Consider the following 144,179-nt stretch of genomic DNA (forward strand, 5'->3'; position numbering starts at 1 on the left):
TTTTTCACTGCATACTTCATACAGACCTACCTGTGATCTAGCAATCTAGAAATTAGGAATAAAAAATGTGGTTCAATTGTGTCGGTAATTGGATTGCATGTTGAGGCAAGATGTTGCAGACCTCCATCTTGCTGTAAGCCTGTAAAAACGACCCGATCCATCTGGGTGTTGCATGTTGCATAAGGTGCGTGATGCAGCATTGTTACTCATTAGTATCCAGTGTGTTAAGATGCCAACTGACAGCAGTCCTGGGGGATAGCTTTGTGCTGCTCCCTTATTTATGTGCCCAGTGCAACTCAGGAACGTCTCATCCTACATGCTCTCCACATCCCCCATCTTTATACATTAAGCTCAACCTCAGGAGCACCTCTGGCAATACAGAGGTTGGGTATATTTGTCTACCCACTCATAGGGGCAACGGTGAGGTTGGGGAAGGTTTTTAGACATTCCGGCTTTATGTAAATGTAATTCATGACATGCAGAAACATTCATTTGAAGTTATCTAAAAATAAACGCAGATGCTATTCGAACAAAACGTAATTCTGCTTATGTAGCTGTGAACAAATGAAGAGATGCTCCCAAACAGCTGGGTTGGTTCTGTATCTGAATGCTGTGCCACTGGATGCTTGTGTGTGATTGGTGCTGATCAGGTATGGAGGTTTGTAGGCTTCATGGAGAGAGTAACAAATAAGGCTGATGTATTCCTGATTGCCATTGAGTTTCAGCTTCCTTTCTTGGGTTACCTTTGACTACGCCAAAGGAAACGGTATATTGGCAGTACAGTCAGTTTGGCTTAACAACCACTGTTCCTATAATTCCACTTTCAATACTGCAACTCTGACTTTGCTAACATATTCCAGTGTTCCTCGTGGCTGTTGTACCATCTACACAGCAGACAGGTGATTATACACGTTCTATGTCAGCCTCAGGCCCATGATATGGTAATTCCAGATGTCATGCATATTTGACTAATTCTGCCATGCAAGCAACAGATGATACCAGAGATTTTATAGAAGGTTTTTCAAGGTCTTTTCAAACCGATATTTCAGCCAAGACCTACCTGAATCGTGGCTATTCAACATAAAATATGGAGACAATTATCTCCAACTATGATCGGGCAGCATAGGGTAAGGGGAAAAAGGCGATGTTAACATGTAGGCAAATCCTGCTGCTCACCATAAAAATGAAATTTGACATCGCATGCCAGATGTGTCGCATGCCATTACCGCAAAATGTCATGTTGGATGACAACAGTAACATCTGTCAACAATTCACCCACTAAAACTGTAATTGCAAATCAAACTGATCACGTGACTCTTGATCATAGGGCCTTGCAAACGTTTGCAAAGATACTTTAACAGCAAAGACAAACAGTGACGGTGTGAGCACTCGTTTTTTATTCACCAATTCCTAGAGAAACGTATCCATGACCTTATTAAAATCAATGTCTAACAACATTGCTGGATGTGAATATCCAATTCCCTCTACTGAACGGTTTCCTTCTTGGTCGTTTCCCAATCATTTATTTTGCAATGTTTGCCTCTAAAAGATATTCATCCCATAAGCTCTCAGTCATCCTGGAATGTTTCTTCAACCTGTGAAGTGCTGATGAATACATAATACCTGCTAATGCTAGTCATAGCAAATCTCTCTTTGAATTTATGTTAATTTCTTCTTTTAAAGATGTCGGCAATCATAAGATAGCAGGCAGTCAATTTAGCCCAGTTTTGTCGGTCAAAAAGGCAGCTTTACCAGTAACAGTAAGGAGCGCATTTGACCAACTCTAACAACTGTTTTTATCCAGGGTTTCAGACAGACGGATACATTTTTGAATGCAGTTCATGATTGATTACTCCCTATGAAACAGGTTTGACTGCTCGTAGATCATTCTGATGCAATGTGACTGGTTCTTCCAGGTGCTCCTTGTTGAGACTGGGTGGGCACAGTCCAGAGACACTGCTGATGCTGCAGTGAGGTGCTCTGAGGATACTGCCATTGCTGCTTGCTCCCCCTCTTTAGCATAGCAGATGACTGTGCCCACTCTGTAATTCGCTCAATTTAGCCAATGTTGGAGGGTCCTCCACTCACCATTTGCTCTTCCTGGACTTTTAGAGACGCACTGTTGCACGATAAATGTGATTACAAACAGTCAGCCATGGCTCATTAAAGTTGACAGGACACCCATTTCACCTTATGTTGTCCACACTAAGGTTACAATGTAGAAAACTGAATTCCCACAATGTTAGTTTAAATAAAAGTAATGTCCTGATAAGAAGGGGCATAATTGTGACAACCACGTGATACCAAATAAGCATTTAGGATGTTGAGTCTTTTCTTTGCGGACCCCTGCTGTGAGTTGCCGTAGGCCCTGTGTCTGGATCTGACAGGGAGGTCCTAAGTTTATGTGGCGTGGCACCGGGGTAGACACACACCATTACTCTGAAGCCCCAGGTTCACGCATGAACATAACACACAGCCTGCCTCCCCCACTGATGGCCTCCTGGCTTGCTGAAGAGAGGGGCTGTCCTGCTTTCCTAGCCTCATTGATTCTGGAGGGTCTCCATCAATTAAATCTGATAGACTTTCACCTCCACTGAACCCAGCACAGCAGCTATTCGGAAAAGCAGAAGAGTCCCCCCCGACCTGAGAACTAACCCACACCAGGCTCCTTTACATGATTGTTGTTTTACACATCATTGGCTATAAGGACATACAATGTATTAGCAGGGCCCTACTTTTGATCTCACATATATCACAAGCTGCAAAAGAGAGCTATTTACATGATTGCAAACATTATGAATTGTTATTTAAATTGCTGACAGCTATTTTATTTTCTCAAATGAACCATGATGCCTGGAGGCAAGACAGTCAGTATTCAGTTCACAGACTCTACCTCATTTCAGACCAAAGGGAACGTACAGTTCGTTCCTATTTAATACCTTCTCTCTGCCCTGTTGTGTTTCTCAGCATGCGTGTGTTAGCGAGGAATTTGTGTTAACTTTGAGAGCTGATGTTTTACCAGCACATAAAGAGCTTGCTAATAATTATGAGTGCAGATTTCTACTTCTTCCGTCAAGTAATTACTCTACACACATAGCCTAATTACCACTAATTATTGTTACTTTACACACACAGTACAGTACATGTACATTAGTGATAAATAGGCCATTATCAATTCACACCCCACTGATTTTCAACATTAACCAATTAATATTCTCCAGTAAGATGATTTATAATTGGTGATAATTTGGCTTTAATCGTTTTGTTTTTGATCATTTGATGCTTATCAGGTGATGCAGGTTGGCTTCTGACATTGTTTCCCATATGATAGTACATGATGTTTTGTGGATATTGAATTATTAATTTGTAATTTTAATATCCTGTCACTTTGTCTATAGATTTATCAGAATTGTACTAGTTGAGCTCAGTGTTTTCTATTTATAAATCCTGATGTAGTTAATTCTTCTGTGACATTGACCTCTAATGTTGTTTCGAAAGCACAGCAATGAGTCACACTGGTGCCCTGAGTGAGATGTTCTTTAATTGCCATGAATGTTGGCACAGTAGTCACAGACGCCATCCTGCTGCTCTAAAGATTCACTGTACACCCATTGTGTATTAATCCTCATCATCAAATAGTCCCCTGAATGCCAATTCAGTCCTGCTTAAGTAACATTTGCTTAAATCTGCTCAGCTGTATTGTTTTACCATTAAATTAATGTATTATATTTGTGAAGCATTTTCGAAGATTGATGTCTCAAGTAGGAGCGAAAGGGCTTGTGTCTGAGTGCTGCAGAGAGGAAAGGGAAGTCGAAAAGTGATGAAAGACGTGCTTACACATTCTTTGAAGGTTTGACAAATATATACCAGCTTTTTTTCTTAAGGATGCACAAATAACTTATAAAGTATCTATTTTTTTTTAGGAAAATAGGTGAGTAAGTGCATTATAATTAATTTAAAACAAATGAGATCAGGTTTCAACTGAATGCTGGTGATTGTGATGCTCACGCTTCTTGGAATGAAGAGCACTTCACTTTTCGAAAGAGAAAAAATAGGTTTCAAGTAACACTGAAGAAATAACGCAGTGTGACAGAAGTGACACAGGCTCAGGCTAAGCAAAAAGAAACAACAGTGCACACATTTGCATTTAAAGGTCACCTATCATGTTATTTTTAGGTAATAGCATAGGTCTCAGATATATAAAAATATATAAAAAACATGTCTATGAAGTGTTTTGCTCAAAATACCAAACAGATCACCCATTCTAGCCATGCCTCATAACCCTCTATTTCACTTCCTGTTTCAAAAGTGCTGATTTTATGTATAAAGCTTTAAAAAATAAATTGATAAAAAAAGAGGGGGCGGAGCTTATGCCTGCTCATGCAGGCATAATCTAAAATAAATGCTGCTGTGATGAAACGCCATATCATGGATTATCAAACCTTTTTATTTCCTGCTTCTTCACACACATGCTCTCTCACACACAAGCGACCATATTACGTCCAAAACAGTCGGGCATTGATTCTGATAGCAATGTTTCTGATAGTGCTGTGGGTCTGCCGCCGATATTACGTCATATCGGCCGCAAATCTGGATCAGCTCCGTTGTACACCCGTTTTTAGAGATTTTGGTACGGAGAAAAAGAGAGAGGGTTTTATTTTCTGACGCTGCGTGAGTTCCCTGACACACCGCGGACACATGTGTATGTATAAAAGACATCAAAAAGTGCATTTTGCATGATAGGTCCCCTTTAAGTCAATGGATGATTCATATCCATGTCTATAAGACACGCTGTGTGACCACAACAATAAAAAGCATTATACATTGTAGCTCAACAGATTGTGTGCAGCCTACTTTTGTCCAATCTGTTGTATGTTGTATATATAAACCTTACAATGTCTGTTGTTTATTATTTATAAACATTGATATCAAAATTCAATTAATAAATGGAAGCTGTCATTCAGACAGTACCTGTGTCTGTTTTTTACAGATTCTGTATGGATCAGTATAGTATAACCTGTCTATGGTTCAACAGTTGGGGCTGTCGTCACTGGCGTAGTGAACAGACATGACAAGTGATGGGTTATTCATGTGTAAACAAACATGGCATGTTGGCTCAGGGGCAATCTTTGGAAGAAATGTCGTTCTGGATAGCAGCGACTGTAGATGACACATGCATTCCCCTGGCAGTGGCAGACCACAGCTACGTTTTGGTGCACGTATATTTATAGGGATCCCTGTCATCCTGCGCCTCATGTAGGAGAGTGCAGAGAGTGTTTAAGTGCTCAAAATGAGTAAGGCTGGAGGCTAAACCAGAAGCTTGAAAACCCCCTCACCAGAGCCATTTTCTGACGGTTACGATTCAGCTGAAGAAACCTGTTTCCCCCTGGTGAACTAAAGCAGGAGAAAAGAGAGCTAGCGCAGGCTATCAAAGAGGCATCGATCTGGTCTGCTGCTCCTGTAGCCCGGCGGAACAGAACCTGCTTCTTCTCCCACCATCCTCTAATGCTGAGGTAGAGGCTCTCCGGAGAACAAAAGGAATTTGAATTCTCACATATGGATTCAAAAACCTTTCTCAAATTGATCATTGGTTTTGTTCTACCTTTCATCTCAGTCTTCTTTTGTCAGAAAGTGGCCAAAATAAGATAATTTCAAGAACATGTAAGGAATCAGTGTTTGGTTCACCTATTGTCCCTCAGCTGCTTTACTAACAAGCTAATGTGATGGTCAGCCAATTAGACTTCACAAAGTCAGCAATAGCTTTAGTAATGGTACTGAATATGAATATATAATGCTCTCATAAAAGACTTTGCAGATGGTATAGTGTGATTATCTTTTGTGAAAAGCATGGATCAGATGGATATTTTAGGAACAGCAAAAGACTGTTAATCCTAAATTCAAACACATTTGATCTAACATTTTAACATCTAACAAAAATACACATTTGAATTTCTTTATACTACTTTATTGTTGGATTCAGGCCTCATTTGGTGGTTGTCTCAGTATTTAGACGAGCCTGATTATGTACTAACTTACTGTATTTGTGGATTAGAGAATAAAAATAGATTTTGGAGTAGAAGCTCTGTGAACATTTCATGCCACGATGGTACTGTCTACCTCAGCAACAGGGTGATGGCACAGAGTGATGATGGCTGTTAGTAAGCTTTGATCCTGGCAGGTTTTCGGCACAACAACAGAGTGCTCTTCCAAGGAGCTGCATGTCTCTGCAAGTCTTCACATTTTTGGTGGAGCAGACAGCTTTTTCTGCCACTAATGCTGTTAAGTAAGGAAATTGTAACACTTCCTCCGATATCATTTCTCAACCTGCCCAAGCAGATTGACTGATGAAGCCTGTCTTGGGAAAGGAAGATTGTCATTCTGCATCTTTTGCACATTGGCAGCCCTGCGGCAACAACAACTACCTTTTACTCAGACTCAAGTCCCTCTTGCTGCCTGTTGTATAGACATATTTGACACCTGATTCTAACCTAAAGAAGGATGTGAGTGCAATTATTTACCATTAAATTAATTTACATAATCCTCTAAACAGAATAATATAATACTACTTCATTAAGTAAGGACATTCTTTAATGTTCAGCAGTTCACAACCTTGAAGTCTTTATTCTTACTTCCACATATCTGATTAAGATGAATGTAAGTTGTTACTTTAATTTCCTTAACACTGATTCTGAAGAGATCTGTTAGCTTAGCTTAGCATTACTGTAAAACTTAAAACCAGGTGAAAACAGTTTGGCTGGCTCAATGTTTACAAATCAATATATTGTGTAAATTACTGAGTTTAAGAGGTGCTGGTGGGCACTTTTTGTTACCTTTGGACGGAGCCAAGCTTGATGTTTCCCTCTGTTTGCAGTATTTAAGCTAAGCTAAACTGATTGCCCTGGGCAGAAATAAAAAAAAACCCTTCCAGAAACGCCTCAGATACATAGAGTTCAAACTTAGGAGGGGCATTGTCAATTTTCTTGCCAAAACGTATCAGTTATCATGATTGCACTAGCTTTTTCCTGGAGCAACAGCATATTTTATGACATATTTTACAAATTACATAATCTTTCCGCTATAGCACAGATCTTTTTGAAAAGTTGCACTCTCACTTGCTGTGTTTGTCTGAAATGTCTGTGGATTAATAAATCATTGAATTAGTGCTCTGTCAAGCAGATATTTTTGGGAGGTTTTGAAGGATTTAACACCCAGCTGTGATGGGTCATCATCGTTGTAATACTTGATTTTTTTTGTCAATCTGTATGAACATCTACTATTTCCTGGAAAATGTTTTATTTCAAATACATTACATCGTTCTAAATGAAAGCAATTTCCTTTCTTCCCTTTGTGAATCACACTATGACTTTATGGTTACAGTGTTTTGTTGTGTTCGCTCTTGGTCTATTTCTATAATTTCATAAACTGGCAGCAAAAAAAGCATCACTGATACTGTGAGCTGGGAAATGTTCAAAGAAGTGACCCTAAGGCTGTTCTCAACCAGTTAAAAATGTCATTGGAAAAGATGATTAATGGAGAACGGGCTCTTTGTAAGGATTTTTGTTCCTGCCTTCTGTCCACTGTAATGTTAATCATACTATGTGACTTATATACTGTATTTCTTATTCAATCTGACATCCTAATAGCACTGAAAGCCATATCCTGTGTGATAAGACTGTTTTCTACCATATAGCCCCTTACATGCTCCTTCTGAATGTGGTCAGTTATTCTAGAGATTAAATTAAAGAAGGATGCAGTGGGACAGGAAAAGGTGGTTTCTTATCCTGCATTGCCCCTTTAACATAAAATGCATTGATGTGTTATCAAAAAACATGGACAAGTGGCATAACCTATTTTACTGAAGATATGTTCAAAGGATCAACCCGAACTCTTATTTGTATTAAAAGGCATATTTGAAACTGATTTATTTACCATTTATTTATAAGTTAAAACAAAAAATGATCTGATTTTGAGAGGAAGAGACAAGCTTTAAGGTTATAATCCCAAAATACAAGACATCACTATTTATGAACTAAGTTAAGTAAAACAAGTCTGTTTAAAGGGCCCAATCACACCAAACAGCTCCATGGACCTTGTGGTTTTTTTTCTCTGTTCCCCTGTTCATATTTTCCCTCTCTACTTAATCCTACTCCGTTCTCCTGAAGGCAAGTCTTACCTCGGAGGATATGAAAAGTAACTACATATGAAAATTGCTTTTTGAAAGAAGTTGAACATTTTCAGAGTGAGGTTTAGTCCTTAAATGAACTGAAAAAGTTGGCTTCATCATGTATTCTTTGTGTGAAGCAGACGCACTGACCAAACTCATAACACCCATCGAAGTGGTCGGCTCTTCTGAGGGAAATCTGTTTTCAAAGCAGCTGAGGAGAAATTAAAGTAGGACCCTTTCTGTCATGAATTTTGTTATAAATGTAAACTTCTACATACATACATGCACATAATCATTTAAGTGCACAGGAGCCTTTATGACATGTATTGGAGGGGAGCTTTGACCTTTGCAGTGCTTTTGTTGGTAGCTGAGCAGATTACAACACTTTGGCTCGATTGCCCGGCCTCAGACACATTTCTTTGATCTGAGACTAAAGCCCTCAAGTCAGCCACCCTGCTTAATTCCTTTGCCGTCAAATAGCAAAGCCTTGTCAAACCCATTGACGTCTGTCGCACACGACACCCTATAGCGTCTATATGAGAAGAACCAGAACAGGATTAATCCATCCGTATTAATAATAGAACATGAAGTATGCAAACGACTGGAGGGGTAGAGGATGGATGGAAACACAGGACTTTGACCCTGGACACTGCTGGTCTTGTTCTGTGTGAAACTAAAAGACAACTTGGAATTATTTTAAGTGACGTTCTTATTGAACCATAACCAACATCTTTTCCTTACCCTAATCAAGTATTTTTGTTGATTTATAACCAAGTGCATGCCTGGACGGATCCTCTAGTTTAGAGACATGTTTACACACTTCTCAACTATGCTTTATGTTCACAAAGATATATACTTCACACACTTGTAGTTTAGGAAACCTGGAATGGAGTGTGAAACATGAAAAGAGCAGCATCTAATAAGAGGAGGCAAAATAATGTTAGTAATATATTAAAGTCATGGAAGAAGCTTAATGGTGAATGAAAAAGAGATGTAATAGCAATATCAGACGCACTAAAGTGGTGGTAATTATACTCAAACAACTCCAGCAGGTGGAGAGAGTTATGTGTCTCAGTACAGCAAATTATAAATAACAGTTCAGTATACAGCATGATCTAATTAATAATATTAATTCAATGTCAACTTTAAATTCAACATAATCCCAACACAAACTATGACTCCCTTCCATCTGTTTGCTCTACAATCAGACTGAGGACATTTCAAAAAAATGTATTCTCTATATTTGTCTATGAATCAGTTATTATCCTGTGCATATTATTTTAGTGAACATTGTTGCTCTTTAGATAAGTGTGTGGTGCGCTCACTAAATGTCTGATAAAAATGAATCTCTTGTATATAACATACAAACAACACATTCATTACCTTTACGTAATATATAACTTGATCAAACATCTTTGATCATACATATTTCTAATGTTCGACTGCATAAATACATTCAGTTTTCATTTTGTTGACTGTCAATGACCCTAAGTCTTCTTGCTGTCAAATTTCACTTACATCAGATATGATAAAAGTGTAATTTGACAGCGAGTTCAAATGTCAAAAGATATTATTTAACTGCAGGCATCCTGCTGATATACAAGAGATGTGCAGCTTTTTGGGGACATCTCAGTGAGATGCTGGGTCATCTTATCTGCATTTAATACAACAGGGCACACCTCTGGAAAAACATGTAGTCAGACACTCACTATATGCCTTAAATGTTGTACGGTATATCATTCTGAATACTAATGTGGAGATTATTCACAATAATTCCTGTCCAAGTTTGATGGAACAGGGGTTGACTACACAATCGCTTCCATCTCATGTTACGTAGTAGTAATGCTACATTCAAGAATAAGGATAATTAAGATGATACTACAGTATGTGAATGAACGTCCATTCCCTCATTGTGAAGTTCTTTTGCTCTGTCCCACATCTTATTTTGCAATACCAATCTTGCTCTGTGCAGGAAAAAAAGGAAGATAGAAAACACTTGATAAAGATTTTTTTTTTCTGGTTTTATGGAGTATTTTGAAATTGACCTGTTGCTGGGTGTGAACAATAACGTATCTGTCTATGGTAAAACTAGATGTTTTACTTCTGCATCATTAGCATATGTAGGTGGCAGCCTTAGGCCATGGCTGACATTCAACGATCAATTCCTGATCCTTTTTTCTGTTTAAAAAATAGTTTATACTGCAAGGATCCAGACTAGATTTGTTCTCCCACTGTCTCAAATTAACAACACAAAATATACAAGTCATCTAATCCCTCCTTTCGAAATGTCCCCCATTACTTTGGTATTGTCATCCATAATAGTTATTTACATTCACACATTTCACATGATTAGGCATTCAGTGATTGGTATTTAATTGAATGTGTTATGAGCTACAGAGCTATAGTGTATGAAAGTAGGTCATGTTTCCCTCTCTTATATCTTTATCTTTAAATTGCTTTGAAAACATCTTCTTCAAGCAACTGCAACATAAACAAATTATGTAATCATTGAACAAGTTCAAAACAAGTTGTACGTCTTATCTTTCATCAACACACATCTGGCAAAGCAATCTCTACTGCTCACTGTCACAGTGAATGAGTGAAATAAACACTAAAGCTGTCAAATACTCTCTGAGTTCAGTGATTTTAAAAACAGGCTATAAGAAATGTACAAGGAGAGAAAATCCCTCAGAGCAAAGACAAAAAGAGAAAAGGGGGTTTTCTTATGAGAGGGAGCGTCGGGGGCAAACAGTGCCACGCTGTTAGAATTTACACTTCTGTCCAAATAAGATATATTATTTATTCTCCCTTTAATGTCAGGGCCCAATTCAATATGAAGAAAAAGCTTATTTCTGACCTCAGAGACTGCACTGCCATATCTTATTCATTAAAGTTTGTTTTGTTTTTAGGCTGGTTGCTGATATTTGTCAAGAACTGAGCGTAGTTTGTCCCTGTGAGTCGCTCTGGGTTTTGTGTACATAAAGCCTTTTTGTAATACACAGTGCTTTAGGGAATTCAAGTCTGGGGTCTTCCTACCATGCACAGCCCTAAAAGCCCTGCACAGTGTGAGCTCAGGCAGTATGGAGCCGTGAACACACTGACCACAGGAGGCGACTCACTCAACAATGCATTAGTTCAATATCATTGTTATTTAGCTACGTTTAAACCACATACAGGTGATATACAATATCCCCAGGATAAAATAACGTACACATGTATTTAATATGCCTCTTTTTACATTTTAAACCCATCATTTATGCATTTCTTTTCAGTATTAAAGGTCACCTATTATGCAAAATCCACTTATTCATGTATTTCATGTGTCCCCTCTGTGTAAAGAGATTCTGAAAGTTTCAGGAAAAAATATTTGCTCTCTTTTTGTACTGATCCATTTATATAAAAACCTATCTGAAAATGACCTGATCAGATTGTTGCCACTTTATGATGTCATAACGATTTTTTTGGCTTGTGTAACCATTAGCCAATAACCAACCAAGGTAACCCCCCCCCCCCACCTGATCACCTGAATCTCCTCTAATGCCCCTTTCACACCAACGCGGTTCCAGGGCCGGTTCGGAGCTTGAGCCTGATAAGCACCGTTTTTTCCTGTTCACACCGCAGCGGAGCCGGCTCTTTTCCCCGAAAACCGGTTCTTACCAAGCTCGAAAAAATTGTCGGCCTAGAAGCAAGAACCGCATACATCACGCTTACGTCGGAGGTGGGCGAGATTAACCTGAGCTAAGAGTTTATAGCGAGTACGGCAAATAAAAGTTGTAACAAGCAGTAGCGCTGAGCAAAGTGACTAGAACGCAACCACACACTTATAAAAGTCAGGCAACACTAACCAGGCTTCGTGTGATTCTGTTTATTTGTACCTTACTTTGACCATCCGTTCGCTGTTATTGATCATTGTGGAGAGCAGGCAGACGTTTTGTTTTGTATTAGCAGCTATCAGATGAGCTGCACAGGTTGTCATGTCCGACTATCACAAGTAGAATCATAATGAAAAATATGCCGGTAAAATGTGCCTGTAGAACACGGCTTATGTCACAATGGGATAGCAACAAGTAGTCAAGATAGTCAGTTTAGCTTCGGTTGCTATGCTAACATCACCCATTTCTGCTATCTTCTAACACATTTCCCTGTCCTGCTGTGTTTGCATTTGGGTTGTATTTGGAGTGGATATTTTTGTATTATGTCACCTTTAGTCAAGTGTTCAGACTTTCCCAATACAGACTATTATTAAAAAGAGATTAGGTTCCTATGTCCCTGCAGCCAGCCGCTGGACTGCCAAAAAAAGATCCTATCATCACCTTTTTGGCTTCACTTTGATGGCAGCCATTATAGAAGACTTCAAGGCATATTCTTCCTCTAAAGCTGCCGACTGTGAGCTAAAGCTACTTGGCCAACTACAACATGTGGGATTGTGCCTTAATCATCTTCTCAACCAATGATTATTCTCCTGGATAAAAAAAGTAACCACCAGTGTCTCTTTGTTGTATGTTTGTGAACAGCATATCAGTGGTTTCACTGGAAAAGATTGTGAAAATATTGCATGAAGGGATGTACAACATAAGTAGTCCAGTATTGGCCTGCACATTTGAAAAGCCTTTAATGTCAATTTGTGTTGAATAAACATTTAATGTGTACTCAAGCCCCTTTACGCACAACTCTCAAAAAATGCACCTGGATGCAGGTTTTATATCTTAGACAAACGACCCGTAAAGTATTCTGTTCATCGCAGTAAAAGGAGCTATTAGACGCAATTTGCATCCCTTTCACCAAGTGTGAAGAAGGCTTGTTCATTGGCTGAGGAGCCGAGGAGGCACCGTGCCACAGGGCCTGCAGTTGGCTAAGTGAAGAGTGTCAGCCCACTGTCGGCAGCCTTCGAGGAGGCAGCTGTCTTCCGTCACTCAGGGAACAAAAGTTGCTTCCAGATGTTCGGGCGCTCAGAGCTCAGTCTAAACCAAAAGACATTTGAATATGAATTGAGGAAAAATGGGCTGTAATTGTTTATAAGTTGGTTAATTTCAATAATTGTCACATTCAATTCCAAGTATTTGCATTCAATTTCAAATTGCTGTATTCGAGACATTTAAATTCAGCTGCTCGGGGTAAGCTTGATGAATTCATATTTATGCGGTTCAAATTCAATCTGTGCTCAAACTGATCTCTGTTCATGTTGAATGAAGTGTCAAATCACATCATATCATATAAACAGACAGCATATTATTCAAGCAGGCAGCAGTTTAATGCAGGAGGGGATTGTATGGCTGCTGTGAGAGCAGAGATTCGTCTACATACACAGTACCAGCCAAGAAACATACAGTGTAGTCTATCGCAATACGCTTGAGGATTTAACTTAGTGTTGGTTTGCTTGAGTCTTGAAAAAATCGAATACATTAAAATGATGTTATTATATTCACTCTGTTTTGGGTTAATATAGATCCAATGCTAGATTATGGTATTATTAGGATTCAAGAAGTGGCAAAAATAAAGAGAAGTCTTCTCAAACATCTATTGGTTGAGGGAAATAAATAATGTTCATATTGCCATGCCGATCTGAAGACATATTTCCTCTAATTTGTCTCCTTTAAGGCATATCTCATGAGTTGTTCTTCCTGAGAACAGGAAGGCAGAAACAATAAAACATTTAAATGTACACTAATACTGTATGTAATCCATCTTCAGTCTGCACAACATGTTTTCATTTACTCTTTTTTTGGTCTCACCCCTGCAGTGTACTTGGTATGTTTCCCATAATGCCCTCTAACAGCCTCCAGGATGGGCACAAATTCATTGGCATCAAGCCATAGGTTATCTGTGTGGGCGGAGATTGTAACACGGATAGCGAATACATGCCGTAAGAGAGTGTAAATGATTACAGTGAGGGAACCTGAAGCACATCTAGACGTATGGCTGCATAACATAATGTTCTATTGTTTGTGGCTACTGTCTAAATGTTTTATTACTTTCTCTTTAACATTGAATTCCTTGTGGCGTTTACCATTTATAGTTGAAAACTTTATTTTACATAATATCTTCATTGTACATCGACAGAATCTTCTGAAAACAATCTGTGTTTGGTTTTTATGCTCAGGAACAGAAACAAATACCAGCAAGCTATTTAAAAAAGCCAAAAAGAATCCTGATACTGCTTTAAAAAAACGCATTTTACGTTTTAAAGTCATAATTGCATGTACTGCACTTTGCTACTGTAACAATAAAAGACACTGTTTTAGGACGTGGTACATTATACAGTATGTTTGTATAATGATGGGTGAATCATGAGCTAAAAGTATCCGCTCAGCAGGTCATCTGTCAGGGCTGCTGACAGTACCAGCTGGCCCGTTCTGGCTGCCAGGGGTACAGGCAGGTTAGAGGGGGGGGGGGGGGGGGGCCTCCTCCCACCACCACACTTCTCCTTTCTATATCAGGGGCTGGAAACACAGCCAAGCCTCAAATTGTTGTGTGCCGTCCTCCAGAACAACATTATAATTGATCCAAAAAAACAACAGAAGGAAAGGAGGAGCAGATTGCCCACGCAGCCATTCATGTCCAGCACATTACTGCAAGCCCGAGTTCAAAGTGGGTCAAGGATGAAATATCAGAATCACGAGGCTACAAGATCAAAGGTGTGCATCAGTGTGTCCATCAGTGTGTGCGCACTGCGATGAGCAGTGAAGGCATTTTGTGGTCGGTGAAAAATGATGAAAGTGTGGAGATGATAACAAATTGAAAGCCTCCTGGACATTTCTGTCAGGAAGAAGATGGGTGTGTTTATGGGTTTTAACCTGATTGGTTATCTGTGTATTTGTCCTCAAAAAGTCCCTGCTATCAGCATTTGTCGCACATCAGGACCTGAAACTTCAAAAAGAAAAACGACTTTTACAAGATGAAAACACTTGACAAACAAAAGTAATTTTATGTAAATACCACATGTTTTGAATAGTTTTTACCTGGACAAAGCCTGGACAAAGCCTTTCTCTCTCCTGTAAGAACTAACAGGTACTTCCTCAATAACTTCCCAGGGTGAATTAAAACACAAGATAGTTTGTTAATAACTAAATGTAGGTATTTGTGAGATCCTCTCTGTCACCATACATTAAGCAATCACACACTACTGTATGCATTTTAGTCAACAATGATTTCTGAAAAAATAAGCATTTCAAAATTGAGGATTAAATTAACAATTATTAATTTATCAGTAATCTCATTGTTGGAAAACTGTGACAAGACATTTTATAAATTAAACAATAAAACTCACCTTAAAATAACAAATACTATCCATACATTTATGTTATGCTTATTATCTTTATGCTAAAATAATCTTATCGGGTCCTTATTCTTAGTTCATACTCAATTCACTCTCTGGAAAACATAATTAAACAACTTAATAAAATCCCTGCAAAACACGTTCCTCTGTTTAACCAGGCCCATGGGCAAAAATGTAATTCAGAAAAATAGAGAAAAAAAAAAATCACTTTCATTTCTCAATGAATTCCTAAAAGATTTCTTTCTTCTCTTCAGAAATTAATCTCATTGTAATGAGCCAAGGAGGTTGACGTAAAACCCTATCAAGTGAAAATTACATCTTAAGAGCAGAAGTCGCAGCCCGATCCAGCACCTTGAAGGAGGGCGTGATTAAGTGTGTCCAAAAGTAAGGCTCTAATTTACCAAAATAATTACCCGCCATGAGACACCCTCTGGAAGATTTAAGGGCTGACAATTAACTTTCTCACAGCGACTCCCTCCATTCCCTTCCGTACCTGAGGATTTTCTCAACGGATCATTTTAAGAAATAGAATTATCAAGTCAAGCACTTTCTAGCTAAAACAAGCGGCTAGTGAAATGGGTGAGCCGCCCAGGGAGGCTGGAGTTTATTTTGGCAGCGTACCTCTGCATCCCAGCAGCTCTGAGGGTGAGAAGCCAAGCAGTCAGCTGTGAGGGGAGCCCAGGTAAAAAAGAAAAAACTGAAGATGCATCATTCATTTATCCCAGTTTACATTATGGCGGAGAGTTCAGAGCTTGATTTTTTGTTTCTCTGCGTGTGTCCTCTGTCTTCCCTCTGGCCCCGACCAGCCCGGCCCTTTGGACACTGGAGGCAGGTGAAGTATCAGGTCAGGACAGAAGAGAAAGCAGCATGGATCCTGCCAGCCACACAGGGCCCAGAAGACTGAGTGGCCAGGCCCTGCAGGACCAACTGGCAGATGGCTGCCTCAGGATAATGACCAGGTGACATCTGCAGAGTGAACAAGCCATCAGGCTAACAGACTCACCTTGACCCACCAGGGAAGCCAAGCTGCCCGCTCTCAACCTCCTCCTCCTCCTGCAAATTCCCTCAGGTTACATCACTAACCGAGAAGTGTTACAGAAGTTTATTGATTTACTAAGTTTCTCAACTCCCCAAGAAAAAGAGGTGTGAGAAAGTCCTGAAAAAACATTAACAGATTGTATGTGGGTGTTGAATTTAGTTTTCTTTTATTCACTAGAGATTCAGTCACTGCCTCTATCAATGGCAAAGGACTGAACCCATTCTTATATTTTTTCCTAATTCCTAAGCTCCTTAATATTGTCAGATGAAACAGAATATGAATGCTTTCTGGAATATGATAAATGTATGCAAATTAAGATTGCCTATTCTTCCTGTTTTTGCTCTCAATGTTGCTATTGACAAGTGATTTTGCGAAGGCAGGCTGTGTGCCATGTCTAAAGACTCTGCCTCATACACATTGACTACGTGATGCTGTGCACAAAGGTCATCTTTTGACAGCGCTGAGATCAGTAAAAGGTCAGACTTCTCGTGCCATTTAGAAAAGAGGCAGTGTGATACCAACTTGCCAATATCATTTCAGCATGTCTTTTTTTCATCTGAGTGTTAACACCATACATTGTCCATTAAATAGTTTACTGTGGCGGTGACTGCTGGCAAACGGATGTGAGGAAGGAAGTGAGGGAAACTTTGCAAACAAGAGGCGCTGTGTTAAATGAAGTTGAATTGAAAATAGCATTGCAGCTGCAAAAGTTGTAAGGAAGTAAGGAAGAAATACGTGCTTTCTTTGGTGTGTGTTCTAATGTTGAGGAAAAAAGTAAGTTAGAAAGTAAATAAACACTGCACATACTATGAGGGAAAGTTGTTTTGGGCCCCTGGGGAGAAACCTTGAATAACATGGGGCACAGTGCAAGTCTGTATTATCTTGTTTGTATTTTTAGTTTCAGGAAGCCAAATTAGAAAAATGTTTTGTGAACTACATAGTTATTATTGTCAGGATATGAACCTCGATTTAATTTTGAATCATTTAGACTCACTGTTAACTCCCAGTAGATATACAAAATCATTAGAACAAAGTGTAATAGAGTGCAATGCGCATACTAAGTACAATTATTACTTTTTGGCTACATTCTTTCGTGACATCCATACACATACAATTTAATTAACTGGGAAATCATCTGAAGAAGCAAATAATATTTACATGACTTGCTCATAGTCAGATTACCGCATCTGGACCCCTCTAAGAAGAGATAGTAACCTAACATATTTAAAATAAAATTGTTTGGGGAATTTTCTTTCAGTTGTAATCCAATAGTATAACAAAGTACATTTGTTATCAATCAGTTAAGTGTAAGACAGTGTACTCATACATAAAATGGAAAAAGTCATCATCTCGCATATATCTCAGCCAATTAAACCCATCTGCGGTCCAAATTGGTGCCAAAGAGATCTTGTGACTTCATTCAAATGATGATTGATTGTAGAGGATTTCTTTGCATCAATAACGTCAGAGCAGCTAGTTGAATATAATGACTCAGCAGTAACTGTACAACATGGGCGAGATATGTAGGTCGTTGACGGTAAGAATGATCCCTCTAAAATATGATTATTGCCAAAAACTCATTAAAAAGATATGGTATACAATATTTAACAGGGGTTATTTATTCGGCTAATGCATTATAAGCTAGTATTTTAATTTTCTCATATTCTCTGTTTTGAGGTTTAAAGCTACATCCTAATAATCAATTTTAGGTTCTAGCATAATCGTTTTCACTTTTATCTGGCTTGCTTGTTAATCCGGCACAGTCATTCCTATCTTCTGAAGTGCTGATATTGATCAAATATCTCACTTCCCTTTCTTCGTCCAGTTGTCAAGAGCACTGTACCTTTCCTTGCAGTTTCTGTGTCATTCTCTCTCAAACTGTAAAGGACCACTAAATGACTTTCACTCCCCTAGCCCTCCTAAGCTCTTCTAGTTTATGCAAACTGCTTAGGATGCATTTTCCACTAGTTAACACACTTTCTGTTCTTGCATAGACAAAACATACTTCTGGGGTTTCGATGACTTTTGTTTCCGGGTGTATAGCATCGCAAGACTCTGTTAAACAGCTTAAAGTCTCAGACAATGCAAACAGATTTACATAAACTTCTACGGTCACTTTTGAGAATGGTCATGGTCAGGAGGGTTGTGATGAAGCTGTAACAGGTTTCCCCAAGATGGGAGCGGAAGAAAAGCCAGGCTATAAATACAAAATATCACATCAAAATAACAAAGACCAAGTTTGTGATTGTGTAAGGAAACCCAAAAACATACATCATATAAGTATTATAAACTCACCATCTGATTAATAGCAAACGTTGGCTTGCGTTAATACTGCATGAATGTAATTGTAGGCTCTGTACCATTATGATGCATTCAGGGACTCAGGGATGTTGTGTCTCCACTGACCTCTCTCTGACATTCTCGTATGAGCTAAGCCTCAACCACAGGCAAATACAGAGAGGAAGAATAGCTGGAGCCTATCCAGATGCTTCCAAGGAAAAATACTCTCTTATTACCATATTTGCAAAGATGTGGAGATCAGCACTCTTTCATGTTTAACTGACTTGTTGTTTTGCTTCTTTGCCTCCTTTATTCAGCGTCTAACAAGATTTGTCTATCTCAGGTGTGATAACTGTGTTAATGCAGAGCTGACAGGATGAGGATAGTTTGTTCAAGTGTGCTTTAAAATAAATGTTGGGTAGCATACCACATGTTTGGACACTTAAGTGCTTAGGCTGAAATTAATTAAATAAAATTGGTTTTAGGTTGATTTACTAAATCTGTCCAGGGACTACAGATGAAAAATAGCCTCTTGGCTAACTCTGGCACATACAGAAATATTGATCAATGTGTCCCTGTTAAATAAATGAATAAATAAATAATAAATAAATAAGCTAGTACACAAACACCATTTAAAACTGTAAGATCAATTTAAGCCTTTAGGTGATTTCATAACACCAAAAAAATCAGTAAATACCGTACATTGAGCCTTCATGGTGTGGGCGGCAGAAGAGGGGTGTTATGTTAATAAGTTTAACAGATGTGCAACATTATTGTGAATACTGCTATGAACTTGTATTTAGACATGCTGTATTGACATCTTGGGTCTGAAAGGAAATGGAAAAAAAAGGCAGCAGAAACCTATTTAAACTACAAAAGGAATTAAACATGTGCAAATCCTTCACCTTAATCCATATTGAATGTCATCAAGGAAATTCAGCCCAAGTGACAATATTGATCTGGCATCTGACATACTCTATGTGTATTTTTGGGTGACAGCACAGGAGATATCTTAATCTCGCTCAAGACCTTCAAATGCCAAGATTCATTTCGCGCTGCTCCCTTTGGAATTATGTTATTATGGTGGGGGAAATGACAGTTGTATCAATTATGCATTAGGTGAGTGTGTGCAGAATGCATATGCAAATCAAGTTCACCCCGTGGATGGAAGTGAAATAAATGAAAATGCTCATATCAAAGTGGTGAGTTCTGCTAAACTCCAGTCAAGCTCTAGAAAATACTGTGAAACAACCACTGAGGAAGGGATATTAGTGAAGTTTTGACTTATTTCCGCTGGTTCTCAAATAACAATTATTTTGAGGTCGCAGAAGACTTGTTATTTTGAATTACAGAAATAGACAAAAAATAGGTCTAACTTTGCTGCTCTTTAAAGTAATCCCTCTTTTATGGTTTCATTATTTTGAGCTGTGGCTATCTACAGTAGCTGCCGGAGCCAGCTAGCTATCATAACTTGATATAAACTGTGTGAAAAAGCTATAGCCTGCCTCTGTTCAATGGTAACTAAATCTGTTTAACAGCACACATAGAGCTAACTAAAAATAATTAGTTACATATTATTTATTTAATACAAGTTTTAAAAACAACAATTTGCTGTTCAAAACTGCCATGCTAGCTGTTTAGAATATGTGTGCTAAGCTAAGCTAAACAGCTGTAGAAAATAGCTTCATATACAGACACAAAAGTGTTTACTCAACAGAATATCTTGGTGTTCTTCAGCAGATGCATCTGGTTCAGTTATTATGTCAACTAACAACTGGGCAAACTCAACTCCATGTGCTGTCAAAGACTGTGAGATGCTGTTGAAATCTCCATAATAAGCTAGCAAGTGTATCTCGAGATATATACTCCAAGGTCAAAAAGTAAACATTTCTATAAAAAAGCAATGATTTTACCGCCGACGCTGTTTATCAGAAAGACAAAAACAGACAAGAGAAAAAAAAAAAATGCTTTCAGAATACACTATTGTTCAATGTCTTAATAATAGTTACCATGGAAACTATGTATCTATCATAAACACACTATCTATCATAAGCACACTATAAATACCATACACACACATATAGGCAATTGTACATATTTAAATCTACATATTGATAATCAACATAGGAGACAGGTGTGAGCTGTATATGTATGCAGAGGGGAATGGTTGAGGAGGGTGAATGATCTAGTGGGATGTTCGCTGGCTTGTATCCTTCCCTGTTCCTCCGTATCCCTTCTCCTCCTAATCCTCTCACTCTTTGTCTCAAAATCTATGTTGAAATCTCTCTTATTTTCCCTTTCTCTTGTGCTGCACATATCAACAGCTCCACCAACAGGTGGAACAAGGCTCATCTCAGGTTTACACTTCATCCGTCCAAGGCACTCTCTACATTTCCCCCTGACAGTGTAATGCAACGCCACATATTTTCAAGGTCCATGCTTTAAATGTCATGATAACTGAGAGCCATGAGAACTGTTCAGGTGGGGGGAAATTATTTATGGTCATTCAACACACACTGCTGAATCAACAGAGTCACAGAAGAAAAGAGAAAGGACATGGCAGGTTTGGAACCAAGCTCTCCTCATTGTCTGTATATAACACAACCTACAAATCTAGGAAATGCTCGGTAAATCAGCTCCACAACAGGATTTATTATACTCCACATCTTCATACAGCCTCTCATCTCTAAGTCTGCATGGAGTCCAAACAGGTTTAAGACACACTAAAACGTCAGCTCTATGTATTCAGCACACACACTGACACTATTAAACTTCCAAATCCTTCCACTGGGAGGCAGAGATGAGGCCATCTGCCTTTGTGATCTGAAAACCTCTCTTTATACATCCATTATTTTATATCAAAGGAGCCAAATGCTTCAGGCTAGCTGTGGCCTGTGTTCAATCATAGCTTTAAGAGTACTTTACTCAGCAAATGAGGTGAGGAAGTGTTTAGGTTTTGTAGAACATAAGATAAACGGTTTCATCCATTAAAGCAGTTATACAAGAGAAGTAAATGTGTCTCTTCAGAGGTCTCTGTATTTGCACTACTGATCTGCTGACCAGCAGGACATGTTGCTTTTTTTTTAGCCATTTAGCAAACAGTCAAATAGCATTATTTGCAATCTAGATCTAGTTCTACAGTCTTGTGTATTTATATTTTTTTAAAGATGGAAATTAGCTTTTTTCACTTTGACCAGCATCATTTTGGATCATCTTACCAGTAAAGTCAAGAAAATAATGGTATGTTTTTAGTGTGCTTTTAAAAGAACACACAGTTGTAGATAATCATACTTCACATATCTGCACATTTTCTGAATAATCTCCCAAAATTGAGCTTTGCATAATTGGTATATTGTGTATATTTTCTGATCTTTACAATATATGTTTTTTAATACAGAATATAGTATTTTATATATATAAATATTGCTGATGTTTTTTTAAATAGCTGTCATAACAGTCCTATTTTGTTTTATTTTGCTACATTTTCTTCTTTCTGTGTCTTTGTATGCACCACATATTATACCAAAGCAAATGTTGTAAACCTACTAATAAAACCGATTCTGATTCTGAATTGAAAATAAGGTTATGTGGATTTTAGCAATGTCTTTGTGGTTGGTTGTCTATAATGTATAATGAGTTCGGATACTGGATGTAATACAAGCCTACTCTGGACAGTAAAGGGAGGCTGAGTCGGGCTGAGTATGCTAAACTAGAGAGAGCGTCGCTGGCAAGGGGGATACAACTACAACAAGATGGACATATTTGACCGTGATTTAATTGTAATACACGTTTCAAAATGATGCCGAAGTAACAACATACTGATACCGGTTAGTAAAAACCATGAATTAATGCTTTGTCAAGTCTGCAGACAGACGGCAGGGGAAAAACCTTTTAAAATGCTTGTTTTCTAAATGGAGATTGGCTAATCTAACGCAGTATATGCTCCGACCGTCCACACTCACAACAACGGCCTATCCAGACATAAATAAAGCAGCGACTGTATTCACCATGACACAGGCAGTCTGTGGTTTGTACTTGTTTAAGTTTTGTCTAGTTTCTGAACATATATGAGGAGCTGTGAGCTCTGAGTGCTAACAGCTAACGGCTGTGTTGTTTTTCTGGGGTCCTCTGAAGATCACGTCACGGCTCCGCCTACACTGCGTTACTATAGATACTGCCCCAGTTCCTAAACTGTAATGGAAATGCGCCATAAAGTGAGCCAGTCCTAACGAGGCCCAGCCATACCGAGCGAGGCCGTGCAAAAATGAATACAGTGAATGTAAACGCGTTATACCTGGTGTCGCCGCCAGAGGACGCTGCTGCTTTTTCAGCCTGACGCACAAGCGGAACACGACGTGGCAAGTAAACAGATCACTTCCTGTCTTCAGAACTGTATTGACATCCGTCTCATACCGTCCTATTTTACGCCGGTCTAAACTGACTTCCTCATACTGTGTAGTAGCTTTTCCTCCTCTGTAAGGCCGCTGTTGTGTGGTGGGAGCAGGCTGGTGGTCTACATGAGCAGCGGGCTGTAGAAGCCGAGCAGCCGGACAGGAGAGATGATGCCCGGGCTGATGCTGGTGTTGCTCGGGGGGCTACTGGAGGTCTGCAGCGGAGTATCAGCAAACCGAGGGGGGTATCCCTCCTTTACAGACGAAATCCCTTTCAAAATCCACTGGCCAGGCCCTGAATTCACACTGGTAAGTCTCATCGTTTACACTTATTTGAATATATTAGGGAGAAATGTAACACACGTACTGCAACGAGATGCTACTGACAACTGTGTAGCTTTGAAGTGAGCTTGCACTATTTCCAGTTTATCTCCTCTTCCTTTACTGCCTTGTTTTGCTTTATGCTCCTGCAACACATTTCCCCCCCAAATTGGGATTAATAAAGTACATCTTATCTTATCTTGTTTTACTGTTAAAGTAACACACGTTTGTCTCTGGGTTTCAGCCATCTACAGGAGCTATTTACAAGGAAGATGACTTTGTAATCATGACCACAACAGAGAAGGAGAAGTACAAATGTATCCTACCCTCCCTGACATCTGGAGATAATGTAAGCAATGATGTTTTTAATTTCCCCAACAGATGACTGTTAACATTGTGACAGCTATTGAAATAATACAAAGCTGCTCAAGTGTATCCCACTGGGTAAATGCAACAAACCAAGGCTATTTTTGATCTAAAAGGAACTTTGCATACTCAACTCTTCTGGTGTACTGTGCATACAATGAATGGTATTCCGTGTATGTCATATGTCATACAATGGAATCCGTGCTACCAAAGATGGTGTAACACTCTGCTGTCATATTCTGACACTGTTTAAGCTGCAATCTGTGTCATAAATAATGTTGTAGTTTTGGTCACCATTGATACCTGCGCCTTCTTTGCTGCTATGGGGGGATGCAAAAACAACTATAACTGTAAAAAAATAACTATTATCAGTAAGGTTTAAAACATGTCCTCATTTTGACTTCTTTACCCAGGCCATTTAGTTAAGACTGGCAACACGTCTGAACAGCTGAAACTGAGATTTAAATGACTGAAACAGTAGGCCTGGGGAAAAAAGCATCTGCATGACGTGGAGCAAGATTTGTCGAATATGTCATAAAAACCCACTACATTTTTATTTTTCAATCTTGTGTTCATTAACACAGCTCCATACTTCCTTGTCTCTCTCTCCCTCACTCTTCTTGCATGTGTTGGTGTCTTTGTTGACTTAGGATGATGATAAGGAGTACACCGGGCCCACCCCAGGTGAACTGCTGGAGCCACTATTCAAAAGAAGCAGCTGTTCATACAGGGTGAGACTTCTCAGGTTTCATTTTTATGTCCCCTAATTTCCTTCCTGCTCTCAACAGAGAGACTGAAACTTTGAGTTCAGGCTACATTAGCAGAGAATAACTAAAAACTTGACATTATTTGCCTGCTGTGTTGCTGCGAGTGTTAGATGATTTGAATAACTCTAAACCTTCTCTTGGCTTGTCAACATTGCAGATTGAGTCGTACTGGACCTATGAAGTATGCCATGGAAAGCATATAAGACAGTATCATGAGGAGAAGGAGACTGGTCAGGTCAGTGTTTTGAGAGGGTAACATCATTTTCAGATGACATGAATAAGAAGCTGTAGTGCATTGTATACTGAAGGTTATACTGTGTGTTTCCTTAGAAAATAAGTGTTCAAGAGTACTTCCTTGGGAATATGGCACAGAAGAGCCAGTCAACGGAGACAGGTGAGTTCATACTTGAATGTGTTTTTAATATGGTATTTAGCATATTAGTATTTTCTGTACTTTGCTCAAGTGATATTGATCTTTTTTTTTTTTTCAGATAAAGTTGAAGAGGCAGAAAATGCAAAACCAGCGGATGAAACGGAAGTAAGTATAATAATAAAACAGCAGGAACCAACCAGATTTGTCGGACTTGCTGTCAATTCTCACATTTTATGTCTCCTTCATTCTTTCCCCTTGTGTCCAGGTGTCCTCTAAGAATATAGAAGGTCAGCTGACTCCCTACTTCGCTTTGGAGATGGGAAATGGGACCCCCTGTGTGCTGAAACAGAACGACGCTCGCTCCTCATCTGTTCTGTACGTCTGTCATCCCGAGGCCAAGCACGAGATCCTGTCTGTCGCCGAGGTCACCACCTGTGAATATGAGGTGGTGGTGCTGACGCCGCTGCTTTGTGTGCACCCAAAATACAGGTAGATCTGTCAGAAATGATAACATTTAGATATCGTAATTGAATTCTTAGTACTAAAAGTATGTTATTGTCTCGTGGTCAGGATTCTACCAAAAGGCATTTTTCGAATTGTTGGGGAAATAATGCAACCTTGGGCTGCTGTGCTCTGTGTTTTGTCTCCCTATTCCTGCCTGTTGACGTCAGCTGATAGAGGTGTTATAGTACTCCTGTTTTATCTTGTTATGCACAATGTTGATTATTCTCTCAGAACTAGCTAAATACATGGGTCTGGGGTAGAGATCTTCAGAATTGGTTTGGCAACCGCTGTGGCACCACGTGGCGCAGCACATGTCTTGTGAATTCTCCGGCCGAAGCTCCAAATAAACCATCAGTGTTTGCCATCAAAGTTCCTGCTCTCCCCGTGTCTCTCTGAGTCTTGTCTCCATTGCTTCAGAAGTTTCCATCACACTAATCGACATATTTTCCTTGCAGGTTCAAGTCCTCCCCAGTAAACGGCATCTTCTGCCAGTCTCTGGCAGGTTCCCCTTTGCGGCCTCTGCGGCTCGCCCAGTTGGATAAGGAACAAGAGGAGCAGCTTAAACCGCCTTTCAGCGCCGCCTCCGAGGCCCACAGAGAGGTATGACATACGCGGATATGACAGAGGGGAAACATGCAGACAGCGTGCCGTGTACCTACACACCTGCCTCAAATATATCTTTGATGTTTTACAGGAGCCGACACCCCCAATCAGAGAGGAGGCCTTCTCCTCCACTCACAAACCCATTACGGTTGGAGGGCAGACTCAGGTCACTGTGGGCACCACTCACATCTCTCGCCTCACGGACGAGCAGCTGATCAGGGAGTTCCTCAGTGGCTCGTACTGTCTGCATGGGGTGAGAAATGTTCCATCTATACCACCTGAGCAGTTTTTAACAAACCATACACTGACATCTAATCATCTTCAATTGTTTATTTCAGGGAGTAGGGTGGTGGAAATATGAGTTCTGTTACGGAAAGCACGTCCATCAGTACCATGAGGTAAGGGTCCCCTGTGCACGTCTGTGTGTAAGTGAGGGGATGAATGAGATTGTGTTCAAGAACAAAGTTCCAGTTTCACCTTGCTTTAGGGCTTGAACTTCCCATTTATTTCACTATAAATAAATGTAGCTTTTTTTTTTACTTAATTAATTGCTTTAAAAAAAAAAAAAAATCTTTACTACAATAAGTAATAATACATAAAAAGTAGTGACTGATTGAAGCTAAGGCTAACAGGGTGAAGCTCCTTGGTTATTTAGAGAAAAACACCTTAAAGTGGACCTATCATGCTATATTTAAATGATATATTGTAGGGCCATACCTATATAAGGTATATTTATACGTTTCTGTTTTCAAAATACCAAACAGATCATGCATTTTAGCCATGCCTCATTTCGCTCTATGTGCTGTTTGCTGTCTACGGGTCTGATTCTGCTGACCACGCCCCCCTGCAGGAGAGGGGAGACGTGCTCTGATCAGCTGCTGGGCTGTCAGAAGAGGGGGAGAAAAAGAGATCTCCGTCCTCCATGTTTTATTATATAGAGTCGTTATTCATTTGTTTTAAAGCTCAATAAATAACAAAGAAGACCTTTGACCGGCACTTTTCTAATTTTGTCCGGAAGATTTAAACTTTAACGGACATCTTGACCGGCGAAAGTAACTGAAACTGAAACTCTGCCGCACGGTCCCCTCGTTCCTTGGATGAGGCGGAGAGGTGGGTGTTTGTCATCTGCTGGTGGACTAACCGGAGAGAATTATGGCGCATTTCCACTACACGGCCTCGCTCGGTATGGCTAGGCCTCGTTAGGACTGGCTCACTTTATGGCGCGTTTCCATTACAGTTTAGGAACTGGGGTAGTATCTATAGTAACGCAGTGTAGGCGGAGCCGTGACGTCATCTTCAATGAGAACCCCAGAAAAACAACACAGCCGTTAGCTGTTAGCACTCAGAGCTCACAGCTCCTCATATGTTCAGAAACTAGACAAAAGTTAAACGAGTACAAACCACAGACTGCCTGTGTCATGACGAGTACAGTCGCTGCTTTATTTATGTCTGTATAGGCCGTTGTTGTGAGTGTGGACGGTCGGAGCATATACTGCGTTAGCTTAGCCAATCTCCATTTAGAAAACACGCATTTTAAAAGGTTTTTCGCCTGCCGTCTGTCTGCAGACTTGTCAAAGCATTAATTCATGGTTTTTACTAACCGGTATCAGTATGTTGTTACTTCGGCATCATTTTGAAACGTGTATTACAATTAAATCACCGTCAAATATGTCCATCTTGTTGTAGTTGTTGCCCCCTTGCCAGCGATTCTCTCTCTAGTTTAGCATACTCAGCCCGACTCAGCCTCGTTGTCTCTGGCCCTAGACCCACGATTTTATGAGGCCAGAAAAACTGTGAATTAGGACCCGCCGGCCGGTACTAGGCCAAGTGGAAACGCAACCAAAACCGGGCCGCTGACATCACAGCCCTCTTAAACCGTGCTCCGCGCTGTAGTGGAAACGCGCCATTACAGTGCTTGCCTCGACGGGGAGGGATTGCATTGAATTAAAGCAGCGGGAGCAAACGCTTGCTTCGGGGAGGGAGAAAAAAAGCCACAGCGGAGAATAAACAGAAGGGTAACCATGGTAACTATGGGCGGGAAGTCTTCTTCGCTGCTTTTGTGGCAGACTACAGCGCCACTTACAGGCCTGGCATATGTACTACAGCGTCTCCAGCGCTTTCGAGCGGCAATGGCCGGCCGTGGCCCAAGCCCACATTCCCCTGATAGGTGGAGAGTTGGCCCAATAGCCGTAGCGCCACCGTCCTGACGTCAGGACAGTGTTCAAATGTGGATCAGTTTTTATCAGATCCGTTGCAGCCCCTTTTTTTTAGAGATTTGGGTATGGAGGAAAATAGAGAGGGTTGTGTTTTCTGACACTTGGTGAGTTCCCTGGAACACCGGGGACACATATTCATGTATAACAGACGTACAAAAGTGCATTTTGCATGATAGGTCCCCTTTAAGCACCTAAAGCTTTCCTTAAGGTTAAAGTGCTGACTTCCAATTGCTTGTTTTTTTCTAACCAACAGTCTAAACTGAGAGATAAATTGTTTATTAATGCATACAAATAAAAGTAGCATTGTGTCACAAGTGAGAAGCTGGAACTGAGGAACATTTGCTATCTTAAAAACACACTATTATCCTTTTCTAAAATAAGTTGGCGATTACTATTCCACAAATTGTATTATTGAGTAGTTTCAGCTTTACTTTCATTTAGTAAAACATTTGTTGACTGTGTAAATATATATGTAAAATTGTTCAGCACATTACACTGCATTTGTACACTGGTAAAAATGTCCCTTGGTGCCCCAGGATAAAGAGCAAGGGAAAAACACGGTGGTGGTCGGGAACTGGAACGCCATGGAGCACAACGAGTGGGCCGCCAAAAACATAGCAAGATCCTACCAGCTCAAAGACGACGGAGTGCAGAAAGTCAAGTAGGCCATTTATATCTTTGAAAGCCTGGATACAAATTAAACTGAGCCATTTGCTGATTCATATGATAACATTTCCCCCGCTTCGTGACAGGTTGGTTTCCCACTTCTATGGCCACGGGGATCTGTGTGATCTGACAGGGAAGCCCAGACAGGTCATCGTGAAGCTCAAGTGAGTGAACAGTCATGTGTCCAGAGAGGATTCACAGCACCAGTTCTCTGAGTCAACACATGAGTAAGACAATACCCCGATGTTTCCCAGCTGATTCACTCCTCTCATTTCTCTCCTCTCGGTCAGATGTAAGGAGTCTGAATCTCCCCATGCTGTCACGGTCTATATGCTGGAGCCTCAGACTTGTCAGTACATCCTTGGGGTAAGTTCTCTAGCAACACATGAGTCACAGTAACTAAAAAGCAACATGCTTAGAAGCACCATATCAAGTTTACACTGCACCTTATTATGCTAAACCCACCTACAGTTTTGAAAGTAAAGGAAAATCCAACATATGTGAGTGTTCAGGCAAAGCTAATTGCAATGTTTTCAGTTGTACACAAAAACAACTATATTTGTTTTTCTTGTTTCTAAAGTTGTTTAATACAAATATGTTTTGTGTTTAGAGCATGACACAAGGAAGTTGTTTTAGTTTTAGCCGTTTTTAAGTCTATCAGTAAGTTTCTCATACCATATGACAAGAAATACCTCCAATTAAATAGGGAGCAAGACTTTTGGTTTATTACTCTACTGGCAGTGCAGATGATTTACATGTTTTCTCTTCCTAGGTTGAGTCTCCGGTCATATGCAGGATTCTTGACACCGCTGATGAACATGGGCTTCTGTCAATCTCCAGCTAAACTGAAAAAAACAAAGATCATATGACCGCAATGGAGCATGGAGGACAAAGAGAGACCAGACAGCGAGAGGTGCACTTGAAGAGAGAACATTTATCATAAAACAGAAGCCTGTTTTGTTTGAGGAAGAGAGATGCCCATGACACTGCGCTCAAAGCCTAAGGTTAAACTTGATCCTGAGGCTGGACTTAATGTAGCTGAGGAGCACAGACACTGACAATGCTACATCACAGCCTTAAATCAGCAGGCTAGCTCAGACTTTTTGAAAACACAGCGGCCGGCGCCTCAGTCCACAGGGCAGGGCATTCATTGCCTGTACTCCATATCTATGCTTCACTTTGTTGATTAATTGCAAGCAAAGGAGTGATGAATCAGGGGATTCACAATCATCAGGGGAATCACAATATTCATGGTGGTGTAATTGTCTTTAAGGTTTATTTGTGAGTGTGATATGAAATTGATTAGCTGCTTGTTTGTGGCACTTTGTACTTTGTAGATAGGGTGAAAAGCAAGTGTTTTGCATCAGTGAGAATGTGCATTGTGTTAATTTACTGGATGACTGAGTGTAACTTATGCTTCAGAGCGTGCTGTGGAATGCCAACACAAGTGATTGGTTGATTAAAATGTTCTTTAAGGTTGTTTTGAATGTACAGAACGTCTGTGGGTTCCTGTAACAGGTATTCTGTGGTTTTATGAAGAGTCACACTGGGATCCTTCACCCTGCTGTATCGAAGGAGTACAAATCAATACTTTTCCAGCAAAGAATAAAAATGAACCATGAAAACCTAAAATGTATACTGTTGAATAAAAACGTTAAAAAAAAGATATAAGGAAATCATAGCAATACATGTATCCACCTAACAGTAATAGGGCTGTCATTGCCTAAAGTTTGCAAAATCATTTTAGTGTTTCTCTTGTTTTTCATTAATTGTGTGGACCATAAACTGATGTTAAATAATAAAATGTTTGTCTTTTAGAAAGATCTATACTTTTGAGAACAGAAAATGCTGCAATGTTTATTAATTTACATATTTATTAATGCATGACTGTATTTTTAAAATAGACAGGCTCAATTATTATACCAACGCACTCAGATTAAAAGAATCATGTCATGAGGGTTCATCAATTACATTTCTTAAGGGAACTTACACTGGTGCTTAATAGAAACCTATATTATGGTGTACTTACTGTACTTTTGGAATTACTATTGGTATCAATTCAATAAGGTATTTCAATATTCCATAAGGAAATTGTATCCCATCATGCAGTGAATTGAGTTTAATTTGCCTTCTGTTGATCAACTAATCGCTTCATATTTTCATTTTATTTAAAAAGTGAAAGCACAGATCCACTGCACTTGCCAAACATTTATTGTGTTAAAAAGTGTATGAGGTTCACAAATACAATTCTCTCAAGAAGCAGAAGTTCATCAAAGTGCGACCACATGCCATCAACAACCATGTGTTCCACAGCAGCCCGACACCACAGCAGCAACTTCAGCCAGAGAGGACACCGCAGTAATGGAGCAACTGCAGTCTTTGGCTGCCATGACACCTGCAGAGTATCGGCTTATAATGGCACATGCGTGTGCAACACAGAGGGGGGGATTTAGGTGAAAATGCAGTATCAGTAAAACAGTGAGTTACTTTTTGGAACAGACTTTCATTACAAATCTATTGCTTTTTCTGAGTTTCGTTGCAATGCTAATAACACTGTAATTTACTTTTTCCACTCAAGAAACATGTATTTCCACTGCAGTGGAGAAAAAAAAGTAAATACTGATTCCAAATACTTAAAATGGGCGTTTTTAAAGTTCCTCTTGATTTAAAGCCATGGCTTGAATGTCCAAACCTTTCTGTTAAGCAGCTCTTTGATTAGACTGAGGGAATGGGAATCTGGTGCACTGAGGTGCTTTCAAAGTCTTGCAGTGCGTCTTGGTGAGTGTGGTAGTGCATGGCTACATAGGACTTGGCAAAGGCAAATGTCTGAGAGCTGACAGGCTGCAGGCTGGTGGGGGAGCTGGGCCCTGCAGAGGGACTGCTGTTGTATATGCTGTAGTAGGGCTCAATGCGGGTGTTGATGGGTGTCGAGGTGCTTGGCGGGCGAGGTTTGCGCACACCTGTGGCCCTTGGACTTCCAGCACAGTCCCTGGAGTGACTCGGCCCACAAGCCTGGTCCACCAGCCTCCTCTGTGGCTTGGGCGACAGAACATAGGCTGAGTTGGTCTCATGATGCGAGGATTTATTGCGATTGGCTTCCAGGGTGCCCTTCCCCATCGCATGCAGACGAGTCTTTTGCTTGCAACAGAGAAAGCCCAGTGCCGCCCACTGAATACAGCACAGCACGCGGCGGCGGAGGCCTGCACTGTTGCGCGAGTACACAAAGGGATTGATTCCCGATTTGAGGAAAATGAGCACAAAGCCGCACAGTTCAAACTGGTAATGTGCAAAGTTACTCTCTGGTGACAAAACGTCCTGTGCCAGTGAAACTCCCATCGGCAAGCAGCAAAGCAGCACAGAGAACACAATAACTACACAGGTGACAACAGCCTTAGAGTCTTTGGCTGTGGCCAAGTTCACTGTAGACACCAGTTGACAGCAGGTGGCCCCTTGAGCGGCCCCAGGAACCAGAGGCTGGCTGTTCTTGTTGATGAAAGAGTGTGTCTGGACGTTCTGTAGTTTGTTGTAAGTTTGGTTACGGTACAGAGAAGGGCCTTGAACAGCACACTGCATGCTCTCAAAGCCTGCTGCAATGAGAGGTGGTGGGGGTGGAGGGCATGTGGCATCTACAGTGATGACGGGACATTTCCTCACTTGTGCGTTCTTCCTTAGTGTCTGAGCAATCATCAGGTAGGACACCGACACCACAGCTACACAAAAGGCAAAGTCTGCCAGGTAGACGTACAACACAACCCTGGCCCGTCCACCTCCGAGGCCAAAGTGGGGCAAGCAGGGTCCGTCTCTGCGTGGGTACGCCCGCATTGTGAGGAGGGCGGCCATGGTGAAGCTGGATGTCCACAGCAGGGCAGTGAGGGCCAGCGTGCAAGGGAAGGAGGCGGTGCGGTTGGGCTGCTGCCCCAAAACCATGCGCAGCCTGTGCAAAGCAATGACAGCCACCGTCTCCAGGGACATGATGATAAAGCCTGAGCTGGTCAGGTGGAAGGCGAAGCAGAAACTCTTTGACACACCGTCTCCCCCACCCGCATCCAGGAAGAGCACCAGTGCAAACATGGGGGCAGTCACACAGCAGATGAACAAGTCACAGAAAGAAAGGTTGAGGATCATGAAGTCAAAGTTGGTGCGAAACTTGCGGAACACCGGATCAAAAAAGGACAGGAATACCACAAGGTTGCCATATGAGCCCAGAAAGAAGATGAAAATGAGGAGAAGAGAGCAAAAGGTCAGGGTGGCAGTGTGGATCACGGCCCAGCCTGACTCGCCATGGGTGCCATTGAAGCTCTGCTGTCTCGGCACATCCACCAGGTCTGATGGTGTAGCAGTGGTGTTCATTGTATTATTAACAATTTATAAGGATCCCACAGTCATCAATTTCAGCATTATTCCTCTGTATGGAAGGAGTACATGATGATCACAGTGTCTTCTGCTTCCACCATTGCTGCTACCTTGGTAGAGTGCTACAAAGGATACAAAGTAATATATTAGCTGTGTGCAGTAGATCACGTTAATACATTCTTGTTTGATAAAAGGGATAAATGCAACTTACCATCAAAGGTAAAAAGGTACATTTAATAAGAAACTGCGATGCATTACATGTTAGACACAAGCTACAGTAGGCTATAACTATGCACCACTGCATTCGGCCAATTATTCCTTACTCCCCCCAACACACACACAGCGTCTGTGTATATCAGTGTTGTCCTAATGTATTTAGATTTCAAGCCGTAAAATAGCTTACATAATTTATAAAATGAGAAAATATAACCTACCGTCTGTGATCGAATGTGCATCCATCATGGTTTCATAAAGCCCATCTTGAATTTAAAGCATTATGATAGTAAGTGAACGCACCGCGGCTTTGAAAGATAAAAACGTATTTCAACCAGCAAACCGTCCAAAACAGAGACCTCCATAGAAAAACGCTGAAATAAAATGCGTTTCTTTACATGTCAGTTGATTTTCATCGCGTATAGGGCGAAAAAAGGAGATAGCATTTTCGTTTTCTTGGCGATATATCCATTCTTATACAGGAGCGACGGCCACTGGACGTGCACTGAAAAATGAGTATGAAGTCACTGCCTACGTATCTGGGCATGAGCATAACCACTGCATTCAAGAAGTCCATACGAAACACTCACACCACTTCTCCCCATCTATAAAAACAGAGAGAAATGGCGTTTTCCACAGATTTAATACAAAGTTGGAATATTTTTAATGAGAACACCATATTCCTGTCACGTTAGGTGCAAACGGTTTGTCCCCCCCCCCATCATCCATCAACATACTGTGGCTTTTACGGAAAAATTGTGAACCCTATATACATTTATATTTCATGTTACGTTCAATTTTAGGTTTCATAACGTCGTTCGGAATATATTCGATGAATGCAACAAATGTATAAAAAATAATTATTTTTTTCTTGCTTTTCATGCTGTCCTTGGGAACAGCAGCTTAACAACGTCGTTGCTAGGCGACACGCACAGGGGTGATTTTCTGATTATTTAAAGCAGTCCGACTTACTCAAATAAATTATCTGTAAATAAAATCAAAGAAATACCACCACATTGCAGTCACAGTTTCATGTAGATTAGTTGCCAATGTTACATAATTAAGCAAGCTGCTTAGTGTGATTTTATAATAACCATTGCTTTCTAAAAACATCCAAGGAAAAAGTTAAATTATGCATTTTGAGTTGTTGATTTACTACAAATTAAATAAAGCGAGAGACCTTAAAAAAAACACAGATGCATTTTTTTTTTTTTTTTTTTACAAACAATTTATTAACATCTCATTCAATAAGCAAACAGTACATCTAAAAAGAGAAAAAAAAATATCACTGCAGTTTTGGCACTACACTATACATAAGTGAGGTACTAAATGCTTGGACTGATTTCAAGTCATCAGGGAAAAGCAAACCAAGTACATTTTCTCTCATCTCAGTGGGTTTTTAGAAAAAGGTAAATGATGCGAGGGATAATAGGGGAAGAGGTCACGATTACAGACAGGCGGTGTGGTTATTTTCTTGCAACGAGACACATGAAATGGTCATCAAACAGTTCTCACAGCAAACGCATCACACAGCACAGCAGTGGGGAGCTTGCCCTCTCCCTTTCTTGCAAGAGTAGATGACAATTGGCTCCTTTGCTAAAAGCTCTGCAATCTCAGAAATACCTTCTATGAAAAATTAAAACTTAGCACTTCAAAAAAAGTCAAATAAATAAATAAATATGTTTGTGCATATTTGCTACACGATGATAACACACATGCACGATGCATATAATCACATATAGATCAAACAGCCACACAAACATTGTGTGTTGCAGACAGGTGGCTTGAAACGAACACTTCGCTATTGGGAGATAGTAAAGAGTGTGTCTGACACTGGACATCATGATGGCTCAGAGTTGATACTTGGGATAGAATCCTGAGAAATGTATGGGACACTGGCAGATGTCTCTTCAAGCATCCCACAAAAGCGCACACACACACACACACACACACACACACATACACCCGTGCACATGCATACAAACAAACCAAAAAAAGAGGAAATAAAACTGTACAGTAATGTTACAAACTGCAGGTCATTCATTCCTGCTATGATTGATCCTTAAATATTAAGTATAGTAGAAATGTCAAGGAGCTAAATACATGAATACACAACTTGTCAATCCTTCTGGGTGCCACAACTCAGTTGCTTTGTGTGCCACTCTTCTTCCAGGGTGATGCTGTGTCTTTCAGTTAAGAACTAGAGCCTCCTCCCCAATGCAGGCTGGTATCTGTACATAGAAGTAAATCAAAAACACACTCAAAAACTGGCTCAAAGAAAACTCCTCAAGGCTCATTAAATAATCCTTAAAGCAGCATCGTTTTCACTATTCATTGACAAATAATGATCAGGTTCTTTTGGATGTGCGTGTGAACAAAATTCATAAGTATTTATCCTTCAAGAACAGTTTGAGATTGAAATGCTTTACCAGGTTTTAGGCATAGTAACAGGGGGAGACCAGTAAGTCAGTCAGGACCAGGAGCTGGTCATCTGTGAACTGCTGCTTATGTTGTTGCCAGTTGTCATGGTGAGTCCGTCGGAAGTTTGACAGAGTTTTCTTCACAGTCATCTGAAACAAAAACACAAATTATGTTTTTTATTTCTTGTAACAGAGTAAATCATAGTCATTGCACAGACAACAGTAGCTATGCAATTGTGGGAAACATGTGGTTGAGAAAGAACCCAACTCAAACAGTATAAATTGATAAATAGGTGATAACCCTTACTTCAATGGGTTGTGTGTCATTGAGGTGAGCACTCAGGTCCATCAACAGCTGGGGCATCCAAGTGGGCACATCATATGGACTGGAGAGAATACAAGCGCTCAACCCGAGAACGCCTGCATGGCGCCGCATCAGGTCTACAAACACACAACAGGAGGGATTCCATTAATATCAGAAAACGGCATATTGGGTGTATCATCACATGTTCTAGAGAAGCCCCTTACCAGCAGAAGGTATAGTGTCCACTGTAGAGCCGAGCTCCCTCTTCCTCTTCTTAGGCAAGCGGGTCTTGCAGAGAACCTCAAAATGTGCCTGCATGGGGGCGTCCATGGACAGGAAATTGCACTGAAGGAAGCCGCTGAGAGTAGTGGCGGCCATTTCTCTTACCTACAAAACAAAGGCAAGAATGAATTATGAAGTGTTTTTTGTCACTACAGTGCTACAGCAACTGGGTCATGATTTCTGGAAAGAGATATTGCATTGCATTTTGAGTACAAGCTGTATGCCATCTATTTAAATTATAAATGGGAGGAGGAGTCAGACATCACTCCAACCAATATCTCAGCAACACTCAGCAACATAATCAATTCACATTGACAAGAAACCCTACAGGTTTGTTTTTTTGTATTTAGGGGGGAACTGTCTCTTTAAGACCGATATATATACACTAACACAGAAGCGGGTTGCTCCTGAGTCACCGAGAGACAGTGGGGTTTGGATCCTCTGTGTGTGAATCACACGGTGACAGGTGTTCTAAAAGTTAATCCTATATTGTGCCAATTATGGGATAATTTAACTAGCGTAGCATCTCTGACTGGTCTCTTATATCACAAACTAACACACAAGCCCCAGCACCTTAACAACTCTTGCTGCACTGTATAAGACTCAGCAAAGCAACACTGTTATTAGGCAGGGTATTCCACTGGCTAGCTGGATGGAAATAGCAGCCAGCTGGGCACTGGGGGTGGATGCGTGTTTTGGGTACGTTTCTCTATAATAGGAGCTCGAATGGTCTGTCGCATATTTTATGTCTCCTCTCTCAATTAAATTCTTAGAAGGAAAGGTTAACTAATAAATGGGAATTATGCAGATCTCCAGAAGAAAGGCCTTTTTAGACTAAACGACCCCAGGGCCAATAGGTTACAGCTTTCCTCTTATGCTCTTTTAAGACACAATATTTTATATATAAAACAAACTGTCTTAAAGGTCCCATGTCATGCTTTTCCGGTTATTACCCGTCCCCTTGTGTGTTATGAAGGTTTTTCTGCATGTAAACGGTCTGCAAAGTCACAAACCCTCAAAGTACACCCTCTAGCGAGTCAAACTCTAACACAGAAAATACCTGTCTATGCTGCCCCAGAACGCCTCGTTGGAGATTTCTCTTTTTCCATTGTTTTCTTCCTGGGTATGGTGACGTGCCCATACCCAAATGGACCTATCCGTGGAGCTCCTCACACACACACACTCTTTTAGCAGCGAAAATGTGACACACTGGGGGGGGGTGCTAGTGGAGCCTCGCAGCGCGGCGAAACTGTGGCGTGCTTACACTGTAGGTGCGCCGCGTTTGGGGGTGCGATGCGGGTGCTAGTGGAGCCTCGCAGATGGGGCCTCAGCACCCCCCCCCCCCTTCCCGCGTCCATTCGCGCTGTCTCGCTGTCTCGCAGCAAGCAGGAAACCACACCAGTAAGCCAGCTCACACTGTCAGCTCGTCGCAGCAGCGAGCGAGCTGACCAATCAGAGCACACTGGGCTCACAGGGAGGGGGGGGGGCAGGAGCTCCAACAAGGCGTTTAGGACAGAGTGAAATTCAGTGAATACACATACTATACAGAGATGCTGTATGAGAAAACCAATGTGAGTTTGGAAAATTGCACTACTAATCTATTCTAGGAGACCTCAACAAAGGAAGGTATTTTCTTCATTATTTAATATAAGGGTTTCGTGCACCATTTGTTACTTGGTAATAAGGGGTCCCTGTATGCATAACATGTGTCTTGATAGGTCTAATAAAGGTGTGTAAAGGGCCTATAAAATCCGCCTTAGGTTAGTTTAAGAGGCCAAATAAAAATGGCTACTTCTATCCATCCCCCACTCCTCCTTTGTCTCTACTCCATCCCTCTCCCTCTCATCCTCCTTCAATCTGAACGTTATCTCCATAGCAACAGATTACTGCAGCCTGTGGTTTCCATGGAAACAGCTAGAGGACTGGAGGGGAGGGGGGGCCAGAAGGAGAGTGCTGAATCACTACAGTGAAGCTGAAAGACAGTGAGAACGTCTGCTAGCATAAACACGCATGTATTGGCCAAAAGCTCAACGAAGATTATATAACCAGACTGCCTTGTGTTTGTTCATATTACAGTGACGATTATGCCGGCATGTTTCAGCCTTACATATTTGATGATTGTAATGCTGTGAATGAATGGTTGTTTTTACCTCCAGCTGCTCGTCCTCCAGCAGTCGTACCACCAGCGCCCGGACTTCATTCACTGACTGCTGGTCATTCATGAAGGTGAACAGGTTGTAAAACACCATAATCTGGAGGTATGTGAGCACCGTGTAGCGAGCGTGCCAGGAGCTGCTGCCAGCAATCTGAAACACAACAATAAACCCATCCCAAATCAATAAAATATTCTGAGCATTTTGTTGGAGGACCAGACCAGACCCAGCCCCGGGGAGCCAACCAAAAAGCACTTTTGTAATAAAGCTCCTCTTTTGTGCCACTTTTAAATGTATAGAATATCAAACGGGTTAGAACAGATACGACTTCTTTAGCATGACTCTGCACAGCTTAGATTATGTTGTTGCCAATTGCACATTCAAAAATCCCTGTAGAATCCTTCCCTCATATTAACCCTTTTTCAGATGTACTCTATTATGCTTTAGAGAGGTGCAAACTACTGTACTGACATAATGTCTTATGTAACCGATTAATTTAAGAATGCATGTTTAGCAGTCAAACTTAGAAATCTCATTCATTTGTCATTCCCTTAGAACCTTTCCTCTTTTTTTGCGAAAATAACTTCACAGGTTATACGAAGCGGGGTTCTGTAAAAAGCCCAGTCATGTGTGATGCAGGTAAAAAGTGGATTAATAGCCTCAGCTGCCAGATGACTCACCTCCCGCAGGCCCCTGAGGACCATAGGGATCTGCTCTGGGTAAAGGAGTCCCTGAGACATCAGAGACAGACAGGTCTTTGCATCCCTCTTCAGTTCATCGTAACTGTCGTCATTCTCGACGGGAGCAATCTGGTACAGAGGACAGAGAGAGGTTAACGGGAAGGCAGGTGTCTTTTAAGATCCCTGTATGGGGTATACATTAAAAGTGAAAATGTAAAGTTTGCAGGGAGAAAGCTAGAGGATCAAAGCTTTGAATTAATGAGTGTTTCACCTTGAAGAGCAGGGGAAGCAACCGTAGCTGTTCTGGGACCGCAGTGGAGAAGGAGCGACCAGCACTCGCTATCAGCCACTTCAGCACTGCAGGCAGGAATATTTATGTTAAACACTCGTGTTTATAACAAAAATAGATGTTTATTTACTCATTGTGATGGTTCAGTATCAGGGATAAGATCCTCGACCCACCTGTTTTGAGCAGCTTGATGGCTTGCGTCCTCTCGTCCTGCTCTCCCACCTCGTTCTCCTCGACCACGTGGTTCTGGATCTCCTCGTCGCCCTCGGTGAGAGGCTTCAGCTGCAGCAGAATCCGCTCGGTGAAGTCGGAGATGCGCGGGGACGTGGTCGGCTGAGTGCATGGCAAGTTGACATCGATCATGAAGATGTACGTGAGCACGCTGGAAGGAAAGCAAATCAGAAGTGATACAATGAGACACAAAAAGCTTTAAAAGAGTAATTAATGACATTCACTAGGGATGTAAAAAAAGGACCTTACCTGCCAATGCGTTCCCGTACATTCTTGTACACCTGTGTGAGTTTGGGCTCCAGGTATTGAAGCAACCTGTGGAGCAGCTCTGGAACACGCCACTCCTGCTGAGCAAGGCCTCCCTGCAGCACATACAGACGACTGGAGAGGAAAAAGAAAGCACAGTCAGCACAGTTTTGTCATTCACATCAACATCAGAATCAGATTCAGGTTTATTGCCAGGTAGGTTAACACATAAGAGGAATTTGAAAAATTAAAACTGATAGAAAACTATTTGAAGAAAACTATAATAACATTCAAAACATATAGTAAAATATAGCAGTATTTACATTGAATATGGTTGAAGTAGAATTGGTATAAAATATGTGTAGTAATGAAAAACAAGATATTGTTGACATTGTGTGCATTAATGTAATGCATACAGTCTATGATGTGCAACATGTGCTTTAGGCTGCACCCTCTCTACTCACCAGGCGTCGACGAAGGAGCCCCCCTCTCCGTTGACAGGAGACTCCATCAGAAGCTCAAACAGCCAGTGGAGCTTGCGTGGGTCTCTACTCTCCTATACGAGACAGAATCAACAGAGTCATATAAAAGGAAGAATGAGTGACAAAAGTTTAACAAATGGAAGATTAAAGAAACGATGCATATAAACGGGCAGACGCTTACACAGGCTGTGGCAATGCAGGTTCCCCAGTCTGCGTACGTTTCTATGGTGATGTTGGACAGGGCCGTACGGAGCAGCGGACACAACAGCTCCCAAAGTTTCTCAACCTGTAAAAGTTCACAAGGCGGGATATATTGAAAATATGACATTCTCCTGAAATTCAGAATCAAGTTTATTGCCAGGTACGTTTACACATACAAGGAATTTGCTTTGGTGTCTGGTGGTGCGAACATAAACAATATAAAAACACAAGTTGCAAAGTAGGTAAAAAAAGAAATTTATAAGGATAATAAAAAATAAGTATTTTAAGAAACAATTTAGCATTAAAAAAGGATGCTAAAGACAAGTATTAACACCAATTTAAATGTAACTATACACTAACCTTAGAAGCTAAAAAACTAAAACACCTAGGACAATGAGTATATGGCAAACTACAGTGAATTATATTTTGAAGTGGAGGGCTGTGCAGACATGTGTGCAAAAAGCGAACTTCAGCTAAATTGTTCATGTTTACAAATTCCGATGACTTTTTAAATGCATCGTCGGAATTTCCCAAACTGTTTGAGTCCGCTTACTTTGTGAGAATTTCCTTTCCCCTACCTTTGCATAGCTCCAGTGCTTGCTGCCTCTGATCAGCCCTGAGATGATCTCTGCAACACAGCGCTGCTTGCTCTCGTGGGAGTCGGCCACCAGGCGCTCCATGTGTGGCCGCAGCAGGGGAAGAAAGATGTCTCCGAAATTGCGGAACAATCCCTGGAGAGAGCAGGAGAAGGGAACAGATTAATTTCCTTACCGGCCGACTTTAGCTGCTTCAATCCGTTTAACACTACCCTCAGCGAATCTCACCTTGAAGAGACAGAACCTGCGAGGGCTGAACTTGTCCTTTCCCTTACGCTCCTCCAGAGAGAGGAACTCGATGAACTGATTGATGAAGACTGGGTCGGAGAAGTGGTCAAAGATGATCTGTTCCCGCTGGCAGGACACATTCGATTTAGTAAATGTGGTTAACATTATTTAACATTACTATGTGCGTTATATATTTTTCATAAGGGGAGTGCGATTGTGCACAAACCTCTGTCATTTCCTCTCTGGTCAGGTTCTGTTTGGGCTGCTCCTCCAGTGGGGCATATATCATCAGTTTTCTAGAGAACAATAGTGAAGAGATGATGAATAAAAACAAGACGAAAGAAAGTATCCAACAGACAACCATTCATGTCATTCTTTGAGACAGCAAAAGACAGTCAGGTAAAGAAAATAAGACATATAAAACCTTGGCCAGCTGTAATATCCCCAGTGAGTTTTCTCCACGAACACACAGGCATCCCAGTCCTTCTGTGTGCGTGGCAGGCTGCTGCTGTCATACTGGAGCCACTTGTTGTCTTGACGATCCCCTGCTACATTACCACTCAGCTCCTTCCCTCCACCTAACAAAGATTGGTTATTTTTGAGACCAGTTTTAAACTATATATAAAGTGTGAATGGAGATACAAAATTGCAGACAAACAAGCCCTTGTGATTCTTACAGAGCTCTGAGGGGCTGATGGGGACTTTCTTATGCGGCCTCTTTATCTGTTTCATGATCCCTGCCACAGCGGATATCGCCACCTAGTGGAAAACGGGAGATATTTCAGACAAAATGTCCACAAGAAACACTGGACTGCATCCATATGCATTAGAATCACAACACCAATAATACACTTCTCATTATTTTGCATTTGCCCCACCTTGCGAACATAGAGGGAGTCATGGTTGAGGCTTTTGACGAAGAACGTGACGGCAGCTGGTGGGAGCAGGCGGTCGTCTCTCAGCAGCAATGACAGGAAGCCGATTGCAATGTGTTCGAACTTCCAAGGCCTAGAATGTTAAAACAAAGTAATTGTTACAGGCCAATAAATGCATATATAAATGATTTTAAGAAGTCACTTTTAAATTAACCTACATGTTGCTGTTGTTGAGGAATTCCAGCAGATCTCCAATGAGCTGATGGTAGTTCCTACAAACAAGTAGAAGAGCATTAGTACTTAAACCCTGTAATCGAGCCTATGATGTTGACATTCAATTAGTGAGTTAGCACATCATCTTAACAAATGCGTGTAAGAACTTTCAAAAGTTCTATTCTCCAGGGAGAAAAGACCATGTTGTGAACTTGAGAAATAGCATCTTTGCATTCAGCTATAGATATCTGGTCTTTGTCTTGAGTACTGATGAACTTACTGAACACATTCTGCATTCTTGAGCTCCTGCTTTTTCCCACCCTCTGCTACTTCCTCCTCTGAAGGAACAGGCTCCTTGGGAAGAGGATTTCCAGTGATCATGAGTCGTTTGGCCACAGTAGAGCACTCACCCTCAATCTAAAGGAATGCAAAAGATGAAACATATAGTATCAGACATACTTTGCTCAACAGGAAATCAAACTCAAAGCAAGCCCTAACAGGAGGGACTGATATGTATGTTTAGAGAGTAATGGAAAATAAATCCTATCTAAAAATGTATTTTGGAACTGGCTATATGGGAGAAAGAATACTGAAATGTATATGTAAAACTGCAGATACATTTTTTTCTGTTTACAAACTCAAAATGAACGTTGCAACCTCTGACACAAATGAAGATTATGGCATTCTAGTCGTAAAGATTATTGAGATATTATAGTTGAAAGATAGTTTTGAAAAGATTTGTTTAAAGAAGAAGGCAAACTAGCTGAAGAGAGCCATAAATGCCCCTCTTTATGACCGTGTTTTTTTGCAGCCTTGCTTTAACTTGGCTGCTGGGGACAGGAATTTAAAAACTGACTGGTACTAGAACTGTATTAAGAACATCTAATTAAGAGACTGACTGTAGAGCTTTTCTTTATTTGGTTTATTAAATAAGACTTTAATTTATTTTCTTTCTTTTACATTTTTATGTACTGATTTGTGTGGGGTGTTTATTCTCAATGTCGGTTGAAATGTCCACCTCAGTACTGAAAACAACATTGATGTCCAACAAATGTTGGAACCAATCAAACTTCACCACATATTTTGAATCACAAAATAAAATACTCTGATATTTGATATATAATTTAGATCTATCCTACAATTGTGGGGCATGTGTATTTGATATATTGAGCTTCTACTATAACAGGTAGGCAGAGATAAACATTGCCTTTGATTCTATGTTCCATTTGTGAAAGCCTTCTCTGTGATGTACTTACAGCAAAGTTGATGCCGATGGTCTCGTACTGGCGATGGATTTTGTCTGCAAGGTCATCAAAGAGCCGCACAATGGAGGGTTTCTCCAGAGACATGGCTGAGCTGAGGCCAGAGCGCACGATGGCGGGCCACGTCAGAGCAATGCAGTCCCAGTCGTGCAAATTGGCCAGGCACACTCCACTGTGGTTCCCCAGGAAACAGTACAAGGCACCCTGGAGAGGTACAGATGTGGAGCATGTTTAGGAGCAAAAACTCAAAAGTGTAAAAATGTGTGAGTTTGTTTGTTGTATAGCACAACACAGAAAAGGACTGCCGTACTTTGAACTGCTGCTGTGAGACACTGCTGTTGTCCGGGTTCAGAAACTCCAGGACATGGGGGATCAGATCTCTGCAGCAGAAATTGTAGGTCCCCAGTGCCGTGAACAACACATTTTGAGCCCTGCTGCGTACCTGGAAGGTGATAAAGAAAAGTCTCAGTTAGATTATTATATACTGTCAAATGTCTTTTGGATTGATGATGTGTAATTGCTCAAATGTAAACAAACTAATGCACAATGCATTACTGTTGAGTGTCACTCACTTGGCTGTACGTGCTTGTGGACAGCCTCAACAGATCTCTCATCAGCTCCCGGTGAATGCTCCTGTACTGACATCCTTCCACTGTCAGCTTCCGCAGCTGGTAAAACGCAAAGATTCAAAGTTATAAATAGTAACAATATACAAGGATACCCAATAAGGTCATTTCTCTAGGAAAGACTTACCTCATGCTGGAGCATGACTCTGTCTATTAGCAGAGCTCTGATGTGCTGCTTTCTGCCGTGAAGCTGCAAATACAACGGTGAGGCATTTTAGATTTTTACAAACATAAATAGAGAAACTGCAATACAGTACAATCTAAAAAAGGCATTATACACTTTGATAAATTACAAAAAGGATAACAGTAGTATAAAAGTAACACAAATACAATAAAATGTTAGGTTTCTCACTCTGTTTTCCATTGATTTCTTCACAAGGTTGAAGCTCTTCCAGCGGGAGTCAAACTCATGTTTGTGAGAACCTTTGAATTGCAATAGGTCGCTGATGATCTGAAAGGTATCACAGACAGAAATATTGATAATAGTTGGGTGATAGGATCAATACAAAGCTCCTGGCAATAGCCTGTGAGGAGTATTGAGTGATTCAAGGCGGCAAACGTGATTAAAGTCAATTCAGGGATAACCTCTGCCTACACAATGTCCCACGCAGTGTTTAATACCTCCCACACACGCTCCACTGTGGCCTGTTTGGCTTTTAACCCAAATATATAAATGCTGGTAGGGTCTGGCAAAGTACAGGGAAACAGGGAAAATGTGCCTTATAGCCTGACCTCTGATATAGGCACATTATTCAGCACAAACACATAGGAGTATACAGACTAATATGCTACTGTGTGTCTACCTTGATGATGGAGAAAAGAGACTTGGTGTCGTCTTCAGAGTGCTCCAGGATGTAATCTGCAAAAAGAGTTTGAAGTTTATTGTGAGTTTGTCTTTTAAACACAATGAGACTACAGCCTGGTTAGAGATGTGGCTGTAGGGAGAGTAACTGAGGGAACACTTACTCAGCAGCTGTCTCATCACTCTGCACACAGCATCTCTGTAGTTCTCTCTGGTGTCATCTGCAGGTACAGATAATATTACAGTGTCAGATAATAGTCAACAAACCCTATTACTTACACTTTTGTTAACAAAACAGTTTTTAAGAAGGGCTTTGCTTACCATACTCTACTCCAGTGTAGAGGGTGGTCTCATCTAGATTCACCATACTTTGGACCCTGAGGGGTAAAACCAGGTTCAAAGCCAAGTCAGCTACTCAAGTCTTTGAAACTTCATAAAGTCCTTAGCAACAATTCTACAACTTAAGAATATATACATATATATAGGTCATACATCCATTTGGGATATTTCTGTTGTTCTTCAGAACCAAGCATAACTTAGATTTAAACTAAGATGTGTTTAACTGTGTCTTTCTCTGGTTTTCTTGGTCAGAAAGGAGATTATTATGTGAAAGCATGTGCTCACAGTTTAGGGATGGTCTCTCCCTTCAGTGCAGGCATCAGACTCCCAGCCCCGAGGAGGCAGTGCTGAATGATAGTCAGGCTCTGTAGGACGTCATCTCTGAAAAACACAAAATCAACACAAGTCCTATAAATACATGCATGACAGAGCCAAACAGAGATAGACTGAAACCAGTTTACGTCTAGCAACTTCTGTATTTGTAATGCTGTAGGAGGCACAGGTGAACACTTAAACTTAGTTTTGCATACCTGCTCATGTCCTGTTCTCCCTGTGCAAATCTCTGAAGGCGCTGGAGCTCAGGCTGGAGGATCAGGTCGAGTAAGTAAAACGCAAAGGATGTTTCCTCAACACTGGGCACATGCCACCGGATATCCAAATTCCACAGGTCTCCAGGCCGACCCCAGTCCTGCATGGGACAAAAGCATTGTGCTTTTGCTTAATATACAATACTTTTGTTGACTTCAGGCTACAATAACACCACAAAATAAATATATTTGGTATGTCTACATATCATTTAGTATGTTCTCATCTGATTTACAACTTTAATATCAACACACAAACTTCCCAGAAACTGCACGTTGGCTAGTTACTAAATCCAATCATGATGTACAAAACTAAAACTCCACTGACACCACTATTTGCCTGTTTAATGGGTAAAGGTAAACAATTTAACACGTGGTTAGACATGCAGTATACAAATGCATTAAAAACAAGTATATATAGTATTTATCAAAGACCAAGCAACACATAACACATTATTTACTCATGCTGGCAAATGTAGTAACCACAAGCGAGATATCTCCTGTTGTTCTGCAGGACACCGTAATCCAGTAAAGTGATCTAGTATCCATGCCTGCACTGATGAAGGTACTTAATGGAATAAAGCCACGAGCTGTCTTCACTCTAACTGAAGGGAGGATTATTCAAACCAGGTCATAGTGAGTGCCACAAAGAGTTGTATGGCTTTGTCTGGGCAAAGGTTGGGTTGTAATGTCCCCTTTAACCACTTTTGCTTGGACCTTGCTTTGATCCAGAACCAAACTTTATTTTGCGGTAGACCACACATCTGTACACTTTTATGACTGTAAGGTTGCAACTCAAAATCTGTCAACATACAGGCGGAAATATAAAAACCTGGCAAAGCAGACAGTACTGCTTTTCCAGAAATTCCCACTACAGTAGGTGTCTCCACGAGTACCTTTTGCCATGAAGACACACAAATAGACTGACACACAAAAGCAGCTTTGCTGTCGCCTTTGCTGTACCTTGATGGGTAAGTAGTCACTGATTGGCTGGTGGAAGCCTCCTGGCACACTGCAGTACTCTTTGGGGTAGAGGAGGGCTGAGGAGCGGAGGAGGTGGTGCAGCAGGTTGCAGGCCAGAGTGTAGCCCTGCTTACACTTGAGGTGGAGCGTCAACTGCAAAATCTGGACCACCTCGGAGCGATAGGGGAGGACTTTGTCGCCATCAACCCGGGTCACCTGAGGTGCACACGGCATAGAGGGCACAATATAGTGAGTACAGATTTATAGATAGGAGATGTTGTCTATAGCAGGAAGTTAGAGGTTAAGTTAGTGAATAATAAGTGCTCCACATTACCTCAGACAGTAGCTGGAGATTCCACATCAACTCCTTGTCAAGCTCCTCCTCATTCAACACTTCCTCATCTGTTTAAAAATAGTGTGTCAGGCAGATGACAAAGACTCATGGAAGAAAACATAAATTATGAGTTTGAAAACCTTCTCTTATAGAAATGAAGAGTACTTACTCTCAGCGATTTGGTTTATGGCATTGCAGCAGTGTGGCACAAACAACTTGAGTGACTCTGCAGGGTGACACTGAAAAAAGAAGCACAGAGAGGATGAGAATAGTGATTAATAAGCTACATGGAAGTTGATGCTTTGGGCCATAAAGAAGAGTCTGAGGGGACTCACCTTGGAAGCGGCTCTGCACATGTCAGCCACCATTCTGCCAGCTACTCGTGTCTCAAAGATGTTGGTGGTTGCAAAGTTGAACACCTTTTTAAGAGCAACCTGTTAAAACAATGGGAACAATTAGTTCATATTTATAGTAGGGCTGTCAAGTTAACGCAATTTTTTTTTAACGCCACTAATTATTTTAACGTGCGATTAACGCGCGATTAACGCATGTGTATTTGTCCTCGGCCCACCCCGTAGTTTGAGAGCCCAAAGGCTTAACGTTGTTGTTGTTGTTGTTAGTTGGATGGTGGGAGATTCTAGCGAGAGATATGGATACAAAAAAAGGTGTTTTAAACAGCAAGCCAAGCACACAGCTGATGCTGACAGCCCCGCTCCTGCCGCTCACTTGCGGCAGACCACGCTTGAAAGTTTGCCGGGGAGACGCCTGGACACGGCATCTACGAGCAGCAAGCTTTCAACAGCGATAGCTAAATGGGGGGCGGTGTCTACAGCTTGCAGGACAATTAACATTGTGGCGGACGAGGGACTGTGTGAGATAATTTGGATCGCATCCAACGTGTTGACTGCACATCACAGCACATTATTTTGACCCCTGTGGGAACTTCAGTCTCATGCTTTGACTGTTATGAAGACAGAGGAGCGGCATTTCGCCGACAACTGTAAACAGGCTTGTCTGTTTGAGCAACTGGCTCAGTGCAGAGAAGTACACAGGGTTGGGAGAGAGTGAAGAGAGAGAGAGAGGTTCCAGGTTGTTGTATTGAAAATATTCAGGAGAATATTTGTCATTGTTCCAATGATAATAAACAAACATTTGCATAAAGCATATTTGTCCACTCATATGTTGATAAGAGTATTAAAAACTTGAAAAATATTCCTCTAAGGTACATTTAGAACAGATAAAAAAATGTGCGATTAATCGCAATTAACTATGGACATCATGCGATTAATCGCGATTCAATATTTTAATCGACTGACAGCCCTAATTTATAGTGCTCTGAAAAGGATGAATGAGACGTGACTCTTCACCTTGAAGATGTCCAAGGAGCACTGGGTGAGGATGGTGCTGAAGGTGGAAGACAGGCCGAGCTCTACCAAACTCTCCAAATGAGTCATCTTCTCTGTTTCTGTTTCCTCACGGGTTTGTTCCAGAGTGCTGCTGTCTATCAGGGCAAAGCATCTGTGCGAATGACAGAAAGAAATAAGTTAAAATGTTTGGATACTATCTCACTCGGTATCTTAATAGAGAAAATACTTTTGGTTATGATCTAAAAGTCTACTCTGGTATAAGACTGTTTTTTTCTCGAGTCAGAAGCAGTTTTTAAGTGAATATGTTTTTAAGAGCAGTAATTTTGCCATGAACAGTACTTTTGCTGTATCAAATTCTTCTTTATTAAAAGTGGAGAATATTTAAATGATATTCAGATGACTGGAAATCTTGTTTCAGCCATTACATGAACAGTACTTTTATTGTGGATAGACCTAAGAAATCTCTCCTATCACAGCTGTGTTACTGACAGCCACTGCTGCTGATGCTGTTCTTCATCAAATCTCTACGTACCTGTCCATGAATAGAAGCACAAAGTCTTCAAACTCTGCTGAGGCTGAGCACATCTCCCTTTCCACCTGAAAGGCATACAAAAGATATGACAAGGTAAACCCAAGGACCATTCAACAACTTATTTTTTATTTAGGAGATGATATATAATTATGATTCACCTCTGTCAAGTCAGTTCTTTCATGTAGGGCGGACGAACAGTCCACCAAAGGCACAAGAGTCACAAAAGTAGCAATAAATTGGAATGTGATCTGTGGGGAGAGGAATGTTTGTATCAGATGGAATACCTTTTTCACAACCCTCCAAAAACACAGTAGGAGCGCTGAGAGAAGATAGAAGTGAATTACAATGGAGCTCACCATGCACTTGCTGAAATCATTTGGGTCAACGCCCGGCAAAGCCCTCATGAGCAGGGGCAGCATGTGAGTGGGCCCCTCAGGATAGCGCTGCCCACCTGACACTAGGCTCCGTGCCACTCCAATCATGCAGCTCAGAGTGGCCGTCAGCTGGTGGGGCTCTGTGAGAGTCTCCAGAGCCGGGTATGTTCTGTGGGAGAGACGGAGAACAGTTAGCCCTTTGTGTTCCTCTCCAAAAGCGGCCTTGTCTTTTATCTAAAGCGGAAAACCTCGCTCTAGATTCTAAAGAAGCAGAACTTGGGTCAAAGATGGATCATTGAAAGTCTGTTGTTTCATAAACAGGGTTCTTACACCTTTTCCAAAGTCAAATTCAAGCACTTTTCAAGCATTTTCAAGGTGCATTTTCAAGCTTTTCAAGCATCTTACAGCTGTTGTAAATTACATATTTATATACACATACACATACTTATACTCAAATGATTATTTCCCTACCTCACATTAAATCAGATGTTCTTTATGCTATAAACAACCAAATGTGTGTTTCATAATAGCATTCTACATGAGGATGAAAAATTTAAAATGTTAGAAAAGAAAACTAAGTTTAATATTTCAAAATGTGTGACCCATCTGTACGTAGACTGGGCATCCCATATAACCTGGCTGAGCCAATATAAAACAATCAGCCAAATAACTTTTCAATATATTATTGATTACTATTTTTGAGGTACTTTTAGGTTGGCAGTAAACACAAGTCAGAGGTAAATGGTGTACTTTGACTCCACTACATGTATTTAATCCCTTTAGTTACTTTACAGATGTGGATGAATGATGTGAAATATAATCAAGTGTTAAATCAGACTTTAGTTCCACCTGGAGTAAATTCACAAGCTACCCTGCAGTATACAAAGTCATTCAAACTAGCTGCAACTTTACCAGCTTTGATAACACTTTCATGATCAATCATTATAAAACATATCATATACAATTATTAGGGATGCTCCGATCGCCAATTTTGGGGCCGATCGCCGGAATCAGTATCGGCCGATCCCGATATCGCTCTCTTTTCCTCTCTCTTCCTCTCTCCCCTGACAGCCCGTCAGTATCTCCTGCAGCTCACTGATCCAGTAATGAGCGACCCGACAGTGAAGAATAAATATATTTATAACTAGTTTAGCTTGTTCCAGAGGTAGATAAAATAGCTAAGTGTGTTAGGTCTAACTCTTAATGTGTGTTCTGCTCCGCTCACCGGTCCGTCACAGCGGGTGGAGCTGCAGGATTTCTGCTTCACACACACGTTGCATACCGCTATTTTATTGTCATTTTCGGACACTTAAAATACTGCCAGACTAGTGAAGCCATTTTGGCGAGCTTGTTTTGCCGCGCACAGAGAAAAGTGTCATGTATTTTACATGCAACGATAGCCTAATCTAAAATGCTCTACTCTGGCGTACCTTTCGTGTGGTGTGTGGCTCGTCAGCGCAGACTCTCGCATCGTTATTGTTGCACACTTTGCAGGAGGCTACTCTTGGGCTTCGCTTGACCCTCGTCTTAGCCATGGCTTGTATTTGTCTTCTGCTAGCCAACGCTCGTTGAAACGGCAACCTCCTGGCATACTGTCATCTATCATTCTCATCAGAATGCCCAGGTCACACACGTAACAAAAACACTTGCCGGTCACGCGCAAAGCGCGGGAAGGCCGGAGCGGAGCTGTTTTATGTAAAAGCAAAGCAATTAAGCGCGCTCCGACTTCTTTATTTTCTTTTAATCTAAAAAGCGAAGTAAAGCATTTACAATTTCAAGCACTTTATCCCAAATTCAAGCACCATTCCCAAAATTCAAGCACTTTTCAAACCTTGAAAACACCTCGTACAATTTCAAGCATTTTCAAGGATTTCCAGCACCCGTACGCACCCTGCATAAAAGACTTACCTCTCAAGCACGGGGGGGATAACCAGCTCAGGCCTCATCAGAGCGAGGTTCTGCAGGGCCTGGGCTGCATCCATGCTGCCCGTCTTGCTGAACATAGCCAGCAGCACCGGCTGCATCATGCTCTCCACAAAGGCTGTGATATCCTCCTCTGAGAGCTTGTGGCTGTCTGGGACTGGTGTCAGCCATGTGGGCTTCCTGTAGCGCTCTCTGTGCAGCCGCCGCACCACGCTGGCTGGGAGACGCTGGAGCAGCCTCATGAGTTTCATCTGGACATGAGGACAGAGGGAGGGATAGATAAATACATGAGAAAGCAGTGAGGCTAACCCACAGGTGGAAAGTTGTAGTGGACAAATGGAGAATTGGATGGTGTGTTGAGCATACTGGACATACAGAAACAAAATGAGACACTGTGGATATATTATCTATGTGTCCTGTATACATAAGATAAGATAGTACTTTATTTAATGGACAATTATAGAATCATTTTAGTACAGTCAAATCACTTGAGTATGAATGGAAATTCATTCGGCAAAATATAATATCACTTTGTTACACAGAGACAAAAGAGTTAGAATAAACACTTATCTGTTTTAACTTCGCCCTGGCCAATACAAAATAATCTTTTCATCTCTAATTTCTGTATGCAACGATTGGTTTGTCTTATTGAGAGCTACTGTACTTGTGGTAGGATTGTTGCTGTTTCGAGTTTGTATCTGCATGGTTGAGTGCATTTATTGAAAGTCACTTTTGATGAAACCGTTAGCTAGATGAAGTTATAACCTTTAGTGAATAGCTAAGCTAATTCTCAGAACGATACAACCTGAACTGACTTTAGAAGTACTTTTTCCTCTTAGCTGTGGTTTCATTTCATGTAGACAGTTGTGCAATCAACCAAGTGAATGACCCTCTCACGTGTTTCCAAGCAACAGCCAAATATATGGACAAACACATGCCCCTGCCAAAAATAAAGGTTTGTGTATGAGGACACGGTGGTGCTTCAAATCTTGTATCGGTGGATCGTCATAACAAAAAGGCATTTGGCCCTGCTCCCGGTGACCTTCAATAGCATTGTAGGCCTCTCACTTGCAAGTTATTTCCGAAGTTGATACAGAGATTCAGGAAACTTGAGGAGTGACTACGCTCTCCCTCATTGTGTTGCCACTGAGCGCTTTGGTATGCTGTGTTAACTTCACTTTGGACAAGCCAAGTGAGTGATTTATCTAAACTCCCAGGTAACAGTCATGCACATGTAGGTTGTTTATCATTATTCTCTTCTTTTCGATGTACGCTACTGCTATATTTTTTGTATTTATCACAGAAAAGTACATGATCTGCTGACCCCAGAGTCACTAACAAGTTATTAATGCAGATTTGTCAATTGTTTGACCTGATGCCCAACAACACAGCTGTGAAACATCCCTTGTTGTTTATAATTCCACAGTCGTCCAAAAGAAGTATGAAGTGACTCACCAACCAGCGGCCATGGTTTGACGGGTGGAAGAAGGATGTAATACTGTTGAAAAGGCCACTGAGCTGTTCCTGAGCCTGCTTGCTGGGTCCTCCCTGAAATGAACACAGTAAGGGTCAATCTAGCAATACACTTTACATTAACAGTGACTTTCTTAACAAACACATCATGTATGAACAGCAAACTAACCAGGAGCGATGAGACCCAAAGCACCACATGGCCGATTTCGTAGGCATTGGTGACATATCGTGCTACCATCATCTGACTGGTGCCCACAGGGAGATTCAAACTCCTCAAGATTCTTGTGAAAATCTGAAATGTGAAAAGCAAAAGCAATAAGTGTCTTAAGATCCATGTGTGATTATTTTTCTTTGAAAAAAAGTCCTTAACATATAATTGGAATTAACAGGTCATGAGATAAATAACTCAAACTAAATTCATGAATCAAAACAATCCCTCAGTCGAAACAGGTATGATGCAAGTCACTTCCCTTCAGTAAGCAACAGCAACAAGGAAACTTGATAGGTTGCTTATGTCACAAGTAGGGATGCTCCGATCGATCGGTCACCGATCGAGATCTGCCGATACTCACTCTCTACCGATCGATCGGTGCTCTCTAAACATGCCGATCGCGAGGGCCGATCGCATGACGTAAAATACATGACACTTTTCTCTGTGCGCGGCAAAACAAGCTCGCCAAAATGGCTTCACCGGTCTGGCATTATTTTAAGGTGTCCGAAAAAGACAGTAAAATAGCGGTATGCAACGTGTGTGTGAAGCAGAAATCCTGCAGCTCCACCCGCTGTGACGGAGCGGTGAGCGGAGCGGTGAGCGGAGCGAAACACACAAGAGTTAGACCTAACACACTTAGCTATTTTATCTACCTCTGGAACAAGCTAAACTAGTTATAAATATGTTTATTCTTCACTGTCGGCCTCACACATTACTGGATCAGCGAGCTGCATGAGACGATACTGACGGGCTGTCAGGAGAGGGAGAGCGGGGGAGAGAGAGGGGGAGAGAGAGGAAAAGAGAGCGCTTGCTCATTTCTCCCGTGTTATTATCCAAAGTGAATGTAAACTTGAATAATATACATAATTTGAATGTAATAATTAAGTTGATTGTTGTTTGTGGAAGCTCCAGTGAATGAGCCCCATTAACTGAGTTTTAAACATCACTTTAAATGGAAGATTTAAAGTGATGTTTAAATCTTCCATTTAGGCCCCGCCCACTCGATCGGATCTGCGATCGGTATCGGCAGATACTGATTCTGGCGATCGGCCCCAAAATTGGCGATCGGAGCATCCCTAGTCACAAGCACATGTGAAATACACACCATGTGCCCAAACCATAAAGGTCAGACAACACATTACAATTCTAAAACAAACAAGTTACTACATTGAGTAATGGGTGATTGCATAAAAAGAAAAGGCACAAACCTTCGGGATGTAAGGGTCCCAATCAATGTAGCCGATGTTGTCATTGGACAAGCGAGCAAAGAGATTGACCAGATGCTGCAGAGATGAAGGAAAACATGTTAAACTGGGAAGATAGAAATACTGACTATTGCACATTCAAATATCTTTCAGACAAATTATCTACTCACCATTTCCCAGCTTGGAAGATTTTGCACAGACAACCATAAAGCTATGAACTCATCGAACCACAACCTGTCGGACAAACAAATGGTTACAAGAGCAGAAGAAAACCCTACAAAGTATGAACATGTGACATTTAACAGATAGGTATTAAAGGAAATGTCATTGAAAGTAAAGGATGGGGGAAGATTGGCTGGTCATTTTCATATAAAAGCCTCTAACAATGCAGTTTGTTTCATTAACACTCTTCTCTGGCTAGGTAAACAGTTTGGGTAGCACATTATTTTATGGGTTAATATGTTTGATATGAATCCCATGACATGTCATTTGGCATAACAGGTTAGAAGTTCAGGTTTTTACTTAGAAGTAACACAAACCCATGTTGTCAAAAGGATCATAACAGCCACTCTGTTGAAACTAAAGCATGATGCAAGTCAATTCCAATCGGTGACCAAGAAAAGATCATGAAGGAAACATGATAGTTTGTTTCTCTGACAAGCAGCATTGGCAATGAAATACACACCATAGCCAGGAGGTACTAAACATACACTTGTGTACAACAAGTTAGGGCAGTGCTTTTTTGATGGGTTCATAATTCGGAAAAGGTTTAAATCTAAAGACCTATATCATTTGGTATTGGATGTTTAGGATTATCAGGAATATAATACGGATAGTATTATTTTGGTAAAGTTACAATGATCTTTACATTTAAGATCATTTAGAAAAGAATGTTGTCAGTGCCCGCTAAAATGTGTCTATTGGCTGTCCAGGCATAAACGTTTGACAAAATATAGGAAATAAATATTCAATAAAACAAAATAATGATGAATGAAAATTGACTAAATCATAGTTATCTACAGAAAACTTCAGAGAAAATGTTAAGGAAGTTATGGATACGGAAAATATAGTAGAAGCTAGTACTTTCCTGTCATCCAGATACACCTACACTTTTGAAGGCATACCAAATGCTACTAACAATTGTTATTAATTAATCTCCATGCTTACAGAGCCCACTTATGGGGCAAGCATTCCTAAGGCCAACTGCTGCTCATCCCAAATGAGTTCTATTGGGTTGAGATCTGAGAAGCAGACTACTGACACTGTCAAAATCCTGGAACGATCTTATGACCCATTTCCACAGTTTGGAACGGCTGATGTTGACGAGGTGCAGCCATTCCTTTGTTTGGTTGCCAATGAAAGGATCCAGCTAAATTGTTAAAAGTTGATAAGTGCTAACTTTAAAAGTAACTTTAAGCTACTTGCTATAAGATCTTTTTAGATGGAGAAATATTGGATCTCCACATGTCCGAAACAATGAACCAGGTCTCCCTTGAAAAAGAGAACAATGATCTCAATGGGATACACCTGGATAAATAAAGGTTTGAAATGAAATGAGAGGTTTCTTAGGCGTTGTGCACACGGGAACGTTTGCGTTTATGCACAGTATGCGTTTTCAAAAAAGTCTTCCGTTCACATGCATTCGTTTCATTTAACGTGTCTGTTCAAACGAGACCGCTGGAAACGCTGGACACGCTGTAGTACATATGCCGGGACTGTAAGTGGCGCTGTAACTTCCGCCACAAAATACACCAAAAGCAGCGAAGAAGACCCTGGAGCAGCCCGGAGCAATGTTGCCATGGCTACCCTTCTGTTTATGCCCCGCGGTGGATTTAGCAACATGTAGTTCATGTAATTCTCCATGTCCACTTGTTGCTGATGGTTGTGGTAGAGGAGCTGTAGATTTTGCACTAATATCTGTAGCATGGTCAGCAGCAGTAGCACTAGTAGTAGCTACTGAGTGACAGGAGGAAGTGTGTGTGGCGATTGCTGGTATTCAGCGGGATATAGTAATTTCCTCAGCATATGGATAAATGCAACGGGGAAGTTAACTGAAAGAAACTGAATCTGTGGATATTGCATCGACCGACCAAGAAGCACGTCTCCGTGGAGAGGACGCGCTCAGAAAGAGAGATATTCTCTACAAACACCGGGTGAGATCGCTCCGCTGGGACACGCCGGTCCTGTGTTTCCTTTTTTTGTGTGGATTATAGCCTGAATAGGCCTACAAACATTTCTCTTTTTGCCGCCGACGGGCGCAGGAGCAATGAACAATAATGGCCTGGATTAGGCAGTAAAGACAAGTTTGGTGTATCGCAGAGCGGACTGTTTAATTTTGTTTGTGTTGTTTGGCTGGAAAATTGTCAATATAATTGATCAATGCATGAAATCTGACTCTGTTTATTTTGTTTAAGGAGTATATTGGGCGTTAACAATTCTGGTTTGCCTTTTATAATATTATTTCATTCAAGAACCCCTTGTGCGTTTAATTAACACAGCTATTTTTGATAGTTGATCGTTACAGATGGCTACTGGCCATGCTACAGCAGTGAGCAGCAGAGGCGGGGAGAGGTGGGGCTATCGTTATTTTTTTCAGGAAATATTCGTATAGAGGCGATTACACGGACTCGCTTGACCCCCCAGAGAGTTTTGTTTGCAAATCTATCCACCTTGGGACCCGTTATCGTTTGTGAGGTCCGTTTCTATCGGCCTCATGTAAATAATAGGGCTATACGCAAGCGAAACTATGCAGATACAAGCAGTTTTGTCCTCGTGTAAACGGCGCCTTACTTGAACCCCTTGCAGTGCAGCTCTGGAGGCAGAGTCGTGGGTAGAAAGAGTTCAAAGTAGCTGATGGCTTTTAGCATGGTGACATCAAAGGGACAGAGGAGTGGTCTCCATTCATCCAGCATCTCCTGAGTAGCAGACTCCGGAAAGTATCTGTATAAACAGAGAGAGAATAGCAATTAGATTCACCAGATTATGAATATAGACAACAATACCAACAAGCAGAGCATTTTGCTACAAAAACAAAAACATCACACACATCAGATTAATCTATGATGACTGGATTTTACTATTAAAAGAGAACCCTAAACTACATTTATATAAAGTAACAAGAATAAGGACTTAGGTGATAGTTTCAACCCAATAAAAAACAATTGTCTTCACGTTATAAACAAGCAGTGACTGGATTTTCAATGTTCACAATCAGTCCAAAAGCATGACATAACAAATCATACACCTGACATATTCTTAGCAGGTTAAATCCTGTGGGCTCAAAGTCCCACATGGGGATTTCCATGGTTTATTATGTGCTTGAGTACATCAGGTCATAGACTCCGTGCGGTTTCACATCCATGCGAGGCCTTGCAAATAAATGGTCACTTCCAACCATTGCTACTACCCTCGGCCTCACCAATGATCAACAGCGTCGCAGCAGCTGACCGCAGCTGACCACAACTTCTCACAGTGACAGGAAACTCTCACACAAGACAGAATTAGATATAATAGGATTATCTGCCTAAGTGCAAACTGAGGGACGAGTCCTAGGAGTCTCCTAAGATACCTGCAGGCGCGCTGCTAGAGGGAAAACAATCAGGTAGCTGCTGGTGGCAGGAAAGCTTTGGAATTATGAACACATTGAACTCTTCCTTATCCGCAGCAGCATCCACTTATAATTAAATGAGGGTACTTCTCAGCTAGAACAAAATAACTATTTTTTATACATCCCTCTTTCTATTATTTAATGTCTTTTTAACTTACTAAATGCAATATTGATTTAGACTAATATACCGCTAATGTTTTCCTGCACATACCCCAAAGGAGCCAAAATGCAAATAGAAGAGACAGTTATAGAAACATCATTAAATGAGATGTACTTACGGTCTGCAGCTTTTCACAAGTGTTTTCAGCACGTTTTCCACAGAGCTGTAAAAAACAGAATGACAGAGGAATGTTATGGCATGTCAAATCCACCCCCCCAGAAACAGTGATGTTAAACAATCTCCACACCAATGCAACTTGACTTTGATTGCATGCACACAGAAACTTCTTTACACGCCTGTGGTGTACAGTGAACGAGGAAACCTTAGGATCTGGTGTGAAGTGAGAAAATCGTAATAAAAAGTCATTATTATCGGACTGTAATCAATTCAGATAATAAAGTGCCAATTGTTGTTTCCTGTTGACCTTCCTGGATGGCCTCATGCCAATATATGGATTCATAATTCAATTAATGTTCATTCATAACACAAATATTTCAATTCGATCACAGCTCGAACAATTTTTCAGAGGTGGTTCTGGATTAACGACTAATTATAAAATGTCTTACACATCACAAACTCCTGACATGATTATCTTCACATCGTCACATAAAGCTCCTGACCGATATAACCACAGCTTTTGAGCTCCCAGCCCACAATCCCACCGATCTGTTTGCATGCAAGCTCAAGCCATGCCTTGTTGGAAATGCCCAGCCAATTCCACTCAACAACTGGTCACTTATTTTCAAAATATTTACAGTCTTCTTGTAGATGTCATCCTCTACATTTAACATTCTAACAAAACTTGAATTATAGGTGACACTCAAGCAGCTGACACTATTTAAGTGCATGACTATAGCTCAAATGTTTAGCAGTGTAAGCCTGAAACACACCAGCCACAGACCAAGTACCAACTCATGCACTGCAAATCCATTAGCAAGAACTAGTCAAACCGAGTGTCCCATTACAAGTTGCTCAGACACTCAGAGGCTGAAGGGAGCCCAGACTACACTATATGACCTTTGTATCCGAGTTTAAGTGAACTCTCTCGTTCACCCCAAAACATTCCAGGAGAGGAGGAATGTGCGTTCCTGTGTGACTCCTGAAAATGCTGCGTCGTACTGAAGGTATGGCTAAGTAGGGAAAACAGCGAAACTAAACCAAAAACATATAAAGTAATACTAATCCCACTGTTAAGCAGCATATAGAGGAATTCATGTTGCATATAATAAACGGTTTACTTCCTAATATTTTTTTATATTGTTACTTTATTGCTGCCACATAACACACTATAGATAGAAATAAACTACACTGTTGTCTCATTTTTGATATGGGGGATAGGAGAAGAGTAAAAAAATATGTTAGCTGCAGTGCGGCAGTCTCCAATATGAGTGAAATGTTAACATTGCTTAAGTCTTGACTTTTCCTCTGTCACAATGTGGGGTGTCCAGTTTTGGTTTTCACATGCAATGTATAAAAAAATAATAAAAACAAAAACAAGTGCCTCAAAAGATGAATTCAAAGTAAAACACAAAGAGAAGTATTTTCCTTACCACCTCTGAACCAATTTTATCATTAAGTGTTTAGAGGATGAACGAGGCCTTGGAGAACTGAATGTGAAAGGAGACAAAGGCATAAAGAACACATTCAGCACACAACAAAGTGCCAATAACTGAAAAATATGAACATACTTTGCATCACAATTTATTATGCCATTTCAGAGAATCAGTTTTGTGTGCGTTAGTAGAGTTTTGAAAGAGTTGAGCTGGAAATGAGCCAAAGTAGCCTGCTTTCATCAGCTGTAAAGTAACAGTGACGTGTTAAAAAAAAGGGTCAATGTTCCCATAGCACCATAAAAGAGCACCTCGCACTGCTTGCTACATCATAGGGACTTTATAAGGGTGTTGCATAGAATAAATCGACAACTACTTAGAACTGCTTTCTAAAACTGTGTAAAGGTCATAGTGGACAGTGTTCCCTGTATAAGGTACAGTTATGAAAAGGTATGTGGCGCACAAAATGTTCCCTTTGTTTCCCAAGAACTGGTCCAATCTTGCAAACACAATAAGATTTTAGTAGAACTACTGAAACCCATAACCTAAGAAGAATGTTCAAATGTCCCTTGATATATAATAGTATCCATGTCTCTAAATGATTGCAATATTCTGTGTGTACTTTAGAGTTGTGAGAGCACATAATTAACAAAGTGAACAATTAGACCCTAAATGTCAAACAATGATTAGACTTCCATGTCATATACTTATTAATACAATATCAAAGTCTTTGATTATGGATTAAATATGTGGAATAAAAAAAGGCATTTAAAAAGGGATGGGCCTTTGTGTGATACTCTAAGAACATCAGGGAAATGGTCATTTAAGTATTGATTAGTGCAAGCCAATACAGAGGTATTGCCTGTTAATGATCAATTCCAAGAGAAAATAAATCTTACCTCCAAGAACATTTAATATTCAGTGACATCAGTCTTAGTCGTCAACATTAGCTTTTCCAACACCAGAAATTCTGTCACTTGATATCTTCTGTTTTCCATGATGGGAATGCATGCCAAAATGATTGTTACATTTTTCAAAAATATATGTATTAAATAACTACTTAACTATCAACAGCCTAGAAAAATTATTAGGGGGGGCGCATTCTAGAAATCCTGCTCGTGATTGATGACTAAAGTGTAATTAAAACAAAGGTCTTGTTAATGTCCAAATGTGGCAAATAAACATATAGTTTACTACACCTCCACCTTCCGTGAACATGTTAAATACATTGAACACACCAGCCTCATCAAAGGTCCATTTCATTTCCTCAATTATTTGATTTAGCATGAAGCAACAAAAAGTATCAACAGCAGCAGTGAATAACTGAGGGCCTACTTGGGGAACCAGTTGAGACCCAGATGCTCTGTCTTGGAGAAGAGAATCCTGTCGTACAGCTCATACAGCGGTCTCCAGTTCAACTCAAGGTCCTCCCGTGACAGTAGCTCTCTTTTCCTGCAAGATAAATCAGACGTGCAGATAGATGAGAATAACACAAAGAGCCTAGGTTATCATACAGCATAACTTTCACAAAATTGATATCAGTGGTGAGGTTGCAGGATTTTTAGCATTTAACTTAGCTCTCACAGAAAACCATTAACACTAGATATTACATTTTGCTTTGTATTTAAAGTGCATATTTGCATTGTGTACACATAGAACAGTTGGGGCAGTCTTACTTGAGGAGGTTGATAAGAAGCCGAGCAAGGCCCTGCATCATGCTGATCTCCAGTTTGGGGATCGTCACTAGCTCGTAGAGCAACTTGATGAACAGCACATGGTCTTCTTTGCTGAACTTCCGCCCATACAGTCTCATATACCTAAATAAAAGATACATATTTAGGGATAATTGCTCCAGTTTGAACATGCATACGTTTTCAGTGACCCTGTGAGTAGCATGAACAACATTAACGTATGGTGCTTATGTTCCCTTGTGTGTAAAAACACACAAGTAGAATAAACAAGAGCAGGTTTTTAAACACAACTGAAGCTGCATAAACTGTGTTGAGACCTTTAAAAATGACTAATACATATTTCCATCACTGTTAAAATGCTAAAAAACTAGGGAACAGAATCTGGGTCAACTCAACAGTAAACTTTCCGTCTCTGAGCCGGCAGTGACTCACATGTGTACAGAGCATTGCACCAGCACTGGGGACTGAAAAGGATTAAAGACAGCACAGCAACCAAACACATTAATCCACAATCTAATGATGTACTGTAATATGCACAATATTTTATCTTCATCTTTATTATTCATTATTAAATACCTATTAGATCAATTCAAAAAGGTTGTAAGTTACACTATGTTGGGATAAGTTGTGTTTCATAAAGTAAGAATGAACAGTATGCCATGACTCATCTGTTTAGCATTTAGCATGTGAACAAATAACAAATAATGACCTCAACATTACACTGAATATCAAAACATGTGTGTTGTTTGAAGCAACTTCACAGGAAGCGAATGACTCCATAACATTAAAACGTGTTATTTATATTTGAGATTTTACATTTCCCCTCTGTGGGACAAATAAAGGTATCTGATTCTAAGATATTTTGTAAATTGTCTCCTGACCTTAAGAATAAATAAAAAATGTCAGTCATAACACAAGCACAACTTTAATAACAATAAGGTACATTATGCTATACTGTCTGTATCTGTTTAGTGTAAGTTGTTTGAAATGCATTTGTATGTCTGTATTGTATATCTATGTGCAGGATCCCAGGAAGATTAGACGCACCCATGTGCTCTAATGGGAATCCTTAAATAAACAACAAACAACAATACAGTGCCTGGGCCAGGTATATATGCTCTTTGATCTCACGGAGAGTGGCAAGTAGCTATTGCCTGAGATCCCAGGATGTGTTCTTATTACATGTGCCAAGTGCTAGGACTGTTTTAGGTACTAAAGCTTTTATGTGCGCTGCTCCTCTAGCTTGGAACACAATGCAAAAAACATTGGAACACTATGCAAAAAACATTGAAACACTATGCAAAAAACATTGAAACTGAGCATTTTGATTCCCTTGCATCATTTTTAAAGCACGGCTGGATGAATTGTTATTGGATACCTGTCACTGTAAATAGGTTGCTAATGTATACCCCTGTAATTATGTTGTGATGTCCTTTTGTTTTCTGTTGTTTTTATGTGTAACTAATGTACCGCAGGTCTTCCTTGAAAAAGAGATCGTTGATCTCAATGGGATTTTTTAACCTGGTTAAATAAAGGCTACAAACAAACAAACAGTGTATTTCACAAGGTTTCCCTCTAATTATGAAGCCCAGATCGTTTCTTTAAACAATGGGCAGTTGTAGTTTCAAGGCACAACATAACACGTTATCGAACATCTAGAGTTAACCCATAAACAACACATTCTTTTTACAGTTCGTGACTTTGACCAGAATGTAGTTGCAACAGGAACAAACGGTTAGGCAAGCAACACTTATATGTTCAATGTCAAAGACACATGTACACAGAGATATGTTGCACAATATGTTATGAAGCTCAAGATCAGAAGTTTTTTTTAATGTGTTACAAATACAACATTTAAGTGAGGGTACCGAAGATGAACGTTAGCTACTGTACTGCTACTTACGTGGAGAGTTTCCTTGTCCAAAACAGCACACCGGGCCATATCTCTCTGAGCTGTACAGCTCGGCACAAGTTTCCTTTTATTTTACTCAAAATATCATTTGATTCATCATCTAGCTTTTCTGCATAGGGCAGAAGTTTGTTGTATACGATGTCCTTTTGAGGAACAAACCCCAATGTGTCAGACTGCGCCTTTTTCATTTCACAAATTCCAACCGGCTAGCTTCACTATGCTAGCGAATCTTACTGTGTCTAAGTTCCTTCGGCTTTTCCGTGCACGTTTTTAAAATGCTACTTGGCTAATACGACGGCTAGCAATTTCCCTGCTAGCTACCTCTTAACGGTGAATCGTTAGGATTGTTATGGAGTGAATAAGTTGTGAGATTCACAAGTTGATGACACACTAGCTAGTCATCTAGCTAAAGTTAAGTTAGCTTCCTTATTAACAATAACATTAACAACGTCATATTTAAAAAAATCTTAAGGCTAACGAAAATCACGAGTTAGTCCAAATAATGCGTTGGCACTCGAATTCCTCTTTTTCGGTCAACGTAATCCTAAAACCTGACAACCAGCTAACGGTATAGCTAAAGTTAGCTCTACTACAAAAGCACAGTCATATCCCAAGGACTGTCAACGTCGACTGAATCATCCAACTACGGCAAAGCAGAGGGCAGACGACACCCGGCTACAAGCTACATAACACACCCGTCATATCCGCTAGCTACTGCCAAGAACTACACTTCCCAGCATTCCCCTCTCCATTCATGCTTTTTATAACGGCTTATCCTTTAGCCACTCAAACAGGACGACATGAAATCCACTTAAGACCTAGTATCCTCTGGTGTATTTCCTGCAGCCACTGCAGTAGCATTTATTTGCTGTTCGTATGCCGCATTAAGACAGTTATAAGCTCATGTAGGACATTTGTATTATTATTATTATATTTATGAATTAAGCAAGACAGTTTAGCAGTATTACTAGGTATATGATGAGGTATCTGATTGGACTTCTGCTCCAATGAGGTCCATGACCTCCAAAAATAGTTATGAGTTTAGTACATTAGGCATTTTTTTACATAATCAACTCAAATGCATTTTTTTGTTTTGATAATACGTTTATTGTTTAAATAGTGACAAACCAAAGTAAATGTAGACACCCCAGTTGTAGGCAGGCAATGGCTTGTTACAACTCTATTCTTTTTATATATTATTTTTGCACAATTGTGATTGAAGTAGGCTTACTGTATGCACTTATATTAACAGGCTTATTCATGGCACAGCATACTTTTAACATTTCAGTATTGTTTAAAGGTGGGGTAGGTAAGTTTGAGAAACCGGCTCGAGATCGCTAGAATTTGAAAATACACAACCGGAGAAAATCTGCCACTTCCTTATAGAGCCCCTCCTCCAACACACACGAACGCGCACATGACCAATGAGGGCACGAGATAAGTTTGTGCACAGATGGAAGGCTGACAGGCAGGTAGGCCATCCAGTTATTTTAGCCGGGCCGACTAAAATGATTGGTCGTACTTTTTACGGAATTACGGCTTCCACAGATGAAATTTTTGTATGGATTTTTTGTCAAAGCACTTAAGATATTCATTGCTATCGGGATGTTAAGAGCATTCCATGGAATATAACAAAAAGTGTATCTCGAGCCGGTTTCTCAAACTTACCTACCCCACCTTTAATGACTTGAAAATCACATTCATTTATAAATAAACCTAAAATTACAATTAAAAAAAAGAAGAAGTCCAATGTGGAACTTGCCAATGTTTAGTAGCCTACATATTGTGAATATATAGAAAATATATGCGAACAAAAATGCTGATAATACTAATGTTCATATTTGTTTCTTTCCATACAGTCCACTGATACAACGATTTGTAGTTCTTGCAATCTCCTGAGAAGTAACAGAGGGCACATGAGCACATACAGCGTTGAGTCCAGTAGAAGTGGTTGCCACTCTGTTCCCCCCTTCAACCAAACTCATTCAGAAGGGCATGGCAGCACAGGGTTAGGAAAAAGCACCTGTTATTGATTGCCACGACATCAGTGTCTGCTGTACGTATGATGACCCTCTTCCTCTTGTTCTAAACTGCACACATGACAGAAAAACACATGTTTGTTAACCTCCATTTGCAATACTAGGGATGTGTTTTCTAGTTGCCTGGGCCAAGTTTGTAGGCAAACCTGATTTGTAGTTCAGATGCTTCCAGAATTTAGCATCTGAACAGCAAATACAACTAGAGAATGCAATTCCTGAAGAAATTGCTAGTGGGAATGCTTTATGCTGAAAAGCTGACGCTAAACTGCTATGCTGAAATGTAATGTGTAAGAAGAAAGTGAAGAATTTAGATTGAAATGATACATGAACACTGGGGGCTTGAATGTGTGATGAGAAAAGAAAATAAAGTAAAAAGGCTTGGAAAAGCAGCAGAATATTTGAACTGCAAACTTTTGAACTATCTTGATGGCGAATGATCTGTCGCCATGCCAACAGCATTTGATGACATCCCATAATACGCTTAGATTGAACAGGCTGTTGTCCATCATGGATAACCCCACCCATCCTCTCCACCTGCAGCTGGACAGTCAACGGAGCTCCTTCTCCAACAGAATGCTGCAGCTCCCCTGTCACAAGGACAGATACTGGAAAACATTCCTGCCCACTGCAATATCACTGTACAACAAATCACCTCTGGCTGGAAGAGAACTCTCTGCTCCATAGTTTCTCTAGAAATAAAACCACCTTGTACATTTTACTCACACATAATCTGTTTCATATTTAATACTCCATAATTCCATATATTTTGAATATATATATATTTGTATATATATATATATATATATATATAATATCTGTATGTATATTTTCTATTTTGTATTTTGACATGTATATTTTATATTTTATTTTATATTTTATTTTATTTTATTTCTATTCTTGTATATTTTGTTTTATTGTAAAATGCCTTTATGCTGCTGTAACAAAAACAATTTCCCAATTTGGGATCAATAAAGTACGATCTATCTATCTATCTCTAGATGCGTTGATGGCTGCATCGTTACCAAACCTGTGAAGTTTTGGGCCGTTTGGAGCATTTTCACTAAAGTTATGAAAAAACCGTGTTTCATGGTGAGCATTGTGTTGCCATGGCAACGGCAATTGAAGAAATCGTAGATGTTTTTTTTGTAGATGTCTTCACGGCTGGACTGTTAGCACACATGTGAAGTTTGAGCGCTTTTTTAACATTTTCATAGGAGTTATAGCGACATCGTCTTTTATGGCGAGGGATGCGTTTCCATGGAAACGGCATATGGTGAGATGTCAGATTTGACGTAGAGCTGTTGAGGCATGGAGAGGTGATATACAGGTGAAGATTGTGGGACGACCGGACCGTTTCCATTGGAGCTACAGCGACATCGTGTTTTATGGTGAGGGATGCGTTTCCATGGCAACAGCCTATGGTGAGATCTCAGATTTGGCGTAAAGCTGTTGAGGCATGGACCGGTGATATACAAGCGAAGTTTGGGGGACATTCGGACCGTGTCCATTGGAGTTACAGCGACATCGTGTTTTATGGCGAGGGATGCGTTTCCATGGAAACGGCATATGAAGACACCCCATAATTGACGTAGAGCTGTTGAGGGCAGGACCATTAACCATTATCTGAAGTCTGCTGCTGTTTTATGGCGAGGGATGCGTTGCCATAGTAACACCACATTACGTAACATCAGATTTGATGTAGAGCTGTGTGATCTGAAATCTGCTGCTCTGAGCATGTCAGTTGGAGTTATGACATCATCGTGTTCCATGACACAGGTGTTTATATTTGAGCTAACGACGTGTCCGGAGATCAAAGGTTTCCATGGTGATGTGCAGTAATCAGTGAGAGGAGAGCATTTTCATTGTTCTGAATGAGAGATAAACCTCTTACATGTGAACGTTTTGTTGACGAACCGTAACAGATATCGGTGAAATTTCAAAGCGTGAAGCATGTCAAGGAACTTGAGCATCTGAAGTGTACTTGTTGTGTACTTTGGGGTTAATAATGTGGCCTTTTTGGCAGATTAACTAAAGGTGTGCGGCTGCTGTGGTGGGGAAAGATGAGGCTGAATTTACAATGGGGTTTAATGGAGACATGTTGAAAGTTCTTGTCACTTCATGCCCTCAAGAGGCATTTTGTTTAATTATTTTGCTTAATTATTTTTTATTTTTCAAGCTACGAGATGTTTTCCTACATTTCTCATGAAGAATTATGTCTCAGGAATGTAGGGTTTGGGAATTATGGCAGGTTTAAAAGAAAATATGAAGGCAAAATTCAATCTGTCCTCCACTCTAGCTGTGACATCACGCACTCTAAAATCTGAAGAGGGCCTCTTTACCAAGGTCTGAACAATGTTTAAAATCTCTAAAAGTATGAATCAGATTTAAAAGTTGTGTTACACGAATAATGTCAGAAAGATGTGTAACATTTTAAAGTTGGAATTAGGTTTCTGAGTGAAAGTATGAAGTCGCAGTAAGCAGTTGAAGTCGCATGAAGATTTTTCAAGTCTGAAGAGTTTCTCCATTGACTTCCATGTTCAAAATTTGATGAATTATGGGATGTATCTCTGGAATTATGAAGTTATGAATGAGAAAAGTATTAGCCATCGATTCCCGACCGAGCTGAACGTTTTGATGTTTGAACGGAGTTTCTGCGATGTGGAATGTGGGAGCAGAAGAGGCGCAAAATAACCCGGCAGAATAATAAAGAATTTCGTGCGTAGAAGAACAGATAGTGGGAATGCTGTATCAGCATTCCCACTAAATAATGAGGACCACAGCATCCACTATGGTGATGCTTGAGATCTAGTCTCAACCTGTTCGATACAGTTTAAGAATCTGACTTTGCTCCCAGTCTTATTTTGCCTCCCTTGTACAAAGATAGAGGAGTCTTTCACAATACCTTCACATGTTTGACACTTAAAGACGTGAGAAGAGATTACAATCATTCTTCATTGCTGAAAGTTGCATCAGTGTAGCATATGAGCCCTCTCCCTTTTCTAGTCATAACATCCAGTGGAATATTTCCCAGCTGCTGAGCTTGGAGGGGGCTCTGCCAATTTTGCATATCCCTTTCTGACGAGTGTGTTGGTTAATCTGGCTAGGCATTGCAACACTTCCCAGCTTTCATTTTGACAAAGAACATAAAGCTCCAAGTTAGTTATAGCAGGTAGCCTACTTTGGGTTGCTTGAAAAATCATTTATTGATCTACAACATTAAACACCTCAACATATTGAGGAAATTACCCCAGCACCAAGAGAGGAAGGAGAATACTGTCAGACATTATATGTTGTATGTGGTCCATTTGCAACCACCACCAAACACAAGACAGTTTCCAAGGAAAAGGAAGAATGGGCTGGTTTAACCTATTCAGTGTAGGGATTTCCAAAAGTAAAACATGTATTGTTGTTTTTAATCTCATCCAGTCATTGATTTGCAAGTTGTGATTGAATTAATTAGAAGTATACTATTTGTATATTGTGTTGTTAAAATATAGCCTACTACTTTACAACATGTCTTGAAGCAGGGCCTGTCAGTACTTCCTAAGGCCCTAAGGTGAGCAGTGATCGCCATCTTGTGGTCAAACGAAGAGGTACAAAAAGGAAGCAACCATGAATGTGTTAGAAAATATATTTTTAAAGAAGATACATTTAATGGTAACGCACAGTAACGTGTAGCGTTAAAAAAAACGGAAGCGTGGACGTTACATATTTAAGGTATAAAACATGATTGGCAATGCACATTTGAATTACTTACGTTTTTTTTAACTTGTGTGAATCGTTTATTTGTAGGCTGCTGTTAACGGAAGTTGATGACGTGTCGGTGTCCTAGCAACCTGCGAAACATGTCCACCTACAACTTTTGTGTAGAAGAAACTACATCTCTTCCTTAAACATTAACTAACTTTAATGTCACTGTTGGTGAAGCAAAAGTACCTGTATTACGGCATGACTCCTCGGTTACTTTTAACGGGAATTCATTAGCGTTGTCTGCTGGCGCGGCACTCCACCAGAGTTTCCTGACAGGAGCAAATATGGTGACTGAAATACTCAGTTTACCTTGTGATAGACTTCTGTCACACCGACAGCTAGCATGTTGTCACACTTATTGTGGTATACCACTGGAGGGCAAGAACATGTTAATTTACAGTAACATGGATAAAGATAACAAGGTTTGTATTTATGTACACTTTTTAAGAATTAAATTGGCTAGGTAGCTAACGTTAGTTAACATGACTGCAAGTGCAAACCCCAGGATAGCTAGTTTATGTTTAAGTCCTCATGTGTAGGTGTATTTGAATAGGGTATGTTTTTTAATATGAAATAGCCTGTTTTTCAACATTCTGTACATATAAAACAAAAGTTAATACAATGTCGGCCTGTCTAATTAAAACATTTGCCTCACTAAGGTAAGACTAAATTATATCTGACATGGATACATATTTTATATTGCTTTTTTTAAGATGGAGAATGACAAGATTGATCTATCACAGAGCCACACATAACTTATTATACTACATTGCATATTTTACCAGAGTCTGTTTGTCCACAGCCCCTGCTGCTAACAGGCCACCATGGTGAGATCAGTGCCATGACCTTTGGGAAACTAAGTGGACCTGTTCTTCTTTGTTCTGCCTCTCCTGACTATATCGTTGTCTGGGATATTGAACTGTGCCACAGGAGAACACAGGAGGGTGAGGAAATATGTATCTCTTGGTAGTGCAAAACATAGTTGCTGCCGTGGCCAAAGGTGGTTTTCAACAAGAGTTTTAATCCAGTGTTTATTTTATTCTGAACTACATATTTTTTCTCCCAACCCTCATTATATTGCCCTACCAGTTTAGTTCCCTAATTAGTTACAAGCCAACCCTGTGGCACAAATCATATGATATCATATACTGTGAGTATGATCATTTCCCTGAGTGAAACTCTTAAGAAGCCTGCCATCTAGTGAAAAATATCCAGATAGCCCACTGATGTCTACTATGGTCCTGTACGTCATTTGCTTTGCTTATAAACAGACTCATTTGTTTGCAGGTAAAGTTGCTGCTGGAACAGTTATTGGGACTTTACTGGGAGAAGTCGTCCATCTTTCATTCTGTTTCTCTGATGAACGAGTGGCTGCATGCTCGGGATCAACTTTGTATATTCTCAGCTCAAAGGTACAACATAATGTTACTTTTCAGTATTCCTTTGTGCACATAAATCCTCACTGAATGTATATGGCCTATGGGTTTGTTCCATATGTTACTTTCTATTTCTCACATGGATTACAAATACTGCTCTTTCTTTTACTTCTCTATGTTATACCTCACACACATCTAAAATATGTGTCATATTGTTTATTTGCTGTAGCCATCACAGGCTGTCACTCTAATCAAAATTGTTATTTTTCACATCAGAGACATGAAGTGATTTTTACCTTTACCAATCACCTGGGACCGTTGACGTCAGCAGAGTTCTGTCCCTGGAATAAAAACATTCTTGTCACAACTTCAGAGGATCGCACTTTTAAGGTACTGCAAAAATATTTACTAATGATAGTAAGTAAGGAACATAATAAATATCCCACTTTTACATTCATTTATATCAACTGCACAAACTGTAATTGTTATTAATAGAAAGTGTCTCTTTGCAGGTGTTGGATTTAAAAACTGAAGCTGTTTGCTACCAGTCTTTTGTGCTTTCAGGTATGATATTAACTCTTAAAAATATTGTAAAAAAACGTACACACCTTTATTCACTTTGTACAGTAAAGGTGGTTTAATCGCATATATTAGTGGGATCTATTGAAATCAGGAATTGTTATTATATATCCATATAATAAATATCAAATGATAGGTGTCAAAGCTAATCATTAAGCATTTAACTATTTATGTTTAATGGCATGCTACAGTAAGTATAGTGGTAGTAGGAGTCAGGGCTCTGCTTTATTATTAATAATATAATATTTACTACCGACCTACCCAAAGCAAATTCTTCAATTCTTAAGGCTCTCCCCTACTCAGTGTTTTCTTCTTGGAGGAGAACAGGCACCTTATCACTGGCTCAACTGATGGACAGGTGAGTGACTGAGGCACACAGTCCTTAACAGCTCACTCTCACTATCTGACTCAGTCTGTGCTATCAGATGACGACATTCCACTAGTTGTGTAACAAACCTGTTCCTGTTTGGTTTAGCTGTGGTGCTTTTCTGTCCCCGATGACCACAAGTGTCACCTGGTGTCCAAAATGGACCTTCAGAAGATGGAGAAAAGACATCTACAGCACCAAGGCACTGTCAGCGACCCAGCAGGTGATGTTAGTGATCTATCAGAAAAACAATGATGGAGAATATCTTGTACTGGCTTTGTGAGGAAATGTATTTTCATAAATAATTTCTTTATTTTCAGCTATAGGACTATTTTACATATTTTGACTGTTTTTGACATTTTCTTCTAGGGTTCTCAGAACAGTTAGCTGAAGATAAAGTGGATACTTCAAAACCTGTTCTCAAAATGTCTACATGCAGCTCATTAATTGATACCAATAATGAGCATAAAAAGTAAGTTAATCCTTTTATAAACAGTGCTACATGTTAATAGGAGTTATATGATTGCTTGGTATGGTTTGACACAAGAGACTTCTGATGTTGTTGAGCTGGGGTAACTGCAACATTGATTAAATCCTTTAATGTTTTCCAAGTCCCAGAAGCAATTTCTTTGAATTTTGAGACCTAGATAACTACTGACAAGAAGGATAGATGCATAGATAGATTTCATAGTTTCACAATAGAGGCCGATCTAACTCTCAAGTGCTATAAAATGATGAATAGTTTTGAAATGTGACTTTACCACAGGGAAGAGCTGCTTTGCTTCATTTGTGACAAGGAATCTTAATGTTGAAACAAGACTTGATACTGTCAACACTGTGGCCATCCTCAAGGGCTTGATTCTTATTTCCACTAGGTAAAAGTTGTAGCTGATCCAGGAAAATATTACACAGGCAATTCAAACACAGTTGTCATGAAAAAAATGCCAAAATCGCTACATTTTTCTTCCAGTAACACTGCATAGATTTCTGAAAAGCCTGCACCAAAATGCAACATCTTCACGGCTACTTGCGGCACGTGTCCACGCAGTCGCTTCAAACGTCACAGGAAACTTCACACATCACAGGAAACTTTGCAGGCTGGTAGCATAAACTGCTTCAGGCTGTTAAAACATTTGATGTTATGACAGGAAGCAGGCACTTAAAATGCCCCAGCATAACTCTCTGTGTATTTTGTGGACCACTGGAAATGAAATGGACGTTGATTCCTTATTTTTCTAAGCAAAGCATATGATCTTGTAGCAGTATCTTCATCATCTTAACTCAGGACCTCTAACAGACGCTCCAGTTCATCAACCGCATGATGTCTGTCTGCAACCACGGTTTTACTGGACTCCATTTGATGGGCTTTAACAAATAGGTTTTTCTTTGCTCAGGTGTATGATGGGCATGTTTGCAGCTGGAAAAGTTTCTGGTTTCACATCCAGTGGAAGCTGACTTTTCTACTGTTAAAGTACAGTATTGGTGAATAAAAGTGCTATATAAATATGGTTCTGGGGCTTCAAATTAGACTTTTATAATACCAATGTAAGTATGTTAAAGCCAGTATATGTAGGATTTAAACATTAAGACTTTATGCCCCCCAGTAGAGAATAAAAAATATTAAAAAAAACATTGTGGCTAACAGCAGTAAACCTTAATCTACGAAGCTAACAAAACCATTTTTGTGCAATTATCACATAAACCTCCACACGCAATGGTCTCCATCCTGCACTGAAGCCCACGCTCAGCATGAATATAATGATGCACTAAAATATAAAATTTGTCCCACAATGTTATAGCCTCAGCATGAGTCTCAGTGCAGGAAGTGGATGAAAAGGATCCTTCAGACTCAGCTCGCAAACCTTTACTCGGTGGCAGTATTTTCCATCTTTCTGGGTGTACATAGTTTAGACTACGTGAGGTCAATGGAAACTTGAATAAAAGCCGATAGTCCTATGGTGTGCATGCCATGCCCCTCCATCACATCAGTATGTTTTTCTTTAGTATGTGGTTACATTGTCTTTCCCCAAATGATCTGGAAAAAAGGGAAATCCTGTAACAGTTTTTCCATACTTTTCTGTGTGGGCCCCTGCAGGGACAACAGCTGGTTATGTATTGGAAGCTCCGACGGCCTGTATGTGGTGGAGCTGGCTACCTCAGAACTCCTAACAGCATTTTATTTCAAGGGTAGGCTGCTGGTGGTGAAACCTCTACGATTGCTACTGTACTCTGTAATTTGTTTAAGCACTAATGTTCAACCAGTGCACCATTACACTACAATAGGAGACATTGTATACAATTCTTTCTTTTAAGAAAGGTTTCAAACACCTAAGGGAATTCACTAACAACCCCATGAATGATTTGTCTAGATTACCCCATCTTGAGCATCTCAATGGCTGGGTCGTGGTCAATCTCTCCAGGCTGGAATGACTCTGTGAGTAATTACAGTAATATCTTCATGAAACCACATTGAGACATTGCGCTGTGTTATCCTTTCAACTGTAACAATAATTAAACTGCCCTTTAAAAGATGATTGTACTAAGTAACCCTTATCAGATTTTTGTCACGAAAGTATTCCTTAGTCAGACCACATGCTGAGGATGATGCAGGCCTGGCTGCTATTGTCAGTTCTGCTAAAGGTTGTTAATATCTGATGATAAAAGTCACACAAAAATGAAAAGTGAACTAATACTGAATTATAAATATATAATTATAATACAATACTTAAATCAGTTCATGTTCAGGGTCTGGATCTATGTGGAGTTTTTCGTTTTGATTGACTTTTGAAAAAAGTTTTGAGATGCTCCTCTTCTCATTCCTTACACTTTATTTCCACAATCCGTTCTTGAATAATGTGGAATATACTTATATGTTTGTTACTAATTGATTTCTGAATTCCTTGTCACACAGATGGTGTTTTTAGTGAGCTCTATGTTCACTCCATGTGTGGCCCTGTTGGAGTTACGTCTGTGTGTCCTAAGGAGCACCTTGGCTTGTGGTGAAGGCTTTTCGGTGTTCCCGAGGTAAGCTCGGGGTCAAAGGCAAATATTTGGTTATGCATTGGTATGTGACATATTTGATGCTAACGCCCCGGAGGACAAATTGTCCTTTTTTATTGCTCTGAGATCTGAGCAACGAATCAGCTCTGTGAGTAAAACGTCAGTATCTTGTTTGGCACACCTATGACACAGTCTGGAAAAGCATGCTTAGGGGCTGGAACCCAGGTTTTTTTAACGTTATACGATGCCAAATGCTAAATACTGTATCTCAGCCGCTTGTATTGCAAATTATTCTGTCAATTGTTTATTCATTGGCAAAAATAGATTGCATTAATTATTCATTCTACAAAGAGCCTAAGTAGAAATATGCTTTCCTTCGGATCAGGTTTAGTTCCAGCCTGGAACTGCTTTGCTCAGTGAGTTACTTCTACTACTCTGTGTACATTTTTTAAACGTAAGCTTTTAAATCTGTATGGGTTCTAATAAAGCTGCTTAAATCCAAAAAAATCATACTCATTACTCTCACAATAACATCGCGTAAAAAATGCCCAAAAAATGTAATTGTCCTCTGGGGAAGGAATGAAATCCACACTGGTATTACCTGTACCTCCAAAATCTAGCAGCACCAATAAAGACTTATCATTTCATTAACGTTATTTGATTTTGTGCTTTTACAAATATGCAATTTATCCGCCAAATAACAATTTGCAAAAACAGTGCAGTTGTAGACTTTTGTTGCTTTCTCTCAGACACTGGCCACCAGCAATAGAATATATACGTGTGGTCAATTTATTTTTTAATTGGCCTCATGCCTGTGACTCCTTGTGACTCTGACATTTCCACATTAACTTGGCATAATTATAACTATTCTTGCCATCTGGTTTCTCATGAGTCAACAATATCAGGGTACTGAGAATTAGAAGGGCTAATAATCCACAACGCTGGAAAATGCTATGCTCCTTCATTTCCAGTAACTCTTTCCCCCCATTTCACCACCCTCCCTTGTTTTCAGCTCTCCTCCAGTGCTTGAATCTCCTCTGAGTGCCGAGTTTAAGAGGAAGGAGCCCGAGCATCCTAAAAAGAAAGGTCAGCATCTGAACACTCACTCCCTCTTACTCAAGCTCATGCACATCAAATAAACAGGAGCAACTGCTGTTTGATGACTGTGTTTTTAAAGTATGACCCATTTTATAGTTCACTCCATGTCTGGCTCGTTGTCTGTTTTGATTGGACACAGACACTTCTCTTAAATTGTACTTATTGTAGGTTTATAGAAAGCCTGTGTGGCTATTACAAGAGCAACTGAGAACCTCCTCATTATCTGTAAATATAGAGGATGGAAAATATGCCCTTCTTTGCATTGTGGGGATTGTTGATGTGGCATTCTTAAAAACATTCCCTTCAGTTCTTATTTGCCACATAGGCAGTACTTAAAAACAGGGAGAGTATACCACATTTAGACTGACACATTCTCATTAATTAGCTCATGTACGGTTGCTTCTTGCAGTCGTGGATTCCGAGGTAAACTGAGCCTATTTGTGGTTCTTTGGTGTGTCATTAGGATCTGGCAGCTTGAAACTCTCCTGCAGGAGACACACAGTGCAGTATATACTGTGGTTAGCATGTTGCTATTACAGAGAGTTACTGCTGAGAAAGCCAGTATTAGCAGGGCTCCCCACTGCTGGAGTGAAGGGAGCTGCCACTGCTATGTAGGTGATCTTCAGGGACTCCATAGGTGCTGTTCGACTGCACTGTCAGACCCAAAACCTACAAGCATCTAAGGAGCAGTGCAACCCACCATGCTTCCCTCACGCATCTCTACATTTTTAAGGATATGTGCAGGATATCTTAAACCTCTGAGATTCCTGGAAAGGAAATTGTTTTTCCAATCGTACATCTGGTGCAGAGGGCTGTGAGAGCACATTAGATATCTGTTGTCACATCACACTGCCTGCCACGTTACATAATCATGAAATGAACCAGGACTTTTATGAGATGATGATAATCAGCTGCCACTATTTTTTGCATGATGTCACTTGTCTGAAGTGCAATGCCTGAGTCTTTGCCTGGATGAAGTTGTTTTGAAGTTAGGGTTATCAGGGGACTACTATAACAGCAGTTGGAGTTGAATAGCATCAATTACATGTTCAGAACTGAATGTCTGTTATTTCCCTCAACAAAGTGATTAAATCAGTAATAACAGTACAAGTTAAATTATACAGATGAAATTGATTTAGGTGTTTTTCATTTGTCTTTAGATGTCAGTACATTTTGAAAAGGAAATAGTGGCTTTATGTAATCCCCAGCGATATCAGTTGAATGACTGCTGCAACACATACGCCCTAGATCAGTAACATCGATGTCTTCTTAAGAGCTAGAGAGGGGTAGAGTAAGATGGGAAAAACAACAAGTGACACACAGTGGTGGAAGAAGTACTCAGATCTTTTACTTAATTAAAAGCAGAAATACAAAATTGTAAAAGTTTTGATACAAGTGAAAGTCCTGCATTCAAAATCTAAGTAAAAGTACTAAAGTATTGGCATTACAATATACATAAAGTACTAAAAGTTTAGTTACTTGTACTGCGAAATGGCACAATGAGGAATCGTATACATTGAATTACTGGGCTATGATTATTGATGCATTAATGTGGTCATCACAGCTTGTAAATGTAAAGCTAATTTGAAATGCTCTATATAATGTTTCTGGATATTTTAACCAAAATAATTATATATTTATATGTCATCATTAGTTTAATGATTGATTTATATTTTGTATAAGCTAATACTCCTAATCTATAGAGTCACTAAAGTGGTCAAATAAATCTAGTTGAGTAAAGAGTACAATATTGCCGAGTAGAAATACAAGGTAGCATACACAACAAATACTCAGGTTAGGTAAAGGTACCTCATAATTGTACTTAAGTACAGTAGTTGAGTAAATGTATTTCGCTTGTATCCACCACTGGTGACACATGAGGAATTGTTCGGTTTTGACTGCTCTAAAGGAAAATGGTTTCATGCTGCTAGCCATGTCTGCCATTTGTCAGTGCTTTGCAGAAACTACTGTACAGAGTACCTTTTGTTTAGTGATTCTATTTCATGTCTAGCTCTTTGTTGAAGTTTGATATTGTGGTTAGTTCACATAGCTACATGCAGTAGTTATTTGCCCTCTTTGTACATTTCCCCCCAGTATGCTACACACATGTTCCACATGGAGAGCATATTATTCAGGTGCTACATGATTTCCATTGCTGTGAGCCCCTGAGTTTGGCTCCATGTTGGTAGATGCTGTCAGTCTTCAGTTACCGAGCCTCAGATACCTTCCTACTTCAGCTCTTGTGCTTTCTCCTACCGTGTGACCCACTTTTCACAGGTCAGTAAGGCCATAACTCATACCAAAGTCTCTGGTTACATTCAAAGCAATATTGCAGACTGCAGAGACATATATACCTTCTATGGTTTATACATTTTTAGAAGCTTGAATTATTTCTCTTTCTTTTTCTTGGGTCACAGTCAACAGCTGACTCAGCAGGAAGTCTGCGTTTTCCCATCTCCTGTTCTCTGACTGAGAACAAGAGTTAGTGGTTTATTTTAGAGTAAACTCCGGGCTGGCTGAACCTTGTCCCTTTTAATGCAGACAACACAAACCGTAAAACACATTATTTTTACTTCTTAAAATCACAGAAACTGAAGAAAGGATGTATTTTAATCTTGTTAAACCTAACCAAATACAGCTGATATACCCTTATCGTACCATTGCTCATTTGCTGCTCTTTTAGCTGTTGCATCAGAGGTTAAACATCCTCATATTAGAATAATGAATTTAAATATTATGAAACCTTTTTTCCGTTGTTTGACCATTTCTGACAGTTTAGGCTGAGCTAAGTCTTACATAATGAGTGCTGTAAAAGGAGCACACAGGCAACCGCTGTGATTTTACGCAGATATGACTCTACTTGTAAATGTGTCTGAAACCCTTGCTTTCCTTCAAATAGCGTCTAGTGTAAAGTCAGCGTAAAGTATGAGATTTTTACTGCCCCATAAAACTAAATGGCCATTATATATCAACAGGGGGTTAATCGGGCTGTTGAGCAATGCCAAGGGATTGTGTTGCCAGGTAATTAGATTTCTGGACTAAAATGTCCTGTTTGTAATCTGTTCTGGGTCAAAAACACACCACATTATCGGCAATAGAAAATGTGTACTTTTTTTATCTGATTGATGCTATATAATATCAATTTGACTTAAGTTAAAAACCAGGTTAACAAAAGTTATAACACTTGCTTCGTAAACACCTCTGTACAAAGAAGGCCTCTGAATGGAAAAAGTGGAAATAAGGAAATAAATTGCTTTTACAGAAGCAACACGGCATGAAAAGTATCAACAGCTTTATTCTTCAGGGCTGAACAAAACAAGCAACAACATGTACCATAACAAACTCACATTTCACTGCAAAATCCAAGAAAAAGGGAACAGGTTTTTTGTTCAGAAGTTGTCAAGTGTGCTTTACAGGAACAAGTCCTTCAGGGCCAAAACTGGAGTGAACATTGGCACTGCTGATCAAAGATGAAGACTTCCAGATAAGAAAGGCTTGAAAATAGATCAAGATGTGATTATTTTTTATTTTGACTGGTTGGTTTAACTTGTATTATTGTTTTGGTCCGAGAGCCAAAGAGGCACAACTAATACCAAACTCTAATTAAATGATTCAGATTCAGTAAAGTCTGATGAGCTGTAAGCAGGGTTTGTAGTCTTAATGATTTGTTAGCTAACTTGATATACAATTAATAACCATACATTTGCTTGTGGTAATTGACTGAAGATAAGTTAAAATGCCATCGTTCCTTTTGACAAATAGTGAATTAGCTTATGCTGTGTGTGTGTGACCAGATAGGACAACATTACCAATCAGTCTGTGTTCTTTAAGGTGAATTTGATAACACTGTCAATAAATTACTGTTAGTTGTCTCTAAGATATGGTAAGAAACTCAAGAGATCAAACACTTACAGGTAGTCTCCTTATCCAGGTTAATTTATAGTTTGGTTGGTCAATTAAACCCATTGATCAATTATTTAACTTTAACAAATTCAGGGAAATGTCTTCTTAGTTGAGAATTTAGTGGTAATGCTACAGTATCAGCCAAATTAGTATATATGTGTTCTGATGCAACCTAAATCTTAAATTGCCACTGGGAGATGATGTGACTTTTTTTCTTGCATTGCCTGTATTTGACAGGAGAACACTTTTTGGAGAGCTTCACACATTTTAATGGTTGTGGAAAAAGTGAGCTCATTGTAATATAGTAAAGGCACTGACAGCAAACAGGGAGCAGAATGAACCATCCCAGAGTTTGTGGCTAATGCACTTAATACCCAGAGCGAGGATGGTTTACCCTATAATATTGTATCTTACTTCACATATTATAATTGATGAAAAGCCACTGCAGTATAATGAGCATTATGTCCTAAATATGGAAAATAATGAACAGGAATTATTTGTTCCTTTTGACTAATTTAACATTCACTTATTTTTTATTTATAATATATTTGATCTTGACTCTGGGCATCTATACTGGGGTCATTTATACTATTTTTCTAATTGTTTGTGCTGAATGTATTTGTGCTTTGTGGTCTGGGTCTAATTAAATTACCACCTTATTTTCTACCAAGGAGGAGTAAAGGAGCAGCCTCTGGTTTTCCATTCTAAGGTGAAGTCATCCGGATACACCAGTGCCCCAAGGTAGGTCACTGAGCAATGTTAATGTACATTTAAATTACAGGAGGATTAGAAAGCAAAACTCAATGCATTCCTAAAAAAATATTTATGAAGTTTGATTCACCAAATACATTGATACATGAAACATCACAGGAACATTTTGTTTTTGCTTTTTAGAAGTGCTATGTTTTCACCTAAAACAAATATCCAGAAGAATCCCTCCACTAAAAAGGCTCACAAAAATACGTAAGCAAACCCATCCTTAAACTGCAATTTTGAGAAGTTAATCACATTTTATTGTTGATTAACATATTGTACTCATGTCTATGTTTTTGTAGAGGTTTACTCCTCAGAGATTACCCAGCAGACAGTGCAGCACCTACTATTCCACACACTCATCTAAGCATTGCCAACAAGTCAGTCCACTGCCTTCAGTATTCAGGTGAGACAATATGGCTGCTGCAATATTGACCATAATATGTGAAACATAATGTCATTTATGTTATATTTTAGGACAGATGTTTCTATTTCAGACAAAACACCTTCCTTGTATTACTGCTGTTAAATAAATTGTCTGTTACCTGAAATATCCTAATAAAACGTTTCTGTGTTTCTCTGTCTCTCCCAGGTGACGGCAAACAAATCCTGTGTGGTCTTGGCGACAGCTCCGTGTTATTGTACAAGTCCTCCCTTACTGGCAATCCAACTGTCTACACAGGTGCATGAAGTGGTCCTGAGTATCAATACCGTAAAAACTTCTGGGTTAACAGTATTCACCCTCACTCACCTCAAGGCATTTACATGTTGTTAATTGTCTTTGCCAATAGAAGGACTTATCGTATTGATGTTTTTTTCTATTGATTTATTCATGTGTTAATAGACTCCTCACAGATAATATTCATATTTTAGAGCCAGCCAAGGTTGAGATGTTGCCCCTGCTGTTTGAAGAGACAAGGAGGATTAATACTTAAAACGCCATCCTCAGCATGGTCAGCCTTATTTGGGATACTGTGATTAAAATACCTTGAAATAGATTCCATGGCTTAAGATGAAAGACTCCTGGAACATTCAAACATTCACTTACTAAGCTATCACTGTCAAAATGGTTGATAAAGCATAGTCTTCTACCAGGAAAAGCATGGTTTGGTTATATTCCAATGCAAGAATTAAGTACATACCGTCTTTGATTTTGGCAGACAGTAAAACCTAGGTGATGATAGATGAAAGAGCACATCGTCTTTGGATACCAAATTCCTCAATATATTTCACACGGTATTAAAAAGTTAAGCATTACCAAGAGCAGTCAGTTCTGTCTGCCACCCAGCGATCCTAGGCAGTAAACACTGACAGGCGAAGAGAGGATATCCATCCATGTCAAGCATCTGTTTCGCACTTGCTGGCTGAAGTGCAGCGGGAACAAAATCTCCACAAGGGGGCGCCAGAGATAATATGACAGGAGTTGAGATGCCCAGTAGGTCATTGTGTGCCTTTTCTCTTTACTCTACAGCACTATAAAAGTAAATGTCACAACCGCACTCTGTTTCCAGGTTCACTTCAAACTTCTCTCTTTATAAGCAGGGCATGACAAGCCAGTGGGCAGTGTGAGCTGGAGCCTCAACAGACAGTGGTGGCTGAGTGCGTCAGAAGACCAGTCCCTACGAATCTGGACCCATGGCAGCCCAGAGCCTGCCATTATCATGGTAAATGTCCTGTCATTCATGAAAAAACACTGGGTCTTCATTTGGATTTGTATGGGTTTTAATTTAGTCCCTATCACCCTAATCTTATCAACCATCCCTAAACCTAATCAAACCTTCCCTCAGCCCATACAAATCAGTGAAATAACGACCAGCCAGAGTGAGCTCATATTGCAAAAATGTCCTCACTCTGAAGGTCTTAAACTCAAATTGGTTTAGAAGGGTAAGCAATAAGTACAGACACATGCCGTTCACCCTCACTCCTTTCTTCAAAGACGGCTATGATTGCTAGAAGGATTTCCCCCTAATTGTAGTGTTGTAAATGGGGCAACAATGCCACACTTGAATGACAGTAAAAAGTAGTTGCTACTGTATGCACATTGTTTTCATTTGCTGTCCTCAGCAACCTGCTTTCAAAGTATAAAGACTCAGGATTAGATATTGGGATCAAGTAAGATAATAAGAAATTCATATTTTTTTAAGGCGGATGGGTTAGGGTGCGCTATTTTATATAGTGGGAAATGAGGGTAAAAGATGCTTTTATGCAAATTCTCTAATTTGTTTAGTCTGTAATGCATTAGCAGTTGGCATACCTTTGTAACAGAGCCTTTTTTGTATTGTTAAAGTGTATCTTTTTCCTTTTCTAATAAGAATATCCTCTCTGAATAAAAAAAAAAAGACAAAAACAAAATGAATTGGGATGATGACATGGTGGGTTTCTTGGCTTAGAGACGGTCTCTTTGTCATGCAAAGCATCTGCTGGACTCAGAGCATCCAAAACACTGATCATATGCAGACCCTCCTTACTTCATTGGGTATCACATTCAATAGGACAGTCAGAAGTGTGTCTTTGTCCCCATGCCAAGCGCAAACTAAATCTGGGGTCTCCCTAAAGCTGATGCTTACCATCCGCTTGTCTTAGTGAGATAGTTTTGAGCTTGGCGGGGTCTGCCACCTTTGACTGCTCGGTGTTCTTGTGAAAGAACTTGGCAACAAATGTAGGGACAAGGGTTCTGGAGGGGTTAGCCAGAATAACAAATATCTTTGTACAGTTGAAACCTCTAAAGGAAACAACCACAAATGACCACTTAGTGTTCTTAAAGTCTATTGTCATTGGAAGTCTTCAGAGGTCAGATAGGTGGGAGATAAGTCAACAGAGAAACCGTTCTGACATGACGGCCTGACTGTTAGCTTCTGTTATCTTGACAAAATCTAACAGTTTGGGGATTGAGGCCCTACTGGATGCTTTTTCTTTAGTTCACTCGCTCCTTTTTTGGATAATCTTTTAGTCTTTCTTTCCACTAATCTGAGTTGGAAGTGTTGTGGTTTCTTGGCAAATGCCTGGAGAAAACAGACAGTACTTAAATAATTTATCTGAGTATGTTGCAGGTATCAATTTGAGAAATAAAAAAAAGCTATAGCAGTGAACAGCACTTACTGTTACAGCTTTTAATTGCTTAGTAATTCAGCAGTGACTTTGCTTTAAATCACCTTCAGGCAACATGGAGTACCAAGTTAGACAAAACTATTTAGAAACAACCATTTAAGGTCTAAGTCTTTATTTTAGCATCAATGTAATGATAGAAACACACAATAAAAAGAGACTTTGATACACATGTTTTATTTTTACTTATATTTTTAGTTTATATTTTTAGTTGTCAGTACTATATGCTCTGGCATCATAAATGTCTCAAACTTTTCAGTATATCAGCTTAATTTATGTCTTCTTCCTTTCACCCTTTAGGGCAACAGTATGTTCTCCAAACCCGTTAGGAGTGCTCAGTTTTATTACCTCGACAAATTTCTGCTTCTGGCATCTGGACCGTCTCTATACCTGTACCTTTATAATGTGGACATCACACGGGACAACATCAAAAGGTAATCACAAGGGCTTATTATACACAGTAGTTCAGTGTTTATACTTATAGTGAGTAAACTTGCTATTGCTATTGAATTGGTTTAACTTCAACTTCATTTCATGTATTATTCTATATACAAAATAAGATGCAATGACAAAACTGAGAACGCTGGACAGAGTCCGGGCAAAGATTTCTCTCATAGTTTTTCATACAATTTAACATCCCAGTCACTGCTGGGTAGTCAAAAGAAGGTATTAGTCTATAACCTTTTACTGGCCCAGCCTCAAATCATTCATTAACCTACAACATCAACATCTTAGTGGACTGTCGTAAAGGATATCAAAATGTACAAACAAAAAATATAGGTTTAATACTACATTTCCATATGAACACTGTATACTGTTACTGTTTGTATTTCTTCCATTCTAGTATTTGTTTAATCCATAACACCTGGAAACCATTAATAGAACAGCTGAAAGAAATGTAACTGAGGCATGGTACTGGCGTGTCATCATAACATTAAATTCATCTAATGTGGTTACACAGTCACAGGGGCTTCCATTCAACCTCAAAGCTGCACAATAGGATCACACTCTTGATGACATGGTAACACTGACACATTGAGTGCCTTTCCCAAGAGAAGATTAAAAGCACTTGCAGGCTACAGAGGGCATTTTTCAGAGATTTAAACCAATCACCCACCACTTTTCATCTCAAGCCTTAATAATAATGACCACCACATCTATTATAACAGCAATGCAATGCAGATGAAAGGGGCATACACTGTAGATCAAAGGACTGATCTTTAGTAAGACTTGTGTTTATGTAGGAAGCAGGTTTTGTTGCTCAAGCTAGATTTGTTACTGATTTGATGGCCGTCTGGCTATATTTAGCTGCTACCACACACTGCTGACACTCGTTACCACCAAAAGTACATGACTGGCCGTTTCTCAATCGCGAGGATGCTGGCTTGGTAGCACAGCCGAGCCGAGCATCTTGCTTCAGAAGCAAGGCAAGAATACTTCCTGGCATTCGGAAAACGAAGAGTGGAACAGGCTAGCAAGTGTGCAGGTGTACGTCATATGAGAGGCCCCGCATTACATCTTCCGCCACAGATTTGGGGAAATTGGTCCATGCGCAAAGCATTGTGGGGATTTTAAGGACGCGAAGTCTACCCATGTGCAGCCTCTAAATTTCCCCCAAACCAAGGACGCGGCCTCGGTGGAATTCCAAGTATGCTGGAGATTGGAACAGTCCTTCGGCGGCACTCGATGACGTAGCATCCTTGAAATATTGGCTTGGAAGCCAATATCCTCGCGATTGAGAAACGGCCACTGTGTGCTGTCAGGCCCTATTTACTGTACTAGACTAGGGAAATCACAATTGAGGGTCTGCATTTCCTCTTTAAGCAGTGCATGTTGCTTTTTCATCTTTTCCTTGTGTTAGTTGTATGATTTGTTACAATACAAACTAAATCAGAAATCCCTCATAAAAGGTAGTGCATTTTCTCCAACAGCCGTATAGCTCAGACAACAATTAAGGTGTGTTAAAATGTTAATCATCTAGTTTCTTTTATTGGTTTAGAAACTGATGCAGATTCTTTTTTTTCTTATCAGGTATCAGCAACGAAGTGTCGTCAAATTGGCTAAATGCATAACGTCAACATCAGCGACAGACATCACTGCCCTGTCTGCTATCAATGATTTCTTCTCTTGTATCCTTTTGTCTTGGTATTATTGTTTTTGCAGCAGGAGGTATTCTATACAGTAGACTGCACTGATGCTGTGGAGAGCAAAGTGAACAAGTGTTGCCTCAGGGCAAACACTGCAGACTGTACCTGTAAATCATTTAGGTGTCTTACATTTTTCAGGAATGTCTGCGTTCCTGCCCCTTTTTAGGTTTTTACGATGCATTTACTTTACAATAAATCCACTGGTGTGAGCTGCGTCAGGATAAGTGTGATCCTGTCTGTAGTTATTTTGCACCACCATGTTTGGGAGTGGAAAATGGGTATACAGTGATTACAGTAAAAACTATTATAAATGGGATATTTTAAGTCTGGATTTACCATATCAATTAAGGATTTATTGGTTTATCATTGAAAACACACAATTAAGTTAAACAGAAATCTGTGTCTTTGTTGCCTACAGCACGCCTATAGTATGTACAACAATAATATCATACATTTTCTTAAAAGCCGTCTCAGACATTGTTCTAGCTTGTGGTTCTGATCGATCCATCCAGGTATTTGACATGAACAGGGGTTGTGTTGCCGCAGCGATCCCTGATGCTCACAGCAGATCCATCCACTGCATTACACAGAACAAGGTGAGTCCATTTCAATCTAAAAACGGAATGCCAAATCCTTTTTAAGAGTCCTATCTTCTACATAAAATAACAGGTAAAAACACAACAGTCTGCAACTTCTACATTTCCCTCTTACATCAATAGGCAATAACAATGAGTGTGATTCATTCAAATAAAGTTCGCCTTAAACCACGGACATTGTTTTTCTGAAAATGGCATATTTCTTTTAAATTATTTTTGTCATTGAAAGGGAACTGTTTTTGGCATTCAAAAACTCACCCATAAACGTGTTTTGTGTAGTTCAATTAAAACTTAGAAAAATCTTTGAACCTTTGTGAATGGAGTCAAAAACATAACCGACAGACTGAGTGACGTTCAGGCCTGACCCATACAGCAGAGATTTATCTTGGCTTGGCATCAATTGTGAGTATGAGCTCCATCTTCCATCTAACTCTTGAAGGGGCTGCTATTTGGCAGAGGCTGTAGTCTTACATAAGACTTCTAGGAGCGTTGTGAGAGTTACATAAGGCACAAATCATCTTTGAGCAAACAAAAGTGTTAGTTTGTGGTGTGACTGAAGAAGGTCATGGTTAAAAAACAGTTTCCATGACAGGCAGACTGGACGTGCCATCATCAGTATCATTCATCTTGCTGAGTGTTTGAATGTAAATCCCTGGTGCATCAGGATTCAGCCTGCCACAGGAGATGGCAGGCTGAGATTCATGCTGGATGGTGGCCTTGGAGTAACGCTGTTCCATGATGCACTTTGGGTTTTTGTGGCCTTACTCCCTCATCACTGTCTTGGACCAATGTGGGCCCAATTTGCTGGTGTCTAACAAGTAGACAGCTTGGGCCTGTATCCATATCCATTATAGCGCTATGAAGAATGTAATACTGCGTCATCACTCAAAATGAAACTATAAATATCAGTTATGAATTCTGGGTATTTTTTACATTTCTGTGCAGATATGTAACTTTTTTACAGTGGAAAGAAGGTCCTGGTTTGCCTGTTTTTGTAATTTAAAAAAAGCCATTACTTTTCATCATAATAAATGCGTAAATCATTCAGCTGCTTATATAACTTATCTTAATACAAAAAGGTGTGTATTTGTGCGAGCTTGGGCCTGTATCCACATCCATTATAGTGCGATGTGCTATGAAGAATTTAATACAGCGTCATCACAAAAAATAGTGAGAAAATAAACTATAAATATCAGTTAAAAATTCCTGAATTCAAGTCTCAGGTTTTCTGCATTTTATTACATTTCTTTGCTGATATTTTTCATTTTTCAGTGAAAATCAGGCCATGGTGTGTCTCCACTTATATTGATGTTTGACTGTTTTTGTAATAGCAACAAAGCTATTAGTTTTCATCATAACACATCTATAAATCATACAGCTGCTTACATAACTTCATAGTGCTATGAAGAATTTAATACAGCGTCACCACTACAACTAGAGAGAAAATAAAATATAAATATCAGTTACAAATTCCTGTTTCAGGTTTTTCTGCCTTTTTTTATACATTTCTTTGCAGATATGTTTCATTTTACACTGAAAATCAGGGCGTGGTGTCTCTCCAGCTATATTGATGTTTGACTGTTTTTGTAATAGCAACAAAGACATTAATTTTCCTCATAACAAATCTATAAATCATAGCTGCTTATATAACTTATTGGAAAACAGAAAGGTGTGTATTTGTGCGAGAGAGAAGCTTGTACCCAGTAACCCTGGGCTATTGACTCTCTGCATGTTGACCTGTGCATACTTGACACTCAGGGCCAGCCTGGATTAGCTGGACACACTGCAGCTAGCGGCATGGATTAAATGCATCAACCCATTCAACTGCAATGCTCTCTTACACACAGCTGACCACACTCCTTCCACCCAGAGGTGCCTGTTCTTTGTCCCGCCAGCTATTGTGTGCCATACACTGTGGAAAGCCAGCAGTGTGTTGTTTCAGCTTGGCTATTGCGTCAATGACGGGTCCTCCGCCTGGGTGCCCGAGGGCCTGTGGGTGCTGTAGGGTTAATACCTGAGGATCAGAGGGATTGCCCCGGCCTGGAGACTGCACACATAACATCACTCTGTCCTCCCCTCTAGCTTTGTCGTCCCGAGGTGGACCGAACTTTGGGAACTGCAGCATGTGAAGCAGCTTTTCCCACTTCAAATTTCCATGGCCTCTTTGGCAAAATTCACCTGGAACTCATCAGAGCTGAGGACTTCTCGGAAAAATGGAACTGGAAATGCCCTCTCAGACTCCCGTTCTCACACTCTTAATGGAAATCTAAACAAAAAACACCCCCCACCCCCCCCACCCCCCACTCTCTCTCTCTCTTTCTCTTGCTCCCTCTCTCTGTAACACACACACACACTCCACTGTTTCATCTGATAAGTTGGTGTGAAAGTCATATATGGAATGTATGTATACACGTGCAATGGAAAGTCTTTATATTTATAGATGTACCGTATCTCAGAGTGGTGCAGAAAAGATGGAAAATGATACACAAAGGCAAATGAACTACATTTTTGTTTCCATTCCAGTTTTCCTTCCAGTCCCAATGCGTGTAGATCGCCCTAAAGTCACCTTCTACTTTTAGGAAGTATTAATGCTACCTGGAATAATAATGTGCTTTATTTGCCAAGACAGGATATACAGCAAAGAAACTTTTCCAGTACTGGACATTGATTTACAACCCATTTCAGTCAAGCATGTGCTGACTAGTCGTTTTTTTCTTTTTTTGTGTATAATTCACAGGGCTCTATGTTCAGCACACAAGCTCCAGATTCATACAACCTCTTCCTCACCAGTGCAGTCACGGACGGTGTGAAGATGTGGGACCTCCGTTCACTGAGGTTGGTTTCAATATGGTCTTTTTTTGTGTTTGTTATCAATGCGCATCTAATGTGATAACCAAAAAAAAGGCAGATTTCATTAAATACACACTTAGTAAATACTTCTGTAGGCTTAGGTTAAATACCCATAAGCACAACATTAGTGGCATTAGTATACAGTGGATAGCAACTTAACCAAAACAAGAAAGCGTTGAAAACTCTATATTCACATGACCTTTTAGGACACTTGGCTTAAAGTGCAATACAGAACTACTGGCATTGATTCTAAAAGTACTGCCTCATCCTGACGTAATAGGGTTTTGCCATTATTTCAGACAGTTATTTTTAACACCTGAATGCAACCTCTGTAAGAGCTTAGCCTCACTGTATTTTTCTCTGTTTCTGACAGAAAGCTTAACCTAATACATTAACTGTGATGAGTAACTGTAATCACCCCATTTGTTTTGTGCTGGCTTTACCGTCATAATCTCAAAGAAATGTGGTCCAAATTACCAAAGAGCAATAGATATTCCATCACATTAGGGAAGAAATATTTTCCCTCTGATATTCCTGGAAGTGCTAAATGACCTTATATTCCAATAACCCCATAACATGTTCTCACAGAAAACAATCCTCAGTTGATAATGGAATCTGCAATTGTTCAATTTCCAAAGTACGTAGTTAAAAGTATTTTTCTTCTGGCATTTAGTAGCCGATCCATATAAGGCGGATAATTCAAGAAGGCTCTCTTGGATTTAAAAATGTTCCTTTTGGCCCAGATGAAAGGCATTTTTAGGTAGTTCGTTCATTCATGTCTGAGTCTGCTTTCATGTTTAACTCTATATCCCGGACTCAATCATATTTTTATCAGATAAATATTTGTGCATGGTTTCCAGGTCAACTTCTGCTCCTTAGAGCTGTCATCAAGCATCCCTCAGTAGATGCAGTTCCTCTGAGTTGAAACATGTGTATGTATGAAAACAACATGTAGAAGCATTTGTCAGGCCTGTTAATTTGATTTCCCTCTTTGATAAATGTTATGTGTCTGTTTTCGTAGCTAGTGCTAACCACAAGAAGTGGTACAGCTCACCTAAATGAACATATATTTATGTGAGGTTTGCCGCTCATGGGAGTAGTTAGGTCAGTTCTTGGTTTTATGTTCTTTTTTTTCTCTGAATTATATAAAAAGGCAATATAAAATTATTGGAAATATTGACTTGCACGTGTAAAGCTTCCATAAGGTGCTCATGTGACTGTTGTTTTTGAACAACCATCAGCATCACAAAGATATGTTTGAAGAATGTTCAGAAAAAAATATCTCTTAACCCAGGGATGTCAAACTAAAGCTAACTGAAGTGCTTGATATCCTTAAAGGTAAGGTAATCGATTTTTCTTTTTGATTTTGCCTTTAGGGCCTAGGCCAGGGGTCTGCAACCTTTTTGACCAAAAGAGCCATTTTTTTCCCACCAATTCTTTTTGTCTGGAGCCGCAAAACATATTTGATAGCTTGATAGCTTATAAAGTTGTATATATTGTTACATCATAGACAAAAACTACAGTTTTTTTGCATTTATTATTTATTGCATTATAGAAAACGGTTTAGGCCTACCTCTAATAATAAACAAAGAACTCTTATAAGGAGAATAAAATACACAGGCCTACTAATAAATCAACACAGCACTTGGGGAGTCCTCTGCACATTTGAAGAAAATGAATATAATTAAAATGGGCCCACTTTGAAATAAATAAAACATAGAGGTGCACCCTAAAAAGAGTTAACTGATTGAATTATGACTGAAGATCGTCAGCTGTCTTCCTCTTCCGTGTTTTTCCTCCAATACGTAAAGGCTGCAGTACCTTTGACAGCTTCTCTCCACATATCAAATATACCGGTAAGCCAGCATCGTTTGCTGTGAAAGCATATAACTCTAACCACTCAGAATTAAACCCTCTGTGTTCCTCCGATACTTTTATTTTCTTTGATTTATCCATAGTTCGCTCATCGAGCCGGGGGTCAGGTTATTCGCCTGCAAGAAAAGGCGCTGGTGCGGGACCGTTTAAAAAAAAATGATGTGTCACAGTATCACCTCAAAATACAAGATACGAAACATTTTCAACCGTGCAACAAAATATAAATAGTCCTACAAATATTTTTATTTTATTTCCTTCTTATTTTTGTCTAAGCTCAAGGGAGCCAGAGTAGAGGGCTTAAAGAGCCGCATGCGGCTCGAGAGCCGCGGGTTAACGACCCCTGGCCTAGGCTAGGTAACTTATTGAGCGCTTTTACATCTGTCTAAGTTAGACAACATTGAATTGAAATGTGTCTGGCAAGTGGAGAGTAACATAACCCTTTTTTTTTTTTTATTAATGAGACCAGACATTCTCTCACGACACTGACGCAATAAACCGTCATTCCGAGTTTGATTTCTGCAATCTGTAGAGTCATTGCCAATTTATTAATTGGTATGTTTTACAAACTGTTTTTCAATTTGACATTAACAGTAATCTTGACTGTATCGTTCTAGTCCATAAACACTGCTGAGGAATGAGTGTCATGGCTAAAAGCTGTTATTCTTTACATTGAACATAAATACAGTGTGGCCATTTTCCCGTAAAGTTAATGGCGTAATATTCTTATTGGTCACAGAAACGCAGAAATTGCTACTGTAGGTTGGAACAAGAGGAGGATTACTGTTCCCCCTCTTCAATCAAACTATAGGAACTTCTAGGAATAAACCACAATGGGAAATGTACATTTCACTACTGAAACTCAATCTTCATTTTTATTTTGCTCTCACAAGAGAATCCCCAGCCCTTCTTGTTCCTTTCTTTTCATTCAGAAGCACACACATGCATGATACCCCTGTGTGTCTTTCAAATACTGAATGACAGTAATGGTTAGAAACATTTGTAACACTTAAAGAAAGAGTTTAATAAGCAATGTTAGTCACTGGATTAATTTGTTTATTTATATGGGTTTATTTTTTAAAGCCTTTACTCACCCCTTGTATTTCCTAATCTTTATGTCTTGACGAGTCGACACTTTAGTATTTAGCACAGTTTCAAATCCCCTGCAATCACATAACAGATTTTATTTAAAGCTGCAGACAGTGATAATCGGGTCCTCACACATCCATGTGTGTTGTGCGTATTGGTGGTACCCTGAAGCAAAGAAATGTGTTGACTTACAGCAGTTTCTTCGGTGAAACATCAAAATGGCTCTGCCTAACCCAAACCATCGTAACTTTTGCCAAATTTAGAAGTAAATGCCCTTGAATGTTAGAAAACAATTAAAAAATTAAAAATGGCAGCTGGTGAGCCTTTTTGCCATGCCCATGCACAACACACATGTTTATGTAAATGATCACCAAGTCTGTATTTTGTGCAAGTTTTAGTCAGTTAAGTCCACTTAAGGTATATAAAGAACAGTCATCCTTTAGTCCAGATTTGTATCCCCATGAATCTGGTGAAATGTCCATATTGTGATAAATGAATGCAATATCAATAATGCATTTATATGAAATGGTAAATACTATAGTACAAGGAAAAGCTATCCTTTGCCTGATTTGGTCTGACGAAGTTAAATTGGGCCAAATATATTGGCTGCAAATACAGCGCTATTAGCTCGTTGATTACCTCGATGACTGACACTGAATCCCCTCCTGGATTCAGAATCTGTAAAGGCTCCCACTCAGGAGGATCAGACCCTCCATTGTAGTCTGTGTAAGTCATCAGGAAACTGCCGGATAGTGATCACTCACACAACACAGAATCTGTGTGTGTGGGGGGGGGGATTCTGCCGAGCACCTCCTTAAGGCTTAACATTAGATCCACATTCTGACTAAGGAAAAACCAGATGAGTGTTTATTCTAACTTGTTAAACTGCTTCTTATCAGTGAGATAGTGACAGGTTGTGTCAGCTGAACTGGAGACCTGCATGTCCAGATTAACTGAAGGGGATTTAGAAACACATACTTCTCATCCATCTTTCTATGCATATAGAAATGATTAGAGATTTTTACTATGTATCTCACAAGAAGCTCTTTCACAGGACCCTGTTTTGTACCATATTCATAAATGGAAGCTAACCTGGAACACTTTTTTTGAAACATTAAAAAACGTTTTAGTTTTTAGTATACTTATATATACTTTTTTTTTCACTAGGTTGCCCTTTGTGCAGCATTGTAAAGACACTCAAGGTTTTTGACTAAACCAACTCAGTCCCATGAAGTGTTCAGTTGCAGCCAGAAATACTTTATGACTTACTCTTTTGAGGGATTTTACTGGCAGACAGCGTAGACAGCAGACTGTAACTATATGCTAGCAAAATTAGATGAACACCTTAAAAAAATTACAGTCTATACATCACAAACACAATCAACATTATAAGCTTCATAAACGTTGCTTTATTGGATGCTTTTATGTATCATTCTCACTGTACTGGGTATATCCTATGTCTTTATGATCGCCAGTGAATATGGCCTACTTTTAGTCCAGCCTAATAGCATAAGCATGTGAATGTCAAAGACATTCTCTCACCATATCCTGTCAAAGCCCTGCCAACATGCCTGCCCACTCAGAGACCCTCACTCAGCTAGCTGTTAGTGGCATTGTAAAGACATTACATGCAAACCAAAGGAACAGTGTAGAATTTGCACAAGGGGGTCATTCGTCAAATACTACCTTCACTTTCCCGTGTTTTACTTGAGTCATGCTCAGCTCCTGCTCCTGGGTTCAGATGTCTGTAAAGCGTGAGATCTGCAGGGTGGCATTCTGCTCCCCAACTGTGGAGCACGTTTTCTGAATACCTGAGGTCGGCAGAAACGGTCAACTCTCTTAAATCAGGGTATAAAATATTATTGTTTCGGATGTTTCTCCAATAAATTACATATACAACTTATTTTTATTTATTTATTATGTAACTATTTATCTGCTTTCCTTTGCTTTTTTCGTTTTATCGTTTTTTAAGACCTTTTTTTACATGTCAGTGTGATGTTTTATGTTAATATTTTTCAATGTCCATTTAATTTGCTTTGGTCTGAATGGTGCTTTCTCAACCGCCTTGTCTTGGTTTTTCCAGCCAGAGTTCAGTTTGCCCTAGAAGCCTTTTTCATCTAGCATCACAACAAATCACAAAATGTGTGAAATGGTATTTATGCCTATATCAAAGATGGGATTTTTTCTTTTTATGTTATAATACTCTTTTGTAAAAGATGTCCCCTACAATATTCCAGTCTTTCTTGACTTTCTTGAGTCTTTTCTTGAGTTTGTTAGTCTCATTAATATCTCTCCACTGTGTTCTTCTCCATCTCAGGTGTGTACGGCGTTACGAGAACCATCTCAATCGCTGCCATCCGTGCTCTGCAGCCATCTCACCATGCGGCCGCTTCATTGCCTCAGGCTCTGAGGATAACTGTGTAAGTTGGAATATTCCATATACTGTCTATCCGTCACTCAGCTTTTCTTTAAGCATAGTTGGACAATTCACTATGTTAGTCAGTCATTTAAATAAATGTTCTATAAACTTGAATGGGGTGATAAAGTAATTAAGGGGAGCTAAGGGGATTGCAAAAAGTTGTTTTAAAAGCTGTGTAAAAAAAACAACATTGACCACCGACATGATCATGCGTCACTGTTACTTCAATTTTTGAAGAGTTTATAGAGTGGTTAGGCCACTGCTAAAGAAGTCACAAAATAAAGCACTTTGATATATTAAAAGGAAAATAAAGTTGTACTATTAACTTAACGCAAAAAGGCAGATACAATGAAGTATTTTTCTTTGTATCAGCTGCTACACTGTGTGTCAAGCAGAAGAATAAACTATCAAACTTGTGACAATTAAGCATCTTAGAAATACTTTTTATGGTACATATCTTACTGAACCTTGTAAATCACAAGGACAGCAGGAAAACAGCAGCATATATTTTTCAGTTCACCTCCATTTAAGGTGAAGGCTGTTTGTGCTTGACTCAGAGATTTTATTTGGACTTAAGCCTTTTTCCATAGAAGTCAATTTCAACATTCATGTTGAAGCAGAACTGTTTAATTGCTTTTCCAGACCGGGCCTTATTTCTTTCAAGACGTTTTCAGAAGCATGCCTCCCTTTTCCTTATCCATCTCTCTTTGCTTCTGGTCTACGTGCTTTTTGAAAGAAGTGGAATAATATATATACCCACTGTTGGTTATTATTAATTATGGGGACTCGGCACAGCAAGGACATTTGAGAGCATCTCTGTCGAGATTGGACTTTTTTTAAGGTTTCTTGGAAATTGGTATACGGTAGTGAGCTACAGCATATTTATTTGTTGCTGTCCTGAGACTTTCATAAGCCAGACACATTTGTACTTGTCTTAATATATCAAAAAGTAATCATGGAAAAAAGACCCTGAATACTTTAAAAAGACTCCCTAGATCATATTACACAGTTTCCAAAAACACATGGCAAAAAAATCTAAGTGGAATATGATTTCAGTGTGGTCAATATTAACCTGTTATACGTTCAGTGTTGCCCTCCGCTTCAGTTTCAGTTAATATAAACTGATACATCTGGGGATCCATGTGATATTCAAGCATTCCTGAAGGAATGTCTTTCTTCCAAGTATCTAATGCCATGTTAGGCACCACACACATATGCCTCAGACAGGAGACACTCTACCCATGGACCGTTTGACAGAGCTCACTTGGAGCGTTTTTTTAAGCAAACATAATACAAAACAGCTGCAGGAATCTGATGAGTCGTCGTCTGGTAACAAACATCCCCACATCTGTTTTTATCTGTGCTCATGGCACTGAATCAAACGAATGGGTCTGAAAACTCACTGATTGTATTTAGCAAAAGAAAACTGTGCTAACAAGCTGATAATACATTAAACATATATTCTAAGATTCAAATGTGTTGATTCTAAGACGTCCACACCAGCCTTCTGAAAATGTCTTATTGTGCACATAAGACCTTGTCTTTAAATTCACACCTACTTAACACCTTAAAGTAAAGAGATGATAAGTGAGGCTTTAACTACCTCTAAGCCGAAAATAACTGTAATATTTCCGCAAAGGCTAATTAGGATTATTAGTGGGTCTCAATGGCTACTTATTTGGGAAGTGTTTTTTCCATTTGAAGGGCAACTTCTAATTGTTGATAAACTACTTTCCTTGCTACAGGGATGTAGAAGTGGAATCCAAAATGAATGCTACATAGATTTAGTTTGTTGCTTAAAAATTATGAAGTTTAATAACCAGCCCCTGTTTTGCCTTTCCCCCAGAATCATTTGGGTTTCGTCCAGCAGTAGAAATGATTCAATCTATACAATATAGCATAATATTATGTGTTAAATTATCAATAGCCAAGTCTCACCGTCTAGTCAATCTCTGAACATATAGTCACAAACCTTTGATGATCATTAAGGAAACTTTGATTAATTTGATCTTATTTTAAGGAAAGTATGTTCTTAGGTATTAAGGTGAAAGAATACTCTGATATTCACCCCAAAGAACAATTGAACATGACAGTATGACAGATACTTTTTTCCCCCCTTAAAGTTGAAATGATCCTGAAAGCAAACCCACATGTGTTCATGTCACTTTGTATGTAGTTGTACCACATTCACTACATCTGGACATCACCGCAGTGTTAAAGTTCAAACCTGCTTTTGTTCATGTAGTCCATCTCTTTCATTTCAGGCCTACGTGTATGACATCCGCAGCAGCAGCTACCTCCACAAACTTCAGAAACACTCAGACACGGTGCTCAGTGTAGCTTTCAACCCTGCCACCCCACAGGTAAATCTTACATTTTGTCTCTGATTCGGTCATTTCCTCTTGAGTAAATGGTTTGTACGGTTTCATTAAATACCTTACTTTTACTTCTTTACTGACATCAGATACAGTGAAGTTGATAGAGAAAAGTGTTAATGCGTTTTACCCTCCTCTCATCTATGATAATGTCTTCCAATCAGTGTCATCTCAAACATCTCAAACTGTTATGAAAGAAAAATCTTTAAAAGCAGGTAAGAGCTCAAGGTGAAAACAGTGTCAGTCAGAGGTCATGTCTTCATTCCAAGTAAAAGCATCACTGCTTCAGTCTTTTGTGGGGGGGCAGGGGGTTAATGTAAATTGTTCGTAAATGTCACTTTGTTAATTTGCAAATTAGTATTTGACAACATTTCCAAAGGTACAGGATACAGTTCGAATAAGAAGATAACTTTCTGATGATCCTAACATTAATTACTGAATGTTGTTTTTCAGTCATAATAACATGATTTGGTTAACATGGTTTGAATGTCATTTATAAATCTTTCACTCATATTTCATGATGTCAGACTGTTACATAGGTCTGCAGTATCTCTACTTTTATAATGAAGGAGATATATCCTCAGGCTGAGGTCACATAGCAGGACATATTCAGACCATCCTAAAATTCAGGGTCAGTCGACTTTATGAAAGTGACCTCACAGACTTTCTACTAGTAGCCAGGAAATCTATATAGCAATGACAATAGAAATAATAGGAAGCTTTTAACATGTGTCGAATAGGTGCTTTTAAATGTATTTGTGTGTATGTTTCATTGTGTAGGTGCAAACATACCCTTGTCTCTAAAAGTACTACGTATTATACTGGTTAACATAAGATAACACTTGTATAATTTCAATGTGTATAAACCGAAACTAAAAGAACTTCAGAGACAACACCATCTTTTTCTTAATGTAAGCCTCCTGGACCAAAACCATTTCCATTTAAAATGAGTTTCCCCAAATTGCTCGATGGCAAGTTCATAGTCCAATCAGATAATGACTACCGCTCTATTGCCATGTGGCATCTATGACTGGGTTTATGCACTGTGCTGATCCACGTCCATGATTGGCTGCCTGCAGGGTTATTCCAGCCTGCGATTGGCTGCACAGTTCCACAGTTAACAAAAGATGAACAGTATACAGGGTTTTCCTTGTTCAGTTCAGGAGCTGCTTTCCAACTTTGGTGACTGTTTATACAATTTCAAACTGGATCCATTGTAGTTTAATGTCATGCCAGACTAAATTCCAAATTGATGGCACTGTGTGAGCGCCAAATGTAGAAATGCTTTGAATGCTTCAGTATTTGATCTCTTTATTTCAGTTTATCCCCAGAATGAATTTAAATCTGTTTCTTTGCTTGACCTACTACCAAACTAATAGAAATTCAGGGACTGTAGAGTCTCTCCATGGAAAACATAAAAGTAAAGTGTAATACAGGACAAAGCATTTGTCTATCTTGAATTGCCATTACAGGAGAATAAGAGTTTAAGTTTATAGCTTTACTTGAAAACGGCATCCTTTTCAAATCTCCAGAGCCTTTCCTAGAGGGCTACATTCTCTTTGTTATGTTTTAGTGTCCCCTAATGATTTTCCTTTGGAAAAGTTAGAGGCCAGTGGTTTTGCAAAAGAAGCTTTTCAAAATATAACATCACAACCTCTGCTGGACTTCTTATGAGACTTCTTGTTTCCTTTCTTTTGGACTTGAGGTTTTAAATATGTTATGTCCTTCTGTGTAATTCAGTTCAACTTCTCAGAACAGTGATGCATTCAGATTCTCCAGTTTGAAAGTGGAAAGTTTGATCCACGGCCACATACTAAACTACATATTCACAAAGTTTGGCACTATGGACTTACCTTTATTGTATTGTCCACCACAGGTGTTAGGACATTAGGATATTGCTTTACATGTTCCAATTTGTGCTCAAAACCACTTTTCTTCATTTTAATATATTTTCCTTGTAGGGTCCTGTCATGTTGTATCACGTATTGTCCATCATTTTTTTATTTTTTTCTCAGATTTGTCAGTAGCCATGTTATTTAAGATTTGACAGATTTAATTCGTAAAATGCATAAAATAATTAAAGTTTTCCAGAGTGTCATGGCTTCTTTGCATCATGGAAAACTTAAGTTAGGCAGAATATCTGGGTCTTTTGTTCTCATGCTTTCAAACGTCATGCTTTTAAAAGACTAATATTTATTCAGGCATTATGTTTACTTTGGTTGTGTAATTGCCTTCAGATTTGAGCTTTAAGCACAGAAATAGGTGCTCATACAATAAATGTGCCTTCTCATACTAACCAATAACCACTAAAACTGTAGTTTATTGAATTAACTGTCTCCTCCAGTGTTTGTCAAGCAATTTTCTGAATGCAATTAGCACACAGCTGCAAAGTCATGTGTATCCACTGCTGGACAGCTAACTTTGTCTGTGCACCAGAAGGGAAGGGGCTGTTCTTCATCCGTGTCTGAAATCATCATTCACTTTGGCCTATTTATTCTTTCTCAGGACCTTTGAGAGGGAGGTAGACCTCAGAAATTCTTAGCAAACATAGATAATACTGTATTAAATTGAAATTCACATCCTGTCATGGAACGTTCTCAGATCATTTCAGGGTGGGTGGAGGAAAAATAATCCCTGCCTCGGGTCTTACTAGCTTTCAACCGTATCACACAGTCTGCATTATTAGACAGAGATTACTCAGTTGTAATAGAGATGGATTTGTTGAACCTTGAGCTTTGTTAATGTTATCATTCCATCTATATTACTAATAGGACTTTGTGTTAGCTTCAAGTTAAGTGTGGAAGTCCCTCCTTCATTCTTCAGATTTCTCTTTTTATTGGAAAAAGTAATTTAGCAAAACAATCCCTATTCAAGATCCACTTACTACAATATCCTGAATGTCTCTTTTTGTACGTTCACTCCCTTGTCATGCAGGTGGGTTGTTTGATTGACACAATCCATACTTTGATGGAAATATCTTCTTCCGACTCATTATATCTATACCGAAGTTGTGAAAAAAATGTTTTGTTTCACTTTGAATAACGCAGATATTATTCTGATTTCACAGTCACTTTTACAAAAATATGTTGAATCAATTGTGTCATTGATTTAATTTATCAATGACACAATTGGATTTGCAATTTGCTTTTTCTGTCTTAGAAGAATGGGAATAAAACAGAAAATAACTTGTGAAATGTAACTGATGCTCTGTACATTGCTACAGATGAATGTTGCTGCTAAAGATGGTACGGTCCTGATATACTGAGTGTCTGGCTCTGCTTTGTGAGGCTGCTTCTGGTTAAACTTGATCCGGTTGATCTAATGTCTGCCTGGAATGGACGCATTCATATCTGTCTTTATTTTTTCTTCTGCTTGTTGCCAAATAAGAGACCTGTGAATAAAAAATGATTAAAAGATCAGGAAGTCCTGGGAAAATGTCTGCTTAGTCTTAAAGTTAACCAACACCAAGGCCATGTGATATCATCATGGTAACATTGCTGTATTTCCTTAGCCTGAGCTTTCTGAAAAAGTGTCCCCAACCTGTGCTCACCTTGCTTTCGAGCCACATTTGAGGGCCAGATGTGCTCCATATTTACTGCTGAGAGAACCCTCCGATGCAAGACACAGACAGATAATGCGATGCGTATTTTCCACTCATTTTTCACTCATGTTTTCCACACTAATACTTAAAAGACCATCAAGCAGCAGATCTACCTCCGGGGTTCATTCCCTCAGGTTTATTCCTGTACTTTAGTCAGTAATGAAAGATCCCAACTTTTACTGTCTCGTTCACTTTGTTGTCTTGTAAAATCTTGCGGGATTTCACATGGCATACCTCTGTAAAGTTTTGCAAGCTCTCCTGTGTAGGACCTACATGTGCTGCCATAAAAGTAGACGTGCAAATCCTACTTGAGAGTACTTTCACACTTCACATGAGTAATTTCGTATCTGCTGATTCAACAAGGATATTCTCCTTTTTTATTTGGTTTGTTGGAGGCTAAGCGTTCCAAGCGTTCTAAGTGTTCAATTTGGGATTAAGGCATGAGTGATACTGCATCTGAAGCTTCCTCCTCCAAATTAAGAAACTTCAAGATTCATAAGTAAAAGGAAATAGCTTGAAAAAGATAACTACTGTAGGTCAGACTGGAGAAATAGACTTCATGGGGATTTGCTCTATTTGGGTTATTCAGATTTCTGTACAGTCTCACTCCAGCTGTCGATAGCTCCAATTGCATTGTTCCACATTAGCAGTGGAAACGTCTTTGTAGTATTTACCAAAGGTCAGTTTATTAATAAAGCAGGTGTCCTTTTAGTGGACTGCTTAAAATACTGATCCCGGGCCATCGGTATTGAAGTGGGCCGGTCAGACGATGTGGGCCGGTCGGATAAGTCACAGTCACTAGCACCCCCCCCGTCGACAATTTACTAGCGGTATTTACTTGCGGCACGGAGGTGGGCCGCTCGGATAAGTCACCCACCCCCCCCCGTTGATAATTTACTAGTGGTAATTACTTGCGGTACCGAGGTGGGCCGGTCGAGAGTCCCGGGCTGATTTGTAGTCCCAGTCCGCCCCTGGAATGGGGTGAGATAACCTTTTAAGAAATGTTAAAAAAAAGTTGTTGAACTCCATGTGTATTGCTCAATCCATTTCTAAGGTATTGTGTTTCTTCTTCCTGACACGTTTGAGTTTTCATTGGTGACTTTTTATATTCAATTATTACAATGAGCAATTTCTCCTTTTTTTGATTTAAATCGACGTATTTATGCTACCTCTGTGGTTTGGATATTGAATCTCACTGAGCACTGAGATTGGTTCTTCCTTCATGAAGGGTATGATACTCTAAGAGTCAAGGAATGATTTTCTACAATTTGAAATGTCAGTAAACTTCAATGAAAAGCGACAAAGGAGGAGAAATAAAAGTATTTTTTGTAAAGAAGAGTTACACTGCATTCAAGAGAAAAAAGAGACAAATCTTTACATTGTTGTTAAACTGTCCATATGTTGTGCGAGCCTTTATTAGATGTGACTCATACTTTATGAATTGGAAAATCGGTTAGCGTTGTAACTTTGAGCTGTGGGGGACTCGCTAGATGTGGACATGGTGGTGCGGTAAGAGACATTTACAAGCCAGATCCATCAAATGAAAAAAGGAGTTTGCTTTGAGTAATCCTAAACCAGGTGTGCTTGATGTTTAAACATACTTGAGTTCCAATGTTAGCTGAATCAGCAAACCGTCAAATCGTTGCTGTATGCCATCATCTTCATCCCGTACTGTCCGTTTACTGTATGCCGGTTGAAATGACCAAAATATCAACTTTAAAAACAGAAAAGATTTTTATGTGAGCTTTAGTTTATACAGAAGTTGATGGTTGATGGGTCATTCTGCCTCAAAGTATTCTCAGATCACAAGAGAGTAAAAAACAATACCAAACAAACTGAAGTGTTAGTAATCTGACATGGAAAATGTATGTTTGTGGTGGAACAAAAGCAATCAGTTTATGGTGACTGAGGTTTCCTATTGTTTAAATGTGTTTGTTTCTTTGAAAATATCCTTGAGCAACTCAGTGAACTTTTCTGTCCCAGAAACACCCTGACATATCTGGACATAAATGCAAACATGTGTTCTTTTTAGTATTTTTTATTTCAACGTAGGGATCAGAATGAAATAAGACCTGTTTAATAATGGTTTTTGTTTCAGTCTTTTTATTAAGTGAGAAGTTTAGTTCCGTCAAATATTTTAGACCTCATCTGCACTTCATGTGTTGACTGAATGCTGACACAAGCAGTTTTCTCTTAAAGTTCACATGTTCGATCAGCCCAACTGGGAAGATGAACAATGAGTGAATCTGGCTTTCTAGTTTAGCGCTCCTCTTGTCTCCATATGTCAGCATGTATCATCTTTGCTCTTTGCAGGCAGGCAAAATGTGCAGCTGGTGTCCCACTAGACCCTTTTACTGTATCGTTTCATTTTTGTCCATTTGGCATTTGAAAAGCGAACCACACTTTTTTTTCTTCTATTTAATCCCTTCGTTTCCTCTTTCCCTGACCCCAGAGAGCAAAACCCTCTCTTCTTACTGTAGTGGCCAGACAGCAAATACAGAGCTGGACTTTCCTGTGTGCTCCAGAATGTGGCATTAGAGTGAGATACAGACTGAGCTGAGACAGCCTCTCTGAAATCATCTGGCCTGGGTTCAGCGCAGCTGGAAAGCAATGAACAGCAAGTGAGGATATAAAGACTTTGGGTCCAGTTGCAAAGTAGCAGGAGGCATTTTAAAGTATCAAAATGTTATACATTCAGTAAACAGCATTTTCTAATTTGGTCATGGTTGGTCGATTGGTGTTAGTTAATTATGTTTGACTCCCTAAATAACCAAAACACAATGTGTTTAGCCTGTGCAGTTTGAATGCATTAGGGTATCTCAGATATGCACATTTACAGTTACAAAAAAATGAAATACGTCATATTTTGCCTCTCCATAACAAACAATTGTTCGATCTACTTTTTTTTTATTGAACACTATGCAAAGAGAGATCTAATAAATCACTAATCTTTGGTATATTGTATAATAACTCAGTGTGAAATAAACTACTGTATTTCCCCTATTTTTCAGAGTAATTATTTTGAATGCATAAAATATAAAACTCTGTAGGAGCTAGGATTACACAAATAAGATGTAATCTTTTAATTTGTACAGAATAGTTTCCCTGTGTTTCCAGTCTTTATGCAATGCTAAGCCAAGCTAACTAGCTGCTGGCTTCAGCTACACACTGGTTCTAAAAAGATCCATCTTCTCTTTTCATTATTTATCATACAGATTCATGATGAAACAGATACACAAATAGAATCAAATCAAATCAAATCAAGTTTTATTTATAAAGCACATTTAAAAGCGATTTTTGGTCGAGCCAAAGTGCTGTACATGTAATAAAAACACATTACTACAATCACAATAAAAGACAATAAATTACAACAGATATATATAAAAAATAAAATAAAAAATAAAAAACACAAGGAAAAGTCAGGAGTCGTGCTCCGCTCTAACTAGAAGGCCAGAGAGAAGAAGTGTGTTTTTAGTGTAGATTTAAAAACCCCTAGGGTCTGGGCCGACCTCACATGGAGGGGCAGAGTGTTCCAGAGCCTAGGGCAAGCTGCTGCGAAGGCTCGGTGCCCTCGGGTTTTAAGCCTGGTCTTGGGCACTACCAGCAGCAGCTGGTCAGCAGACCTTAAAGCTCTGGCTGGGGTGTAGTGCTGGAGGAGTTCAGCTATATAGGCCGGAGCCAGCCCATTTAGTGCTTTAAAAACAAATAAAAGGATTTTAAAATCAATTCTGAACCGAACTGGAAGCCAGTGTAGTGAGGCCAGAATTGGGGTGATGTGGTCACGCTTTTTGTGGCCAGTCAGCAAACGTGCAGCTGCGTTCTGGACTAGCTGCAGGCGTTTAATTGAGGCCTGGTCCATACCCACATACAGAGCGTTGCAATAGTCCAGTCTCGAGGTTACAAAGGCGTTAATAACCCTTTCTAAGTCATTAAAAGATAAATACGACTTGGTTTTGGCCAATAGTCTTATTTTAAAAAAGCAGGATTTGACTACGGTGCTGACCTGCTTGTCGAATTTAAAAGTGCTAGTGAAGGTCACTCCAAGGTTCATGACCGAGGGGAGGATGTTTTTTTTGAGAGAGCCCAGAATATCAACCGGAGAGGCAGGAGGTTGGGGTCCAAAAAAGATGACCTCAGTCTTGCTGTCGTTGAGGTTGAGAACGTTTTTGCTCAGCCAGGATTTTATCTCTGTTAAGCAGTCCATCAACTGCTGTAGTGAGTGTTTGACATTTGCTTTGAGAGGGAGATAGATCTGTACATCGTCGGCGTAGCAGTGGAAGGGAATATTATGTTTTGTGAGAATTGAACCTAGGGGCAGTATGTACAGTAGAAAAAGGATGGGGCCCAGAATCAAGCCTTGGGGAACCCCACAGGTAAGAGGGGCTTTGGCAGAGGAGAAGGCACCTAGCTGTACCGAGAAGCTACGGTCTGTCAGGTAGGACCTGAACCATGCAAGGGCAGAGCCTGTGATGCCAGCGGACTGTTCAAGCCGTGACAGCAGGATGCTATGGTCCACAGTGTCAAAGGCAGCTGTCAGGTCTAACAGCACCAAGACAGCTGGGCTACCTGAGTCGGCAGCTAGGAGCAGATCATTAAAAACTCTTAAAAGGGCTGTTTCAGCAGATGAACAAAATATGTACTTAAAGTGGCTGAGATACCAACAGGCCTTCTGCTCCAACGCTGTTGCAATACACTAATAGTGTGTTCTGTGATTGTCAGCCTTAATAATCATTCACTTTTCTTTGTATTATGTGTGTTTCCTGAGAAAGAAACACCATACGCAGCTTCTGGAGCACATGGAGTGCTCGGAGTCTGATCATATCTGGGTTTCTGTTCTGTAACATTGTCCAGAGCCTAAAAAAATGGATCTACCTCGACTCGAGACAAATGGAGGAACAGGCAGGAAGCACAAGCTGGACAGATAATATACTGTTACTTCCATTATTTGGAGTGTTTTATTCAGTAAGTATCAGTGGGATCTGAAAAGAGCTGAGGTTAATGCAATGAGAAAGAAACAGCAAAGAATATCATGTCTTCAATCCCTGTCTCTGATTTGAATTTGAATTTCCTGAAGATAGTTTTTATTAGATTACAATCGAGTTTTTTTTTAAGTTACCTGGAATTTCCTTTTGTTCCAAGACTCTATCAGTTCCCTAATTTAAAAAGAGATATAAGAGAAATGTATTACACATAATAGGCTTGACGGCAACACAAATAAAACACAATGTTAACGTTGGTTTATATAAAACTTTGTTCATTAATACTTTGAACGCATAAAGACAACTAGAAGGTTAAAAATAAGTCCCCAGTAGCAACAGACTATGCATTTCTTTCCCCGACAGTTCATGTACTTAACCGCTGACCCCGGTGACTGTCTGCTCTTTTTCTTCCCCGTGCAGCTTGTAGAGTACAGAACATTCTGGTATGTTGGCATTTGAGAGGTCTGCACTCATCTGATGAATGATATCCTTTTGGACGAAAAGCACATCACTCCTCATACCTTCAAAGCCTCAGTTATTGTTCATACCTCTATCAGCAGATGAACACTTTCTGTTGTCCAGCATGCCAATATTTCACAATAGGTGTTCACCACTGGGAAGCCAACGCACATTGCATTCTTAATCATGATCCACATTCTTTACTTTATAACTTTTCCTTTGTTCCTTTCTTTGAAATGATTAAAAGTCAAATATAAAAAGAGAAAAACATTTGCTTTTGTTTTGAAAAAACTATATGTCAATGGTGACAGGGTTGCATGAGGACATCTGACAAATTCCAAATAAATCTTTAAACAGATGTTGAGGAAAGACAAATAACTCGCTTGCGATGGCATGACCCAATGCTACATACAGTGAACCGGCGTGCAAGAATTTGTGTCTTCTGACCCCAAAGGTCAACAAAACCCTCACTTCTCATCAGCTCGGCCTGCTTCAGCCTCACTGAACAAAGGTTGAAGGTTGCAGAGATGGAATGTGTTGGATTGCAGATATTTGCTGCAAGAATCAGAAGTAAAAAATCTATAAATTACACCTTTTTAGAAAACATGTGATTTTGCTTCAACTCAGACACAGAGAAGTGTAATGCTGGTCGATTACACAGTTTACTGCTTTTAGATGGCCATTGATGGGCTCTGGTTGCTAATGGAGCTGTTCTCTGACCCTCTTAAGTTTTAAGTAGCCAATTTAGCAGCCCCGGGGCAGGACCCAGGCAGCTTGGCTATTGTTGATGAAGGTCATTGAGCACAAGGTCAAGGAGTAAGATGACTTGCTCATAATAGAAGAGCTAGTGAAATGAGCTGTTAAACTGTTTGTTTTGTGGGAGAGCCTCAAACTGTTTTATACGTTACAAAAAGTACAACATGTGCTTTTGTAGGTGTGATGTGTTTTTGATTACTTGGCTGCCTTTTTTGCAGACATCCTCTTGTCTTTTGGCTCCACTCTCACATGTTCAAATCCTACGTGTGCCTTTAGGATAAGGGCTGCAGTGATCCCCCGTCAGAGGGAGATTCATTCTACCCCAGTGTAGTCCATTGTTTGTTTGAGTCATACCCAGACCACAACTCTTGTGAATCCATTTCCCAGCACAGGCATCTGGCTTGCTGGTAAAAAGATAATTTCTTCTGCATAAAACAGCCTTAGTAGATAGGGAAAAAATGTTGGACTGTTTAGTACCAAATGTGGATTTTATCACTGTTTGGCAAATCATTTTTTCCCCAGAATTCCTGCTGTTAGAATGCTTTAAATAGATACTCTGACTTTACAACCATCTTAAAATCTCTAATATTACAATAAATGACATTGACACTTCACAGCAGACCTTGACATTCACCCAATCACTTAGTTTCCTTATTTTTTCATTATGATGAATTAGTTACATTTTGGAGGTAGGATTAAGGGTGGAACAAATAATCTTGGCTTAAGGTTGTATGAAATATATCTAAAATGGTTAATCATATCCACTGGTCATACATGTCATGCTTGAAATGAAAAAGGGGCCCTGTTATGCAGATTTTCAGGTTTCATATTGTATGTTGTGCTTCTACTGTGAAATGTACATGCTTTAATGTAAAAAAAAAAAAAGGTCTTTATTTTTCTGATAGTTTCTGTGCTGCAGCACTTCTTTTCACCCTCTGTCTGAAACCCAGTCTGCTCTGATTGGTTAGCTAGCCGGCTCTGTTGTGATTGGCCAACCGTTTATAGATGTACCACCCCTTAGCCTCTATCTATCATGTGTTGGAGTGATACCTAATTGAAGTGCAAGTGTTACATAGTGATGTCATAATTTTATGTAAGTAAACAAAGGACTACAAATGAGACGTTTCAAGCAAGGTGGGAGTGTGTGGAAGAGAAACTCCTTCTGGTGTGAACTCTGGGATTTTAGCCTTTTCAGACCATTTACATGCACACAAACCTATATAACACACTACAGGAAAGGGAAGGGGGAAAAAGGAGAAGGAGAGCAATGTCTAAACACCTATTTTGGATATGATTGTTCTATCATATTTATCTATCTCTGAGCTACTGCAGTTATGAATATGTTTCATGAGCTGAAGCCCAAATGTATTGTTTCCTATTGCTATAGCTGCTGATTGGCTGTCAGAGTGTTGAGGTAATGCTCCTTTACCCTCATCTGCTCTACTAGCCGATACAAACAGATGAGATAATCTTTCCTTCTTGTTGAGAAATATAATGAAGAATTCATTATGTACATGTGTGCTTGTCTGCGTTCTGCATCCACATGTTGGTTAGAGTCTAATGTGTGAGTGTTTGTTTGAGTTTGTGAGCAGAGTGCAGATTCACTTTCTTGATATGTGCCTCATTAATGTGTAAACAGTTGACTCACCATGACTCGCACTGGCAGGAACCTCCAGTCCCGCTGCTTATTGAACAAAGTTATATAGCAGAGACCAGGTCAGAGAACTTTATGTTTTTTTCCGATATATGGCAGGTATGGAAAATCAATAATTTCTACGAGGCACAGAGTCTGGGTCTTAACCTCAGAGGTGCTAGTCTACTTTAAGGAAGCAGGTGCGCTGTTATTCAACTTGGTCCTCTTAATGGAGTCGTAAAAGAAAGAGTAATATATGACACAGTTCCTGGGAAATATCCTAAAGAGTAAAAGCTGAACGTGATTATTTTTATTTTCTCTTTCTCTCCTAGCTGCTAACTGGGACCATGGACGGAAAGCTGAGATTGTTTCAGTCCAGCAGTGCGGCCCGTCTGTCTCGTGACACCAGTGCTGTGCATAGCGTCCCTCACTAGACTGGGTAGTCCATGCAGGTTTCATTAAAGCAGTTCCAGCCCCCTGGCTTGGATTTTAGTGGGAATGGAAGAAATATGGGTTTGTTTTTAGTTTTCAGTTTAATTGAGATTGAAAATAGAATAGAAGTATTTTTTGTAGTTGTATTTTCCTGTTGTGTTCTTTCACTTCTGTGCTCTAAAATTGGAGCCACCCATTTTAGCTCATCTTGGTAAAATCCAGTATGTACATAACTACACTGCTTTTCTTTCTATTACTGAGATTCAAATAGATATCAATGTTTTTTTCTGAATATCACATGATTGTTACAAGATATAATGTGCTCTCAATTACAGAAAAAAACTAAACTCTATTTGACTAAAACATTTAGCTTTAGCAGCTATTTCCCATCCTTCTCTTCACATTCAGGATAGTCAAGTATCAGGTTGTTTAAGTTCAGTATGTGCAACAGATTTCCTTCTATATAACTGGATGAGCGCACTACTTAGCAGATCAGCACACAGAGCTATGACATCAACTGGGTGCAACCTCTTTGGCTGCCAAACACACAGATGCTACTACTGTTCATACTGACACACCCGTCCGTATTGTTTGAGCTTTACATTTACTCTCCACAGTTGCAAAACAAAATGTCGGCTCGGCTACAAATGACATTTACTATTCAAATCGTCTGGAGCAAAATAAATTGAATATCTTTTGGGAATCTTCTTTTTTTTTTTAAGTATACATTGTTGGGAATATTTATATAAAGTCTAAATATACCCTTACATCATTCATACATGTCTGTTGAAATGAATTATTTTATTGTCTGTTTTCTGCAAGGTATGAATGCGGCTGTGTTACTGCGTGTCTGTTTGTTTTGCCAATATAAGGTGTTCCTCAAGGTTCTACTTAAGGACCCTTTGCAATTTTCGTTTAATTTATGATCTCCTGATGATTTTATTTGAATATAACTTATGATCATACTTATATATATATACTTCAATGTATTTATTACAGGGATGCCTTACTCATTCCATCATCAAGATACAGTAGGGTGTATCTCCAGAAAGTAAACAAAGTTGTAGTACACAAGATGGTGGGTACAGCTGCTTTGTACTGTATGTGCTTGTGAGTGTATGTTTTGGAACCTTCTTTAGGTTTAATATTAAATGTTTACCTTCTCAGTTTCAGAAGTATAACCACATGGTTAATAAGTCATTCATATATTGTGGGGAAATGTCAGTGGCATTCACTTTGTTATCTTAAATGTTCTGGGATTGGGGCACGATTTTCACTTTTCCAAGCCCAGAAAAAAAACTCCAACTATTTCCTAGTATGCTGCCATTGTTGCTGCCGACATGTTCTAACCCTCAGCTGTCTTGAGAGAGGCTAAAGGAAAACTCTACCTTTCTGCAATGGAATGAAATTTCAAGCGTCACTCATCCCCAGTCCATTAGGAAAAGATATTGAATTTGATGCATTATCTGACGCTGATGCTGATGATGGAAAGTTAAATCCACTGATAGCCCGCCTTTTCTTAACTCCTTCAGACAGAGGCAAACTTTCAGAACACTGCTCTTCTCTGCCTTGTCCTCTGTCCAAAATTCTGCATTTGATTTACTCTGTCTTTTTAAGACTGTTTGCTTTCATTATTACCAAACCAGACTCTGTGCACCACCAGCCTCAGCTCAGTCAGATTATTTATAACTTTGAAGTTGCACAATTTCAGATGCCAGGTTTCCTATCACAAAAACTGATGTTATACATTAAAGAAAGCAGGGCTGAAGCTGCATTGGATTTATGGGGTGATAGCTATCTTTGGTCATACACAACATTATACATGTACATTTCTGAAAGTTTTTTTTCAGGTATGTACTGGTGAGTGTGAGTCGGACCTGTCATGGTGAGCTTTAGTGTTCCTGCAAGCATAAGAGACTTTCTTCTGGAACAAAACATAATAAATTGTCATCAGATTACATTTATGTAGCCGTGTTCTTTCTCCATTTTAATGTGCTGGAATGTGTGTTTGTGTGTGTGGGTGTATTATGGAGTGAGTATCTTCTTCTCTTGGATGAATTGACCTGCTAGGCTACACTAAGATTCAGTGATCACATTTTTGCAAACAAAAGTGATATATCAGAGTTTGTGCATTTTTGTTGTCTGTGTGAGGTCGCGTTTGGTGCACTGGTCAACTCCCTGCATTGATCTCACCATTTAAGAATGATGCGTTTATACTTGCAAATAATAAGATTTCAAGGAAAGCCACACCCGTACGTAACAACGCAATCTGGCCCAAAGTTTGATCTCTCACAATTTGTCATTCAATTTGACAGTGAGAAGAACTACCAGAGTATTAGGAAATGTTGAAAGCCCCGAACAGAGCAGAGTGTTAGTTTGGGGAAGATACAGAGCAGAACTCAGAACTTGTTCTTCATTTTGCATCCCATAATCATCTTAAGTCTGTGCATGTCTCTCACATTTTTTGTTGTGGTTCACTGGCTCTCTGGCCTGTAGCTCAGAGCTCTGAATGCTTCACTTTCCCTAATGAGTAATTTATACTGTATAAAGAAACCCAAGATATACATCATAAGGCATGTGCATTTTAATGATCCCCCAAAGATGAGATCCTGATGATCTCTGCTTCTTTGTTTTCATGAACTCAGTGTAACTCATAGTCAAGGGAGATGAATATTTGTGCACATGTCGAAAAACTGCTGTCAGAAAGCTGTGAGTCATGCAAGTGTTACGCAAAGCTTTTCTAAATACGATGTAATGAACATGTGAATTATTTAAAAGAAAAAAGTAGCCAGATTGATGGATATTAAAGTGATGATCTTTGACATAAGAATGTGTTATTGTTTTTTTTTTGTAATGACTTGTATAACATTACAGCGAATCAGCTTATAGGCGCCCTACTTGATGAGAGCTTTCACATGCTGTGCTAAACACCTGGTGTGAACTAATGCAGGAACCAGACTACATGACATCAGCGCTATAATGGAAAGACGTAGAGCTTCAGGAACAAAAATGTGCAACAATTGCTGCTGTAGTATTTTATAGTGGAAGTCAACAGGGTCAACATCTGGGACACCTCAGAATGTCTGAGCATTTCTTATGACTATAGTACAGGATTGATTTTTGCTTTTTTTTGGACATTTTACGTAAAGCTGGCACGCACAACTATAAACTAGAAGAGGCAACTTGGGTATAATGCTGTTGATCCTGTCAGATAGCCTGTGTTTCCCTTATTGATCACTAAATTGTGTGCTACTTTCACTTCATTTCAGATGATAATATTCTTATTTTGTTCAAATTAGGTGCATTTTGACCAAATTAAATATGAATTCCTAGTAATACATGTATTATTTGTATTATAATAATATACATAATACTCTGATAGGGTTCGTTCAGCATAAAACGTTGACTTTGATGAATAAATCAAAAGAAAAAATATATACTATCACTGTAGCAACAAAATATATCAATACAAATAGCTGTGCAAAACCTCCTGGCAGTACTCAAAGTACATAGTTGTTCCTCATTTATTTGAAGTTTTCCTTTTCAATAGTAACATGTTACATGTCTGCATGTGAAACATTTTCCTTTTTACCATACACGTGTTCATGTTACTGTTCATATACTAGTATTAGTCGACCTGTGTTTTTCCTTATGTGGTCAACGAATTACAGAGTCATATTTCAGGCTTAACTGATACAGCACATGTCCCAGTGTTCACTAACTCTTACCATCATTTTTTCGGACTGTATACAAATTAACACTAATGGTTGAACATGGATGGTAAACTGTTGTTGTTTCTAGTAAATAGTGGTGAAATATCCAGATGGAGCTGCACAGGAAGAGTTTGACAGGAGTTTCAAAGTCTTACTTGACTCTTTTTCTGGGCCTCTGTGTGCAGACAACAACGGAAATACAGATTAGCTGCAGATGGTGTCATCCAGGGTACAAGGCATAAACATTGAGTGCTTAACACTTAGATAAATCAACATAAGACCCTCATAGAGTGAGCAGGGGAAAATGGGGAAACCAGGAGCGCGTAACACGAGGTGCCAAAACGCAGAGCAGGAGTGTGAGCCAGAAGCCCCGTCGAGTTTTTGAAATCTACATGAATAGTTACTCTTTCAACAACAATGTTGATCATTAAGAGAGGAAAAAACATATTAATCAGGTCGCTCCATTCATTTCTGATTCTCTATTATTCTTCTAGCGCAAAACCCATCCAAGTCATATTTAAACAAATAATACATGATGAGATTGTTTGCAGCATAAAAGGTTATTCCAAGTTTATTTAAGTTGTAGAACCACTTTGCTCGCTAAGCGCAGAGTCATTCTTCAGGGTCTTGATAAGGTAAAGACGTTTAGTCGGCTCCATTTAGCCAAAGTGGTGAGATGAGATGATATTTTGGCATCTCAGTATAAACCATCAACTATCTGCGCATTTCTTAGATTCATTAACTCTCCCCATCACCCTAAACTTTAACCCTGCACTGACACAGAGATAGCGTTTCGACATTAGCCTCTGCCATTAGCAAATTCCTTTGTTTTTATGACTGAATTTGTTTCCTCAAAGAGGCAATTTTATGATTTCCTCTCTAATCATGTTTTACCATCCTGGAGAATTATCAGCACATATGGTCGAGCCTCACTTAAGTGTATGATGTTATTGCTACACATGTTTTTGTGTGTAGCTTGTTAATTTTACTTCTCTAATAAAATGTTCAAGCAAAACAATTTGAAAAATTGAAAGGAATGATGAAAAACATCAAGGTGAGCAGCAAAACAAGCCCAAATATATCATCTGTTAATTTGTACTTGTAGCTATAGTGTTCAGGTTATGTGGTTGCTAACCAACCATGGCCATCACCCGCCGGACTTAAATATGAGTGATAAGTTCAGGTTGCGACTTTACTCTATTTCATATAATGAAATGACCTCCAACTAAGCAGCATGGAAAATGTCCAAATAAAATGTGTTTGCTTAAGCACTCAACCCGCTGGCTTTTGCGGGGACGTAGACAAAAGTTATTTGTACACCGTGGCCGCATCACACTCATTCACCCTGAGTGCTTAAAACTCAGTGTACCGACCAATGCAGGGTGCCAGCTACAAAACCTGGAGTTAATAATGAGCAGGAAATTCTCCTCTGGAACATTTGGTATTCTTCAACATATCATTCCTGCTAATTGCACCTATCCTCAGTGTTTCTTCTCATCCCACAATATGTACGACCCAGGTGCTTCATTTTAGAACAGTGCCAACAGAAGAGTCTTGTTCCATTTTGTTCCATAATGAATGTTTTTCGTCTTGTCAAACAATGAATCGATCCTTAGAACATGTGGGTATATTGTATGATTAGTGCCTGATATACTGAATGTTTTCAATAAAGGCTATATGGCTTGTAGATGAACAAGTACCAATGGTTATTAATGGTAGAAGATTCTTTTTTAAATATTGAAGTTAAAAGCATCAATCTGGTGCACTTTGAGAGCAAAATTAAGAGATCTATGGATACATCTCTCAACACCCATATGAAACAGAACTGTAAGCAGATTTTCTTTTTCTTATATTTTACAAATCACTCCCCTTTTAAACTGTATTCTTGTTTTGTCATATAGTATTTCATAACTGTTTTTCATGTATTCTCTCTGGCTGTCCATCTCATAATGTTCACATAGAAACTAGCTGTCAATAGGAATATCTTCAGAAGAATTATAATTTCATGCAAAAATCTGTCTCAAAAAGAGGTTGCACATTTAAATTCAGGTGTTGTTATGGCAACGTCACATTTACTGCTGCAAATACGTTCAAACATGCTGTCGACACGTAAAGCAGTGGCAACTATGCCACCATTTCAGCTGACTTTTTCTCAGAAATACTGTCACATAACATCCATATATTTCAGTGCTAGGTTGATGCTTAGCTAAGCTAACTATGAAACACTTTAACTGACAGGACTCAGGATCAACTGTGTACTGGGCCCGTCCACACGGCGGCGTGCGTTGAAGCTTCAACGCTTCTGCCCATTCACTTTGAATGGGGTGACGTCACACTTTGCCGAACTGCATTGTGGGAGCGTCGCTTCGCTTTGCTCGCATTGCTCGCTTCAAAGGTTGAGCAATGTTCAACTTTTGAAGCTTCGACGGAAGCGTCAGCCAATCAAATCATATGCCAGTACAAGCTCTAGCCAATCAAACCGCATGCTTGTGTGTTCGGGGCGGGAGATTCATGTTGTTGGTCGAGCTTCAGACACACCCGCCGGCAAGCTTCAACGCACGCCGCCGTGTGGACGCTGTGTACCTCGACTCCACCGGGTCCGTCTGCGTCGCGTCACGGCTGCGGCGCGGTTTTGGTCCGGCCTCCTCCGGCGTCATACCCTACCGGGCGCGTTTCAGAAGCCTTTCAGAAGCGGAGCGTCTTGCCTGCCGGCTCGCAGTTTTTGTTGATTTGGGCATATTTCCTGGACAGGCTACTTTGTACAGACAAAGTTAATAATAATTGTAATATTCCAGTTATAAACGACATGAATCAAAGATGTGTTGCTGTATTGTGGTGGTAAAAAAATGCATTCATCATCATAATTATTCTATATATATAATTTACACAGTGCCTGTAAACCGGAGGAGAACGCTGGCATTTCTCCTCCTACTTGAAAGACTACGGAGGGATAGGGTCTGCAAAATTTGTTTATTTTGGGGATGGGCCGGATGCTCTGACCGGTCCATTTCCTGCCCGGCGCCTCTGCAACGCCTCGCGTCGCATCGAAAAATAGACTTGAATCCTATTTTGAGCGGAGCCCAGCGCAGAGACGCTTCTGGGACGCTTCTGAGACGCTTCTGGGACGCTTCTGAGACGCTTCTGAGCCGTAACGCGGCGCGTCTGGTGGAATAGCACCCATTAGGCGCGTTCACACGCGTATTTAGTGCCGGCACTTAGTGCCCCGGCACTTATTACCCCAGGGCATTTAGTACAGATCGCGTTCACACCGGAATAAATTCCCTGAGGGAAGATTACGCAAATGAGCTGCTGACGTCACTTCGTCTTCTTCTGCTTTGGGTTTACTGGCAGGCCGCAAACAACTTCACGGCGTATACTGCCACCCGGAGTCCCCGGCCGGAAGTCCCCGGAGTTGGGGACTGGCTTCAGTAGAAGCTGCTGGGACTCCCAGCAGCTTTTACTGAAGCCTTCCGAGTAAATCGCCAGAACGCCGACACCTCCTCATCTCCACCGCTCCCATGTTTTATTTTGTGTTGCCATAAGTTAGTCTCTCTGCGTTTGTGCGCTGGGCGAATGCTAATGCTAATAATGCTAATGCGAGGATAATAAAATGGCGGCTCTACAATACATTTCAGAGTTGTACGGGGCGTGGTTTGCAATTCGCCCAGCCAATCAGAACTGGGGCACTTTTTTCCCCCAGGAAAGTCAGGCACTAAAAATGGGGGTAAAAGTTCCCGAGATGAAGTGCTCTTTTTGGTGTGAACGCAACATAAGGGGTACTAACGGAACTAAATGCGAAAAGTACGGTGAAAAGTACTCCGCCGCGGCACAGCCGTAACGCGTCGCAGACGGACCCGGTGGAATCTAGGGGTAAGGTAGCTTCTAGCTTCATGTCGAACAGTAAGTCAACATTTCCCAGAGAGCTTTCTTTGAAATCACCAGGTAACGCTAAAAAACATTACATTTAGATTGTATGACAAAGTGTTTATTTAATATCTCTGGCTAGCTATAGCTACTTGCAAACGGTTTAGCTTACCCCCGCGATTCAAAGTAACGTCAACGTAGCTGTAATTTATGCTTTGCTTACATGTTCGCATAACTTGGAAGTTTACTGACATTTACATACCTTGTTTACCTGGCTCAAGTGGTGGCTCTGGGGTTGTTGTGTGAGCCACCACTTGAGAATTGTCGTCTTGTTTAAGAAAAAATATTCTTATGTCCATCTTCAAAAACTCTGAGTCCGACTGACAGTTTAAACATTGTCAGAGCTCACAGGATAGGTACCTGTCAGCCAATAAGACAGATGTTTATTTCCATTCAACTCTGATTGGTCTGGTGTCTTGCCTCTGTTGCATTCACTGAACACGGGAAATTACAATTCTGCCGTCCTCTCATGATGAGGTTCAGGTAAAGCATGGTTAATGTATTATATTATTGAGGGAGAATGCTCATGAACTGTGAACTCGCCGGAGCCTCGCAGCGGGGCTACTGCGGAGTGCAAAAAGCAGACTCTTCACGCAAACGAAGGATCACTTCTTCTTCTTCAGGGCAGGGAAGGCTACGTAGTACGCAGGCTACTGTCCCGCAGCTGCTGCCTCTATGTTGGACTCCGGTACTGCACATTACTCGCGAGACGTTTAAAAGAAATGCACTGCAGTGCTTTAAGTGAAACATTGGGGCTTTTCAGAAAACATCCGGGGCTTGAGCCCAAGTAGCCACCCCCTAGCGCCGCCACTGGCTGACTGTGTCCATTGAAACGTACCTCTGAGTCCATAACAAAGGTATCCACCTTGGTCTGTTCAGATATTATTTATGGAAACGTTTATTGAATCATTTACTTTTCCAAGGCACTGAGTGCTATTATGGGATTCTAGTCAGTTCATGATATCAATACAAAGATCTGTGTGTCAGCTGCATAGTTGTGGTTAGATAGCTAGTTAATCATTTTGAATCATTTTGGTTATTATGCTTTGCAGTGAAAGCAAATGGGTGAGGCAGAAAGTAGTAGCTTAGAGGTGAATATCTTTTCCCCTGACTTTGTAAGACAAAGTCAACCACCTTAATAAGATGCCTGGGGTTTTAATTGTCAATACATGCACTGAATGGAGGGCTAATCCAATTTAAAGTCAGGTTTTTGGAGCTAACAGTACTTAATCTTTCAACTCCTCTTGAGAAAGGTGGTAGACCACTGATAAATATGTTTCCAAGGAGCTAGGAGTGTTTAAAATAGCATTACAGTTTTGCTTCAGGACTTATTATTGTTGCTTCACAATGTAGTAACAATAATAAATACAGTGTCTTGGTTTTCAGTTGGGCGTGTACAAATATGTGGGATTATTTATTTTAGATCAGATTCTTGTGAAAGCAGCTTACTTAGTGTTATTAACGCTTGTGCTTTTGTACATCTTTACCAACAAATCATCCTCAGGTATGAAAGCAATGTCACACTAAAATAAGAAGTTAATGAGGCTCTCTGCCTGGATGGTAGCGCAGGTTAGCTTTTAGCATAGCAAATCTCAGATAACTGTTTTTTCTTTTTGGTTAAGCTTTCCACCAAGAGTGGTAAAGTGGTGTCATTTGATCATATTGGACTTACTTCCATATCCAATTAACCCTGGTGAATTTGGTTTCAAGCGCAGCAATGCTCTGTCAAAGTCTGTTGAATTTGAGAGCAAGCATCTGTAGCTAACTAGCAACAAGTATCATCTGCATAAACTAAAGACAGTGAAATAAATAAAGCCTCAGAAGAATTGTACTCAATGCTAGGGTACATAACTACTACTTTCATTAAAGGAGGTAGTCATTATACAAACAAATTGATCCTTGTGTTATATTAGTATAAACTAATACAAGTGTAAGCAGCATTTAGATGTAGTAGCTGGTCAAGTTGATGTTTGATTGTATCCCTGTCATATAGGTATATATAAAACATGCATAATTTTAAAAAAATATTAAAGCAAAGTAATGTGAATCTTGAACAACTAAGTGTTGTGGAGTAAAGTATAATGTGTCTCTTAAGTGTAGGAATGTACAAGTATGTATTAGCCTTGCTATTTTCCACCACTGGTGCAGGGATATTTGGTGTGCAATGGATGTGGCACATTAACATATAGTTATTATCTTGAACATAAACTTGTTCAGTTAAGAGTTTGTATGGCTGTGGGAGCTTCAGCTCCGCTGCAGCACCTTCTGTGCCCAGGGACCCAAGGCCAGAGCTCCTCCTCCTCCTCCTGCTCTCCGCTACACTGAAGAGATCTCACTCTCACTTTGTTCTCCGTCTCACACAACACTATTCATGGTGCTTTCTTTCACTGTCCATACAAACATAAATCTTTCTGTAGGTCCAGCATTGTTTGTAGTTCCCTCTTTGTCATACTTGCACAAGTTTGCTGTAAAACGAGCCCAGAATACTCCTAGTTCTTAAGCTCTTATAAATGTGCTCAATATATCTTACTGCTCTGCCATAACTTCAAACATTTCATCAGCACAGGGAAGAAAAAGGAATCTGGAAGAAATTACCAAATGTTAGCATCTCAGAAATGAAAATGCAATTGAGAGGATGGACCTAAAAGGTTGATTGTCCCTATTTAATGTCCACCTATTAACCTGAATTGAAATAAGTACAAGTCAAAGTAAATTGAGGGAAACACTTTTACTAGTACTTTCTTCCATCTTGCATGTATTTGGTGTTCAGATCTCCAATTTTCACATGCAATTACTAGGTATTATGCTTGCGTTCCAGTTAAATACACATCTGGGGATAAATCTTAGCCCACTGGATTGAATGTAGTCCTGATTACATAACTGTGACTAGTAACGTTGCATAAAACTGTCTGTGTTTGACCCTCCTGAAACATGATCACCCAGCAGGCAATTAGTGTTGTTATTATCACTGTTATGATCCCCAGTTTAATATCACCCAGGAAAATATTCTGCTGTGTTGAATATACAAATCCTGTATCAACAAATCCCACTCACATAGGTCACATGTAAACCTTTGAGAGGAGAACAAGTCAAACACTGGTTATCTCACTTTGATGTAATGCCTGGCGTTAGCCAAGGTATGTGAGACATTTTTATATGAAATCTCGAACTAGATGACTTGAGAGCAACAGGTAGTTTCCTGGAAGCAATTGCTCTTTTTTTGCAACTTCTTATATCCAGTCAAAACCATGGGTCAAAACACATGCTCACTTAATATAGAATCTTGTTTTTGTGCTGTTATATTGCACTCTTTGCAAGTGCAAGTGCTTCATTTCACCGTAAAAACCTTGATTACAGTAAAAGTTGCCTCCTCACATTTGTCCCATTTTGTTGAAAGTGTAAGACGACTAGTGGACAGCATTAGCGTGTCAATGCACAGTGAAAACTTCCTTCGAACCCAGAAAGTCAAACTACTCCTTCTGCAGAATATCGATTTGAAAGATTAATGGTGTGTACAGATCAGCCTGAATGTTTTTGCAGTGTACTTGCACCACTGTGGACTTTCAATTTGCTCAAAATCTATATTTAGGGACCTCTGTTTTGTGAAATGAAGCCTGTCAAGTAACTCAAAAGTTGTAAATTACGACCTGCAACAATCCGTCTCAGTAGGAGAGGAAATGTGTAGATGTCCTGTGTTTGGAACAAGATCACGACGTTTAGACAGGATTTTGAATAAGAACTTCCTTTGGGATTCCAGGTAGCTGAGGATATTGTATCATTATGGTATCAGTTGATGCATAGCCTAATGCATGAGCCATTAAATGAAAACATTGTGTGGTTTTGTTATTGGTTCACACACAATTGTATTGTGAAGATCTATTTCTGAAAAACAATTGTCTTTGTTTCCATATCTTTCTGCAGCCAAGAGGCTCAGATTGATGGTTCTACTGATGTGGCTCCATGCATCAGCTATAAACAAAACATTGTGTCATCAGGTCAAATTAACATCTATGGTAAAAAGATACATTTTGTCTAAAGTTCCTGAAAGAAAATAAGCTAGAGCACACAAGTGTTTAAATTGAGGAACAAGACCAAAATAAATGAAGTCATTGACTGTGAAATGTAAGTGACCTGTGTTTAGCGAGGGAAACACTATAATATTTTGACAGTGAAAATTGCTATTGTGCGAAACTTCTATCTATCTTTTAGTCAGACGTGCTATGCTAGCAGCTCTTTATGGCTCTAGTTACAGCATAGTGTTGCTTATAGCTAATTACAAATGTAAGCATGCTAACGTACTCACAATGACAATGTTGGTTTTTAACAGATATAATGATGAATATGTTAACCTTCTTAGTTTAGTGTATTGGCATGCTAACACTAGCTTATTAGCACTACACACAGCTAAAGTAACATATTGCACATAAGGTGCTATGAGTAGAGTTTGATTTATTTAATTATATTGACAAGACTGCCAACTAGTGTGCGGGTAGATGTTTGAAACCTTTTGATAAAGCCATAACAACTGAAGGCTTACCAATTATAAATCAACCATCATAAAGGCTATAGCTAAATGGGTAGAGGAACAGTCTCCTTGGCCTTGGAGCAACAAAGATTCATTTGATGCCATTGCCATCACCACAAACAATCTTACTAGTGGTTTCTAACTGGTAAACTATAGTTAGTGAAAAGCCTATAGTAAATGAGTAATAAGGGCAGTAACATCTAAGGAAAGATTCTACTTCCCTCCAGATATTAGAATGCATACTTTTACATCATGTTGCAATTGTCATGCAAAGAGAGCGGTCATTCCATTTGGGAGATATTACAATGATATTTTACAATGCCAGACAATCCGGCCAAATTTGTTTCATTGGAATTACTCAACGTTTGGCATGATTAAATTAACAATTTGAAGTCAATCTTAACTTAAAAGACCATTTCTATGCAACTTCTTAATTTTGGTCATTCCCAGGACTTTTGTATTTTACAGAGGACGCAAGAATGTCAATGTAATGTGTGTCACTCTCTCCAGTTCTCATACTTTAAACATTTCAGGTGCCAGATTTCCTTTTTGGACTGTGCTCCTGAGTCAAACTCTACCCATTCCTTGTTAAAAACACATAAACCTCCTTGGTGAAGTCACAGCTTGGAGAAGAGAGTTGGAAACTATCATTGTTTATCAACCACATCCATCACCTTCATTGCATGACTCCTCCTGATCGCTGGTGTTTGTTGCACTGAAAGAGTTGTCCATAGTTTTGTGTGGATCTCTGCTGCCCACTAGGTAAGCATCCAAATGACCCAGAACTTTTTCAAAAATATTTTCTTAACCTTTTCGGTAAAGCCTCATATCTTAGATGTCATATAGGTAATAGTAGGTGATGGCAGTTTGCCATAACCATAACCAGATATTGATGTATTGCAAGTTTGACTTACACAATGCAGTTTTAAAAAATGAAAATGATCAGTGGCATCATGATAATAATTAATTGAATAATGGTCATTTTATTTAAAGAATGTCCGGCTTATACTAAAGCTTTAAAAACTAGAAAGACTATACTAGCTCTATATTTAAAAAGCCAATGGAGACTTTTCCTTCCATAACTGACATTATACGTTGATAATTAATGAGTTAAAAGGGAAAATATTCAACAGATTAAATCACGTCTTGAGAAACTACAACTGACAGCTTTTAATGAGCATAAGTCTGTGGAGCATTTTAACTTTTTCCACCCCTGACAGTTTAAATCTGATGTTCTCTGGCCACTGCAGAGGGCTTTTATCATCAGCGTGCATTGTCATATTTTTGTATGTCTGACTTAATGTTCACTACTGTTTCTAATTTATGTCAGGTTATGTTCATGTTGTTGAAATGAAATTGTCCAATTTGGTAAGAAACTGTCTGTTCTCCAGCCTGTTTTTTCCTTTAAATGGAATGCAGGTTTCCAATTGACGCAAATCAGCCCTTAGACGTTTCCTATTGGTACACAAAGGCGTACCCATGCACATCCAGAGCTATGATCCCTCCACAGGGCTCCAGGAATTAGATGTTGTATCAGCTTTTCTTTTCCCTGACACCACAGAGGAAAGCTTTGGCAAAAACCTATCAGTCTCCAAGCACTGGAAGCATCCAAGGTTTCTATCATATTAGAGGTCATTTTCTTGATCTTTTTTTGTAGTATTACATTGTAGATTTAATTGGGATTTTCTATAACTATTTTTTTGTCAAAATGCCTTTAAGCACAACTTCAAAAATGTTATTTAAAGCTTGAATTATTTCTATAACCTATGAGATTCAAGAAAGTGGGGTTAAAGTCTCTGTTTTATACCATATCATTATTCTGCTGTTATGAATTGTTTTGTTTTTTAAGACCACCCAGAGCAACATACTGAAAACATTGTTGTTGTTCGTTTTTTTCGTCACCACAAATAACATTGTGTCTTTAGTGTGTAACAGTCCAAATCTCCCTTCCCCAATGAAAGTGAATTAGCTGTCGACACAGAGGGAAGGTGGGTGTGATAGGGAGGAGATGGTGGGCATCACGCCGTGAGAAATGATGGGTTGTTCACCCCTCATACCAGCCTCTATGAGCGCGCGCGGATAAGAAAATTACGCCATCGGAAGATAATTATGTAACTCGGTCTCTTAACAACCGGCTGCAAACGGTTCATACCCAGAGCAGTTTGACTGACAGGCTCTCTGCATGCCTCTATATAAGAGGAGGGAGGTGGGTGCTTTAGTCACTGTTGTGCCTTTAGTCCTGCAGACTGTGGATGTTGAGAACCAACGTGGACTTAACCCTTTTTACGCACGAGGTTTACAGGAGTTACCACTTCTTATTCCTTTTGTCATCGGCTTTTTCATTTGACTTTTGTCGGATATCTGACGGACTGAAACATAACGTCTGCCTTCGTCAGGTAAGTTAAATGGACGGCACTTTTTTCGTTTAACTTTATTATGTGGATTGATGGTTTACAGTCAAGGGGCAGTTGAACAGCGCTAAGTAATTAATTAGGCTACTTGTTGGGTGAAAACACTTTAAGGAAAGTTAAAGAGTTTTCAGATGCTGTAAACGGTAGATTGCAGTTAAATATCCGGGATTTTTTTTATACTTCTATTGTATCTATTTCACTATTTCTTGAAGTATTAACTGAGAGGCTCAAAGGCAAACCCAACATTTCAGATGGACCCAAGGTGTCGCCACAAAACACATAAAAACGAATAATAATATAAAATATTTCTGTTTCTTTTGAAGGAGATATGATACTCAGGAGGTGTCTCTTCTTGCTGCTCTTATCATTTAATTTCCTCCACGCTTTACCTCAAGGTAAGTGGAACAATTTTAACTGTGACTGCAATGCTGACTTTTAATAGGAAGTTATTATTATGATTTTGTTTAAGTTAAGACCAAACTCAATGCTAGCACAACTATAACTTAAGGTGCCATTCCAGTGACGTTTTTAAGATTCTTTGAATAGTTTTCAATGTGTATATGCCTTATGCCATTTTCTCTTGTTTTCAAGACAGTATTTGATCAATATGTATTATCTTTCCATAAACAGTCCCTATGCATTTCTTTTGGTCTAACTTGTAGATGGTGAGCAGGAGGATGAGACCTTATTCGACTTGTTTGAAATCACCCACATTTCTCGCAAGACCCTGGGGGCCAAACAGTTTCGGGGCCAAGACTCAGAAGCCCCAGCTTTCCGCTTTATCCGCTTCGACCACCTGCCCCCAGTGAGCACCCCCATACTAAAACAAATACTACGTCAGATTCAAAACAATGAGGGCTTTGTGTTTGTGGCCAGCATCCGCCAGGACCGCGCCTCAAGGGGCACCCTGATTGGTTTGGAGACCTCTGATGGCAGGCGGCAGTTTGAGATTGTGTCCAACGGACGTGCCAACACTCTGGACCTGGTGTACTGGGTGGACGGCTCCCAGAACGTGGTTTCGTTTGAGGATGTGGACCTTTCTGACTCACAGTGGAAGAATATCACACTTCATGTTCATGGGGAAAATGCAAACCTGTTTGTTGGCTGCAGCCTGGTAGACAGCTTCATCCTGGATGAGCCTTTCTACGAGCACCTGCAGGCTGAGGGAAGCCTCATGTATGTTGCCAAGGGATCCACCCGGGAGAACCACTTCAGGGTAAGACTTTGGCTTGTGACAAGCTAGACAAGGATTTCCTAGCATCTGGAAACGTACGTCTTTCTACTTCAGTCCTTTTGTGAATTTTCTGGCTGGATTGCAGAAGTTTAACGGCCCTAGAATATTGTGTTACCTTTCATAAATTACAAGAAACTGTTATCTTAACAAAGCCTGTAATAAAAGCTCATTTTAAACAACAGTTTCCAGAAGAAGAGACATGCATATTCCCTCTTTAAAGTGTGGCAGAGTGGCTCAATGTTGCCCTGGTCTTGTCTGAAAAAGACTCCAGATTTAGACTCTAAATTACCCCTGTCTGTAAAATTGAGGGTGACAAGGTCAAGAGGGAAAGTGTTTCTCTTTTCACAATGCATGCTTGAACAGTAGTAAGTGTTCATTCAAAAGGGACATATGTCATTCCTAAAATATGCCAAAATATGCAATAGAGACACATATTTTCTTTCCAAACAGGGCCTCCTGCAGAATGTGCGTTTTATCTTTGACACCACAGTGGAAGACATCCTGCTGAGCAGAGACTGCGAGGTCCTCAAACAAGGTAAGAGTGGATTTTTTGTGTTGTTTTCTTTAGTTTAAACCACTGTCACCCAACAGTTCCTGACAAACTCATGCAGTGAGAACAATTTCTATTTGTGAGGTTTTCATAAGCCAAATGATGAGTCAAAATAATTATATTTCCTAAGTGTTTGAAGCCCAATACCTTGCAGATGTGATCGGGAAACTCTTTCACATGCAATCCTCCAGAGCATGGTATCTGTGTTTTGTTAAGCATAAACGAAAGCAACTTGCCAGACAAAACAGTTTAGCAAACTCAGAGCCTCTCTTTGTTCAAATGTAGCTTGTTTTTGTCTTTTTCTTTCTAAAGTGGATCAAGAAAGTTGCAGCTTTGATATGCGGCAGGATCTCCCACTATTACTTTGTGTTTACGGAAACAACAGTGTCGATGCAGTGGCTTGATGTCGATCAGTGTGTGTGGTGAAAAAAAGGAGATACAGATGCTCACATTTATTTCCATTGGCATTGGACTTGGGATAATGCCTGAGAAAGAAAAGAGAAAGTGAATGCTATACTGCAGAGCAGGGTGCTTCCATTTCCAGCTGCACACACACACAAACACACATACACACAATGAAGTCATGAATTGGCTGATTAGGTAGCTTTTCTCAGCTGAAGCTTTGCTCGCATGAGGAACAGTACCTCATGATCATCACACACAAAAAAGGATACAGATATCCCAGTTAATATGTACATAATCATCATTTTCAACAAAGCTAAAGGGTCACAAGAGCTGGAAACAGTGTCTTTAGTTTGCTGTGACAAAGCAAATCAATATGTGGTCGGCATGTTTGTGCGTGACAGAGCTGTTTTAGATGCCACAAGCTGTGTTGAAAGAGTTTATTTTTTTTAACAAAAGTCACCAAGGCTTGGAGGTTTTCTGCATGCTGGCTAGTACCAGTCAAGGTTCTGCCCTGGCAGCAATTCTAATGCCAAAAGTCACTCATAAACTCACATAACCCGCACTCATAAAAACTGTCATGTTGGACATTAATGAGCAGTATTAAAACTACACAAGCTCTCGGCCCTTTTTTTGAAATTCTTTCCTCGATCTACTTTGAGGAAAAAAAGAGAGTGTCTATCAGGGAGAGAAGAATGTTTAAATGCTTTCACAGACGAGCTTGCGCACGTTCACACGCACACACAGCGTGAAGCCCTCCTGAGATTTGAATGAATCTAGCAGACTGAAAGGGAAAGAAAACATAGCACTGGCTACAGTGGGACATCATTGAGCAATTTGGACGACTACTTGATTTAGAGTCCCCATGTCTGCTATTAATCTTCACCAATTTACATTGTAAGATCCAAACCAGTTGCCGATATGTGCTGTGCTTTGGCTGACTGACAGGCATTCCATGGAGCTTTGATATGTGTCTTGTGTGTTTGTTTTCAGCATCACACAGCCAAAGTCGCTGAAGTTAAGTGGTTTGAGATACAAATTAGGAAAATAAATTAAGGGAGTTTAAAAGACAGATACTCATAATTTCATATGGTTTAGTGTATTCCCACCCTACAAAAGATTCCCTGTTTTCTCTGTGATTTGTATTTTCGCCTGTCAGATTTGCAGATTGTCTGCTTCAACTCGAGGGATTTCACACACTTTGGAGATGAGGGTATTTCTAGTGCTTGTGCTACGGATCAGCTGTAAGAAAAAGACCATGAGCTTCACAGGCTGCTTGTAAACCCATCTGTGTGGTCACTTGGTCTGTTAAGTTCATATAGGAAGTGTCCACTTCTATAAAAGGTCCAGAGGATTTATAACGGTGTGGTTTCTCCTCACTTCTCGAATACCAATATTTTGTTTCAATCCCCTCCCACAGCCAACCCTTGCTGTCATCTCTGGTGGACAGATTTACCGTCAGTGTTTCAAACAGATACATTTGTCAAATCAAACCCATGCTGAGTGAACATCTGTTTTGGAGAACAAAACCAAACATTGTAATTACCGCATTGTTGTGATCTTTTTACCGGATACAAAAAAAACGGAAATCACTCCGTTCCCTAAACAAAGTCCTTGTGTTTCAATCATCAGACCCCTCAAGTGTGTTTCCCATCACCAATGTTTGTCCTTCATTTGATTTGTATCTTCGTTGTCTTGATGTCTCTATTTTGCCCCCTCCAGATGATGCCAATATTGTGAGCGAGAGCAGAGAAATTGTAGATGTGAGTCCTTCCATCACCACAAACATTATCGGTCAGAAGACAGACGATGTGGGCTCAGATATGTGCGAGCGCTCCTGCGAGGAACTTAGCACCATGTTCCAGGAGCTCAATGGCCTGCGTGTTGTCGTCAGCAACCTTATTGATGGCTTGCAAAAAGTGGTAAGTAGTAAAAGTGACATAGTGTAAATCATTGTGTTTGTGTTAGACAAGCTACTGCGTGTTTCCCTCTGCTTTACATGCCAATTTCAGTGCTGAATGGGAAAATCATTCAAATCAGTTTTTGTGTGAGGAAGGAAAATTTCACTGAATAATTGACATTTTAGGGAAACAAATTATACAATCCTCGCTGTGGTAGCCAGGAAGTAAGACGTTTTAATTAGGTTACTAGGTTACCTCCATTGGTTTGAAAGCAAACAGAAATAGCTGCAGGACTGTTTATAGAGTGGCCTGTGGTGGCTGAACCCGTGTGACTCCTGCTATCTGTGGCAGCGTGAGTCAGAAAGATTTTATGACATGTTACATGTGGATATAGGAAGTGTTCCCCTGGCAGCGATGGAGTCCAGTCTAATGTCTGGCTGTGTTTAAACAGTCCATGTGTTTCCTCTGGGAGCCTCCCAGCAATAAGAGAGTCTAAGCATGAACCTTGGGAGAAAAAAAAATGCGGCTGTGATGAGAAGGGTCCCTGAGGCTCTTCCAGATCGAGTGGTGTCTTAGATTCTAGTACTGCACGCTGCTGCCTCCTTTTTCCAACGGGAGGATGCTCACACACACCTTTGGCAATAGTTTATCGACTGACAGCTCCCAAGTGTTCAGGAGTCCAGCCAGAGATCCCCTGGTCTCCAACTAGGCTGGAGGTTACAATACGGACAACTAAGCAGCACATTTAATGGGCTGTTTTCCTTGAAACTTAGAGCAATAAAGACATGTAGTTTGCAATTTTGAGTAATGCAAATCACATTTTGAGTTAAACATTTTCTCATTAATAAAATGTAGTACCTTTTTCGTGTAGATTACCTCTTTGGGTTATTACATTTTTTTTATTTCTGGTCTTTGAGCTTTGTTTCTCTATTGAGGCCATCTCAAGACAAGAAAGATGTCTCATAATCATATGAAGTTGTCGACCTGAACTCTGATTATGAACTGGAGAGGAATATATGTTGGAAGAATAGGTTAATTAAAAGGGCTACATGCTGCTACATCAGAATCAGAATTAGAATCGGTTTTATTACCAAGTAGGTTGATACATACGAGGAATTAGCTATGGTATATATAGTGCATACAAAAACACAGAAAGAAGAATATGTAGCAAAACAAATAAAAATAAAAATAGGACTGTTGTGATTTGTCACTTATTATAACATGGAAAGTGATGTTCATGCTTTAACTGGTTTTCAACACAAGTGATGTGTTAAACTCTTTAAGTGAGAAACACTATTTCTACTGGGACATTATGCACTATTACCCTTTCCACCTAGTGAAAGGTAACCTCACATGTGCTCTCATGATGGAATCAGCTTGTCAGCAGGTGTATGCCTCTTTATGGAATGCAGCATACCTTTGTCATGAGTGTGCCCTAATCGTTTATGACTGATCTCCTCTCTGACTGCAAATATGTCTGTCTTTGTATGTTAAGACAGAGGAGAACACAGTCATGAAGGAGGCCCTTGGGAAGATGAAGAAGCCAAAAGAGAAAAACATGTGCTGGCAGGATGGCCGCCTCTTCGATGATAAGGAAGACTGGGTTGTAGACAGCTGCACCAAATGCACCTGCCAGGTAGTGCCAAGTGATGTGGAAATATGGACAGATTCACCGTGGATGTCAATGATCCTGATATATGTATTTCATTCATTCATGGCAGGAGTCCAAGATTGTGTGTCACCAAATCACATGCCCCCCAGTGGCCTGTGCCAGCCCGTCATTTATCGACGGAGAGTGCTGCCCAGTGTGTTTGCGTAAGTATTCAGATCCTCCCAGCATATAAACACAATTATTAACACATGCAGTTTTATGTGTGAATGCTATTTGAAATGAATGGTTCAATATGGCGTAAAAACAATAGTCCACACATATAAAGTTTTACCACAATAGTGTTGCAGCCAGTTGGTTTAAATGAGCGACCCACATATTTATGGGACAAAATATAAGTCACTCAGTGTGACTGCTGTGGGATTTTCAGATGACGTAATGCGATAAACAGGCTGACATAAATAATAAAAACAATGCAGTCATGATCCTTTGATGGTCATTTTGTAATTCCGTTTAAACATCGAGGAGAGGGGGAGTGTTTGCGAAAGAAAGTTGACTTTGTGCTTTTGCTTGTTCCAGCGATAGACAGTGAGGATGGCTGGTCTCCCTGGTCAGAGTGGACGGAGTGCACAGTCACCTGCGGGACAGGAACTCAACAGAGGGGTCGGTCATGTGATGCAACCAGCAACCCCTGCAGCGGATCTTCTATTCAGACCCGCAAGTGTAGCCTGAGCAGATGCGACAGCCGTGGTAAGGACGTTGTTGAAACTCTTCTGCCACTCAGTTCTCATTTAAACACTTGAGATGTATTAGCAACCTAAAGTGCAGTAGTGTTACTTGATCAAAGTATGATACCTTTGCCCAAATAAATATTTAAGACAAATAACAGTATGTGATGTGGGAGGGGGAAATATGCTGGAACTGTGAAAACCAGTTACATATTGCACTATTTCACTATTTCACTTTTTTCACTATTTTTCTTTTTGTATTTACTATTTACTTGCTCTATATTTTTCTGTTTATCTGTTTTATTGTGTTGCACTGTTGGAGGAGCCTGTGACCTAAGATTTTCATCGTCATAACTACACTGTAGCTATGTTCGTATGACCAATAAAAGCCTTGAACCTTGAACCTTGAACATATTATGATAGGATCCCTAAAAGTGCAAAATACCAATTGAACGCCTCTGTTTCTTTTTCAATCTGTCGAAAAAGGATCCAGTGAATCCCAGTTCAGCCCTGGAGCTCATGATATGGTTACTGGGTGTAGCCACTCAAATTAAATTCCAAATAAATCACTGAGTGTTCCACAGCGCTGTGACTCACCACTGCTTGCAAAAATAATTAATATTAATTAATTTGATCATTAAATGGACAGTACTATATGAAAGTGGAAGCCCAACCGTACGACTTTTGTGTTTCATAAATTGTAGGAGTAGCATGTGTTATTACTTGCAGCTTACATTACACTGCATCTGTGTGAGTGACTGAAACAGTCTAACCACTGGAGGTTAGTTTACCCACAATGACATAAATACTGGCGCAGGCATCATAGAACATCTTTGAAAGTGAGCCATCGTCGCCAGCATCACATATTGTTTACTTAAAGAAAATGTGGTGGCCATTTTCTTTGCTTTCTGCAAATTATACACGTCTGTAACTATTTGACTGAGTGGAAATCTAGAGGATAATATGTGACATGTGTTTTGTTGATCTCTGCATGATATGTTTGATGTTTGATACCCAGTTCGTCAGGACGGAGGGTGGAGTTTGTGGTCCCCATGGTCGTCCTGCTCAGTGACCTGTGGAGAAGGACAGATCACCAGGATACGACACTGCAATGCTCCCATGCCACAACTGGGGGGTACAGAGTGTGAGGGGAATGGGAGAGAGACTCAGCGCTGCACTGCAGAGCCCTGTCCAAGTGAGTGTTTCAGCCTGTTAACTCAAAAGCAGCATCTCCATTACAGCAGCATCCGTGTGAAAGAACCAGACTTTTCTCGACCCTTTTGGCTCACCCGAGGCAACGTTCCCCCTGTGTTGTGGACTGGATTCCTGTCTGTCGTTCAGAAAATGTTGACTCAAATCAGCTCTGTATGTTTTCTCTTGTAGTATTACGTTCCACGCTTCAGACTCTCTGGCTGCTTTTTTATAAAGAAAATGGCAAAAATATGTGTAGAATGAAATACTTGATGGCAAAAAAATGCACTCCTTATCATATATTTCCTTATCTTTTTAGTTGATGGTGGTTGGGGTCCTTGGTCTCCATGGGCAACCTGTTCTTCAACATGCGGAGGAGGGATCAAAAGTCGGGCGCGTGTGTGCAATAGTCCTCAACCTCAGTATGGTGGCAAGAAATGTATCGGGGAGGCTGAGGACAGTGACAGCTGTAACAAAAAAACCTGTCCTGTTGGTGAGCAGCGGTCATCTACATTAGCCACGCCATCTTCTTGCTCTAGGGATGTCAATGTCTGTCACTTATTATTTTACTGACTTACTATACCTGCTTAACACCACCATGTTTGCTAATTGTGCTGCTATGCTAAGTTAACATGCTAACACAGTAAACGTTCATGCTGTACAGGATGATCATTATACATGCTAAACACCACCATATTAGTATGCAACTGTCATTATGCACTATTTAGCTTTAAGCTAAAAGCAACACTGGCCTAAGTAGCATAGCTAACATGTCTGTAGACTGTTGAACTTGTCTTGATACTTTAAGATTATATTTCTGACAGATAGCATGCAAAATAAAAGTAAAAATATTTCTTGCAGAGTAGCTAAAGCCAGCACTGTTTTTGAAAGAAATGTTGTTAAATGTATTTTTTAACTTAAGTATCAATATTAAATAAATTATAAGTATCAATTTGAGTTAAAATCACATTTTAAAGTTGAATCATTTGGAGGCACACTATTCAGATATGTCCAACAATGTTTAATTCAATTTCCCTTGTTTGTGCCCATCTAAATCTTTTGCAGATGGCTGTCTGTCTAATCCTTGTTTTGGGGGAGTGGATTGCAACAGCTCTCCAGATGGATCCTGGGAGTGTGGCCCATGCCCTGCTGGTTTCCGTGGAAATGGTACCCACTGTGAAGATATCAATGAAGTAAAAACTCCTGTTTTTCTCATGTGCATGAACCAGACGTGTATTTAGTACTTCATTCATGTAATTATTTGTCTGAATTTCACTGATTCTTTTCATTCCCCTCTTACAGTGCGACATGGTCTCTGATGTTTGTTACAAAGGGAGTGGAGTGCAGCGCTGCGTCAACACCAACCCAGGGTTTCACTGCCTGCCCTGTCCGAAGCGCTACAAGGGCACCCAGCCTTTCGGTATGGGTGTGGAGGCTGCAAAGAAGAACAAACAAGTGAGTGAATGTTATTCACATTCAGTGCCAATAACAAACTATTGATTGGATGCTATTCAAACAGGGGTAGCATTTGAAGTGAGAACAAAATGCAGTAAAGAGAAGAAACATGTGGGCCTTTAGCTCCAGGCTAGGCTTTCAAAAGCAGCTGTGTGGATTTTTGTATGTCAGATCCAAATTGATGAATGATGGAAGAAGAACTTTGTGTGATTTACAAGCCTAGTTTTTTCTCTGAGAGTGTTTGTACTTCGTTGGAAGGGAAACCACTTCAGCTTGACCCAGTATCAGCGGGCAGAAGGAGCTGGAGGACATTTGGGAAACTTAAGAACAAACATATGTTACATATTTCTGTTACCTTAATTGCAAGATCAGAGGTAGATTGAAACTGTATTTGTTACTGTAGATGCTGAACAGATCAGTGCTTTTATTAAAGCAAAGCAATGGGAAGCTTTTCTTGACTTTGGCTCCCCTCACTAGATCTTCAAAACAAGTTAGATTCCACCGCTGTCATAGCTGCTAAGTTTTGAGCGGCATTACGAGTAATACGACATGTCATAAAAGTCACACTAATTACTTGATTGGAACACCCTTTTCTTCTCCTTTGTGATCATTGTATTCATAAACTCCTGAGCTACTCTGACTGACCCTTGCATAAATCCCTCTTGGACCATTATGTTCGTCTTTGGCCTTTGCAGCTGCTTGTCTTTGATATGATGCCCCAATTTTGTTAATTGATTTGGGAAAACAGGAATTGTCTCATTGCTTGTATTAAGGGGGTTCCATTTCACGGTTTTGATCAAAGGCCTGTCCTGTTGTCACTCTCTGCTCTATGAGCTCATGGAGTGGCATCCAGACTGCCTTCATGCTCATCCTCTGGTAATGAGTGGCAGCTGTGAATACCTTGTGCTGCAATAAAGGGGCAACAGTGGGTCATATGGATAATGCATTAAGTGGGATTTCATAAAATCAACTGTGCCCAGAAAAGCCATGCACTGTGGCCAAAATCTCTCCTTTAGATTCAGATAAGCCCTTTCTTTGAAGTAGCTTCCAAAAAGAAACCTTAAGGAAGTAGCAGTAAGATAAGTATTCTTGACTTCAACATGTCATCGATAACCTGCCGTGTTTTTCTTCAGGTGTGTGAGCCAGAGAACCCATGCAAGGACAAAACCCACAACTGTCACAAATATGCCGAATGCATCTACATCAGCCACTTCAGTGACCCTATGTACAAGTGTGAGTGCAGGACTGGTTACGCTGGAGACGGCTTTATTTGTGGAGAAGACTCAGATTTGGATGGCTGGCCCAATCAGAACCTTGTGTGTGGTGCCAACGACACCTATCACTGCAAGAAGGTATGTTCTTGTACTCCATTACCTTACTTGGTGTAGCCATTGCTGCAGTTATTATAAATGATGGTATCTGTGTCTTATTATTTTAGGATAACTGCCCTAGCCTTCCCAACTCTGGACAAGAAGACTTTGACAAAGACGGTCAAGGAGATGCTTGTGACAAGGATGACGACAATGATGGAATTCTCGACGAAAGGGTACAAGAGTTTTTAGCACATTTTCTATTAACACATTCATGATAATAAAAGTATTCCCTAACAACTACTGTTATTTCCCCCACAGGACAACTGCCCCTTACTTTACAATCCTCGCCAGTTTGACTTTGACAAGGATGAAGTTGGCGACCGCTGCGACAATTGTCCTTATGAGCACAACCCTGCTCAAATAGACACCGACCACAACGGAGAAGGGGACGCCTGCGCAATAGACATTGATGGAGATGGTAAAATGGCCAAACCTTAATAGATCAAATCAGTCCATCTAAGGCAGCCTATTATTATATTTGTACCTTAAATTCTCAATAAAACTGCCCTTTTTCCTCAGAAATTCTGAATGAGGCCGACAACTGTCCCTATGTGTACAACACTGAACAGAAGGACACTGACATGGATGGAGTTGGTGACCAGTGTGACAACTGTCCATTGTTACACAACCCCGACCAGGTGACATACCATACTGCATGATAATGGCACGTTACAGTAGGTGTAGGAAGTGTTAACCTCTGTCTGGTTTCATCCAACAGACTGACGTGGACAATGACTTGGTTGGAGATCAGTGTGACAATAACCAGGACATCGATGAGGACGGCCATCAGAACAACCTGGACAACTGTCCCTATGTGGCCAACGCCAACCAGGTGGACCATGACAAGGACGGCAAAGGAGACGCATGTGACTATGATGATGATGATGATGGTATACCTGACGACAAGGACAACTGCAGACTGACACCCAACGAAGACCAGATGGACTCTGATGGTGAGGATTTAACATTTAAAGTGTTAAAAGGGAGACATCTCCGCTGCCAATATCTCCATATGAAGCAACTCAAAATATTCAAGATTGATTAATAGCACTTCAGGTCATCGGAACATTTTGATTTTGTGGTTAACTGCCTCTTTAAAATGTTCCCCGACTTAAGTTACCTACAGCCATATTATTTTGCTGCGTACTATTTTAAGACTAGGGAACTTCATCAACTTATTTGTTGCTTACTTGCAAACATTATTTAATTAAAACTGACATCAAGATACATTTTGACATAAAGGGGTTAGCAGTTTATTGACAAAATAATCTCAACTCAAGGTCTGCACTCAGACTTTCACTCATTACTCTCTGACTCCATCACATTTAACTCAGCCTGCCGTCCCACAGATGTTTTCACAGTCAGCAATTAGCTCAACTGCAGCAGGTGTGAAATATGGTGGCTGTGGAAAAAGTCAACGGTCGGCTTGGCACAATTGATGTCATTCTGCATGACTTCAGTGAGCCGCCCAGCAGGGCACACGCCAGGCTGTGAAGTTTTTATTTCCCTCAGGCTTTGCTAGTGATTATTCCACAGTGCCCAATTTAAGCAGGGTTACCTGGAGTTTGTACAGCTGTCTGTAACCGAAAACAGACCGTGAAGGAGGAAGGCCCCGGACACTGACGCTTTCACAGCTCGTCAGATAGTGTTTATTTGATAGGATCGTTTTGGCCCAAGTGCAATAACAAAGCTGATGACAGAAAGCAGCTAGCTACTTCCACACTGTGGCCTTCATTAGCCTCTGGTGTCCTTTCCACTGTTTGGTCCTGGCCTTTAATAGACTCATATGCCAGTGGAAGTTATTCCAAGTATCAGTGGAAGTTGTCACAGCATGAAAAGATGGCTGATTTGCCTTATTAGACTTGGCCTAGGTATTAAAGCCAGCTTCCTGGGAGGAATCGTTTTTTCCCCCATTCATTTTTATATTGACTTGGAGGAGCTGCTTAGTACTCAGAGAAGAGGGAATTTTGTTATGATACTCACATGCTGCCATAGAGATTTTCCCATCTCTGGAGAAATAGGAAAAAATGTCATATAAATCTCTCATGTCTAAATGTAATTGGGTCAAACTAATTTATTTGATCTCTTTTTCTTGAGCAGGCGATGGGAGAGGAGATGCCTGCAAAGACGACTTTGACAACGACAGTATTCCAGATATTCTTGACGTGTGTCCGGAGAACAATGCCATCAGCATCACAGACTTCAGAAAGTTCCAGATGGTCCACTTGGATCCTAAGGGAACCACTCAAATCGATCCCAACTGGGTGGTCAGACATCAGGGCAAAGAGCTGGTCCAGACTGCCAACTCTGATCCAGGCCTCGCAATCGGTGAGCAGCATGCATATTTTTACTCCATTATTTTATGGGCTGCTCTTTGAATCTCTGTTTGACTTCACAGCTGTAATATTTGGCACGTTTCTGTCACACCATCACAGGTTTTGATGAGTTCAGTGCTGTGGACTTCAGCGGAACGATGTACGTGAACACGGACAGAGATGATGACTATGCAGGTTTTGTGTTCGGCTACCAGTCGAGTGGGCGCTTCTATGTCGTGATGTGGAAGCAGATCACGCAGACTTACTGGGAGGACAAGCCCTCGAAGGCCTTCGGCATCTCCGGTGTTTCACTCAAAGTGGTCAACTCCACCACTGGCACAGGAGAAAACCTCAGGAATGCTTTGTGGCACACGGGCAACACTGCTGGACAGGTGGGCTTCAGGCTTGATGATCTTTAGTTTATTTTAAAGGTCCCCTATTATACTCTTTTTCAACAGTATATTATAGGTCTCAGATATATACAAAACATGTCTCTGAAGTGTTTGGCTCGAAATACCAAACAGGTCATGCATTGTAGCATCCCATAACACCCTGTGTTTCAGCCCTAAATGCAAATGAACAGCCAAACCCCACGCCCATTTACGAAGAGTTTGGTTTAAAAAAACACAAGGGTGCCCTAGGAGGAGATTCAGGTAATAATTTGGGGGGGGGGTTACCTTGGTTGGTGAATGGCTAATGGTTACACAAGCAAAAAAATCGTTATGACATCACAAAGTTGCCCAAATCTGATCAGCTCATTTTCAGACAGGTTTTTATATAGATGGATCAGGACAAAAAGAGAGAGAATCTTTTTTCATGACACTTTTGAATCTCTTAACACAATGGGGACACATATTTATGTATAAAATACATGAGACGTGGATTTTGCATAATAGGTGACCTCAAAAGGCTGAAGCTGTATTAAATGCTGTTAACTATTTGACATAGGTGCGGACTCTGTGGCATGACCCCAAAAACATTGGCTGGAAGGATTACACCGCCTACAGGTGGCATCTCATCCACAGGCCAAAGACTGGTTTTATAAGGTAAGAAACAAAGTTGACCATAAAAGGAATACCCATTGCTATTCTGTTAAAAATCTCTCTAATGCAGTTTGTTGGAAATACTGTCCATTAGTAATCATTGTAATCTCAACTCATTAAGAAGTTAATGTCTGACCTGTATTCTGCAGGGTTGTGGTCTATGAAGGTAAACAGATCATGGCTGACTCAGGACCAGTTTATGACAAGACGTTTGCCGGAGGAAGGTTAGGCTTGTTTGTCTTCTCACAAGAACTGGTGTTCTTCTCCGACCTCAAGTATGATTGCAGAGGTTAGTACAAACGCTTTGATTACTTTAAAATTCTAACTATAAACGGTTCTGTTTTGTTATAGAAATAATGACGTGTGTATGTGCGTGCATGTATAATGGCACATTTCAAAAACAGCAACTCGGAAAAACATTATATGACACTTTAACTTGTCTGCTTAACCTCAGGAGCCAGGTTAAAGCATCACGGGATACGTATTCCAAACATTTCCCAAACATTTGACCATAGTTTATTTAGCTAAAAGTATTTTAAAAAGCAAAGCTTTTAGCTTGTCAAAGTAAAAGCAATATTTTTACCATATGTAGAAACCAATATAGCTTTTCTGCAACAGAAATGATTCACAATTGTATGAATTCATATCCAAAGAATGACTGATTTTGTTTCAACTGTTGGATCAAAATAGTTTGTAATGAATAGCATTGAAGGGTTCACAATTCGATTAAATCTGGTTTGAACTGATTCATAATTATTAATACCTTATACAAAAATTAACTATTTTATGGGTTTGGGAAGCTAAGTAAAACATTTCTGTCACTGGGGCAGGAGAAGTTATTCTTCTAACAAACACAGACATACAAACAGACATAGTATTTAGCTAGGTAACACTTCAAATATAAATACTGTCTTATTATGGATTTGACTAAAATAAATGTAGTGTTTAGTGCTGTAAGTGTATTCAACCATCATTTAAATTCTGTGGACAACACTTAGGTGCTTATTGTACAAATAGTTGTTGAAGAGTTTAGTTTGGGGATTTATGTGTGTGATGTGTGTATACTGTATGTATTTGTATGTAAGTGGACACGCAAATGTTCCAAATACGTCAACCTGTATACACCTCAAAGATCAGACACTGTGGGAGAAAACCCTCTCCATCTGTGAATGATTCTGGGTAAAGTATTTAAACCTTCAACATCTTTTTCAAACCTCAGATAAGTCGGAGTGGCCAACAGTGTTCATAAGGTAACGATGAGAGGGGTTACGTGTTGTGTGTTGGCTGAAATTGAATGGTCACGCTATGTTCCTGCCTGTCAGCTTGCCTATGTACAATGCCCCAGATGCATTGTGAAAGACCTTGCGTGTTGGTCCAAGGATCTTCTGTTGAGTGCTAAACACTGGAAAAATGAGCCTGCAGCCTTTTCACAATCACGGCCACAGATATTAAAGTCACGCTTTCATTTTTGACGCACACCGTGCACATGTTGTTGCTGCTCCCTGGCACTTTGACTGTGTGAACCTCCTTGAGTGTCCCAGTTTTGATTATAAATGTGGCGGTAATGGAAGCTGTTTTCTCAATCTTTCCACAGATAACTGAATCAAGTCTGATAGAACAAAACGTCAGGAGGCAATAGACAAGAATTCCTCAAAGTAAACATCACGTCATCGCCAAATCCATTGCAGCGTAAATGAGACTTTCCATACTTCTCCATGCTTTGCCTTGAACCGGGGAAAGCATGGCTGTTGACTTGTACATTTCTGAAGCTGGGAAAGAAGAACTGGTGGGATTGGACACGTTTTTTTGTTGTTGAAAAAAAGCAGATTATCTAATTATACCTATGTCTACATTTAATAGGGTTTATTGTACAACCACTTACACGCTGTTAATGCTTTCCTTCAGTTTGTAATAACTTGTGACTCTTTAATACATTTGTGTCTGTTTGGTGTTACGAGGCTCATTCATGGCTAATCAAACAGTTTATACAAACATAAACTGTAACCAAAGCATAACATTCCTATTTATCCATTCTTTTCATCCTGAATGTTTTTTACAGAAAATGATTTAAATAAGCCATTTTAGTAAATGCCAAAGATGTTTATACTAAGTCTGTATTATATTTCCTTTTTGTAAATTATTTATGCTCTGCTTGTTTTGTTTGTTGGCATTTTTTGCTAGAGTTTGTAAATAATTATTTATTTGTTTACACTGACAAAACGCATAATTGAATATCACAATCACAAGATAACACCAAATAGTATTGCAAGATGTGTAGTATTGTCATGCATTTCCTTCACTTGTTAGTTTTTCAAATGTTTCACATCAACTGTAGCATAAGGCTTTGGAGAGGATAAACATCAGCTGTGTTTATGTGTGTGATAGTCGCTGCCAGAGGAAGTTAATTCTGGTTACACGTGTGTTTCAAAAAGCTAATGTTTGTTTTCTTGGCTGTACAGGAAGGGCTTCATTGTCCTCAGAGTGATATATTTCTTTTGTACACGTGGAACATTTTTCAGTACTCCTACACGTCTATAGGAACTTAAAATAGTCCATCTTCAAAAAAAGGCACGGTAGCTTTTCCTCTATGATATTGAAACACAATATGTCATACTAAAAAAAAGAAAGCACATCCAGGTTTCAAAGTCAGTGGAATGGTATTGAAATGAAATGAAATGCAGTTTAATTGCCTGATTCCTAAGTACTGCCTGAGAGACATGTCACATATCACAACAGCTAAGAGTCATGAAAATGAATCACAGTGAAAATATTCTATACAAATGCCTTTTTCATTTTTATGTTAGTCACAAATCTCACTTATGAATGTTTTGAAGCTTTACAAGTGTTGTTGGAAATGGAATCCAGATGAAGGTCTCTAAAAACAAAGTTTGACTGTGTAGTGTGTACAGCCGTGTTGTTGTAAGTCTGTGTAACAGCCGTGCTCTTCCACGTTTGGTTTCCATCTTGTTCATTTTGTTGAGAGTTTGCAATGCACAAAATGTTAACGATTTTTTTGCATACTTGTGTTGTTAGATATACATTTTCTACAAACTTCAGTGTAAGAGTGTTCTGTTTTCATAAATAAATCTCTTGTACACCATTTTGTTGAGGATTGAAAATTATTCTATTATGATTACTCATATAATAAATACATATTGCTGCTTACCCAACATTAAACATACAGTATAAAATAAAGCTGGACACAGTTTAAAGGATAAGGCTGGTTTTCATTTAAAAAAATGTATTGTCAACAAATCCATAAAAAAGACCAAATCCAACACTTTGTTTAGGACTTCCCTAAGTATTTTGTCAGCAGAGGTCTTTGAGATAATGTACCTAGGGTTTTCTGAATTGACAATTGCATCAGTCCATCTGTCTCAGTGCGGAAACTAGTGGATGGTTTAAGTAAATGATGGAGAAGCCAGGAAAAAAATGCGTTATTGAGGAAAACTGGGAGTCCAAAGTTTGCTCTCGTAGCTCTGTGGGAGAGATATTTAGATTGAGGCTCTAGGAATTGTCCATGTGGCACACACCAAAGTCAGGCTGGTCTGAAGCCCAGAGCACGTTCCAGGGTGGTTCACACACTGTGCCAGAGGATGTCAATGTGTGACACACTAAACCAGCCTTTTCTGTTGAGGTAAGGATTCAACAACAGTAAAACACTTATAAAGGAGAAAGCACACTGGTTGCAATTGATTAATAGAGCATCAAATAATCTTCACTTTGACTAGTGGTGGATATGAAAGCAAGAATGCAACGTGAGCGTGTTCTTGGAGGTAACCTTTGGATATTGAGCTTGGTGATAAGAAATGTATTTAATCATTTTAGCCTTTATCTCTCTTGTCACTCTTCTCTTTCAAGCACATGCCTTGGGTTAGCTTTTTCTCCCAGTATGATAAGGCAGGCCCAAACATGTGTCTTAGATATGACCATAAAACAACCTGTTCAGTATAGACAATAATAGGAAAGTTTGACCCTGCCAGCGACAGGACTTGTAGTATAACTTTGATTAGAATCAGAATCAGAAATCCGTTAGATGTCCTGCAACGGGGAAATGTACATGATTACAACAGCAGATCATTTTAAAATGGCTAAGTATGCAGATGTTATTAATTACACAGTAAGTAAAAAACTAAAACTAAATAGCAGATATGTACACCATGGTAAAAAAAAAAGAAGAAGCAGTATATTTGTTTTTAAGAAAAGTGACAAAAAACTAATAGGAAATAATAAAATTAATGAAATTGCAGCAGGGTATACTGCACTTGCATGTATATTGCACAAAGTGTTATATTTTCAGACAGTTTTATTGTACATCAGAGCAGAGGTGGGAAGTAGTGGAGTACAAATACTTCGTTACTTTACTTAAGTACATTTTTCTGGTATCAGTACTTTACTCCACTACTTATTTTTCTGACGACTTTTTACTTTTACTTCTTACATTTGCAAAACATGTTCGTTAGTTTAGTTTTAATCTGCGTTTCATTACATTTATTAGAGCACTTTTCCGATTGGTCAAAGTGCTTTACATGACACATTACACATATCAGACATGTAAAAGTGAATACAGCAAATTAAGGTGAAGTGTCTTGCCCAAGGACACAAAGTAATGGGTACTTTTTACTTTAGTACATTTCGAAGCCCACACTTCTTTATTTTTACTTGAGTAAAGAAGTTTAGTCAGTACTTCTACTTTTTAGTATTTTTAAACACGAGTATCTGTACTACTTGAGTAAAGGATGTGTGTACTTTTGCCATCTCTGCATCAGATGTATTCCAGGCTCTTAGAAGGGGTTAAGTATCAGGGACAGGGGGAGAGGACTTCAGAGTGTGTTTGGGCAGAGGCTGTGTCACTAGGGTGTCTCAGAAAATGTAAATTCTCCAGCCGTAACTCCCTGTAAATCTTCAGTGTCAGACAACAGTTTGAATCACTTCCATAAAGTTGGCTGATTTACAAAACGTTTTTAAAGACTCTCTGTGAATAGGTTTCTCTTTCAAAATAGCACTATAACCATGTGCCTAAACCACAGCTATGCATTAACAGAAACATGCTTTTCATCAAAAAGCAACAGTGGATTTGACTCCCGGGACGATTTGTTCTGCTTCCCAAAATCAAAAGTCAAATCAACATTTAGTGTTCCCACTGGCTCCTTTAGGTTGCTGCTGAACAAAGTGCCTAAGATGCTGCCAAGGGCAAGTGTGCTAGCAAAGAAGTGGGTCTGTCACTTGAAATAAAGTAAGTCATTTGTTTCAAAGCATGAGTTCTGCCAGTCACTGGAAAACGACCCATGGTCCTTCTCTCTGCCAACCTCGGGGGTGCACACTCATTGCTCCCAGAATGCCGAGGTGCCAGAAGAGCTGATGTCCTGCAAGCACAGGGGCTCCAAGCTGTCTGCATGGACCCAGCCCTTTGACATTACTCATGGCTTTGAGATGCTTTACTTCAGATGCTTTAAATGACTGACATCAGAGAGTGGTAGAGCAGTCAAAAACAAAGGAGAGCATTTTCAAGTGGAAAAGAGAAAGTTTTCCCATGCAGCAGTAATTACACGTTTGCACATTTGCTCAAATACAGGCTCACTCTTGAGGGAAAACAATACGAAACTCCAGTTTTCACAGAAAGTATGTTTCCAAAAAACGTCCAGGGTGTCAGAGCGAGGCTTGTTTCCACTTAGGTTTTGATGGCACCGGTGTGAAACTGGGAACAGATGCATCGGGTCTCATTAAATCAGGTTGTGAAGTCTTGGCCTTGCAGTAACCTTGCACAAAAACAAAGCCAGACAGTGCCGATAGGTGCAGGCTCTGATTTATCGGACTTGAAAAAATAAACTCGGATCAAATACAGCCTTCATATCTTTTGGAAAGTTGGGTCAATCAAGATAGTCCTTACTTTCCTTTGCTTTGAGATAAATCACATGTCTTGTGTTTCAAATGGTGTATCCAAGAATGCAAGCATCCATGAAATAGTTCAATATTTGGGAAGCTTTGTTGGCTGTGCATGATGATTCTGGGGCTAAATCAACACAACAGGAGGTAATGTGTCACCAAAGAAGCTTTAATATTGGGCCTGACCAACTATTTGTATTTCTTAATAGGCCCTTAAATCCTACTAAAGACATCCACTATCCAGGTCACAGAGAGGTAAAACTGAACAATTTGGAATGGAAAAATAATCTGACATCACTTGGTTTGCCATGCACAGCCGAACATGGCGTGTTTCAAATGCAAAAGTTTGTGACAGACTGAAAAAGTGCAGCTGCAGACCAGAGATGCCATGCTCAGTGATGGCTGCAGGGGGCATGTAGAAGAGTGTCAGAGCTGTTGGCACATAAACACTTTTCAGACTGTCCAAACATCATGTTACACTTCACCTGAAACAGCAACGCCAAACCTGCATCCTGCTGAATCGTCACAAAACATAAATCAATATTGAATTCAACCCAACACACTAGTTAGCACTTCAGTGTACGATATGATTGCATGGTTCAAGTTTCTTTTAATGTATTTGTCAACAATTGTATTTTTTTAATCTATTGATTATTGTAACTGGTGTTTACAGTTAATGAATGCTTTATGGCACAGTGTTATTTATTAACACGATTAAAAACATGGACAAATTCTTACTTTTATTACAAATCATTCACATGTGGTTTAACACAGCTTTTAAATGTTTTAATAAACTCATGAAGACATGAGAAGTTTTAAGGTTAATTGTTGAATGTTAAAATAATAGCACATTTGATTATCTCAATGTTGACTTACTAAATATTTTCTTTCAGAGTTTTCAGCTTCATCTCACGGCATCAGTGGATAACATCTGCTCGCAGGAAGTATTTATAATACAAATTAATCATAATGTAAAATATCTAAAGTATAACTACTTTGTATTTCATATTCGTGTTTTTCAAGATTACATCTTTTTGTATACTGTCATGTTCAGTATCTCTTCATACACCAAGAACATGGTGAGTTTATAACAC

General features: G+C 39.8%; 5 protein-coding genes across 6 annotated transcripts; 3 read left to right on the forward strand and 2 right to left on the reverse strand.

The window, feature by feature from the left end:
- The first annotated feature begins 23,131 nt into the window (after nucleotides 1–23,131).
- erlec1 (endoplasmic reticulum lectin 1) lies at nucleotides 23,132–30,630 on the forward strand. Its single transcript, XM_034152511.1, has 14 exons — nucleotides 23,132–23,459; nucleotides 23,716–23,820; nucleotides 24,488–24,568; nucleotides 24,762–24,839; nucleotides 24,935–24,998; nucleotides 25,096–25,142; nucleotides 25,243–25,466; nucleotides 25,937–26,081; nucleotides 26,176–26,337; nucleotides 26,423–26,482; nucleotides 28,837–28,961; nucleotides 29,053–29,130; nucleotides 29,257–29,332; nucleotides 29,739–30,630. Exons 1-14 carry the CDS (start codon nucleotides 23,319–23,321, stop codon nucleotides 29,808–29,810), a joined length of 1,458 nt encoding a protein of 485 aa, XP_034008402.1. The 5' UTR covers nucleotides 23,132–23,318; the 3' UTR covers nucleotides 29,811–30,630.
- Nucleotides 30,631–30,881: 251 nt separating this feature from the next.
- Nucleotides 30,882–33,996, reverse strand: gpr75 (G protein-coupled receptor 75). Its single transcript, XM_034152510.1, has 2 exons — nucleotides 33,754–33,996; nucleotides 30,882–33,441 (listed from the first exon to the last, which is right to left on the reverse strand). The coding sequence occupies exon 2, from the start codon at nucleotides 33,314–33,316 to the stop codon at nucleotides 31,682–31,684; it is 1,635 nt and encodes a 544-aa protein (XP_034008401.1). The 5' UTR covers nucleotides 33,317–33,441; nucleotides 33,754–33,996; the 3' UTR covers nucleotides 30,882–31,681.
- A 750-nt stretch (nucleotides 33,997–34,746) lies between these two features.
- Nucleotides 34,747–64,294, reverse strand: psme4a (proteasome activator subunit 4a). Of its 2 annotated transcripts, XM_034152506.1 has the most exons (48): nucleotides 63,639–64,294; nucleotides 61,721–61,861; nucleotides 61,380–61,496; nucleotides 60,045–60,101; nucleotides 58,613–58,657; nucleotides 57,518–57,667; nucleotides 54,898–54,961; nucleotides 54,731–54,805; nucleotides 53,481–53,603; nucleotides 53,294–53,386; nucleotides 51,824–52,089; nucleotides 49,898–50,084; nucleotides 49,700–49,789; nucleotides 49,542–49,606; nucleotides 49,010–49,160; nucleotides 47,978–48,076; nucleotides 47,812–47,881; nucleotides 47,643–47,710; nucleotides 47,309–47,524; nucleotides 46,292–46,449; nucleotides 46,047–46,142; nucleotides 45,744–45,799; nucleotides 45,587–45,643; nucleotides 45,424–45,479; nucleotides 44,973–45,071; nucleotides 44,748–44,810; nucleotides 44,567–44,662; nucleotides 44,305–44,436; nucleotides 43,989–44,198; nucleotides 43,013–43,149; nucleotides 42,738–42,791; nucleotides 42,523–42,652; nucleotides 42,322–42,403; nucleotides 42,069–42,222; nucleotides 41,871–41,940; nucleotides 41,645–41,770; nucleotides 41,399–41,551; nucleotides 40,801–40,905; nucleotides 40,602–40,693; nucleotides 40,141–40,272; nucleotides 39,834–40,042; nucleotides 39,643–39,728; nucleotides 39,372–39,500; nucleotides 38,689–38,844; nucleotides 36,481–36,643; nucleotides 36,260–36,393; nucleotides 35,962–36,102; nucleotides 34,747–35,763 (listed from the first exon to the last, which is right to left on the reverse strand). In XM_034152506.1, the coding sequence occupies exons 1-47, from the start codon at nucleotides 63,833–63,835 to the stop codon at nucleotides 35,968–35,970; spliced, it is 5,544 nt and encodes a 1,847-aa protein (XP_034008397.1). In that variant the 5' UTR covers nucleotides 63,836–64,294; the 3' UTR covers nucleotides 34,747–35,763; nucleotides 35,962–35,967. The 2 variants fall into 2 exon arrangements, with proteins under 2 accessions (XP_034008397.1, XP_034008398.1); XM_034152507.1 differs by lacking the exon at nucleotides 60,045–60,101.
- A 5,266-nt stretch (nucleotides 64,295–69,560) lies between these two features.
- Nucleotides 69,561–109,658, forward strand: wdr27 (WD repeat domain 27). The gene is made up of 24 exons (XM_034152509.1): nucleotides 69,561–69,858; nucleotides 70,239–70,380; nucleotides 70,724–70,848; nucleotides 71,089–71,202; nucleotides 71,325–71,376; nucleotides 71,679–71,749; nucleotides 71,867–71,981; nucleotides 72,128–72,230; nucleotides 73,854–73,945; nucleotides 74,128–74,192; nucleotides 74,670–74,782; nucleotides 75,771–75,844; nucleotides 80,431–80,500; nucleotides 80,654–80,722; nucleotides 80,815–80,918; nucleotides 81,105–81,194; nucleotides 82,055–82,176; nucleotides 83,918–84,051; nucleotides 85,649–85,746; nucleotides 86,239–86,360; nucleotides 89,098–89,195; nucleotides 94,489–94,591; nucleotides 96,855–96,953; nucleotides 108,726–109,658. Exons 1-24 carry the CDS (start codon nucleotides 69,721–69,723, stop codon nucleotides 108,825–108,827), a joined length of 2,415 nt encoding a protein of 804 aa, XP_034008400.1. The 5' UTR covers nucleotides 69,561–69,720; the 3' UTR covers nucleotides 108,828–109,658.
- A 13,583-nt stretch (nucleotides 109,659–123,241) lies between these two features.
- On the forward strand, nucleotides 123,242–140,293 carry thbs2a (thrombospondin 2a). Its single transcript, XM_034152508.1, has 23 exons — nucleotides 123,242–123,383; nucleotides 123,722–123,793; nucleotides 124,061–124,614; nucleotides 125,083–125,167; nucleotides 127,307–127,506; nucleotides 128,981–129,121; nucleotides 129,207–129,300; nucleotides 129,674–129,844; nucleotides 130,841–131,017; nucleotides 131,333–131,506; nucleotides 132,079–132,206; nucleotides 132,316–132,468; nucleotides 133,602–133,820; nucleotides 133,907–134,014; nucleotides 134,100–134,259; nucleotides 134,361–134,479; nucleotides 134,560–134,794; nucleotides 135,942–136,169; nucleotides 136,277–136,548; nucleotides 137,105–137,202; nucleotides 137,349–137,488; nucleotides 138,419–138,449; nucleotides 138,794–140,293. Exons 2-23 carry the CDS (start codon nucleotides 123,727–123,729, stop codon nucleotides 138,795–138,797), a joined length of 3,558 nt encoding a protein of 1,185 aa, XP_034008399.1. The 5' UTR covers nucleotides 123,242–123,383; nucleotides 123,722–123,726; the 3' UTR covers nucleotides 138,798–140,293.
- The last annotated feature ends 3,886 nt before the right edge of the window (nucleotides 140,294–144,179 follow it).

The sequence above is a fragment of the Trematomus bernacchii genome, unplaced genomic scaffold (assembly GCF_902827165.1).
Source record: "Trematomus bernacchii unplaced genomic scaffold, fTreBer1.1, whole genome shotgun sequence".
Classification (NCBI taxonomy): Eukaryota; Metazoa; Chordata; class Actinopteri; order Perciformes; family Nototheniidae; genus Trematomus; species Trematomus bernacchii.

Excerpts from the sequence above, each read along its gene's own strand:
- gpr75 (XM_034152510.1), bottom strand. The coding sequence starts at position 33,316 with ATGAACACCACTGCTACACCATCAGACCTGGTGGATGTGCCGAGACAG.
- psme4a (XM_034152506.1), bottom strand. The coding sequence starts at position 63,835 with ATGAAAAAGGCGCAGTCTGACACATTGGGGTTTGTTCCTCAAAAGGAC. Across the intron at positions 53,387-53,480 it reads TTTGGGTCTCATCGCTCCTG|GGAGGACCCAGCAAGCAGGC; the intron begins GTTAGTTTGCTG and ends TGTTCATTTCAG. Across the intron at positions 45,480-45,586 it reads AGTGATGAGACAGCTGCTGA|ATTACATCCTGGAGCACTCT; the intron begins GTAAGTGTTCCC and ends CTCTTTTTGCAG.
- thbs2a (XM_034152508.1), top strand. The coding sequence starts at position 123,727 with ATGATACTCAGGAGGTGTCTCTTCTTGCTGCTCTTATCATTTAATTTC. Across the intron at positions 127,507-128,980 it reads TTGATGGCTTGCAAAAAGTG|ACAGAGGAGAACACAGTCAT; the intron begins GTAAGTAGTAAA and ends TTGTATGTTAAG. Across the intron at positions 137,203-137,348 it reads CCAAAGACTGGTTTTATAAG|GGTTGTGGTCTATGAAGGTA; the intron begins GTAAGAAACAAA and ends TGTATTCTGCAG.
- erlec1 (XM_034152511.1), top strand. The coding sequence starts at position 23,319 with ATGATGCCCGGGCTGATGCTGGTGTTGCTCGGGGGGCTACTGGAGGTC. Across the intron at positions 23,821-24,487 it reads CCCTGACATCTGGAGATAAT|GATGATGATAAGGAGTACAC; the intron begins GTAAGCAATGAT and ends TTGTTGACTTAG. Across the intron at positions 26,082-26,175 it reads CCTCCGAGGCCCACAGAGAG|GAGCCGACACCCCCAATCAG; the intron begins GTATGACATACG and ends GATGTTTTACAG.
- wdr27 (XM_034152509.1), top strand. The coding sequence starts at position 69,721 with ATGGTGACTGAAATACTCAGTTTACCTTGTGATAGACTTCTGTCACAC. Across the intron at positions 82,177-83,917 it reads CAGAGCCTGCCATTATCATG|GGCAACAGTATGTTCTCCAA; the intron begins GTAAATGTCCTG and ends TTCACCCTTTAG. Across the intron at positions 84,052-85,648 it reads ACACGGGACAACATCAAAAG|GTATCAGCAACGAAGTGTCG; the intron begins GTAATCACAAGG and ends TTTTCTTATCAG.